Source organism: Hyla sarda, chromosome 4 (assembly GCF_029499605.1).
Source record: "Hyla sarda isolate aHylSar1 chromosome 4, aHylSar1.hap1, whole genome shotgun sequence".
Classification (NCBI taxonomy): domain Eukaryota; kingdom Metazoa; phylum Chordata; class Amphibia; order Anura; family Hylidae; genus Hyla; species Hyla sarda.
This window is the reverse complement of record NC_079192.1, coordinates 363,012,526-363,139,209: the sequence shown is the minus strand read 5'-3', so window position 1 is coordinate 363,139,209 and position 126,684 is coordinate 363,012,526. Positions and strand designations below refer to the sequence as shown.

At 44.6% G+C, this 126,684-nt stretch overlaps 2 protein-coding genes across 4 annotated transcripts; one reads left to right on the top strand and one right to left on the bottom strand.

Annotated features, from left to right (window-relative positions):
• Window positions 1–37,015: 37,015 nt before the first annotated feature.
• NUDCD2 (NudC domain containing 2) lies at window positions 37,016–98,725 on the bottom strand. Of its 2 annotated transcripts, XM_056516657.1 has the most exons (5): window positions 98,634–98,725; window positions 56,962–57,076; window positions 54,242–54,290; window positions 49,877–50,028; window positions 37,016–39,762 (listed from the first exon to the last, which is right to left on the bottom strand). In XM_056516657.1, the coding sequence occupies exons 1-5, from the start codon at window positions 98,708–98,710 to the stop codon at window positions 39,685–39,687; spliced, it is 471 nt and encodes a 156-aa protein (XP_056372632.1). In that variant the 5' UTR covers window positions 98,711–98,725; the 3' UTR covers window positions 37,016–39,684. The 2 variants fall into 2 exon arrangements, with proteins under 2 accessions (XP_056372632.1, XP_056372631.1); XM_056516656.1 differs by lacking the exons at window positions 56,962–57,076; window positions 98,634–98,725 and adding an exon at window positions 56,420–56,816.
• Window positions 57,036–120,125, top strand: LOC130267237 (hyaluronan mediated motility receptor-like). Of its 2 annotated transcripts, XM_056516654.1 has the most exons (21): window positions 57,037–57,222; window positions 62,567–62,665; window positions 63,939–64,021; window positions 65,092–65,169; window positions 66,562–66,750; window positions 67,429–67,515; window positions 73,509–73,620; window positions 74,711–74,776; window positions 85,501–85,574; window positions 90,704–90,790; window positions 96,955–97,052; window positions 98,752–98,838; window positions 102,056–102,234; window positions 108,768–108,916; window positions 109,162–109,376; window positions 111,973–112,077; window positions 113,239–114,459; window positions 114,582–114,675; window positions 115,664–115,840; window positions 116,957–117,116; window positions 119,949–120,125. In XM_056516654.1, the coding sequence occupies exons 1-21, from the start codon at window positions 57,177–57,179 to the stop codon at window positions 119,966–119,968; spliced, it is 3,426 nt and encodes a 1,141-aa protein (XP_056372629.1). In that variant the 5' UTR covers window positions 57,037–57,176; the 3' UTR covers window positions 119,969–120,125. The 2 variants fall into 2 exon arrangements, with proteins under 2 accessions (XP_056372630.1, XP_056372629.1); XM_056516655.1 differs by lacking the exon at window positions 111,973–112,077 and having other exon boundaries at window positions 57,036–57,222.
• The last annotated feature ends 6,559 nt before the right edge of the window (window positions 120,126–126,684 follow it).

Below are 126,684 nucleotides of genomic sequence, written 5' to 3'. Positions count from 1 at the left end.
TGGCACACCCCAACAAGTTTGCCCGCTTGGCAGATGAGGGGGATGCCATTACAGAGCTAGCAGAACTGCAGCAGGATACCGCCTCTGACCGCCAGGGGGGTGTCTGCTCCAATAAGGAAGGAGGGAGGAGTACAGGGCAGGCCAGACAGGTACTAGTGGTGGGGGACTCAATTATTAGGGGGACAGACAGGGCAATCTGTCAAAGACCGGGATCGCCGAACAGTGTGTTGTCTGCCTGGCGCACGAGTTAGGCACATTGCGGATCAGGTTGACAGGTTGCTGGGCGGGGCTGGAGAGGACCCAGCAGTAATGGTACATATTGGCACCAATGACAAAGTAAGAGGTAGGTGGAGTGTCCTTAAAAATGATTTCAGGGACTTAGGCCGCAAGCTTAAGGCAAGGACCTCCAAGGTAGTATTTTCTGAAATACTACCAGTACCACGAGCCGCACCAGAGAGGCAGCGGGAGATCAGGGAGGTAAACAAGTGGCTCAGAAGCTGGTGTAGGAAGGAAGGGTTTTGGGTTCATGGAGAACTGGGCTGACTTCGCTGTCGGTTACCGACTCTACCGTAGGGACGCGCTACACCTCAATGGGGAGGGTGCAGCTGTGCTTGGGGAGAAGATGGCTAGAAGGGTGGAGGAGTGTTTAAACTAGGGACTTGGGGGGAGGGAACTTACAGCAAAGAGGGGGAAGATAGTGTAGACAGAGAGGTGGGAATTATAAATGTACCTGGGGGTGGAGCGGAGGGAGGGGTTAGAATAGTTAATAGGAATAGGCTTCATAGGAAAATAAAACTTACACCCTTGAATCCCATTAACCCCAATAACATAAAGGATGGAAATGTAAAGTGTATGTTCACAATTGCTAGAAGCCTAGCAAATAAAATTGGGGAGCTTGAGGCCTTGATACTAGAGGAACATATTGATATAGTTGGGGTCACTGAGACATGGCTGGACTCCTCGCATGACTGGGCTGTCAATCTGCAGGGGTTTACATTGTTTCGCAAAGATAGAATGAACAGAAAAGGTGGTGGAGTCTGTCTGTATGTTAGAAGTGGTATGAAAGTCAGTGTGAACGATGCCATAGTGTGTGATGATTCTGAGGAGGTGGAATCACTGTGGGTAGAATTACAAAAGGAGGGAAATACTGAAAAAATAATACTTGGTGTAATCTACAGACCCCCTAATATCACTGAAGAGATAGAAGGTCGGCTGTATAAACAAATAGAGAGGGCTGCCCAGGCAGGTACAGTGGTAATAATGGGAGATTTTAACTATCCTGATATAGATTGGGGTCCGAGGTTGGCTAAAACTTCAAAGGGGCGACAATTCCTAAATTTATTGCAGGATAATTTTATGGGCCAGTTTGTGGAGGACCCAACAAGAAGTGATGCCTTGTTGGATCTGATCATTTCCAACAACGCAGAGCTGGTTGGTAATGTAACTGTGCGGGAAAACCTTGGTAATAGCGACCACAATATAGTTACTTTTGACTTAAAATGTAGACAACAAAGACAGACGGGGAAGGCAAAAACATATAACTTTAAAAAGGCAAACTTCCCTGGGCTGAGAGCTGCACTACAGGACATAGACTGGGGGGAGGTGTTCTCAAATACTGATACAGAAGGTAAATGGGACATCTTTAAATCAACTCTAAATAACTATACAGCTAAATATATACCAAAGGGGAACAAATATAAACGATTAAAACTAAATCCTACATGGCTGACAAATGATGTTAAAAGAGCAATAAACAACAAAAAAATAGCCTTCAAAAAATTCAAATCTGATGGGTCAGCTAAAACATTTAAACAGTACAAGGAGCTTAATAAAATCTGTAAAAATGTAATAAAAACAGCAAACATTCTAAATGAGAGACAGGTGGCCAAAGAAAGCAAAACTAATCCTAAATATTAGTACAGAGCATGTAGGACCCCTTAATAATGATAATGGGGACGTTGTCACAGGCGATAAAGAGAAGGCGGAGCTACTGAATGGGTTCTTTAGTTCTGTATATACAAGGGAAGAAGGAGGAGCTGACATTGGCCAGGTCAGTGCTGGTAACACATCATGTAATGTACTGAACTGGCTTAATGTAGAGATGGTACAAGGTAAGTTAAGTAATATAAATGTAAGCAAATCTCCAGGGCCAGATGGATTGCACCCAAGAGTTCTTAGAGAGGTAAGTTCAGTAATATCTGTACCCCTGTTCATGATATTTAGAGATTCTCTGGTGTCTGGTATTGTGCCAAGGGACTGGCGCAAGGCGAATGTGGTACCAATCTTCACGAAGGGCACTAGGTCTTCCCCAGGAAACTATAGACCGGTAAGTTTAACGTGCATTGTGGTTAAATTGTTTGAAGGACTTATAAGGGACTACATACAGGAATACATAGGGGATAATTGTATTATAAGTGATAGCTAGCATGGGTTTACTAAGGATAGAAGTTGTCAAACCAATCTAATTTGCTTTTATGAAGATGTGAGTAGAAGCCTTGACAGAGGAATGGCTGTGGATATAGGCCCTCATTTACTATTCTAAACCCGACCTCTTTTGTCAGGTTTTTTTGTCGCATCTTTGTCTGCGCCATGTCGCAGACATCGTGCGCCAGTCTGCGACACTATGCGACATTTTTTCCCGACGGACCCGATGTGGATTCTCCCAAACCCGAAAAAGGGGCGTTACCCGACATTTCTGAGCTTTCCCACGTATTTATTAAGGTTTCCAACCCGAATTTGTTGAATTGTTGTGGATTTTTTCCCGACAGCTCAGAGGAGTTGGAAACCAAAACCAACAAAGCGCACGTGCGACAAACAGGATGCGACATAATAATAAATATCAGGGGAAAAAACCATCGGGTAAGAAAGCAACATAGACTTACAACCTGATTTTCTTAGTAAATGAGGGCCATAGTGTTTCTGGATTTTGCTAAAGCATTTGATACTGTCCCTCATAAACGTCTGACAGGTAAGTTAAGGTCTTTGGGTTTGGAAATTTTAGTTTGTAACTGGATTGAACACTGGCTCATGGATCGTACCCAGAGAGTGGTGGTCAATGATTCGTACTCTGATTGGTCCCCGGTTATTAGTGGTGTACCCCAAGGTTCAGTACTGAGCCTGCTGTTGTTTAATTTATTTATCAATGATATAGAGGATGGCATTAACAGCTCTGTTTCTATCTTTGCAGATGACACCAAGCTTTGTAGCACGGTACAGTCTATAGAGGATGTGCATAAGTTACAAGATGACTTGGATAGACTAAGTGTCTGGGCATCCACTTGGCAAATGAGGTTCAATGTGGATAAATGTAAAGTTATGCATCTGGGTACTAATAACCTGCATGCATCGTATGTCTTAGGGGGGATTAGACTGGCAGAGTCACTGGTAGAGAAGGATCTGGGTGTACTTGTAGATCACAGACTACAGAATAGCATGCAATGTCAGGCTGCGGCTTCCAAAGCCGGCAGGATATTGTCATGTATAAAAAGAGGCATGGACTCAAGGGACAGGGACATAATACTCCCCCTTTATAAAGCATTGGTACGGCCTCACCTGGAATATGCTGTTCAGTTTTGGTTGCCTGTTCATAAAAGGGACACTGTGGAGCTGGAAAGGGTGCAGAGACGCGCAACTAAACTAATATGGGGCATGGAACATCTTAGCTACGAGGAGCGATTAAAGGAGTTACAATTGTTTAGTCTTGAGAAGAGACGTTTAAGGGGGGATATGATAAACGTATATAAGTATATTAATGGCCCATACAAAAAATATGGAGAAAAACGGTTCCAGGTTAAACCCCCCCCAAAGGACGAGGGGGCACTCCCTCCGTCTGGAGAAGAAAAACTTTAGTCTCAAGGGGCGACACGCCTTCTTTACCATGAGAACTGTGAACTTATGGAACAGTCTACCTCAGGAACTGGTAACAGCAGGAAAAATTAACAGCTTTAAAACAGGATTAGATACATTCCTGGAACAAAATAACATTAATGCTTATGAAGAAATATAAAATCCCATCCCTTCCCCAATGTCGCGCCGCGCCCCTACCCTTCAATTCCCTGGTTGAACTTGATGGACATATGTCTTTTTTCAACCGTACTAACTATGTAACTATGTAACTATGTAATGGATGGGGTTATTAAACACTCTTGGGTAGCGTTTTTTTCAAATTTTCTGATAATTATCACAGTAATAAACTTGAATTTTCAACAATAATAACCATTACACCATTGAACGCTTGTTGCTTGTGATTTTTTAAAGTAAAATTTCAAAAAAAATACGCAGAGGGATGAACTCTGCTTCTTTATTTCATAAAAAAATATTTTATAGAAGAATGTCTTTTGGTGGTTCACTGTCCTGTCCTTCTGGACTCTTGGATATGTGCTTGTTCTTAAACAAAGGTACAAAAAACTAAAATGGCCGGTCAAGGCTAGACGTTGCGCCTACATCTTACGGCCACATGAGCCCTGTGGGTGCTTGTGAGATTAGGTCCTTTGTACCCACACGGCGGGGTCCGGGACACACATTTTGATTTAAAGCGGTATTCCAGAAAAACTTTATTTTTTTTATATATCAACTGGCTTCAGAAAGTTTAACAGATTTTGTAAATTACTTCTATTAAAAAATCTTAACCTTTTCAGTACTTATGAGCTTCTGAAGTTAAGGTTGTTGTTTTCTGTCTGAGTGCTCTCTGATGACACGTGTCTCAGGAACTGCCCAGTTTAGAAGAGGTTTGCTATGGGGATTTGCTTCTAAACTGGGCGGTTCCCAAGACACGTGTCATCAGAGAGCACTTAGACAGAAAAGAACAACCTTAACTTCAGAAGCTCATAAGTACTGAAAGGATTAAGATTTTTTAATAGAAGTAATTTACAAATCTGTTTAACTTTCTGGAGCCAGTTGATATATATAAAAAAGTTTTTTTCCTGGAAAACCCCTTTAAATTTCAAATAAAAAAATCACACATTTCAATGGTCTCCTCATGCTGCAGCCAACTCCAGGCTGCGTCATTCTGGTAATATATAGAGAGCACTCGCTGTCCTAAATTTTCATTAAAATTTTTCGTCAAAAATGTTTATCTTTTTTATTAGGGATTGTGAAGCTTTTGTGTGTACTCATGCATCAGTCAACTCCAACCTGTGTCATTCAGGCAATATATGGTTTACTGATGGTGCTGCTGGGCCTGGGTCTGGGATAGCACCCGCTATCCAAAAGTCTTCTTCATAATTTTCTACAATTGTTGTGTTTTTTGGGAGGGATTGTGAAGCCCTAGTGTGTACTCATGCATCAGCCAACTCCAGGCTGTGTCATTCAGGCAATATATAGGTAGCACCCGCTGTCCTAAATATTCTTAATTTTATTTTTATTTTTAAATGGTTGTTTTTTTTCTTTGGGATTCTGAAGCCCTGTTGTGTACTCAATGGGGGAAATTTATCAAAACCTGTCCAGAGGAAAAGTTGCCCAGTTGCCCATAGCAACCAGTCAGATCGCTTGTTTCATTTTGCAGAGGCCTTGTTAAAAATGAAAGAAGCGATCTGATTGGTTGCCATGGGCAACTGGGCAACTTTTCCTTTGGACAGGTTTTGATAAATCTCCCCCAATGCTGCTTCCTGCTACACTCTGTCAGCCCGTTGGTCCTGTGACAGTGTGCTACTCCGCCTCCACATCCTCTACTGTGTCTTAAGCCTCCACTGCCCGGATAAGTCTCAGTGGCCCTTCAGCATACCATGTGTGCAGGTCACGGCGGTGTCATGCTGTTCTTCACATGGTTTGCCTTGGCGAGAAGTCTTGGAAACAATGGGCGGTCAGGGCAACGGAGACGTTGCGCCTAAATCTCACGGCCACATGAGCCCTGTGGGAATTTGGTCCTTCGTACTCACACGCTGGGGTCCGGGACACGCAAAGGTTGTTTTAAATTTCAAATCAAAAAATGATGGCGCTGCTGGGCCTGGGTCTGGGAATTTCAAATTTTGGTAGCACCCGCTATCCAAAATCTTTTTAATACATTTCTAAAATTGTGGTGTTTTTTTGGGGGGGATTGTGAAGCCCTGGTGTGAACTCGTGCATCAGCCAACTCCAGGCTGTGTCATTCAGGCAATATATGGGTTACTGATGCCACTGTGGGGTCGGGGTCTGGTAATTTCAAATTTTCTCATAAGTAGCACCCGCTATCCAAAAGCTTCAAAAATTTCTAAAATTGTGGTGTTTTTTGGGGGGGATTGTGAAGCCCTGCTGTGTACTCGTGCATCAGCCAACTCATGGCTGTGTCATTCAGCCACTATATGGTGTCCTCATGCTTCAGCCTCATCCAAGCTGTGTTATTCAGCAACTATATGGTGTCCTCATGCTGCCAACACCTCCACACTGTGCCATTCAGCCACCAAATGGTCTCCTCATGCTGCCAACACCTCCACGCTATATCATTCAGTCACTATATGGTCTCCTGACACTGATGCCACCACCAGGCTCTGTAATTGTGCTGCTGTGCTGCAGTGATTCTTAAAGCGATGCCGGTAATCTGCATGTTATTCTGAATAACAGTATTATTTCACTAACCCAGCACACTCCATATGCATTTTAGAACACAGCAAAGTGTTCTTTACCCCTATAGAGGCTGTATGTAGGCTAGAAATAGCCTTTTTTAATATAGATTTGCCGCGAAAAAATTTGGATCGAAACGACTTTTTCGGAAAATTCGGTGAATTGGCCGAATCGAATTTTTGAAAAGTTCGCTCATCTCTAATAGTGTCTGTACCTGTGTTTCATGGGGGTCTCACAATTCTTTTGTGACTTTTGTCCCAACATTTATTTTTAACAGCATACAAAATGTGTGTCGTCTCAGGTTTTTCCCAAGTTGCAATGCGGTCTGAGACATTACATCACTAGTCAGGTGTTCAGAGGGAGCCTGTCCTTGCTTCAATGGGTGGAGCGATTGCTGGGTGGGAGATCATTCTGCAAGAATTCAAATTTTGTAACAGCTGGAGGCACCCTGGTCAGGTCAGAAAACACTGGTCTATTGCATTAAAGAGCGCACGGGTGTGTTTTAATGGGTGGGGTGGCTGAAGTGTTTGAGGGAGAAATGTGACCTTACACTTACAAACAAGGAATTATGGGATTTGTAGTTTGAGAGAACAAACTCCATAAGGAAATAGCCAGTTCACAAAAAGCCTCAGTGTTATGGTAATTTCAAAGCCATTTCACAGTAATTTCATTTCTAAGTATGTCCATTACTGTCTGGCAGGTACGGTAAGTACTAAAATCGCCTTATTGTGGATAACCCATCACGATCACACCCTATTGGTCCAGCCAAGACGCTAGAGAGAGTGTGATGGTGCAAGGGTTAAAGCCACCAGACCTCTGGGTATCTATTTCTAGTCCCAGCAAGTCACCAAATTAACCCTTTGATAAACGTGTTTCACCAGAGCTTCCTTCAGAAAGGTGAGCTCATATATTTAGGGATCAAAGACCAGAGCTGATCAATTAAACATTTCATCTGAAAAAGGTATCACAGTGCTACGTATAAAATAAACAAATCACATACAGGTACAAAAATATGAGTTCAGCAAGACAAGTTCAGAAAACAAAAATTAATTCCTTACAGCATAATGGCATAGCAGTCCTTGTGAGTGGGTCTCCAGCAGTTTCTTAGGGCCAAATCCGGTTTTCGTATTGGTAGAGTAGCAATTGTCTTAAGCGTGTGCATGCCTGGAGTAATTCAGAGAGTAGGTCAATGGTGGATGTAAAATTATGCAGAGACTCCAATGCAGCGACTTGTCAAGTGCCTCATTCAATTCCTTTGGGCGATTTTTAGTTTCTTGGGGTCTTGTCTGCCACAGGCTTGAACCAAGGTTTGTGACTCTGGTTTCTGACTCAAGAATGTGCTCAGCATCTATGTTTTATAGTGGCTTTTTAGGAAGGGAAATGGAATTCATCTGACCCCATAAGGTTGGGGGGGGGAACTGCCATCCATCGTTCCTGGTCCCTTATCTCAGTTTGTTTTATGGGCAGAGTGCCTGACTTCAAAGGAGGTATAACACAAACAGACAGATCCCTCCCCGCCCCCCCCCCCCCCCCCCAATAAAACTGGAATAACAAAAACAAGGAATACACAGTCTGAGTGAACCTTCACCCAGGTCTTGGATTTATAAATTATACACAAATACAATTATAATACACATGTATGATTCCTCCCCCTGAGGCCTGATACCTCCCTCTTAACCCCTTAAGGACCAAGCCCATTTTCACCCATTTTTTCCTCCTCGCCTTCTAAAATCCATAACTCTTTTATATTTCCATCTACAGACCCATATAAGGGCTTGTTTTTTGCGTGAACAATTGTACTTTTTAATGAAACCTCTCATTTTACCATAAAATGTAAGGCAAACCCCCAAAAATATTTTTTTAGGGAGGAAATTTAATTGAAAACCACAGTTTTGCACATTGGAGGGTTTCGTTTTCACACTGTACAATTTACGGTAAAAATCACGTGTTCTTTATTCTGTGGGTCAATACGATTAAAATAATACCCATGGCTAGATACTTTTATATTTTTGTACTGCTCAAAAAAAATCTAACTTTTTGTACAAAATCCGTAATCTAAAATAGCCTTATTATGACCACCTATAACTTTTTCATTTTCCCGTATATAGGGCGGTATGAGGGCTCATTTTTTGCGCCTTCATCTGTACTTTTTATCGATACCACATTTGCATATATAAAGCTTTTATATCATTTTTTGTTATTTTTTTGGGGAATAAAATTTGACAAAAAGCTGCATTTTTGGACTTTTTTATTTTATACGTTTACGCCATACGGGATCATTAACATTATATTTTGATAGTTTGGACATTTACGCATGCAGCAATACCAAATATGTTTATTTAAAAAAATCACGCTTTTTGGGGGTAAAATGGGAAAAACTGACAATTTTCATTTTTATTGGGGATGGGGATTTTTCACTTTTTGTAAAATATTTTTTGACTTTTTTTTTTTTTTTACACTTTTTATGTCCACATAGGAGACTATCTATAGCAATCATTTCATTGCTAATACTGTTCAGTGCTATGCATAGGACATTGCACTGATCAGTATTATCGGCTATCTCGTGCTCTGGTCTGCACGATCTCAGACCAGAGCAGAAGACGCCGGGAGACGGACGGAGGCAGGTGAGGGGACCTCCATCCGCCATTACAGATGATCGGATCGCAGCGGGTGATCATCTATTTCATCATGCGCATTTCCACAGATGCCGTGATCTGTACTGATCACGGCATCTGAGGGGTTAATGGCAGACATCTGCGCGATAGCGGATGTCGGCCATTACCAGCGGGTCCCCAGCTGCTGATAGCAGCCGGAACCTGCCGTGTATGACACGAGCACCGCTCTGATGCTCGCGGTCATACACAGGACGTAAATGTACGTCCTGGTGTGCGAAGAACCGCCAAACCAGGACGTACATTTAAGTCCATGGTCGTTAAGGGTTTAAGATGGGGACAGAGAGATCTTGCCTCTCCAAGCTGATATATCTGTCTCCATTAACCCCTCAGGACCAAGCCCATTTTGGCCTTAAGGACCAGAGCGTTTTTTGCACATCTGACCACTGTGACTTTAAACATTAATAACTCTGGAATGCTTTTAGTTATCATTCTGATTCCGAGATTGTTTTTTCGTGACATATTCTACTTTAACATGGTGGTAAATTTTTGTGGTAACTTGCATCCTTTCCTTGTGAAAAATCCCAAAATTTGATGAAAAATTAGAAAATTTTGCATTTTTCTAACTTTGAAGCTCTCTGCTTGTAAGGAAAATGGATATTACAAATAAAAAAAAATTTTATTCACATATACAATATGTCTACTTTATGTCTGCATCATAAAAGTGACGAGTTTTTACTTTTGGAAGACACCAGAGGGCTTCAAAGTTCAGCAGCAATTTTCCAATTTTTCACAAAATTTTCAAACTCACTATTTTTCAAGGACCAGTTCAGGTTTGAAGTGGATTTGAAGGGTCTTCTTATTAGAAATACCCCACAAAAGACCCCATTATAAAAACTGCACCCCCCAAAGTATTCAAAATGACATTCAGTCATCATTTTAACCCTTTAGGTGTTTCACAGGAATAGAAGCAAAGTGAAGGAGAAAATTCACAATCTTCATTTTTTACACTCGCATGTTCTTGTAGACCCAATTTTTGAATTTTTACAAGGGGTAAAAGGAGAAAATGTATACTTATATTTGTAGCCTGATTTCTCTCGAGTAAGCACATACCTCATATGTCTATGTAAAGTGTTCGGCGGGCGCAGTAGAGGGCTCAGAAGGGAAAGAGCGATAAGGGGATTTTGGAGAGTACGTTTTTCTGAAATGGTTTTTGGGGGGCATGTTGCATTTAGGAAGCCCCTATGGTGCCAGAATAGCAAAAAACCCTCACATGGCATACCATTTTGGAAACTAGACCCCTTGAGGAACATAACAAGGAATAAAGTGAGCCTTAATACCCCACAGGTGTTTCACGACTTTTGCATATGTAAAAAAAAAATTTTTTTTTTCACTAAAATGTGTGTTTCCCCCCAAATTTCCCATTTTTCCAAGGGTTAATAGCAGGAAATACCCCCCAATATTCTCTTCTGAGTATGGAGGTACCCCATAAGTTGACCTGAAGTGCACTATGGGCGAACTACAATGCTCAGAAGAGAAGGAGTCATATTTGGCTTTTTGAGAGCAAATTTTGCTCGGGGGGCATGTCACATTTAGGAAGCCCCTATGGTGCCAGAACAGCAAAAAACCCTCACATGGCATACCATTTTGGAAACTAGACCCCTTGAGGAATGTAATAAGGAATAAAGTGAGCCTTATTACCCCACAGGTGTTTCACGACTTTTGCATATGTAAAAAAAAAAAAAAAAAATTTCCACTAAAATGTGTGTTTCCCCCCTAATTTCACCTTTTTGCAAGGGTTAATAGCAGAAAATACCCGCCAAAATTTGTAACCCCATCTCTTCTGAGTATTGAGGTACCCCATAAGTTGACCTGAAGTGCACTATGGGCGAACTACAATGCTCAGAAGAGAAGGAGTCATATTTGGCTTTTTGAGAGCAAATTTTGCTCGGGGAGCATGTCGCATTTAGGAAGCCCCTATGGTGCCAGGACAGCAAAAAATACCCACATGGCATACCATTTTGGAAACTAGACCCCTTGAGGAACGTAACAAGGGGTACAGTGAGCATTTGCCCCCCACTGGTGTCTGACAGATCTTTGGAACAGTGGGCTGTACAAGTTTTCATTTTCACGGACCACTGTTCCAAAGATCCGTCAGACACCTGTGGGGGGTAAATTCTCACTGCACCCCTCATTACATTCCGTGAGGGGTGTCGTTTCCGAAATGGGGTCACATGTGGGGTTTTTTTTTTTTTTGCGTTTGTCAAAACTGCTGTAATAATCAGCCACCCCTGTGCAAATCACCTCAAATGTACATGGTGCACTCTCCCTTCTGGGCCTTGTTGTGAGCCCCCAGAGCACTTTGCGCTCACATATGGGGTATCTCTGTAGTCGGGAGAAATTGCGTTACAAATTTTGGGGGGCTTTTTTCCCTTTTACCTCTTGTGAAAATGTAAAGTATAGGGCAACATCAGCATGTTAGTGTAAAAAATAAAAAATTTTTACACTAACATTCTGGTGTAGACCCCAACATTTCCTTTTCATGAAGGGTTAAAGAAGAAAAAGCCCCCCAAACCTTGTAACACAATTTCTCCCGAGTACAGCGATACCCCATATGTGGCCCTAAACTGTTGCCCTGAAATACGACAGGGCTCCAAAGTGAGAGCGCCATGTGCATTTGAGGCCTAAATTAGGGATTTGCATAGGGGTGGACATAGGGGTATTCTACGCCAGTGATTCCCAAACAGGGTGCCTCCAGCTGTTGCAAAACTCCCAGCATGCGTGGACAGTCAACGGCTGTCCGGCAATACTGGGAGTTGTTGTTTTTCAACAGCTGGAGGCTCTGCTTTGGAAACAGTGGTGTACCGGACGTTCTTATTGGGGGAGGGGGGCTGTGTAGGGGTATGTGTATATGTAGTGTTTTTAACTTTTTATTTTGTGTTAGTGTAGTGTAGTGTTTTTAGGGTACAGTCACATGGGCGGGGGATTACAGCGAGTTTACCAGCGCAAAATTTGCTGCATCTCAACCCACTGTAAAAGCCTCGCCCATGTGAATGTACCCTGTACATTCATGGGGGTGGCGGGGGGGGGGGGGGGGGGGGTTGCACCAGCTGTTGCAAAACCACAACTCCCAGCATGCATGGTCTGTTAGTGCATGCTGGGAGTCATAGTTTTGCAACAGCTGGAGGCACACAGGTTAGGAAACACTGAGTTAGAAACAGACAATGTTTCCCAACCAGTGTGTCTCCAGTTGTTGCAAAACTACAACTCCCAGCATGCCCAGACAGCTGAAGGGCATGCTGGGAGTTGTAGTTCGGCAACATCTGAAGGGCCAGATGTTGCTGAACTAAAACTCCCAGCATGCCTGGACAGTCAGTGCATACTGGGAGTTGTAGTTTTGCAACAGCTGGAAGAGCACAGATTGGAGACCATTATACAATGGTCTCCAAACTGGGGCCCTCCAGATGTTGCAAAACTACAACTCCCAGCATGCATGGTCTGTTAGTGCATGCTGGGAGTTATAGTTTTGCAACAGCTGGAGGCACACAGGTTAGGAAACACTGAGTTAGAAACAATGTTTCCCAACCAGTGTGTCTCCAGTTGTTGCAAAACTACAACTCCCAGCATGCCCAGACAGCTGAAGGGCATGCTGGGAGTTGTAGTTCGGCAACATCTGAAGGGCCAGATGTTGCTGAACTAAAACTCCCAGCATGCCTGGACAATCAGTGCATGCTGGGAGTTGTAGTTTTGCAACAGCTGGAAGAGCACAGATTGGAGACCATTATACAATGGTCTCCAAACTGGGGCCCTCCAGATGTTGCAAAACTACAACTCCCAGCATGCCCAGACAGCCAAAGGCTGTCTAGGCATGCTGGGAGTTGTAGTTTTCAGACTCCTAGAAGCAGCAGTGAAGATCTTCACTGCTGCCTCTGAGGACTACATACTTACCTGCCGGTCCCGTCGCTGCTCCTCCACGTGGCCGGTCCTGCCGCTGCTCCTCGGTCCCGCCAGGTAAGTCCGCCGGTCCCCACGTGTTCCCCCCGTGTGCCGCAGGTCCCCGCGAGCCCCCGCAGCCTTCGTCCCCCGTTCTGCCCGACTTCCAGGGGCGGGCAGTGCGGGGGATCTGAACTTTCACCCCAGATCACTGTGATTGGTCCACAGGGACCAATCACAGTGATCGCTGACCAGGACCATCAATGGATGGTCCTGGGGGGTGAAGCAGAAGTTGTCCCCTGCTGGAAACAGCGGGACTTCTGCCAGTTAACCCGTGCGATGCTGCGCATCGCCGGGTTAACTGAATGTCATTTATAAACGCCGGGATGCGCGAACGCACTGCACAACCCGGCGTTTATATATGCCATTCTGCGGGAAGGGGTTAAAGACTCCAGTCTCCATTTTGATTCAGGCTTCCTTTCCTGTGTTGGACAGTGAAACTTTATTGTTGGAGGATAAGACTCCAGTGAAGCAGTTTGCCATTGTTACCTGACACTCTGTCCAACCAATGTAGAGGGTTGTGATCAGTTATGACTGCAAAAATTACAGCCATACCTGTATGGCAGGGATTTTACTAAGCCTAGACCACAGCTAGACATTCCTTTCTCTATGACCGTATAGGCCACTTCTCTATGCAATAGCTTACCACTAAGGTAGAGTATGGGGTGTTCTTCTCCATTGGAGTTTACTTGGCTAAGAACAGCCCCCAGCCCAAAAGGTGGCACTGAAGGGGCCTAGTACCTGACTTAGCTGCCTCTTTCTTTCCTCTGAAAGTTGTGGATTGATCTCCACATCCTGAAGGGATCCCTGGCTCTTAGCTTCTTCCACTAGGACAGTAAGGGATCACTACCCAGATCTTCCTCTGGTACACTGCATACACTGAGTACCACCTCCTCAGGGTCATAGTATGCCTTTAGCATATTAATGTGGTACTGTCTCTGCCCTCTCTCATCAAGGGCTACTACATATGTGGTGGGTTCTAGATGCTGTAAAATGGGGAAGGGACCCTCCCAGGCAGCCTGCAACTTATTCTGCCTGATGAGGTTAAGAACCTTTACTATCTGTCCCACTTCATAGACATGGTCCCTTGCATTGCGATCATACTGGTACCTCTGCCTGGACTATGCTGCTATTAGGTTGTCATATACCAGCCCAGTCAATGCCTACATCCTGTCCATTAATCTCAGAACATACTCCACTAAAGAAGTCTCAGGGGCATGAAGTCCCCCTTCCCATTCCACTCTAACTAAATCTAGGGGAACCCGCACTTTGCGACATACAATAATTCAAAAGGCGAGAAACCTGTAGACTCTTGGGGTACCTCCCTGTAAGCAAATAACAGATGGGGTAAATACTTTTCCCAGCCTCTGCCCTCTGATTCTACATAGGTTTTTAGCATTTGTTTCAAGGTCCCATTGAACCTCTCGCAGAGACCATTTGTTTGGGGGTGGTATGGGCTTGCTACAATCTGCTGTACGTTCACCTTCTTAGAGAGACTTTGCATGAGATTGAACATGAACCGTGTGCCCTGATTAGTGAGCATTTCTCTGGGGAACCCCACCCTGCAGAATAAGGCAACCCCACCCTGCCCGGGCGGAGGATAAGGCAACAGCTTCAGGGTACCTGGTTGCACAATCCACCACAGTAAGAATAAATTGTCTCCCTGTGCTGCTGGGTATAGCTAGAGGTCCCAAAATATCCACTGCCACTCGTTCAAAAAGTACAGCTATGACTGGTAGGGACACTAGGGGAACCGGAGTAACACCCCCAGACTTACCCACCCTCTGGCAGACACGACAGGATCTACAGTAATTTGCAACAGAAGTACCCATTCCTGGCCAGTAGAAATTGTGTGCCAACATGCACTTTGTCTTGGCCACTCCCAAATGTCCTGCCAGAGGGGGGGGGGGTCTCATGGGCTAACCTCAGTAGCGCTTTCCTGTACTGCCTAGGAACTACTAACTACCTGTCTCTCTCCCGGGGGCCTAGCATGCCTTTGGAAAGGGACTCCGAGGACAAGATATTGTTTTCCCAATATTCTCGATGCCCATCTGTCAGCACCTTGCACCAGCCGTTGTGTCAGCCCTTCAAGGAAAGGGTCACTGTGCAGAGCTTCCTGGAAATGCTCATTGCCCTCCCCCATCTTGTGGCATCAGGAAGCACATTTCCCTCAGGTGAACTAGCATCTCCACCTTCTGCTTTGGCTTGCAAGTCACACAGCTTGCCCCCTTGCATCACCATCCTCTCTTCTTTTTACAGCTGCAGCCCTGGCACGCTGCTGACGTGTTACCACTGCCACCAATAATATGCCTCCCTTTACCTTCCTCCCCCTCAATCCCAGACATAATGTTACAGGCATCATACACAGGCCCATTACTCCTTCCCTCCTTCTCCTCACACATTACAGTCTTATAGGAGTCATACACAGGCCCTTCACTCCTTCCCTCCTCCTCAGCCATCTCAGGCTCACAGGATTGGGACATATCACTCACTGCTGGTCCCTCATCCTTACATGTCACCAGGGGCACACCAACCCCTCTTCCTAGCCCATATCCACTAGGTTTTGGCATTGGTTATTCATTGTCATCACATTTTACAATACACCCCATTTCACTTTTGGAAAACATCACTGGTTCAGTCACAGGTAAACATTTTTATCAATCCCCTGCACTCCCTCCCAGTTATCACATTTCACAGTGTCTCCCAAAGTCTCGCACAGTACCTCAGAATGAACCGAGCTCTCTCCTAGCCTATCTGGTGTGCAGGTAGTGTCCTCCGGAGCATCCAACCCAAATCATTCCCCAGCAGAACATTAACAGGGATGTCCTCAGAGAAACCCACCTCCCGCAAACCTTTGCCTGTACCCCAATCAAGGTACACATGGGCACAGCAGCTCCTTTTAAAGCCATGGTTCTTCCAGGGATGATGTCCTCTGTATCCACCACTTCAGGCTGCTCCAAGGTAAATGAGGCTCCAGAATCTCGTAAACCCACTTTCACCAGGTCACCCACAGTTACACTCAGGTTATACCGTTATACAGGTTATACATGTTATCCACTCTTTTCTCCACCGCTCCGGACACCAGAAGAATGGCTGTGTGTCCTCCAGCTGCCGGTGGAGAATTTTTTGTTGTTGGGGCAAGTGGCACTCAGGTGCATGTGTAGCATAGACGGGTGTCCCCCTGACGCAATGTGGCTCCTGTTGCTGATGGCAAGAATTTCCCGGCTGGCTTGGTGGTGCTCTGTGTTTGTGTGGCTCAACTCCAGGTACTTGCTCCAGCGTGTACAGATCCACGCTTTGCTGTTGATGCCCAGTTATTAGAAAAGTCCAATTCACTGATAAGAACAAATGAGTCAGGCACTGCTGCCCAATCCAACACCTACTCGAATGTTAGAAACCAGCTCAATATCCCGTGGAACTACACCGGGGTGCAATCCAGTGATAGATAGGCAATGGTAAATAGTTCCAGAAATAAAAGGATGCACTCACCCGGAATACTTACTAGAAGGAATCTTTATTTACAAAAAGCTTAAAAACGTACAGCAAGTAGAAGCAGAGGAGCAGCCTCACAGCAACAGACTGTTTCCTGCACTGCAAGCGCAATTCCTCGGGCTTCCAATCTGCGCCGCCGCTCAAAGGTGATATTAAATAGACAATCAATGGGTTAGTATAGAGACATCTAAACAAATACGAGCAGCAGTTCAGAATTAAGTAAACCCAATTACAAAAATTAACTAAGATCATTCCGGTCATTCAAACCGGTCGGCCCCAGAGCTTCTAGTCTGATGATCCATCGTGACTCACATTGGAGCAGCATTTTATGACGATCACCTCCATTTCTTAGACATTCAATCTTTTCCAGACCTGCAAATTTCAGGACTGTCCCATCTCCCCGGGGCTTTCATTTATGTGTGAAATGAGCCTGGAGCACCTTTGCTACTATGAATGGACCTCAGGTGCTCTCTTACTCATATGAACAGGCTCCTAATAGTTTTGCTGACATAAACAAATCCACAGGGGCAGACTAGAATATAAACCACATGAGTGGTTCTACAGGTAATAAACTGATTCACTACATGAGATGTGCCTCCAACTTTAATCTCTCTAGTGGCTAGATTAAGTGCACAAAATGAACAATGTTTGCATGCAAAATTCCCCAGCGGCTATTCAAGTTTCTCTCGGAAAATGCACTCTGTCTCGCATTTTTTCTTAAGATATCTCCTAATGTAGTGCTTTTTCTGAAAGTAATCAAAGGTTGACTGCTTGCTGCTTGTCCTAACATAGAATCTAAATGCAGCACTAACTACTGCATTCATGTTACTATTAGCAAACGCAAAGGTAAAGCGTCTCTGTTCAGATTGTGAAGCATTCTTCTTTTTTGATTGTAACAAGACAGATCTATCTACCCTTTCCACTCTATCAAAACACTGATCTATCAGATCTCTGGGATAGTCCCGATGAACAAACCGATCCTTCAGTTCCTCAGCCTGCTTAAAATAATTATCCATATTGTTTTTAATTCTTTTCAGTCTTAAAAACTGACTATACGGTATTCCATTACGGGCATGCATGGGATACGAGCTGTTGAAGTGAAGGATGGGATTTTTTGCTGTGGCTTTCCTGAAGCCAGACATCAACAAATCACCTTGCTGGATCTGAATTTTTACATCCAAGAAATCAATTTCTTGGCCCCAAAGACGGAAGTGAAGAGCATGTTCATGTCATTTGACACGTTAAGATATTCCACAAACTGTTGAAACATGCCTTCACTTCCGTCCCAGACAACCAGAAAATCGTCCACATAGCGCAATAGGAGTTTCACAATATTGCAAAAAAGATTCTTCTTAGAGAAAATGAATCTCTTCTCAAAAATAGAAAGAAAGAGATTTGAATATGTGCATGAGACTGGAGTCCCCATGGCTGTTCCCCCTATCTATTTATACCAGGTGTCACTAAAGGTAAAGGTGTTATTATTGAGGATCAGCCATAGGGACTCACAGATAAATTCATTGAATGCAGAAGAATTATCGATATGGGAAAGAATATCTCTGATAGTAGTGTTGCTCGCGGATATTCGCAATTCGAATATTATTCGCGAATATCGCATATTCGCGAATTCGCGAATTTCGCGAATATAGCGCTATATATTCGTAATTACGAATATTCGTTTTTTTTTTTTTTTTTCTTCACAGTACACATCACAGTGATCACCCCTCTCTGCTTCCAGCTTGTGTGGTGTAAAGAAGGCTCTAATACTACTGTGTGAGACTGGCGCACGAAAATTCGCATATGCGAAAATTAGCATATGCGAATTTTCGTATATGCGAATTTTACCTTATGCTTATTTTCACACCTGTAAATTTTCGCATACGCGAATTTTCGCGTATGCGAAAATAAAACGAGGATATAACGAATATGCGAATATTCGCGAATATATGACGAATATTCGTCCATATATTCGCGAATATTCGCGAATTCGAATATGGCCTATGCCGCTCAACACTATCTGATAGCCTGTATACCCGCATCATGAGGGATGTGGGTGTACAGGATCTCAATGTCTATAGAGGCTAAGTGGAGACCAGGCTGCCAATCAAAATTGGAAAGATGCTGCAATAGATGGTTGGTATCTTTCAAATATGTGGGCACACAGCCAAGAAGAGGTCTCAAAATCCAGTCAATATACTGAGACAAGAATTCAGTTTTAGAGCCGATCCCGCCACAATAGGGTGGCCAGGGGGTCGGCTCTGCGACTTACGGGTTTAGGGAAGGAAATACCATTTAGGAAATTTAGGAAAAGCAGGCAGCAATTTCTCAGCTGTTTTCCTAGATAATACACCCCTTTCTACTTGGAGCGGAGCTGATCCAGAATCTTACTGGTAGGGTTAAATTTTAAAGGAACATATACCGACCTGTCTCCCAAGAGGCGCAATGCCTCCTCTTCATAATAGGAGGTGGACAATACCACCGTACCTCCACCTTTATCCGCCTTAGTTATCCTTAGATCGGGTCTATTTTTAAGCCATTGCAGCGCTGCCCTTTCTTAACTAGATAAATTGGAAATAGCGGGAGGATAAATCAAAGCCTTGACCTCTTTAACCACCGCCTACTGAAAAGGTCTATGGAGCTGCCAGGTATAACAGGAGGAGAAAAGGTGAATTGATTGCATCCTCTAAAGGGGGCGATATGTTCTTCAACTTTACTCTCACCTAAATCCGTATTGCTGGCTAAGCCGGTGAGAAGCTCAACAAATTCATTCTCAGTAAGGGTGAAATCCTCTACTAAACTAAATCCCAATTGGCCAATTCTACATGGTGTCTCTCCCTCCCTTACCTCTATAGTCTTAGATATGGTATTGCCCTCCTTTCTGAAAAAACTATATAGATTAATCTTTCTCAAAGATTTAAACAGGTCCACTTCAAACTGTACTGCATTAAAATCAACATTTAATCCAAAATCGGAGCCCTTAGAGAGAAGGAGCAACACGTTAGTAGGTTAGTCCACATCGGTGGTATTAATAACATTCACGGGAGAGACTAGTCCTTCCAGCTCACTCCCTTTAGTTTTCTCCATATTTTGGGTTCCCTTCTTCTTTCTACCGCCCCTTCGTGTGTGTCTTCTAAAAGGACTGCATTCACAAACTGCTCTTTTCTCTTATCTTGAGTGTTATCATCCGAAGCGCTTGTGTCAGAATCCGTGGTCCAGAAATCGAGATATTTTTTTATTATTAGTTTGGCCATGATGTTTTTTGGATTGCCTCTTGCGTGCTTTATTTGGTTTTCTGGTATTCCAGGTAAACATTTTATTCTGATCATAGTCCTGTTTATTGCGCATTAATTCATTGTGTTTCGTTTCTTTCACCTCTGCTTGGGTGACTAGTACCCTTTTCTTGATTTTTTTGAGAAACATGACTGCCGCAGCTTCTGTAACCCGGTTCTAAGTTCTGTTTTAGCACAACATTGCTCACAGGTAACTCTTTCATACTCCTGTTGATTACGATCCAAAACTAGTTTCAGTAAGTTGGAGGCATGTGTTAAATGTGCCTGTTCCCAGGCTTCCATAAAAATCTCATCTTCTGTATACTGTGATGGTATTTTGTATACGTGTAGCACGCTGTTACTTTCTGCATAGGACTTGAGCGAATGAATAATCCAAAATAATCTGACTTCCTTGTCAGCAAGGGAAGTGATACACTGCTCCAAGGATTTGGTGCTCATAACAGCCAGTTCGTCTTGGTTATTACATGAGGTAAAAAATGCTCCTGACTCTGCTCTACCCGCTTGTACAGTAGGGTCCACAAGTATGCTCCTGGTTTCCATGTCTGAGTCTGTTGGTAGAGATTACGTGTGCTCCAGGCTCAGAATAAACAGGCAATGCACAATCCAATTCACTGTTAAGAACATTGCACTATGTGGACGATATTCTGGTTGTCTGGGATGGAAGTAAAGGCATGTTTCAAGGGTTTGTTGAATATCTTAACGTGTCAAATGACATGAACATGCTCTTCATTTCTGTCTTCAGGGACCAAGAAATTGATTTCTTGGATGTAAAAATTCAGATACGCTTCACCTTTGCGCTTGCTAATAGTAACATAAATGCAGTAGTTAGTGCCGCATTTAGAGGTAACTGGTTCATGTTACAAAGAGATCCTATGTTAGGACAAGCAGCAAGCAGTCAACCTTTGCATACTTTTAGAAAAATCACTACATTAGGAGACACGTTCAGAAAAAATGCAAGACAGAGTGTATTTTCTGAGAGAAACAAGAATAGCCGCTGGTGCCCATCTCCCCTAAGCCAACATAGTCACCCTGACCTCGTATTCTCTCTCCTTAATCATATGGCTATACCCGCCCCCCCCCCCCCCCTTCTCCGACTGCTTGACGTAATGACTCTGGAAACTGAGAGGGTTCCTGGTCCGCTCTGACCCGTCCGGTAAGTTTTTGTTTTCAGTCTTAAGTCCTGTGTCTTCACCTCCCCCCCCCCTTTTTTTGCTTTTCCCTTTTCTCCTCTTCTCTAGCTTCTTTCTCTACCCCTACTATAACCCTCTTCTACCCATCGCCTCTGACAAGACTCCCTTGTAGTTTCACCTGTAGACTATGCCCACGACCATGGCCCAGGCCGTGCCCATCAGGGTACTAATGCAGACCTACCGAGGTCACACGTACACCGAGACCCCTGGGCCTTGCTAAGTGCTCTCATACCCTAAAATGTGACCACAGATCACACTCGATTCCTATACTCCTCTCACGCCAGCCTCTTGTCCTACTCATGGTTCTCTGGGGCCTGTTCTGTAGACTTACTATTCTCTTATACGATTATGGCGAACCTACTTGTCATGAGCTACACTGTGAAACTAACACTCAATGTAACTGTATCTTTTGCATTTCCTGTTTGTTTGATTCGAGTTCTGATGTTAAACAAAAATTTTATAAACTCCTATATTGAAAAAATAAAAGAATAGTCGCTGGTTAACTAATAGTATGCCTAAGGGGAATTTTGCATGCAAACATTGTTCATTTTGTGCACTTAATCTAGCCACTAGAGAGATTAAAGTTGGAGGCACATCTCATGTAGTGTATCAGTTTATTACCTGTAGAACCACTCGTGTGGTTTTTATTCTAGTCTGCCCCTGTGGATTTGTTTATGTCAGCAAAACTATTAGGAGCCTGTTCATACGAGTAAGAGAGCACCTGAGGTCAATCCATACTGGCAAAGGTGCTCCAGGCTCATTTCACACATACCGTATATACTCGAGTATTGCCGAGCCGAATATAAGCCGAGGCCCCTAATTTTACCCCAAAAACCCAGGAAAAGTTATTGACTCGACTATTAGCCTAGGGTGGGAAATACATCATCCCCACATGTCATCATCCAGACCCCCGTCATCATCCAGACCCCTTCATCATCCCCCCCCCCTTCATCATCACCGCCTGTCAATCCCTTCATCAGTGGTCTTCATCCTGCGGACCTCCAGATGTTGCAAAACTACAACTCCCTGCATGCCCGGACAGCCATAGGCTGTCCAGGCATGCTGGGAGTTGTAGTTTTGAAACCTCTGGAGGTCCGTAGGTTGAAGACCACTGCGGCCTTCGTCATCCTCCCCCCCCCCCTCATCATCATCGCCTGTCAATCTCTTCATCAGTGGTCTTCAACCTGCGGACCTCCAGATGTTGCAAAACTACAACCCACCTCCCCTTGGCGGGAAGTTAGGGGTGAGCTGGTCCGGACCATCTATGCTGCAGGGACAGTCCGGTGGGGATGCTTAGTTGTTGCGGGCTGTCCATTTTCACTGGGGGGGCCTCTTCTCCACACTTCGGGCCCGGACTAGTGATATTGCCTTGACGAAGACGCACAGGGACATTGCGCATTGTCATTGTCCCTGTATGTCGTCGTCAGGCAACAATACTACTCCGGGGACGGGCACGAAGAGTGGAGAAGAGGCCACCCTGGTGAAAATGGACAGCCCGCAACGACTAACCATCCCCACCAGACGGTCCCTGCAGCATAGATGGCTAGGACCAGCTCACCCTAACTTCCCACCTAGGGGAGGTGAGTACAAAACAAAAAGGGGGGTGGGGGGCTGGATGATGACGAAGGCCGCAGTGGTCTTCAACCTGCGGACCTCCAGAGGGAGGTCTTGCTGGGAGTTGTAGTATTGCAGCATCTGGAGGTCAGCAGGTTGAAGACCACTGAGAAGGGATTGACAGGCGGAGAGTTAAATCGATTATAAGCCAAGGGGGGCGTTTTCAGCACGAAAAATCGTGCTGAAAAACTCGGCTTATACTCAAGTATATACGGTAAATGAAAGCCACGGGGGAGATGGGACAGTCCTGAAATTTGCAGGTCTGGAAAAGATTGAATGTCCAAGGAATGGAGGTGATCATCAAAAAATGCTGCTCCAATGTGAGGCACTATGGATCCTCAGACTAGAAGCTCTGGGGCCGACCAGTTTGAATGACCGGAATGATCTTAGTAAATTTTTGTAATAGGTTTTACTTCGTTCTGAACACTACTCTTATTTGTTTAGATGTCTCTATAGTAATCCTATTATTGTGTATTTAATACTCTACTATGAGCGGCGGCACAGATCGGCAGCCCGAGGAAGTGCGCTTGGAGCACAGGAAACAGTCTGTCGCTGTGAGGTCGCTCCTCTGCTTCTACCCGCTGTACATTTTTAAGCTTTTTGTGAATAAAGATTCCTTCTAGCAAGTATTCCAGGTGAGTGCATCCTTTTTCTTCTGGAACTATTTGTTATTATGAAAGTCATCTCCTAGTTCTGCGGCTTCCGCTGCTGTCTTGGGCTTGCGGTCCAAAATCCACACTCTGGTTTCAAAGCTCCGTGTTTGGAGAAACTGATCCAGCATCAAGTCCTCCAGGGCCTCATAAGTAGTGACTTGTAGGCCCCCAGTCCATTGCCTGAATGCAGTCCTTAGCTGATCTGCATGTTCAGTGCAGCTTTCTGTGGCGCTTTGTTGCAAAGTCCGAAACTTTTTCAGATAAGCCTTTGGAGTCAGATTAAAACTTTTTAGCAGGGAAGATTTTATAGCCTCATAGTCCTGGTCACTCTCAGAGGGAAGAGAAGCAAACACATCCAGAGCTTTCCCACGCACCCTTGGGGTTAGATATCGCCCACACTGTTCTTTAGGTAGATGGAACTGCCGGCAAACCTTTTAAAATCTCCTCAGGAACACATCCAGATCGCCATCTTTCTCCAACATGGGGAAATGTTCCAAGAGGGTTTTGTGCACCTTGATCCTGCACATCACTGCCTGCAGATAAAACATCCCCAAGGTGTGTAAGACAGTCCGCATATCAGAGTCCAATGCCTCACGTAGAGTACTGTCCTGGGGGGAGTAATGTTGTTGCATTCCCCAGGAGATATGAGTCCTTGGATGGCAGTTCCAGCTGTAGGACTTTGTCTCATGTCACTCAGCTCTGCTGCATGGGCATCATACTCCACAAGAACAGCAATAAGTTGTTCCTTGCTCTTTCCCACAGTAGGGATGTCCTTTTCTTGGCACATTGGCTCCAGTGCAGGCTTGGACTGCCTGCGATATGTCTCCATATTTCCGAGGTGAAACACACTACGTAAAACAGGAGATGGGGAGGGCAGAACTGTCTTGCACTCTTTTTGTATGCCTTTTAAACCTTTATTGCAGAATAGAATTCCTGATTTCTCATAGACAACAGTGATTGGAAGTTGGACCCCCTAGTTTTCAATCAAATCAACACTCTCTGGGGCCCACTTCATATGGACCTATTTGCATCTTGTCTGAATTGTCAACTTCCTCACTTTTTCAGTTGGTGACCGCATCCGGAATCTTTAGGCACGGATGCATTGATTCAAATATGGCCAAAGAAAACTCTCTGAGTTTCCACCTTTTTCTTTGATGCAGAGACTTCTCCTTCCAACCAGATCACATAAAGTGACATTAGTTGTGATAAATCCATTCTGGTCAGCCCAATCGTGGTTCCCCCAAATTCTAGGAATGTCAATAGATTTCCCACGTATTTTACCAACTCACCAGTTGATCTTAGTAGATCCCTCAGGGAACCCTCATCCTCTTGTATTATCAGGCCAACTACCTCTTGTAGCTTGGTTCATTTCAGGTCAACAGAATCTGATAATGAGCTTTCACAATGAGCTCAAGACATACTCTCAGATGCATGGGCTCCAGGTACCAGATCAGCTTATAAATCAGCCAGGAGAATTTGGTCTGATTGGTGCATACAAAGACAACTGGATCCCATACATGCACCTATAAGTCAGGTCATTAACTTCCTATCTCATTGTTTCAATAAAGGTAAGGCATATACTGTACCATCAATGTGTATCATTGAGCCATATATTTTTATCACGCTCTAATTCACTCTCTTTCAATTGGTAAACACCCTTTAGTTTCCAAATTTATAAAATGAATACAGGAGACCCCCTTTACCCAAATATCTATCTACTTGGGATGTCAACCTAATATTAGATTTTTACCTAATATTAGATTTTTAATTTTAAATTTTTCCTCTTTAACTTAAAAAAAAATCATAATTCTTTAAAATTTTCACCTAAAATTCTATATGATGGCTTATTTTTTGCGTCACTAATTCTACTTTGTAATGACATTAGTCATTTTACCCAAAAATCTACAGTGAAACGGGAAAAAAAATGAATGTGCGACAAAATTGATGAAAAAACACTATTTTGTAAGTTTTGGGGGCTTCCGTTTTTACGCAGTACATTTTTGGCAAAAATGATACCTTATCTTTATTTTGTAGGTCCATACGGTTAAAATGATACCCTACTTGTATAGGTTTGATTTTGTATCACTTCAGAAAAAAATCATGAATACATGCAGGAAAATGTATACGTTTAAAATGGTAATCTTCTGACCCCTATAACTTTTTTATTTTTCTGTGTTTAGGGCGCTATGAGGGCTCATATTTTGCACAGTGATCTGAAGTTTTTAGCGGTCCATTTTTGTTCTGATCAGACTTTTTGATCACTTTTTTTTTGTGGTATAAAAAGTGATCAAAAATGCGCTATTTTTGACTTTGGACTTTTTTTTGCGTGTGCGCCATTGAACGTGCGGTTTAAAAATTCCCGCACATTTCCGCACGCAGCGATACCACATATGTTTATTTTTATTTACACAGTTTTTTTTTTTATTCTTGGAAATGCCGGGTGATTCAAACTTTTATTAGGGGAAGGGATATTTTTTTTTACACTTTTCTCATGCAATATTATAGCTCCTATAGGGGGCTATAACATTGCATTAACTGATCTTTAACACTGATTGATGCATCTCCATAGGAATGGATCAATCAGTGTTTTCGGCGATTGATTGCTCAAGCCTGGATCTCAGGCTTGAAGCATTCATTCGGCGATCGGACAGCGCAGGAGAAGGTAAGAAGACCTCCTCCTGTGCTACAGCTGTTCAGGATGCCGCGATTATGCCGCGGTGATCCCGAACAGCTCCCTAAGCTAGCCGGGCACTTTCACTTTCATTTTTAGCCGCGCGCCAAAAGGGTTAATGCGCTATTAGTGGCGGGTCCCGGCTTCACTATGACGCCAGGCCCGCCGTCGCTGTGTGACCCCGCGTTATATCGTAGGAGTGGGACTCATGACGTACGCCATGGGTCCTTAATGGGTTAATCATTTCGTGGGGAGACAAGGAACGTCTCTCCTGAAAGTTATCTTATAAACTTACCATATTACCGTGTAATTTCTTTCAAAAGTTGTTCGAGCATTAGATATTACACATAGGCAATATTCTCCTCAAGGGGTTACCTTTTTAATATACAAATGCACAAAAAACAACCTCAGTCTTTTACCCAGCTTTTCCTCATCAGGAAAATTAGTGTGTTGTTCCTTTCTTAAAAACCTACGAACAAAGAACTGAATCTCTCAGGAACCAATCACTTTCTCTAGGGATGTCCCAATACTGATATTAGTATCGGAATCAGGGCCGATACCAGGTATTTGCATGGTATCGGGGACTCAACTAATGTCCCCGATACCAAATCCGATACCTGGTGGAGTGCTCCGCATCCTTGTTCTCCGGTCCGCATCACTGCCGCTGCCCTGTTCTGCCGTCCGCATCATGGCGTCTTATGGAGAAGCATGTGACACACGTCACTCCACCTCCTCCACTGCGCCCAGTGTAACGCTACGGAGGAACAGAGTGACATGTGTGTCACATGTTCCTCCATAAGACGCCATGATGCGGACAGCAGAACGGGGCAGCGTCAGTGATGAGTACAGGAGAATAGGGCTGCGGATCAGCGACACCCAACAGGCGAAAGTGAGGGTCTACAAGGGGGGGTGGTCCTGTTGGCAACAAGGGGGGGTGGTCCTGTTGGCAACAAGGGGGGTCCTGTTGGCTACAAGGGAGGTGCTGTCTACAAGGGGGGTGGGGGTCCTGCTAGCTACAAGGGGGGGGGGGGGCTGCGGTGTACAGGAGGGCTGATACTAATGTCTGCAACTATCTTTACTTCCTACCTACATATTACTACCTACTATTAACCTCTTAAGGACCAATGACGTCCCAGGACGTCATGGCGTTTTCCGGTCAGTGCCGCGCAGAGATCGGAACGGCATGCCTGCTGAAATCGTTCAGCAGGCATGCCGTGCAAATGCCGAGGGGGGTCCCGGGACCCCCGCATGTCGGCGATCGCCAGAGATCGCTTGCGAAATCACGCAAGCGATCTTCGGCAATTCGGGTCATTCGGGTCACCGCCAATCACCTGCCAGCAAGGCTGCTATTGGCCGGCGATACGCCGGCCAATAGCAGAGCGGCGGAGGAGGGGTTAACGGCTCCTTCCCGCTGCTGGACCCGCTGTTTTGGTTCAGTCGGGTGCAGCAGGGAGAAGAAGCCGTTGAACCCCCCCCTCGGAGCTCCGGAGCCCCCTCAGGAGCCTTAGAATAGGGTAAGATCATTGCAGGGACAGGTAGGAGTTGAATAAGTTATAAAGTGAAATAAAAGTTTTTAAAAAGTTTTTAAAAAGTACCCCCCCTCCCCCTGACCCCCTAATAGGTCCCGCAGGGTCCTATTAGGGTCTGATCCTGACCCCGGGTCCTATTAGGGGTTCAGGGAGTTGCGTGCGCCATCCCCCCTTTCTTTTGGCCGCAGTTTTTTTTTTTTTTTTTATAAAAAAAAATCCCCCCCTGGCCCCCTAATAGGTCCCCCAGGGTCCTATTAGGGTCTGATCCCTTACCCAGGGTCCTATTAGGGGTTGTGGGAGCTGTGTTTGCCACCCCTTTTTTTTTTTGGCCACAGCTTTTTTTTTTCTATTCTATTACTGTTCTACACTTTTTATACTAAGCACCACACAGTACATACTTCCCCGCCCCTCCCCCCGCCACCGTAGAAAAAAGGCGATGGCCCGCCGGGCATTTTCGGCAGCGGAGGCTTACGCTTTTTTAGCCTCCGACTCCGAATCTGCCAGTGAGGACGATGAAGATCCAACTTTTTTGTGTTCTTCATCGCCCTCCTCATCATCTAGTAGTGATGATGAGCCCCCTGTAAGGAGGCGGAGACGCCGCCAGGCGAGGCCACGCACCCCCCATGAGAGTGACCCAGTGGCCGACACTAGTACAAGTGGCAATGCCGCTCGTAATAGGAGTCCGGCCCCCCAGACAAGTGCACTGGAGCCCCCTTCCGGTGACCCTGTCTGGAGCCCCCCAGAGGGTTATCAGCCACGGATTCCTGAGTTTGTTGGCGACTCAGGAATCCGGATTGACATGGCTGGCTTCACTGATCTGGACTTTTTAAAGTTTTTTTTCAGTGACAGCCTCGTCAATCACATGGTGGAGCAAACGAACTTGTATGCCCAGCAGTTCATTGCTCACCACCCAGATTCGCTTTTGGCCAGGCCCAATGAATGGCGCGCCATTGATGCAGCGGAAATTAGGACATTTTGGGGCCTCACGCTACATATGGGCCTGGACAAAAAACCAAGTGCTCGTCATTACTGGAGCGGGGATGTCCTTTACCAGACCTCGCTTTACAGTATGGCGATGACACGGAGGCGGTACGAGGAGATTCGGAAATGCCTGCATTATGCAGATAATGCGGCATGTCCGACCCGAGGTGATCCTGCCCATGACCGGCTTTACAAAGTGAGGCCGGTTATCGATCACTTTGGGGCCAAATTTTTGGAGGCCTACGTACCCCTCAGGGACCTCTCGGTAGATGAGTCTCTCATCAGTTTTAAGGGGAGACTCATCTTCCGCCAGTATATTCCCTCGAAGCGGGCGCTGTACGGCGTGAAGCTCTATAAACTTTGCGAGAGTACCTCCGGGTACACTTGCGAGTGTATGAGGGACGAGATGCCCATATTGAACCCCCAGATTGTTCCCCCACTCTGGGTGTTAGCGGGAAAATCGTTTGGGACCTTATGTACCCATTGCTGGATATGGATTACCACGTGTACGTGGACAACTTTCATACCAGCATCCCTCTCTTCACATCCCTTTCCGCCAGATCCACATCCGCTTGTGGGACCGTGCGGAAAAACCAGAGAGGCCTCCCTCTAAATTTGGTCCAGACGCCTATCCCCAAGGGTGAGTCCCGTGCCCTGACACATGATAACCTGTTGTTGGTGAAGTATAAGGATAAGAGGGATGTCCTAAGGTTCCTGATCTTTGCTGACCGGGAAAGAGCAGGCCGGAGTTCCCAAGGGTCTGGAGTTATAGGTGCCAGGATCGTCCCAGGCCAACGCTTTCCAGGTGAGATCCCCCCCCCCCACTGGAAAGAAGGGACGATCCCAGAAAAGATGCAGAGTGTGTTACAGGAGGGGAATTCGGAGGGACACCAGGTACCAATGTGACACTTGCCCAGATAATCTGGGCTTCTGCATAGGCTGCTTCAGGGAGTATCACACTTCCATGGAGCCCTAAATTTTCCCTTTTTATTTGAATTTTCCATAATTTGACCAATGTACCAAGTCCAGAGTACATTCCAAAATATAACCCCCATAAACCACTAAATTGCCCAAAAAATCCTTTAAAAAAACAAAAAAAACCTGATAAGGGCTCTGGGGGTGTTTTTTCAGAAATGGGTCATAGGTCACCGAGTCACTATCATCGGGGACTTTTTTATGTTGCCTCAAATGCGCAGCGCTCTCTCTCCACCTGAGCGGGTGCGCATTTGAGGCAACAGGTTAGGGACAGCCACACACATCACATTCCCAGAATGATGACTCAGAGCATAGGGTTTGGGGCGGGCATATTTTTTTTTTTTGTTTTGGCTATGCCCTGGGTCATCATTCTGGGAACATATCCTGTTTTATTATTTTATGATTTATAGTTTTCTGGCCCACTGTACCCCATATTTACGGGCCTCTGTACCCCACCTGTCTACCCCAGTTATGGCCCGTTTTCCCCCATAGTGTTCCCCTATTTTAGGGCTCAGTGCTCCCCCCATTAATGCTCCTTGAGGGGGGGGTCCCACATCCTGGCTCCATATCAAGCTGACTGCGCTCTCACTCAAGCAAGACCTGCTGTGCACCCGCCAAGCCTAAATCATCAAAAAATCCTTACTCCAAAGAAATGTATTTAAAAATTGTGGGGTGTCTTTTCTGCTATTAACCCTTATAAAAATGTAAAATTTGGGGGGAAACATATTTTAGCGAATTTTTTATTTTTTTTTACATATGCAAAAGTTGTGAAACCCCTGTGGAGTATTAAGGCTTACTTTACCCCTTGTTACATTCCTCAAGGGGTCTAGTTTCCAAAATGGTATGCCATGTGGGGGGTATTTTGCTGTCCTGGCATCATAGGGGCTTCCTAAAATGCGACATGTCCCCCCCCATTTCAGCAAAGCTTACAAATGTGACTCCTCTTCTGAGCATTGTAGTTTGCCCGTAGTGCACTTGACGTCCACTTATGGGGTACCTCCATACTCAGAAGAGATGGGATTACAAATTTTGGGGGGTCTTTTCTACTATTAACCCTTGCAAATATGTGAAATTTTTGGGGAAACCCACATATTTTTTTTTTACATATGCAAAAGTCGTGAAATCCCTGTGGGGTATTAAGGTTCACTTTACCCCTTGTTACGTTCCCCAAGGGGTCTAGTTTCCAAAATATAATGCCATGTGGGTTTTATTTTTTTGCTGTCCTGGCACCATATGGGCTTCCTAAATGCAGCATGCCCCCAGAGCAAAATTTGCTTCCAAAAAGCCAAATGTGACTACTCCTCTTCTGAGACCTGTAGTGCGCCAGCAGAGCTCTTTTCACCCCCACATGTGGTGTTTTCTGAATTGGGAGAAATTGGGCTTCAAATTTTGGGGGGTATTTTCTGCTTTAACCCATTGTAAAAATGTAAAATTTTTGGGAAAACAAGCATGTCATTTATTTATTTTTTTACATTTGCAAAATTCATGAAACACCTGTGGGGTATTAAGGCTCACTTAATTCCTTGTTACGTTCTCTGAGGGGTCTAGTTTCCAAAATGGTATGCCATGTGGGGGGGGGGGGGGGGTTTGCTGTTCTGGCACCCTAGGGGCTTCCTAAAGGTGACATGCCCCCCAAAAACCATTTCAGAGAAATGTTCTCTCCAAAATCCCCTTGTCGCTCCTTCCCTTCTGAGCCCTCTACTGCGCCCGCCGAACACTTTACATAGACATATGAGATATGTGCTTACTCGAGAGAAATAGGGCTACAAATACCAGTAAAAATGTTCTCCTTTTACCTCTTGTAAAAATTCTAAAATTGGGTCTACAAGAAAATGCGAGTGTAAAAAATGAAGATTTTGAATTTTCATCTTCATTTTGCTGCTATTCCTGTGAAACACCTAAAGGGTTATAACACTTACTGAATGTCATTTTGAATACTTTGGGGGTGTAGTTTTTATAATGGGGTCATTTATGGGGTATTTCTAATATGAAGACCCTTCAAATCCACTTCAAAACTGAACTAGTCACTGAAAAAAAGTGAATTTGAAAATTTTGTGACAAATTTGAAAATTGCTGCTGAACTTTGAAGCCCTCTGGTGTCTTCCAAAAGTAAAAGCTCATAAATTTTATGATGCAAACATAAAGTAGACATATTGTATATGTGATCCAAATTTTTTTTTATTTTGAATATCCATTTTCCTTACAAGCAGAGAGCTTCAAAGTTAGAAAAATGCAAAATTTTCATTTTTTTCATTAAATTTTGGAATTTTTTCACCATGAAAGGATGCAAGTTACCACAAAATTATACCACTATGTTAAAGTAGAATATGTCACGAAAAAACAATCTCGGAATCACAATGATAACTAAAAGCATTCCAGAGTTATTAATGTTTAAAGTGACCGTGTCAGAATTGCAAAAAAACGCTCTGGTCCTAAGGTGTAAAATGGCCTTGTCCTTAAGGGGTTAAAGGCAATCATACACCAGAGTCACCTGCACTAACTTGAATTTATAGGTACAGTAGGTAGTGCAGGTGACCCAGTTTCTACTGCTGCTCACCATAAGAACGTCAACGCAATTGCTCCGGAGACACCGGTCTCGCCGCCAACGCAAATTCCCTGTTCTGTCCAATGGAGAAGAGAGAAATCTTTGCTCATATTACAGCAGCCACCTCCATTGCACACAACAAGGAACCCACATATCAGCATGGTGTGCAGCGCCAGAAACCAGGCCACCCTGGTGTCAGATGCCCTTTAACCCCTTAAGGACGCCATTTTGTAACTTTTGGGGGCTTCCGTTTCTATGCAGTACATTTTTCAGTACAAATGACACCTGATATTTATTCTGTAGGTCCATACGATTAAAAGGATACCCTACTTATATAGGTTTGATTTTGTCGGACTTCTGGAAAAAATCATAACTACATGCACGGAAATTTATACTTTTAAAATTGTCATCTTCTGACCCTATAACTTTTTAATTTTTCTGCGTATGGGGCGGTATGAGGGCTCATTTTTTGCACCGTGATCTGACATTTTTAGTGGTACCATTTTTGTATTGATCTGACTTTTTCATCGCTTTTTATTCATTTTTTCATGATATAAAAAGCGATCAAAAATACGTTATTTTGGATTTTTGAATTTTTTTGCGCGTACACCATTGACCGTGCGGTTTAATTAATGATATATTTTTATAGTTTGGACATTTACGCACGCGGCACCACATATGTTTATATTTATTTTGATTTACATGGTGTTTTTTTTATGGGAAAAAGGGGGTGATTTGAACTTTTATTAAGGAAAGGGTTAAATCACATTTATCAACTCACTTTTTTTTTTGCTGTGTTATAGCTCCCATAAGAACCTATAGCACTGCACACACTGATTGCCAGCACCGTTCACTGCAAAGCCATAGCTTTGCAGTGATCAGTGTTATCGGCAGTCGATTGCTCAAGCCTGCATCTCAGGCTTGGAGCAATCAATCGCTGAAGGGACACGCCGGAGGCAGATAAGAGGACCTACGCTCGTGTCCCAGCTGATTGGGACACCGCATTTTGCATACTGCGGTGGTCCCGATCAGCCGCACTGAGCAGCCGGGCAGCTTTCACTTTCGTTTTAGATGCAGCGTTCAACTTTGAACGCCGCATCTAAAGGGTTAATAGCGCGCGGCACCGCGATCACTGCCGCACGCTATTAGCCCCGGGTCCTGGTTTCAGATACATGCCGGGACCCCGCTTTATATCACAGGTACACCTGTGGGAATTCCGGTCCTCGTCGCTCGCCGGGCGGGGACCGGGAGGACTGCTGATATCTATCAGCAGGAACCCCGTGCAAATCCCTGGGGGGGGGGGGGGGGGGGGGGGGGGGGGGGGGTCCTTGGACCCTCCCATGTCAGCAATCGCCACAAATTGACGGTCAATTCAGACCACCGATTTGCAGCTATTCCGGGTCAGTCGGGTCTCTGGTGACCCGGAAAAAAAAGGGTGAATGGGGGTGTCTCGGACAGCCCCATTCACCTTTACCCAGCAGGAGTGAGGTGGCAAAAGTGCCGCCTCACGAACACGTGATTGATCGGTCAGAATGACCGACCAATCACGACCCTGCTGGGCGGTGATCGGGACAGCGATCATGGCGGTGATCGAGACCGGCGGGGGTCCCCTCTGGTGCGGTAGCAGCGACAAGAGCAGCAGGATCGGTGGAAGTAGCGGCGGCGGTCCCGGCAGTAGGATACAGCAGGAGGTGAGGTCTGTTCACCAACTGCTGTTACTTAGCAACAACACTCGGCATGCAAAGCCAAAGGGCATGCTGGGAGTTGTAGTTTTGCAACAGCTGGAGTTCCAACTACAACTCCCAGCATGCCCTTTGGTAGTCTGTGCATGCTGGGTATTGTATTTATGCAACAGCTGGAGGCACATTTTTTCTACGAAAAAGTGTGCATCCTGCTGTTGCATAACTACAACTCCCAACATGCACAGACTACCAAAGGGCATGCTGGAAGTTGTAGTTGGAACTCCAGCTGTTGCAACAGCTGGAGGAACTTTTTTTTTTTTTTACGAAAAAGTGTACCTCCAGCTGTTGCAAAACTACAACTCTCAGCATGCACTGAGAGACTGTACATGCTGGGAGATCTAGTTTTGCAACAGCTGGAGGCACACTGGTTGCAAAACACTGAGTTAAGTAACAAACTTTCAGTGTTTCGCAACCAATGTGCCTCCAGCTGTTGCATAACTACAACTCCCAGCATGTATGGTCTGTCAGTACATGATGGGAGTTGTAGTTTTGCAACAGCTAGAGGTTTGCCCCCTCCCATGTGAATGTACAGGGTACATTCACACGGGCGGGTTTACAGCAAGTTTTCTGCTGCAAGTTTGAGATGCGGCAAAAATGAAATGCCAGGTGAAATACAGTGTGATAAGGTAAACTCCCCAATACAGGTCACCTGTCTAACCCAGGAAGAAGTGCCACCTATAAAAAATCTAAACAGACAAATCACCAGGTCCAGATGGCATTCACCCCCGTATTCTAAAGGAATTAAGTAATGTAATAGACATACCCCTATTTTTAATATTCCGGGACTCTATAGTAACCGGGACTGTTCCTCAGGACTGGCGCATAGCAAATGTGGTACCAATATTTAAAAAGGGAACAAAAGGTGACCCAGGGAATTATAGGCCTGTTAGTTTAACCTCCGTTGTATGTAAATTGTTTGAGGGTTTTCTAAGAGATGCTATTTTGGAGTATCTTAATAAAAATAAACGCATGACCCCATATCAGCATGGCTTTATGAGGGATCGGTCCTGTCAAACTAACCTGATCCGCTTCTATGAGGAGGTGAGCTCCAGACTGGACCAGGGGCAATCACTGGATGTCGTATATCTGGATTTTTCCAAAGCATTTGATACGGTGCCTCATAAAAGATTGGTGCATAAAATGAGAAGGATGGGGCTGGGGGAGAATGTGTGTAAGTGGGTAAGTAACTGGCTCAGTGATAGGAAACAGAGGTTGGTTATTAATGGTACTTATTCTGATTGGGTGACTGTTACTAGTGGGGTACCACAGGGGTCAGTCTTGGGTCCTGTTCAGTTTAATATATTTATTAATGACCTTGTAGAGGGGTTGAATAGTAAAGTAACAATCTTTGCAGATGATACGAAACTCTGTAAAGCGGAAAACACTATAGAGGACAGTGCACTGTTACAAATGGATCTGGATAGGTTGAAGGTTTGGGCTGGGAAGTGGCAAAGGAGGTTCAACACTGATAAATGTAAGGTAATACACATGGGGAGGAAAAATCCGGGCTGGGGTTATGTATTAAATGGGAGAACACTTGGGACGACTGACATGGAAAAGGACTTTGTAGTCTTAGTTAACAGTAAATTTAGCTGTAGTGACCAGTGTCATGCAGCTGCTGCCAAGGCTAATAAAATCATGGGGTGCATCAATAGGGGCATAGATGCCCACGACAAGGAAATCATTCTACCGCTGTACAAATCACTAGTCAGACCACACATGGAATACTGTGTACAGTACTGGGCACAAGTGTACAAAAAAGATGTAGTGGAACTGGAGAGGGTTCAACAACGGGCAACCAGAGTAATACTGGGAATGGGAGGACTACAGTACCCAGAAAGATCATCAGAATTAAGGCTATTTAGTTTAGAAAAAAGAAGGCTTAGGGGAGACCTAATAACTATGTATAAATATATCAGGGGGCAGTATAGAGATCTCTACCATGATCAATTTATACCCAGGACTGTATCTATAACAATGGGACATCCTCCTGAGGTTAAAATGCTATGCAGAAAAAAAAAATCTTACACTAGAAGTCATTTTTTGTAAATGTATTTTCTTTTGCAATTGCGCCACTCTGCATAGGTGCAGGTAATGATACATTTCCCACTATATCCACAGCCTTTTTATAACACAAATCAGGTTTGTTTGACAACGTCTGTGTTTATTAAAACCATGCTGCCCATCACCCCTATTCTTTTGAAGATACAAAGCTAAAGAACCTATTTGGTAGCTCTGCATTCTCTTGATCCCCTGTGAAAGGGCTTCCGGCAATTTAGTACACTGCTTGTGTCAGGGGCGAAAAATAGAGTTGATGGGATTTTGCCCTGAGGTCTTACCTCCTGACTTAAATAATAGACTTTTTAAAAACAAAATGTTTTTGCCCTCCTGACAGGATCATGAAGCCTCAGGTGTTTACTTTTATAATGTAATATCTTTATTTTTAAACATCATGCAGTCTCTGTATAAATTTTACACAAAAATATAAAAAATTTTAATAGGACACAAAAATTGCAATTTGTACCTCAACAAAGAAAGAGCTAGGTCATTTACATGCAGTCTAAAATAGCAGCAAGCAAGTGGGTATATTCCTTTAGAGTATTTTAAATCTGACTGGTATTTTCATGGTTGAAATCTTCAGCATTTCTGTGCTAAAAGTTAAGACATTTGCGGCATGCTACTGACTTCTGTGGTGGTGGCAGCAAAATTTTATTTCAGGTTACAGAACAAATTTTAGCAAATTTGTCAAATTTAAAGGAAACAAATCATCAGATTTTACCCTATATAACGCTTGGCAAAGCGTTATATAGGGTAGAATCTTTATTTTCACCATTCCCGGGGGACGCTCCTGCCCCCAGGGATGGTGAAGATATGAAGTTATAAACTAGTCACCACCGCCGCCGTAAGTAGTCACCTGGGCGGGGAGCTTTTCTCACCTACTCCCGTTCTTCGTCCGGCAGCGACGCCCCCTCCGCTTGATTGATGGGCAGCATCATCGCTCTACTCTGTCTGTTCAGTGAGCGGAACAATGACGCGGCCCATCAATCAAGCGGAAGGGGCGTCGCTGCCGGCCGAAGAACGGGAGTAGGTGAGAAGAGCTCCCCGCCCAGGTGACTACTTACGGCGGTGGTGGTGGTGACTAGATTATAACTTCATATCTTCACCATCCCTGGGGGCAGGAGCGTCCCCCGGGGATGGTGAGGACAACAATTCTACCCTATATAACGCTTTGCCAAGCATTATATAGGGTAAAATCTGATGATTGAGTTATGACAAAGTGAATTAAGGTGTGCTGGAAGGTCCTGCTCCTAGCTCTCATCTCAGAAGACAGGAGGTGAGAAAAACAAAAGAAGCTGAACAGGAGTAGTCGGGGATCGGTAAATATAGCCTTTTCCACTGAAGCCCCAGAATTTTTTTTTTTTTTTTTACAACTACCCTCCGCACTGTTGTAAACTATTTAATCCTTGATAAATAAGAGGTTGCTCACTGTGGTTTACATTAAATGAATAGAATTTGCTCCACCTTGTGGTCAAGAAAGTTGTTTATTAGAAAACACTATAATTCTACCATTACTAGCTGGATAGAAAAATGGAAAATTTAACCCAGATACAAGGCTGTCTCTTTAGGTTATGAAAAGAGAGGCAGAGTGTTCTGCGGCAAAAATCTAAATACGGTAGCTTCCAGAAACAAAAATCTTATTTTATGATTTCCCTTTACTATAGCACAGCCTGTAATAAATATGCCCTATGGATCTATATTAAATAGGCACTGTCAGATACAAAAACTTTTGATATGTTGTAAAGTATGCAAAAACAATATGTTTTGCAATTGCTTTCATTAGAAAATTTTCAGTATTTCATACTGAAAAAGCCAGTCAAAAAACTGCACCCCCTACCTGCTTGGACACATACTAGTCCTGAAGTGTCCACTGGTCATCACCTACGTCATGGAGACACTTCATGATTGACAGGGCTGCATGGAGGTCCAAGCTCACTCCCAGCCCCTTCACTCTACCTGACTGTTTACCTTCACTTCATCTCTTGTGTGAGAAGCAGGGGGGGAGGGGCAGGAGCACAGTGCTGGCAGTGAGCAGGACTGAAAAGAGGATTTTTTTTAACAAAAGTCAGTGTCGCTGCATCTATATTTGTGCGTGTGGATATCTATGTGTGTATATTGGTATGTCTATGTAATGTGTGTGTATGAATATATGAAGTGAATGTGTATCTATACAAACTGTGTGTATGAAGGTTGATCCAGAGATTTATTCTGATGCCATATTTGGAGTCGGGAAGGAATTTTTACTTTGAACTATGTTCATTAGGTTGAGCAACATATAACAGTTTTGTTTTTTTTGGGTGATCTGACAGGTACGCTTTAAAGGGGTACTCCGGTGGTCAACGTGTTTTTCCGTTTTTGACTTACCCTATTTGTTTTGTTTCATTTCTATTCTTGTTGTTTAGCCTACTCTATTTCCGTTCTTTGTTGTCTTTTCATCCCCCACTTTGTTTTCCTATCTTTGCTTCTATTTCCTGTTTCTTGCTGTGCTGAAAACTACAAATCCCAGCATGCCACATGCCTTGCTGGTTTGGGACGGCTCCTATTTTTTTTTTGTTTGTTCCGCCCTTTACCCATCTTACTATTTTCCCAGGTCAGCCCCCTTATACACAGCACACTAATATAATCAGCCTTGGTTGGGATACACTGTAATACACACACAAAAGGGACTACAACTCCCAGCATGTGTCATTCAGGAGTCTTCAGTCTGTGGTATAACACCAGCATGCTGCCTCTGTAGTCTCCTGGGGGTTGTAGTTCACCACACCTCTGTAGGGCATACACCAGTGTTTCCCAACCAGTGTGGCTCCAGGTGTTGCAAAACTACAACTCCCAGCATGCCCTAACAGCCTTTGGGCATGCTGGGAGTTGTAGTTTTGCAACAGCTGGAGGCATACTGGTTTGTAAAAACTAGCATACACACACACACACACACACACACACACACAACAGGGACTACAACTCCCAGCATGTGTCATTCAGGAGTCCCCCCTTAGCATAAAGGGGGAGATTTATCAAAACATGTGCAAAGGAAAACTTGCCCAGTTGCCCATAGCAACCAATCAGCTTGCTGCTTTCATTTTTATGAAGGCCTGTAAAAAATAAAGAAGCAATCTGATAGGTTGCTATGGGCAACTGGGCAAGTTTTCCTCTGCACATGTTTTGATAAATCTCCCCCATAGAAATCATTCCCAGTATGAGATTTATTCCCCTGCAGTCCATACATCCCCAGCCTGTGCACCTTCTCATCCTCCCCTTCAGATAACGCTTATCTTCTCTGTGAGGTCCTTCTCCTATGCAGACCTGCGTCCTTAGAATACAGAGCAGGGGGGAGGGGAGGGGGCGTGGCTTATTCCTCTCATGCAGACAAAAAAAAAAAAAGCTGTGACATCTTGTCCACAACAGACTCAGAACTGTGAACAACAGTAAAAGAAAACCCCCTGAACTACATAACTTCCTGCCCAACAAACAGGCAAGAAAAACACACACATGCTGCCAAAACATAACACATGTATATTGCAAAAAAACTAAACTTTCATAGAAGATGCCATATAGTCAAAAAAATTTACCACCGGAGTACCCCTTTAAGGATGCTTTTACATGGATTTTAGGGCCATTGGTAGCACTTGTGATTCACCACTTACTGCTGGGCTGCACTTGGACATCTTATGGTTTATAGGGAAAACCCCTATTGTTAAAATGTAGATTTTATGCTGAACCTTTTTTTTTTTTTGGTGTTTTTATAATGTTCCATTTTATTATCTATATGATCGTCCACTGAATAGTTCATTTATAACCGTCTTTACTTCTATAAATTGGAGAAGTCCGGGCCCCCTTTGCTGTAGTTTCCTGAGATTTCTGCTCCACTGAAGTCAAATCCAGGGTTCTGAAAAGGAGACATAAATGAGTTATGAGTTTAATAATGCACTCAATGCAGCCCACGACGGTTGTTTAGGGCGGGTTCACACTATGCTTTTTCCATCAATTTAGCAACCTCCAAATACTCCCAAGGGACTCCAAAAGGCGCAGAGAGGATGAGGAGTTATAGATGAATAAGCAATAACATTTATTTATAGAGCAACGCATTTCGACGCCAGGACGGGCGTCTTTCTCAAGTTCCCTGAAAATCGCTAATTGGCTCACCAACTAATTGACCAACTGATTAATAGATTATGAAAATAGTTAACTATTTTCATAATCGATTAGTTGCCTTTTAATTGATTAGTTGTTTCAGCTCTAGAATGCACAAACATGATCATGATGACCAATCTATGACATCATAGACAGTTACAGCTGTAGAACAGTCAGAACCACCAAAAACAAAGACAATGAAGTCAATACCAGTGTCCACTACAAGAATACCAAACTTGCACACACATTCATTCATGCCTATCTTTCTCCCACAACAAAGATTAAAAGGGAAACTGGCAGCCGGTTCACCAGCTCTAAACCAAATATGCGGGTGAACCTAAGGGTGTATTCACACCATTTCAAAGATCAGAGCTGGCTAATTTCAAAACCGGGTGCTCCCGTATCCCTGACGGACTTTATTTAAATGTGCCTGTTTTGTAGCCGGACTGAAAACTGTGGTATGCCGTGGTTTTCAGTTTGGCCATGAAACCGGATACGGGGCAAAAATGAGCTGACCGGAGTCACTATCTGACTCCAGCCAGCCATCTTCTGCATATGCATAAATCTTCATTCTCACTTTCTAATGACTTGAGAGCCTGTGCCCATGTGAGCACTCTACTAGAAAAGTAGATTGCTTACGTGGGCATAGGTTCCATGTCATCAGGACACGAGTGATACATTGTTTCACTCAGGCCTCTTGCACTATAACCCCATACAATGTGTGTGAACCGGCTGTCCCTTTACGCTAAAGCAAATTCAGTTATTTAGAGCAACCAAGCAGCTGTCACTAACGGAGACCTTTAAGAGAAGCCTTGGCATTCACATCTTGTCAAATTTTTTAGGGCATTGTCTGCTGATATACAGGGACTGACAAAGGGGAACATACCTATTCATTAGCTGCAAACACCTATGTGCTTGTCCTGACAAATATATTATATATATATATATATATATATATATATAAATATCTGTATTCACACACATTTTCTTATAGACAAGCGTTTCGCTGATCAGTTTGCACTCAATACACTTTTTTTTGCAAATTCATTAAAAAGGAAAAAGTAATATTTTTGTATGTAGATTAGTATTTAGGCTCTTTGTCATGACACTTGAAATTTAGCTCTTTGGGCCTCCAATTTCTCTTGATCATCCCTGAGATGTTACTGCACCTTGTGTAAGAAAGAAGACTTTCCTAAGTAAAAAACAGATAAAAGTCCATCTGGACAAAACAAAAACAAAAGTACTCAGACTGTGAGAAACAAGATTATCTGGTCTGATGAAGCTAAGATTGATGTTTTTTTTTTAACCAAAAAGTGTAATTTCTAAAGGAAACCGGGCATTGCTCATCAGCTGCCCAATACTATTATGCAGTTTCACTGACACCTCACAAGGGCTGTCTCAGTTGCTCTTTAGAGACTAGTCATTGCATATTTTGCTTTAGATGCTTTTTCTAAAATTGTGTAGCTATGTCATAGTCCGATAGAACCAAATAGCAGCACGAGCTGCTCGCTTGTATGTCATAGTCTGGATAAAGGAATACTGTAGAGGGATATAACTTAAGTTCTAGATTGCGGGGTGTGGGGTTGGGTGCAGGAAGCACTGTGCCGTCCACAGCAGGAAGCCAAGGCAGACACACCCCCTCCATGTATCTCTATGGGATACATGGGGGGGGGGGGGGGGTGTCGGCCGTCAAGTCATGCAGGGACGGAACACCCCCATCCTGCGGACTACCAGCAGTCAGACAGATGCACCCTGTCAAACCTGTCTCATCTGTGTAGATTGCAACCCAGGGAGGACTGAGCCAACTCCCACCGTATGGAAATACTAGGGTCTCACTTAGCCTTCCATACTTCCTATAGACCTCAGAGCAGTGGCAAGGTAGAAAGACTAAATGGAATTCTAAAGTCAAAACTGCTCAAAATGACAAGAGAGACAGGCATGATTTTGGTGCCGAGTCTACCAATAGCCCTGTTTAGTGTAAGGCACCCCCCCCAAGCCCCCACACAAGTTAACTCCATATGAGATACTGTTCGGTCCAGTCCTAGACTAGGGGTCTATTACCCACAGCAATTGAAGTTGAAATATGAGTCAATGGCCAAATATGTTGCTGAAATTAACAAACAACTGTCCAACATACGTGGTCAAGTCTTTGTTTCCCTTCCAGATCCTGATCTCATCGAAGGCTCACATTCCCTCAAGCTTGGCGACTGGGTCTTAACGAAGAAACACATCAGGAACACTATTGAACCCAGATATGATAGTCCGTACCAGGTTCTGTTAACCACACCCACCTCAGTCAAGTTAGAAGGGAAACCCACCTGGATACATGCATATCATTGCAAGAGGTTCAAGAGTAGCCTGGTTCCAGAAAAATAAATTCACCATGTTAATTGTGGGGTTACTGGGGGTTACAGCTGGTAGCCATAGTACAGTCCTCACCCTATGTGTTCTGGGTAAATATCTCCTTTCCCACAGCCACCTGGGATTTTGTTGTATGTCAGGCCATGACCTGTCCTAAGGGTACCACTATGTAAGGGGTCTGTGTACTTTTGTGTGTCACTAACTCACGCCATAAATGGTGTGAGTCCTGATCCCTGGTGGCATGGAACACTGGAGATGATTGGGGATATTTAATTTGTATGTGGGGATTTCAAACTTAGAGCCAGCTGCACAGGTAAATGTGTCCTGACAAAAGCAGTCATGCACATCATCTCACCTCGTGAACTTGTCAATCCCTGGACATATAACAAACACCGGGCCAAGAGGTAAGTTCCAGGTTCTTCCGATCCACATATATACATACATATATATATATATATATATATATATATATGCGCAATATTATGGTTCTTTAAACATAGGTAGGGACAGTATTAACCAAAAAAAGATAAGGCTATCTGAGAACCATTATCATATGGTCAACATGAAATACCAACACCAAAACAAGAGACCATACAAAGAGAAATCTAAATATTAAACAACAACAAAAAATGTGGTCTCAAATGGCTGGAGGTGCTCAACCCCAAATGCGGTTGTGCATTTATACTGGGGGAGCAGATCCTGCCCTTGTAGTCCGTTGCTAGGGGCGATCCCCAGCATAAAAATGCATACAATGGAGGATGCCTGCAGTGGACTACAAGTGCCACAATATAATCCTACACCAGATAAACGGTGTGGATGTGTAACAATTAGAATAATACAATCCAGAAATTTAGGTGCACTACCGTGGTAGATGTATACAATGACATTGGCTAATCCCTCAACACTGATGTTAAAATTGAGACATTCGCCAGTGTATACTTATATTAAAGGACACACCAGAGCCCGCACACCAACACCAAGGTTTCTCAGATGGTACGGGACCTAACGCTAACCTACCTGTGCGTGAAAAGCAAAAACCAGGGGCCAGTGGGCAATTACAGCAGCACTAGGTCGACATGCAGCCTGCTCCCAGTTCCCTCCAGCGTGACTGAGCACACATACAATGGGAGGAGGGAGAAAGGCTACAAGCCCCACCCAAGTTGGCTGATATAGGTGCATGGCCTCACAGGTGCAACCCTAATGCTGCCTGGAAAATGTTCAAGGTGCATTAACATATGGAGTTTACACACCTTCAAATATAAATTTTCAAACAACAACAAAAAACGTGGTCTCAAATGGCTGGAGGTGCTCAACCCCAAATGCGGTTGTGCATTTATACTGGGGGAGCAGATCCTGCCCTTGTAGTCCGTTGCTAGGGGCAATCCCCAGCATAAAAATGCATACAATGGAGGATGCCTGCAGTGGACTACAAGTGCCACAATATAATCCTACACCAGATAAACGGTGTGGATGTTGCACCTGTGAGGCCATGCACCTATATCAGCCAACTTGGGTGGGGCTTGTAGCCTCTCTCCCTCCTCCCATTGTATGTGTGCTCAGTTATGCTGGAGGGAACTGGGAGCAGGCTGCATGTCGACCTAGTGCTGCTGTAATTGCCCACTGGCCCCTGGTTTTTTGCTTTTCACGCACAGGTAGGTTAGCATTAGGTCCCGTGCCATCTGAGAAACCTTGGCGTTGGTGTGCGGGCTCTGGTGTGTCCTTAATATAAAGATACACTGGCTAATGTCTCAATTTTAACATCAGTGTTGAGGGATTAGCCAATGTCATTGTATACATCTACCACAGTAGTGCACCTAAATTTCTGTATTGTAAATATTAAAAGTAAACTTTATTAAGGTATCACAAAAAACTAAAAACATACAATAAAAAAACATAAAAAGTGTGTGGATACAACAAGAACTCAGGCAGAAAACAAGAGGGTGAGGGTACCAAGACAAGTCCTGAAATAGGGATTGTGGATATGGGCATGGAACTGAATGTCTGGAGATACGTGTATTAGCCAATGGAGTGGTACGACTGCAAATGGTATAAGACCAGTGATTGCTAAAGTAGAATCACTTCACAAAATGGTGTACTGAAATGCAGCAGATGATACAGGTATATCAACAGAAGTATATGTTGCCAGTAATAACTGCAAAGGTACATGGAAGCATAGGATAACCTAGAAACAAGATACAATCAAACAAAATTGCTATGCATGACCAATGCACCTAAGGGAGTACCTCTCACCTCCTAGGTATCTGAGAGGTACTCCCTTAGGTGCATTGGTCATGCAATACCAAAGTGGTGCACTGAAGTGTTATTTTAAAAAAATGTAAGCGAGCCCCTGGTATATTACTGCCACACACTGGACACCTGGTATATTACTGCCACACACTGGACCCCTGGTATATTACTGCCACACACTGGATCCCCTGACTATAATACTGCCACACACTGTGCCCCCTGAATATAATTCTGCCACACTGTGCCCCCTGACTATAATACTGCCACACACTGGGCCCCTGGTATATTACTAAAACATACTATGCCCCCGGTATATTACTGCCACACACTATTCCCCTGCATTACTTCTGCCCCACGATATGCCCCCGAATACATTTTCGACAAACATTGTGCCATGTACCGTCTAATTGTACCTCTGTGCCCCCTAAAACAATGAATGACGCCACAGTGCCCCCTAAAACAATGAATGACGCTACAGTGCCCCCAGAAATTAATGACACCACTGTTTCGCACAGAGGTAATGATGCCATTGTTTCGCACAGAGTTAATGATGCCACTGTGCCCCAACATGAACTTTGCCACTGTGACTCTACAGGTGTTGCAAAACAACTCCCATAATGCACAGACAGAAGGTCATGATGGGAACTATAGTTCTACAACAATTTAAGAATCACAGATGGATGACTGGCGGCCGCGGTCCGCATCTGGACTGCGGTCCACCAGTAGAGTACCCCTGGTCTAGGTGTTTTTATTTTTTGCAAACTCCAGATGTTTTTCGACACTGCTATAAAACCCAGATTGGTGCAGGGATTGTTGACCTCCTGGAAGTTTCACCCATCAGCACACAGTGTATTTGGAGCTCAGCCAGAGTGGCCATTGGTTCTTCTTCCCTTCTCTTATAAAGGCTCTTCTCCCCCGAATTACTTTGTTTGGTGGAGTCCTGGTTGTTTCTAAGTTCTTCCACTTAAAGGAGTATTCTAGTCAAAAGTAACTTCATTCCGTTATCCCCGGGCTGCAAAAAACACAGAAAACAAACATTAACTTACCTTCGTCCGTTCCCCTGTTACAGCTGTTCGGTTCTCCGGTCCGGTCTTCTTCCTGTCATGTAAGAAACCCGGGCAGCAGGGAGAAGGCGGGTCCCAGCCTCCTTACATGAGAGTGCACTCAGCCTATCACAGGCTGAGGCGGGACCGCAGTGTGACAATCCGTGCACACACAAGATGGAAGACCACCGGACCGGAGGACCGAACAGCTGTATCGGGCGCAACGGGGGAATGGAGGAAGGTGAGTTAATGTTTTCTTTTTTTTTTTTTTTTTTTTGCAGCCCGAGCACAACAGAATGAAGATACTTTTGACTAGACTACTCCCTTAAGAATTATGAAAGCCACTGTGCTTTTGGGAGCTTTCAGTGCAGCAGAATGTTTGGAATTCTTCTCCATATCTGTGCCTTCACACACAAACCTGTCTCTAGGTTCTACAGGCCTCATGGCTTGGTGTTTGCGCTGATATGTATTGTATGCTGTGTTATAGACAGGACTGTGTCTTTTCAAATCATGTCCAAACAGCTGAATTTAACCCAGGTGACTATTTAACATGTAAAAACCATCTCTGAGATAATCAAAAGAAATTTGAGGCCCCCAGTGCCAAAAGTCAAGTGTTACAGCAAAGGGTCTGAATACTTATTTTAATGCAAAATGTTGGTTTAGTTAGTAGTCGTTTTAGTTCTAGGCCTCAATACAACAAACTGTGAAAAAAAGTGAAAGTGTCCACCCATCTATGTTTTATGTGTTTTATGTTCTATGTTTTATGTGGACATGTTTACTGGGACAACAGGGGATCAGACTTGCAACTGATATCCTAGTGGTTATTAAAACTGTGCTTTATGTTGGTCAAAAGGTAATCTGCCCCTAGACATCTTATTCCCTATCCAAAATGATAGGATATAAGATGTCTGATCCCTTGGGGGTTTGGGGGTCAGGCCGCTGGGACCCCCAGCGAACTCCAGGCCAGCATCCCAGCATTCTCAACATTTATGTTCAGAAAGCCAGGTACGGGGGGGGTCGTGGTTGTGACATCACACCTTGCCCCCTCTATTCTTGAATATGGAAGGGGGCATAACGAGCGACCACAGCCATCACCCCCTCCCATAGACATGAATGCAGGGGGCGTGGTGTGACATCATGACCATGGCCACCTGATCCCAGTGTTATAAACAAATGTTCAGAACGCTGGGGTGCCGGCCCGGAGTTCGCGGTGGGTCTCAGTGGCCAGACCCCCCCACGATCAGACATCTTATCTCCTAGCCTTTGGATAGGGGATAAGATGTCTAGGGGCAGAGTACCTCTTTAAGTCACTACACATATGCATTTCCCCAGCATCCTTCCCCTACATGTACTATCTTCACCTACTGTATGTGTCTAATTAGCGATTTTCTAATGATAAGAACTATATCAAAAGAAATCCTCAGTGATGCTCAATAAACAAGCAGTGCTGGGAAGCCTGCAAGATCAATCTAGTACACAGAAATAGACATGACCGAGGCAGGGAGACTCCTGGTGGCTGACAAATGGAAAGACAGCAACATTTTTAATAGAACTAAACTGCATTTTGAATAATGCTCATGTATGAGAATACGTTTTATGAAAAGTTAGTGACTATAAAAAATGTTTGACCTCTATTGAGCAATGCAAGTCTATCAATATATTTAACATCTCCAATGAGAGTATTCTTGATATACACATTAAATGGTGTGAACATAACTTTATTAAAAATTTTTATTCCAGAATAATTATACTTTAGTGCATCACTTTGAATGGCCCCCCTATGAGACTTCTTTAACCATTGTGCCAATATGTGAGACTTTTTACAAATGCTGTCCACCGGTCTGGGCTGGTGTAGATCTGCAACAAATTGAGGGCTTTGCTACAGATCGCACATGATAAATTCCTGCCCACTGCAAAAAGTTAACCAGACTATGGCATAGCTACATCATTTTTGAAAAAGCATCTGAAGCAAAGTCACAATGACAAGTCTTTAACCCCTTAAGGACTCAGCCCATTTGGGGCTTAAGGACACAGACAATTTTATTTTTACGTTTTCGGTTTTTCCTCCTCGCCTTCAAAAAATCCTAACTCTTATATTTTCATCCACAGACTAGTATGAGGGCTTGTTTTTTGCACAACCAGTTGTCCATTGTAATGCCATCACTCACTTTACCATAAAATGTATGGCGCAACAAAAAAAATACTATTTGTGTGGGGAAAAGAAAACGGCAATTTTGCAAATTTTGGAAGGTTTTGTTTTAACGCCGTACAATTAACGGCAAAAATGATATGTGTTCTTTATTCTTTGGGTCAATACGATTAAAATGATACCCATGATAATATACTTTACTATTACTGTTGCGCTTAAAAAAAATAAAAAATCGTAAACTGTTTAACCAAATTAGTACGTTTAAAATCCCCCTATTTTGAAGACCTATAACTTTTTCATTTTTCTGTATAAGCGGCGGTATGAGGGCTCAATTCTTGCGCTGTGATCTGTACTTTTTATTGATACCATATTTGCTAATATATAAAGCTTAATACTTTTTTTTATAAATTTTTGGGGAATAACATTATAAAAAAGCAGCTATTTTGGACTTTTTTTTTTACGTTCACGCCGTTCATTAACATTTTATTTTAAATAGTTGGGATATTTACGCATTCGGCGATACCAAATATGTATATAAAATATTTTTTCTTACACTTTTTGGGGGTGAAATAGGGAAAATGGGACAATTTACATTTTTATTGGGGAGGGGGTTTTTCAAATTTTTTTTACTTTTATTTATTTTTTATTTTTTTTACACTCTAATAGTCCCCATAGGGGACTATTTATAGCAATCATTCGATAGCTAATCCTGTTCAGTGCTATGCTGTGTTATCGGTCATCTTCTGCTCTGGTCTGCTCGATCGCAGACCAGAGCAGAAGACCCCGGGAGACGGCCGGAGCAAGGTGAGGGGATCTCCGGCCGCCATGCTGGATGAACGGATCGCCGCGGCAGCGCTGCGGGTGATCCGATCATCCATGCAAAGTACTGCGATGCTGCAGATGCCGTGATCTGTATTGATCACGGCATCTGAGGGGTTAATGGGGGACATCCGCTATCAGCAGCCGAGACATGACGCAAGCATCGCTCTGATGCTCGCGGTTATGCATAGGACGTAAATGTACGTCCTGGTGCGTTAAGTACCACCTCACCAGGACGTACATTTACATCCTGCGTCGTTAAGGGGTTAAAGGAAATCTGTCACCAGTGTAACCTGCATTAACCTATGTACTTACCTTGTCCAGTTCCGTGGCGGGGATCTCCATTAAAGGGGTATTCCGAGCAAAAACATCTTATCCCCTATCTTATCTATGCGTAGCAGCGTCTGAAGTTTCGGAAACCGCCGGGCTTCTGAGACGGGGATGTGATGTCACACCACAAGCCCCCTCCATTAATTTCTATGGGAGGGGGCGATGGCGGGGGGGTCCCAGCGGCGGGCCTCCCCGCGATCAGACATCTTATCCCCTATCCTTTCGATAGGGGATAAGATGTCATTGCCCGGAATACCCCTTTAAGCTTCAGCTCCGGGCCTGGCTTGGGGCACGGACAGAGCTTAGTGAAGTCACTGGTGCTGTTCTCTAGCAGCAGAACCCAGCAGGGAGCAGTGGTGACATCACTAAGCTCTACTCATGTCCCAAGCTGCTGCTCTCTGCTGGGTCTCACAGCAGCTGTGACGTCACTAAGCTCTGCCCGTGCCCCAAGCCGGGCCAGAGCTGAAGCTTAACAGAGAAGATTACCAGAGATCCCCACCACAGGACGGGACAAGGTAAATACCGTTGTCATCAGTGCCACCTGCACTACCTGTTGGTTCCGACAGGTTAGTGCAGGTGACACTGGTGACAGAGTAATAAAGAGACAAATCGTGTGGCAAATTAACACCACAAAAACAGGGTAAAACCTGTGTGGAGCCTTGTGAGAGGTCAGTGAATTGGCATAGTGGAAAGGTAGACCTGGAGAGCAAGAGGACTGAAGGCAGCTGAAGCAATGGTGGGCTCACATATGAGAGATGACACAAGACCACATAAAGATTTACAATTTGGCTGCCCTGTGCTAAGAGAAGCAAGTATCCAAATGAAAAAGCGAACCAGGGCCATGATTGTTTTGGAGCAGATGGGAAACCATACAATAGAGCAAAGGCCATGTTACAAGTATCCTACAGCATTATTCTTACCTCTCTCTGGAATCTTTCCAGGGTCAGTTTCTTCTGCATCTCATCTTGAACCCAAGGATCAGCGGAGTACTCTCCTTCTAGTAAAGAGGGCCAACAATTGCCAGCATCTCGGTTAGACTTGGTTAGAACTATCCGAATAAGTTTTTTGTCCTCTAGATCAGGCAAAAAAAAAAAAATTTTAATTAAAAAACAGACCATGAAGAAAAATGAAACTTATTACAATATTAACACACAATTTCAGACAAAAACAAAACGGAAATAAGTGCATGTTTTTATTTTTATTATCAAATTGAAACTATATCAATTGTTTTAATTGAGTCTCATTTCCATTACAATCATTTCGATATAGGGGATATGGGCTGGGCTAGAGGTGTAGTTTAGGCTCCTTTTTTCTTTTTTGGGGGGCATTTTCACACCAAAATACGTCAAAGTGTTTTCCCCCCTTTGCACAGAGTGAAAGGTTCAGGCCCGCTTCCCATTTTATCGAGAACAGCCAGGTGGGTACTAAACCATAGTGTGCATTGTGGACAACATGTGACGAAGCTTTACGTATCACAAGGCATAAATCTTCTCACTGGTAAATCCGTCATATTGGAAAGAGTCATTAAAAAATTGTGTAGCTGGGTCATTCTCCAATACCTGATGGTTGCAGATCGGCGATTTAACATAGTTGTTTATAACCAGAGCTGGGCGGTATGACCAAATATGTGTATCACGGAATTTTTGTAACTTATGGTGGTTCCACGGTATATAACGGTATTTCTTCCACCTCCACCCCCAAATCATGTTACCCGCCAGCGCTGTTCTGCTCCCCCCAAATCATGTTACCCGCCAGTGCTGTTCTGCTCCCCCCAATTAATGATCAGCCCAGCAGGGTACTACTCACATATGTCACCCGCAAGCACTGCCCTCCTATTTGTTGGGGGCCGCCTTCGTTGGAACTCTATACTGTACGCCAGTGGTCTCCAACCTGCGGACCTCCAGATGTCGCAAAACAAACTCCCAGCATGCCCGGACAGCTAACGACTGGGAACGTCTGAGAGCCGTCAGCCTATCACCGGCCGCAGCGATGTCCCGCCCCAGCCAGTGATAGGCTGAGCCCACTGTCATGTAAGAAGCCGGATTCTTACATGACAGTGGGCTCAGCCTATCACTGGTCGGGGCGGGACATCGCTGCGGCCGGTGATAGGCGTACGGCTGTCCGACGTTCCCATCCCCAGCGTAAGGCCGACGTAGGTAAGTTAAAGTTTATTTTCTTTATCTTTTGAAGCTTGGGTATAGGGATACAGCGTACAGCAGTGGTCTCCAACCTGCAGCTGTTGCAAAACTACAACTCCCAGCATGCCCAGACAGCCGTTGGCTCTCCGGGCATGCTGGGAGTTTTAGTTTTGCAACATCTGGAGGTCCGCAGGTTGGAGACCACTGGCGTACAGTATAGAGTTGTAGCGCAGGTGGCCCCCAACAAAGAGGAGGAGGGCAGTGCTTGCGGGTGACACATGTGAGTAGTACCCTGCTGGGCTGATAATTGGGGGGGGGGGGGAGCAGAACAGCGCTGGCGGGTAACATGATTTGGGGGGGGAGCAGAACAGCGCTGGCGGGTAACATGATTTGGTGGTGGGAGCAGAACAGTGCTCGCGGGGCACATAGGATTAGTTCCCCGATGTGGGGACAGCGCTGTGCTGATAATTCACTCCAGAGGGGCCCAACCGGTATTGTGATATGGGAAAAATTCATATCGCGCAGCCCAAAAATTTCAGTATTCGGTATGAACCGATATACTGCCCAGCCCTATTTATAACAACTGTGAAAACGGTTTACGATTATCCAGCAACTAAACATTGGGTCCTCTAAGCTGGGTTGAAATAAAGGGTTTCCTTAAAATGTTATCTGTGAGGAAGTGGCAGGTAAAAGAAGCTCTCTATGGTAAAGCACTGCAAAATCATAGGAACCATAGCGGGGTGGGAATGTAAAGAACGTGACTGGTGATTGTCTAGCAAAGGGATGTAGGGCAGGGAGATTCTGGGGAATGACCGCTCAATTGCAACCTGTGGCTTTAGAGCACCATGGCACCAACCAACCAACATGTGAACAGAGCATCAGCCTGCTGCAAGCACATCCAGCTCAGAATTTTCTCTTGCAAATTTCAAGTGGTATGTCTGTAGGGTGCAAAAGTGTGCAGATTTACCATTTGCACAGTAAACAAGAACAAAGTGACTCAAGGAATGGTTAGGGCGGGGGTAAGGAGCCTCTTCCCAAATATTATTGTGTACACAACAATGTTGAACGTGTAGTGTAGACCCATCTGCAGCCTTCCTAGTATTAGAGTACGTAGATGCTTCCAATGGGTGGCAGGAATTTGAGCGGCGCTGAACTGGATCAGGAGAACGACATAGAGCTAGAAAAGGACTTCTTTATTTGGATAATGCAATGCATTTCCCTACTTGTAATGCAGCTTCCTCCGGCATGGCTAACAATGAGAAACTCCCAGAATTTATACTGAGGGGTTAACCCTTACAGGCACAATTTAACCAATCACATACAATAAAAGATTAACACTTAAAAAGCACAATATATCCACTAACAGACCTACAATACTCAGAATCAATGCTAACAACAACTAAAAACATTACCTTCAGGTTTTTGTTTATATACAAATATTACATTGAAAAAGAAGAAAAAAAATTATCTTTTCTTTCCTTTCTTCTCCTTTTTGTGCATATATTATACAATTAAACAAAATGATAAAAAAAAGGGGTATACAAAAGCGTAAGGAAACGCAGTGACCTATTCATATACAAATTCAATGAACATTTTCTATTGTTTCATTCAAACCCAACGGAGTGAGTGCAGCTAATTTGTGGATCAGTCGCTGATATCTATTACAGCTATCCTCTGGAACAAACTCTAATATAACTAATCTTAAAGGGGTTCTCCGGTGCTTAAACATCTTATCCCCTATCCAAAGGATAGGGGATAAGATGCCTGATCGTGGGAGTCCCGCTGCTGGGGACCCCCGGGATCATGCACGCGGCACCCCGTTTGTAATCAGTCCCCGGAGCGTGTTCACTCCGGGACTGATTACCGGCGACTACAGGGAGGGCGGCATGTGATGTCACACCTGCGCCGGCGTGTGACGTCACGCTCCGCCCCGCAATGCAAGCCTACGGGAGGGGGCGTGATAGCTATCACCTTTTTATATGTACAGACAAAATAGCCCTCGGATAGCCCTTTTCTAGGAACTGTGCCCTCAGGACAGCAGGCTTACTGTCCACAAGGGATGCCCCTCAGCCAACTCAGGTAGATGGCGCTATAAAGAAGTCCTTTTTTAAGCTCTATGTCATTCTCCTAATCCTGTTCAGCGCCGCTCAAATTCTTGCCACCCATGGGAAGCATCTACGTACTCTGTCATTTGTACAATGTTTTCCATGTGCTTGTACTCTTAGGATCAGTAATAGTGATATATAGTATTAAAGGGGTACTTTACCCACCCTCCAAAGGATAGGGGATAAGATGTATGATCGTGGGGGTCCCAACGCTGGGGACCCCCGCATTCTACCATGTGGCACCCACCTGTAACAGCTTCCGGAACCACTGGAGGCCCTCAGGCTAATACAATCCCGACCACGAGGACGGAAGATCTTGACGTCACGACTCTTCCCCCGTGTGACGTCACACCCGCCCCCTCAATGCAAGTCTATGGGAGGGGGCGTGACAGCTGTAGATAAGATGTCTAGGGGTGGAGTACCCCTTTAACCATAGTATTTTGGATAGTATTTTAACCAAATCCAGGAGCAAAACCAACAAGGAAAAACTATACTAGAAAGTTTGGCACCTTTTTCATTGTTTTGGTCCCACCTGGTTTAGGTATCAGTAAAAGTTGGGCTCTCCAGAGAAAAGGCAGGGAAATGTATTACCATCCTTGCCTTCTAGATCAATGTATACACAGAACTCATTAAAGGGGTAATCCGGTGCCAGAAAGAGGTTTGTAAACAGGTTTGTAAATTACTTCTATTTAAAAATCTTAATCCTTCCAGTACTTATAAGCTGCTGTCCGCTCCACAGGAAATTCTTTTCTTTTTTAATTTCTTTTCTGTCTGACCACAGTGCTCTCTGCTGGCACCTCTGTCCATGTCAGGGAATGTCCAGAGCAGGAGCAAATTCCCATAGCAAAGCTATCCTACTCTGGACAGTTCCTGAAACGAACAGGGGTGTCAGCAGAGAGTACTGTGGTCACACAGAAAAGAAATTAAAAAAGAAAAGAACTTCCTCTGGAGCAAAAGCAGCGGTTAAGTACTGCAAGGATTAAGATTTTAAAATAAAAGTAATTTACAAATCTGTGTAACTTTCTGTCCACATAAATCTCACCTAATGTCCAAGTGCTTTCATCACTGATCGTAGCATCGTATAACCGTCCCTAAAGAATACAGGATTTCATTAATAAATAAGGCACTAGCTTTATAGTTAAACAAAAAAAAAAAATAAGGTTTCACATTTAACAAGTCCCTGTAATTGGAATAAAAATAAACATTTGACATTTTGCACAGACAAGTGATAAGTTTAGATTGTTCCAGGTCTCACGCTCGAGTAGTACAAAAGCACCGCACTTCACTCCCTAGCTGCCCACTCCGTCTGACTTTTCATTCAAGAGACATGGGTTTAAGTGACATCTGGGGAGTCAGGTGTGCGCTGCTGTGCATGTCACTTGTAATTTGCAATCCCAAAATGTGTCAAGAGTAAGACCTGGTGTGATCTAAACTTTTGATTGGTCTGGACAACATGTCATAAGTTCATTCAAATGACAGTGACGCATTAAACTGTCTAGGTTTAGCTTCACACAAGTGTAATATGTGCACATTTTTGTGTCTGCATTACAGCCGAGTCTCCGATTGTTCTTTACTGACACAAACTGATATCATCATGGATCCCTGAAACTTAAAGGGAACATGCCTTGAGATTTGACTTTATATAAAGTGTGGCAAAGCATTATATGTGCCAAAATCATCTTCCTCACCATTACCGGGGCACATTCCTCCCTGCAATGATGGTAAGGATATAAAAGTTAGAAAGTTCCCCCCAGTTGCCCCGAAAGTAGTCTCTTGGGCAAGGAGCTATACTTACCTGGTCCTGTCTTCTCTGACTATAATCACCCCCCTTCAGCGTGATTGACAGCCCGCATTACTGCTCTGCTCCTGAAGCAGACAGAGCAGAGCGATGGTGCAGGCTGTGTCTGGGCTGACAATCACGCTGAGTGGGCATGATTACAGTCAGAGAAGACGGGACTATGTAAGTATAGCTACATAAAAAATAGCACTATTAGCGCGATAAGTATGTTAGAATGATTATTATAATGATTAAAACAGTCACAGAAAGTGTCCTCATCTTCGTTCATTCAAAATTAAGCTTTCATATTCAAAACTGCACTAGGAAACAGTAAAAGAACGTCTGTGTTGGGGTAGGGTCACATGTACCACATCCGCAGTGTATCTGACACTGCGAATGCACTACTGCCTGTCCCTAGTGTGCTTTCAACTGTGCCCAAGTCTCTTGTGAGCAATCCACTACGTGCACATGCATGCATGTGCAGTGTATGCCACACATCGTGGCCGCTCTCGGCCTAGCTCAGGGAGCGCGGCCCCGATGCTCCCTCTGTATCTGCACGTAGTGTTCCATCCACACAGCATCATTTTTCGAATGGAATTTGGCGGAAAGATTCCCCCCCCCCCCCCCCCCCACCCCAGAAATCTTGTTGCAGCTTCATTGTTTTCAATGGGATTGTAATGCACCGTGAACATGGCAATATCTCCACAGTGGAAACATTTGCCGCGGAAATTCAAATTCCCACAAAATGAACATGTCAGTTGTTTCTGCGGAATCTGCTCAGAAATGGATTGCATCTATGGAGACAGCCCATTTTCGAGCAGTCCCACTGCCGGCATGTTCTGCTGCCTATAGAATGTCCACTATATGAACAGGGCTAAGGCTAGGTTCACTGTGCTAGGGCTAACGTCAAACGAATCTGTCGGCATCCTGCCGAAAACGCAATGCTGAGGCGTATCAGAGGACACCATTCATTTCCATGGAATGTGTCACCGTTCAAGCCTGGACAGTAACTGGGCTCCATGGAAACGTTACAGTATAAGTCATCGTCCCGTTTTCTGCAGGATACACCTGAAGGAAGCCCTAACGCAGTGTGGACCTCACAACAAGCAATTGGGTTCTACAGCCCCCGAAGATCACATAATCTGGTATACCAGCGTTTCCCAACCAGTGCGCCTCCAACTGTTGCAAAACTACAACTCCCATCATGCCCGGACAGCCAAAGGCTGTCCGGGCATGCTGGGAGTTGTAGTTTTTCAATAATTGGAGTAACACTGATATTTAAAAAAAAACAAAAAGGGGTGCCGTTGCCCATAGCAACCAGTTACTTTATGAAGAAAAAAACTGAAAGATGAAAGATGTGATCTAGTTGCTATGGGCAACTGCACAGGTGTTGATACATCTTTACCATATGGTTGCCCCCATATAAGTAATGATCCCATGCACCTGTATGATGTGTGTGTCCCGCACAGTCAATGCTATGTCCCTGATGCCCAGTTTACAGCGTATATCTCGGCTCTGGGTACCAGGGGGCACCTGGACTTCTATAAACACTTCTTCCATGGTCTGGTACCAGCAGCCCCAGGGAGTCTTGCATGGCACCACCCCGCTCTTCTCATCGAAATTCACCGACATTACATGTAATGCAGCGTCCAGATACTGAAAATAAATGTAAAGACGCCGAGGCACTGCACGCATGCGCAGTACTACAGCATCTATCACAGCTCAAATTCCGTCCTTCAATAAAAAATACGCATTATTTTTAAAATTCCGATTATAAGTTTAGGTAAAAATAGTGTTTTGGAAAAGATAAACGACTTTTGGTATAACGATATGAACCGTTTTCTCTTACAGTGGCTCCTATTGGCTTTTCAGGATGTCCATCATTATTTTAACCAATAGGAGGCCGCGTTTACAGACGTACAAAGTCCCTGCTACGGGATTTCACTTCCTACCATTCCCTTTCAGGCGTTTTAGGCTCCACCTACCGGCTGAAATAGCTGTTCTATCGTGTGATTGGACGGCTGGTGTTGATCGCTGATTGGCTGAGGCGCCCGTTGCTGGACGGGAGTAGCTCTGCTATTGGTCGGCCGCTGGGATGCGCTGTTTTTAAAGCAGAGATCGGAGTTTAGAGCGGAGGTTTGTGTGTAGTCAGTAACCGGTGGTGGTGAGTGACCAGGAGCCGGTACGGGAGTCTACTAGGATGTCTTTTCCTAAGGCGCCTCTAAAGCGGTTTAACGAGCTTGTTGGTATGTATTAGCGCATGTGCGGTTTTTCCTTTAGGTGTGTACATGGGTTGAATTATGATTACATCGGTCCTGGGACAGTTATGTCACTTAGTCTGTAATCTATTATTGGGGCAGGACATTTCTGTTGTGAAGCTGACATCTGTGTGGTCCCCTATGGTACATTACTATTTATATTCTTTTACAAAGCACCAACCTATTCTGCAGCGCTGTACATAGGGGTGAATCAGGACACAGTATGGGGGAGGTTTATCAAAACCTGTGTAGAAGGAGTGGAGAGCAATAGCACCAATCACAGGTCTCTTTAACCCCTTAAATGGGCAGTCACCAACTTTATTTTTTGATATGTTATAGTACAACATATCTCTAATATACTTTTATTATTATTTTTTTTTCATTAAAAAGGTTACATTTACATTAAAAAACCGGCCACTGAAAAAGGTCTGATTTTGGAGTGGCAATCAGTCATTTTTCAGTTAGGCTGCACTCGCTCCCTGCCTGTCAATCAGACAGGCGGAAGCGAGTGCATTGGCTCCCCGGCCACTGGCTGGGAGGCCACTCCTCCCGCACATCGCCGCCGCCTCGTTGCCGCCGCTGTCCCTGCACGCCCGCTGCCGGACTCTGCAGTAACTGCAAGTGTAATGAGGGAAAGGGGTATTTCCGGGGGGGAAACGGGCTAGAAAAAAAAATAGGATGGTGGGAGCTACCCTTTAAAGGAGAACTCCGGAATATAAAAATTGTCCCCCATACTGCCGGCAGTAAAAAATAAAATAAATAAAGATGTACATACCTTCCTCCGGGGCCTCGGGTAACTGGCTCCGGTCTCCGCCGTGATCCACTTCCTGGTTGCCGGTGGTCGGATGAATCATACTGCGCTCAGCCAATCACCGGCTACAGCGAAGTCAGACTCGGCCGGTGATAGGCTGAGCAGCAGTGTGAAAACGCTTCAGGACACAAAATTCTTCACTACACCGGCACCTGTGGTCGGGGCCGAAAATGTCGCACTGCCGCTCAGCCTATCGCCTGCTGAGTCGGGACTTCACTGCGGCTGGTGATTGGCTGAGTGCAGTAAGACTCTCCGACCACCAGCAACCAGGAAGTGGATCACGGCGGAGGCCGGAGCTGGTTACCGAAGGCCCCGGGGGAGCGGAGGAAGGTATGTACATCTTATTTTTTACTGCCGGCACTATGGGAGACAATTTTTATGTTCTGGAGTTCTCCTTTAAGTACCAAGGACGTACAGGTACGCCTGTGGAAATTCTGGTCCCCTGCTGCTCGCTGGGGGAGGGCGACCGGGATGGGATACGATGCCTTCTGAAATCATTATCCCCCCCCCATATATGTTGGCAATCGTCGCAAACTGCCGGTCAATTCACACCAGTGATTCCAGGTCAATCGGGTCTCCGGTGATCCAGATAAAAAGGTGATGGGTGGTGTCCGAGACAGCACCTATCACCCTTTACGAGCAGGAGTGAGGTGGCAAGGACAGAACGCCTGACCTATCACTGTCCTGCTGTGCGGTGATCGGGGCCTTACTTCGGCAGAGGTCAGTGGGGGTCCCCTCAGGCATGTGGCAGGATCAGGACTGCAGCGGAGGTGATGGAATACAGCAGGAGGTGAGGCCTGTTTGCTGTCTCCTGTTGCTAAGCAACAACTCCTAGCATGCACAGCCAAATGGCATGCTGGGAGTTTTAGTTTTGCAACAGCTTGACGCACAGCTACAACTCCCAGCATGCCCTTTGGCTGTCTGTACATGCTGCGAGTTATGGTTATGCAACAGCTGGAGGCACTTTTTTTTTCTATATAAGTGTTCCTCCAGCTGTTGCATAACTACAACTCACAGCAGGCCCTTCGGCTGTCAGTGCATGCTGAGTTGTAGTTTTGCAACAGCTGTAGTCTCACTGGTTGCGAAACACGGAGTTTGTTACCTAACTGTGTTTCACAACCACTGTGCCTCCAGCTGTTGCAAATTGCAACTCCCAGCATGCACTGACAGCCAAAGGGTATGCTGAGAGCTGTAATTTTGCAACAGTTGGAGGTTTGCCCCCCCCCCCCAAGTGAATGTACATTGTAAAAATATTCAAAAACTGGGTGTACAAGAACATGCTAGTGTAAAAATTGAGATTTTGAATTTTCTCCTTCACTTTGCTGCTATTCCTGTGAAACACCTAAAGGGTTAACAAACTTTCTGAATGTCGTTTTGTATAATTTGAGGGGTGCAGTTTTTAACCCCTTAAGGACTCAGCCCATTTGGGCCTTAAAGGGGTACTCCGATGAAAACCTTTTTTCTTTTAAATCAACTGGTGGCAGAAAGTTAAACATATTTGTGAATTACTTCTATTAAAATCTTAATCCTTCCTGTACTTATTAGCTGCTGAATACTACAGAGGAAATTCTTTTCTTTTTGGAATGCTCTCTGATGACATCACGAGCATAGTTCTCTCTGCTGACGTTATTATAATAACGCTTTATTTATTGTGGCCCTTAGTGGGATTTGAACCCAAGTCCCCAGCACTGCAAGGCAGCAGTGCTAACCAATGAGCCCCCATGCTGCCCTTAGCATACATCTGCTATGCATGGTTGCTAAAATGGACAGCGATGTCAGCCGAGAGCACTGTGCTCGTGATGTCATCAGTGTTCCTAAAGAAAGGAATTTCCTTTGTAGCATTCAGCAGATAATAAGTACTGGAAGGATTAAGATTTTTTAATAGAAGTAATTTACAAATATGTTTAACTTTCTGCCCCAGTTGATTTAAAAGAAGAGAGGTTTTCACCGGAGTACCCCTTTAAGGAGTTAGAGTTACTCCACTGTGATCTCTGGGACAGTGTAGTGAAGAAAACTGTTCCCTGTAGAGGAATGTGTCCAAGTAGCTGATGATAAATGCTGATTCAGCAAAGCCACTGTGATTGTCTGAGATGCGCACACCCGCCCCATACTATTGGTGGTTTGGGGGGGGGGGGGTGCAGCCTCGCTCAGCCTCGTTCAGCTCAATATTTAGTCGACCACGTTTTTGCCTGCGGTCGGGAAACCGCATGCGGCCGAAAACGAAGCCGTCCGGAGGCTGCGGTTCACTCCGGTCGGCTTATAGACTTGCATTAAATACGGTTCCCGTATACGGCTGAGTGCGGGCGCCGCGATTAAGCCCAGCCCCCCTCCTCCAAACCGTATACGGGAACCGTATTTAAGAAAACGTGGTGTGAACCCAGCCTAAGAGTGGAGCGATCAGGTTAGAGAAGCGGAGAACAAGGATGTTGAAAACTGTCCCCGCTGCTGTAGCTCGCTCTCACCGCTGCTGTAAAACTGTGAACCCAATCCTCCCGGCTCTCATCAGCCTGGGGGATGTAGAAATGTGTCCCCGCTGCTGGCTCTCTCCATCCCCCATCCCTGCGGCAGTGATGTAGAAATGTGTGCCTTGGGGTGCAGCGGCAGGGGAGACGCTATCCAACTCCTGCCTCTGATTACCACTTCTTCAAATCAGTGTACCCGTGCCTCACTGTTTCCCCACAGATTTTCTACATCCTTGAGGCAGGGGAGAGCGATGATCGTGCTCTCCCCTGCCTCTGCACTAGGGGGGCGCAGTGAAGCACGGATACACTAATTTGAAGAAGCAGTAATCAGAGGCAGGGGAGAGCGGTGATGGATAGCAGTCTCCCCTGCCTCTGCACTAGGGGACACACATTCCTACATCCTCACTGCGGGGATCGGGATGGAGAGAGCCAGCAGCGGGGACACATTTCCACGCGCGTGTCACGTGACATATATATTTATCCTCAAACACCGTTGACTGCAGCGACTTCGGCTACCACAGCACGGCTCCTGCTGTGATAGCCGAAGCTTCACGGCTGACGTAACATATTTCCTGCAATGGGGACACAGTGCCTGTGGGGGATATCGGTGTATCAGCTTGTGGCTGACACTTAACCCATTCCCCGCCATGGGGACCAGGTGCCCATCGAGGAATTGGCTATCAGGATTCCCATGCGGGCACTGTGTCCCCATGGTGGGGGAATTGGTAACATGTCAGTTGCAGCACTATCATGATTCTCCCCGCAGGTGCGCGATCCCTATTGGGGGAATGAGTTAAATGTCAGCAGCAGCGCTGATACACTGATGTGTCCCCGTAGCAGGAAATATGTTAGGTCAGCCGCAGCGCTGATACTTATAATTGGGGATTGAGTACACAGTGAGCTGCGGGCGCAGTGCTGTCATCTTGTCCCCCGCAAGCGCGATCCCTCATGAAACTTTCGCTATGAAAGCAGGAGACATCCCCTTGCTGTGGTAGCCAAAGTTGCACTGCAGTCAACTGTGTTTGAGGATAAATGTCATGTGACATGCACGCCCCCCCCCCCCCCCCTGCAGTAACAAAGGGTAGGGGGCCGGTGTGTGTCAGCCAATTGAGATGTTATGCTCAAGCACTGAAGTGCTGAGTCAGCTAACACATTCTATGGCAAATCCCCGGCATCACCAGTCATCGGGCACGGAGCAGAGTTCGCTCCATGCACTGAATAACGGGTGCCGCATTGTAGTCTTTGGCTAGGTTCACTTCATACTGTGGAATATCTGGGCAGAATTTCTGCTGGAGATCTGGCTGGCGGCATTAGGACCACGTGCAATGCATTTCTGGGTGAATCTTTTGGGAGATCTGTTCAGAAATGCATTGACATCTATGGGGATGGCAATGCAGTCCACGCAGTCCTAGAAATTCTGTCCAGAGATTCCACAGTGTGAACTCAGCCTTAGGCTAGGTTCACACTGTGGAATCTCCGGGCAGAAAATTCCCGCCCAGAAATTCAGAGTGCGCTGACTGAGCGGACACTGCAGACTCCAATAGACTGCCATTCTTCAGGTGGAAGTTTTAAAGCTGATTTTCCGTTCACATATTCTGCTTCACAAATTCCGAAGTGTGAATTTGGGAACAGAAACCCATTCACTATACATTTTAGTAAGCAGAATTTCTGCCTGCAATTTCAAAGCTGAATTGCAGGCGGAAATTCCGTAATGTGAACCTAGTTAGGGTCTACTCACATGGCAGAATTTCTGTTTGTGGAATTCCTCCTCAAATGAAAGCACAATAGACTTATGGGATTCTGCACTCCCATTCACTCTCCTGAATCTCCGCAGAAGCCACCCAAGGAAGTGAAATTGGTGCGGAAATTCTGCCATCTGAATAGACCCTTAGGGTCACACATGCCGCATTTGCTGCTGTTTTCCTAACTATTTAAGTCAATTGGTAGCAAAATACGCAGCTCATTTTGCTATTCATTGGCCCGTTGGTCATTTTTTTGGTTCTATAATACAAACCACTTTGAGTTACAGAAAACACAACTAATCTGTGATCTTTTTCAGGCTGTGCTCCAGCTCCAGGATCCTATGATGTAAAGATTTCAGATGGCCTTAAAGGACCAGTTTCATTTGAGAAATCTCACAGGTTTAGATCTAAGAAGGGTATGTATATCGCACACATTAAGGGAGTCACGTGACAATGTGGGAGACAGTGTTAACTTGGATTGGGCTGTCAGCAAGTTTGGTTGTTTCTACTAACCAGTGGAATTGTAAATACCACTAAAAGATCTAACTGGGACCAAAGCAATGTATTTACAAAGCTTTTATATTCATAGTTGTATACAAACTTAAAAAGTGGTATTTAACCCCTTGCTGCAGAATGACATTTATAAGCGGTGCTGCAGCAAGGCAGGGTTATGAAGCGAGCTCAGGAGCTGATAGCAGCCAGGACCCGTGGCTAATGCTGGGCATTGCCTATCCGGCAGATGTCCGGCATTAAATCTTTAGATCCGGCGATCAGAGTTGATCACCACGTTGAAAGTGAAAGCTTCCCAGCAGCACAGTTGGGCTGATTGGGACCACTGTGGTGTCCCGATCAGCTAGGACGCCCGAGGAGGGTCACTTACCTGCCTCCTCGGCATCCTATCGCCAAATGACTGCTCCGTGCCTGAGATCCAGGCAAGAGCATTCAAGTGGAGATAACGCTGATCAATGCTTAAAATGTGATTATCACCGCATGTGTAAATGTTTGAACTATAAAAATATATTGTTAATTAAACTGCATGGTCAATGGCGTACACATTAAAAAAATTCAAAAGTCCAAAATAGCGTACTTTTTGGTCATTTTATACCATAAAAATGAATAAAAAGCAATCAAAGTCCAATTAAAACAAAAAATGGTACTGGTAAAAACTTCATATCACGATGCAAAAAATGAGCCCTCATACATCCTCGTATGTAGAAAAAGTTATAGTTCGAGCATGTAGTTATGATTTTTCTCCAGAAGACCAAATCTAACCTACATAATTATGGTACCCTTTTAATCGTATGGATGGAAGCCCCCAAAAATTACAAAATGGTTTTTTTTTTCTTCAATTTTGTCCCACAATGATTATTTATTTATCTATTTTTTTTGGGGGGGGGGGGTTTCGCCGTAAATTTTTGGGTAAAATTGCTGGTGTCGTTACAAAGTAGAATTGGTGGCGCCAAAAATAAGCCATCATGGTTTTTTTTTTTTAGGTGCAAAAATGAAAGGGGTATTTTTAAAAGGTAAGGAGGGGAAAAACAAAAGTGCAGGAACGGAAAAACGCTATGTCCTTAAGGGGTTAAAGAATCAAATGTGAGATGGCTTCTGGTGAATATATTAATGTAGGACTGCTTGCAATGTTATATACAGTAAAATTATATAAAGGTCTTAAACTATTTTACCATTTAGAGTCAGAAAGTTGCAGTGTGGATCGAGATGAGGAACCTTCCTCCCCTGCTCGGCTTCGCAAGCATTCTTCTCTTGGATCAACAGTAAGTGAAGAATATACTCCAGCCTAGAGCGGTGACCCCCCAGCCACCCCCAAGCAGTGGGGTGAAACTTTTGGAGTAAAAGGCTTGCACTTAAGTGCTAAGTGAGCTTTTTGAGTGTACCTGCAACCTCTTTACCTAATAAAACGAATAACAAAACCAGATGTCTTAGGCTGGGTTCACACTACGTTTTCTCCCATACGGGAGCGCATACGGCAGGGGGAGCTAAAACCTCGCGCTCCCGTATGTCATTCATTTCAATGAGCCGGCCAGAGTGAAACGTTCGGTCGGCTCATTTTTGCGCCGTATGCGCTTTTAAAAGCGCATACGGCGCAAAAATGAGCCGACCGAACGTTTCACTCCGGCCGGCTCATTGAAATGAATGACATACGGGAGCGCATACGGTGACATACGGGAGCGCGAGGTTTTAGCTCCCCCCTGCCGTATGCGCTCCCGTATGAAACTGACTAAGGGTGGGTTCACACTACGTTTTCTCCCACTTTCTTAACTTTAGAAGTTGCCTTTGGGCAATTTTGAAGTGTCAGGTTTTATTGGGTTAATACAGTTCATAGTCTAAGCAGCTTTGTATTGGCTATCAGTGGTATTAATATACAACCCATTTAACTTTAAAGTTAATCTTATGAATCTACTTTGATGTGAACCTGTCGGCAAAAACTTAATATAATGTAGATTATATGCCATTATATGTCTATTTGTAATATACATAGGTTAAAAAAAAAAAATTGTATTTTGGGTAAAACAAATGCTGTCCATGCAGCTATTGCCTGTGTGTCTGGGAGACCAATGACAGGACAAGTGGGGCTCCATGCAGGCTCCTGGCTTGTCAATCATCCTTCTATGTGAGTCGGGAGGGCCCCGTCTGTCCTTGCACACTTCCTGTATTTGGTCTCTTTACAGAGGCACACAGGCAATGGCGACAGGGACACACACACACACACACACACACACACACACACACACATTATAGTTTTTGCTAATGACGGCAACAGAAATGCTTTCTTACACTGGCCAAGATGGTATTACTTTACTTATACAGCATCTCTTTGTGACAGCCTAACTTGAGACAGAAACCTGAGAGAGACACAGAATATGTACGAGAGATTAAGAAACAAAAGGCAATGGAGAAAGAGGTAAGAAAAATTAAAGGTATTGTATGGGCATTTTTCTTAAACTTGACACTTTAAAGTAGATTTTAAACTGTGGACAGCAATGTGAGTGCTGTACTCGGGTACATCTGGCACTACTTTAGATGATGCATGGATCCCCCAACTGTGTCACATTGAGACGCACTCCATAGACTGACTTTGCAAGTTTGTCTTGCTCACAGTTGTGAGAGAACGCCCTGAGTGAAAACTTCTCCTGGCTTTAGTGGCTGTCTCAACAATTGACCCCCACCGATCAAAACATTTGACATGTTGCTAGGACATGTCAAGTCTTTCATATGACAGTGGCTCTTAAAATGTTCACTAACAGTGAAGCCAACATAATTTGATAGTAAAAGATAATGTAAGTAACCTTGTAATTTATCCTTAGAAAACCAGCCTCTTTCTCTACTTATCAGGCCACTTCCCCCTCTCCCTCCTAAATTTGTCATTCATTCAGCAAAACTGCTGAAATGTCTGGATATTGCTTGGTTCACTTTAATGATTCCATGCTGATGTAAAACAAAAATAAACAGCCGCACATCCACAATTTGTATTTAGATCTACTTGCTTCTCACCATAATTTCAAAAACTGATTCCATGCTGACCATAGGAGTCTATAGAAGCAGAAAAGGAATTGGCTGCATAGTGAGGGTATGTTCACGCACCAAAGGTTGTGGAATGGAATTCTGATGAAATTCAAGCCCCATTGATTTAAATGGGATTCTGCTGCAGAATTCTTCAAAATAGACTGGTCTTGTATTTTTGCAGTATGCCAAAATTCTGCTGTCCTGAATGTGGAATCTCATTTAAATCAATGCAGAAAATTACGGCAGAATTCTGTCGACATACCCTGAGGCAGAAAGACTCAAGACTCTAAATGTAAGCTTGACTGACAAGTTACTTATTACAGATTTATAATGCCCTCCATGCTGTTGCATCTGAGGGTGTTCTGTTGAGGTGTATGGGAGTAGAAACTCCTCTTCTGCATGGAGACCTCATGCCATATCCAAATTTTATAATTGCCAAAAGTTATTCCTCATGTACAAGCAGCAACTTATGAACAGTTTGAAATGTGGACCATCTCATTTTTGAGCCTCTTATATTCTAAGCACCAGTAAGCCTGAATAAAAATGTATCTGGCGTGGTTAAAATGCATTTATTGTAATATATTCTTGATATATTTACAATAAGTTCTAGATTTGGCTAGTTACTTCACAAGCACCTAGTGATGACAGCTTTTCCTGTATCAGAGTGCACAAAGATTGTGGTTGCAAAGTACCCTGTGTGGGCAGCTAAACAGATCTCTCCTAGGAGTCCTTTCAGGATGTGCCCTGGTTTAAATTGATGATCTTTCCTTGATATATCCTTGTGTCTTAGATCCGTGCTCTGTTAAAAGAACGTGCTGAGCAAGACAAGAAACTTCAACTCTTGGAGGAAGAGTTCAAAAAGACTGAGCTTAAACTGGTATCGGCTATGCGAGAGAAAACATCACTTTCTGCAAGCATTGTTTCTTTGGAAAGACAAATGGTGGACCTGAACAAAGCAAATGAGCTCTTAAAAACCAAGGTAGATGCATTAATTTTCTCTAGCAGTCACATTTTGAGATTTCTTTATCAATTAATTTTCTATTTGCACCCACCCTTGCGATTTGATGTCCAAAATCTAAGCTGCTGCAGCATAGACATGTAGGTGTTTGCATAGGGGCACAGATACCAATGGTCTTTTAACAGACATTGATTACTCTTATACCCACACAGGAATCTCTGGGTTAGATCTGCTGTGATTGTGAGTTATTAGCCAGGGAACTGAGTGGCATTGTGCTCCACTTTCTTGACCTGACATAGTGGAGCACAATGCCGCTACCTTCCCCGGTTAATACCTCCCAATCGCTGCATGTGTCAGCAACCAAAATTCCAGTGAGTTTGAGGATAAGTAGTCAATATCTGCAAGAAGAAGAGTTGGGTGATCAACAACTTTTGGCAGGTCTGATCAAGCCTGTGTAGAGGAAGAGTGGTGCAGTAGGCCTTTGCAGCTAATCAGATTGATTCTTTCATTTTTAAAGAGCTCTGTGAAAAAGGAAAACTGGTTACTATGGGAAACTGCACCACTCTCTACCCCCCCCCCCCCCCCCCCAATGTTCTAAATGACTAACTCTATAAACATGTATTGAGCTGTCAGCAGTTTTGGTGCCAGACTTTCTTTATACCCTGTTAATGACCTTTTTGACTGTTCTTTTATTTCTAGTTTTCTGATGACAGCTCAAAGCGAAAAATTAACAGTCTTTATGCAGAACTGATAGAAGTGAAAAATAAAGTGGATGGAAAAGACAAGGTTTGTCACTTATATATAGGTGGAATTTATCATTGTACGTAGATTGTTACTCTTTTGCAACTTTTCAAGTAGACAATTTTCTCATGATTGTGGGTTTGCCAAAATAAAGTTTCTCTATCGGCTCCATTGGGGGACACAGACTGTGGGTGTATGCTGCTGTCTCTAGGAGGTGTGACACTATGGTAACAAAAAAGGTGCAGAGTCTCAACATCTGGAGACCCTTCGTTTTTGGCCCACCTTTCTCATTGGTCTAATGGGGCTCACCTGGACAGGGGGTCCTTTATTAAAAAATTGGGGTGTGAAGTGGCAGTTTGAATGGGGCACAACTTTCTACACTTTATTCTTATATATGTGTGTGTGGAACGACTGTGTGTTTTTTACATTGAAGCGGTTCTCTATGCGGGCTCTCTGAACGCCGGCTTACCTTCACTTTCGGCAGCGGCTGCTGCCAGCAGCGTCTAGTCCACTTAATTCCCTGCGAGCACACATGCATTCGCATGTGCGCTCGGGGCAAGGAGCAGGCGCCATTGCGGGACTTATTAATACTTCTCTGGGCGTGAACTGTCCACCAATCAGCTCTGTGCACGCGATTATGGTGGCAGGGGCTAATCAGCTGTGCCCCCCTGCTCCTAACACTCCCCTCCCTTGCTATTGGCCGGCACTTCTCCTCTGACAGCTTGGAGACCACCACGGGTTTGAGTCCCGAGGTGGGACAGTGTTATAGTGTTGTGGTTTAATTTTTAAAATAGGTACATTGTGGTCTATGGGGATCTCAAGGCATGTGAAACGGTAAGATAAGCAGACTGTATCAGCAACACGGTGAAATGGAACACAGTCTTCGGTGAGAGAGGCCCAGAACGGCTTCCCTTTAAACAGTTAACTGGAGTGTTAGCCACTCCTTTACTCTGTTAATACTGTAACTCTAAACTGTCTGGTTCTGCTGAACCACTTGTTCTGCCTGCTCCCCCAGACCCCCCTGCTACTCTACCCCGGTTGTTCTTCCAGACCCGGTGGGTTCGGCCGCCTCTCCAGCCTGCGTTCCCTCCCTATCCCAGTCTATATCCGACTCGGCTCAGGTCTCCCGTTATGTGGGACTGCCTTGGAGAGGCCCTCCATACACCGGCCCTCCGACCTGTAGCAAGCATCGCTCCTCTAGAGAATGCTCCCAGGGTCGCTGCTCTGGTTCTCCAGACCTGCGTACCAGGTCCGTTTCTCTCTTCCAGGGCCACCTCCCACAAGTTCTCCAGGTGAATGGGAACGTGTAAGAAGTTTGATTCGGCCTCCGACTCAGAGGACCGCACGGCTGTGCCTAATGTGGTGTACTCATTGGTTGTGGCCATAAGAGACTCCTTCCATCTAAAGGACCCAGGAACTTCAGACGTGGCTCCAGACGTCTTCTTTCTTTGTGCCCGACCGGCACTCAAGACTTTCAGCTCTCACGCTGAATTTTACGTCCTGCGGGTATCCGCCTGCAGTCACCCTGACAAGAAGTTTCGGGAAACGCCAAGGACCTCATTGCTCGGTGGACCTCCTCTCCAACTGTGGATCCGTCGGGCTCCCGCCTCTCTAAGGCACCTACCCGGCCGTTGGCTGATGCGGCTGCCTTCAAGAATCCAGTGGACATGAAGGTGGATATTTTGGCAATCTCTGCCCTTGAGGCAGCAGGTTCTAACTGCTTTTGCTTCTGCCTGGGTGTCAAAGGCCCTTTTTAATATGGTCTTCCAACTCCGCCAGGGTAGTCTTCAAGATCCCTCCGAAGGATTTATTTAATCTAGCTCTCCAATGCCCTGCAGCCGGAGATTTTTCTTCTTCCATGTGCAGCCATTGTGCTGCCTTTACCACAAGCTACCTGGTAGCCACCATCCCTTCATGTGGCTTTAAGCCTGGAATGCGGACGCCACCTTCAGGAAGTGAGGCGACGGGCGGAAAAAGAGTTCTTTATTACCTCTGGTAAGACTCACAGTACCGCTTTCCGTCGTAAGTTCTCCTTCCAGTTCTGCGGACCTTTGGTACCAACAAAGGGTCCAGCCAGGCGCCTTCTTGGGAAGAGGGCTCCTCTTTCTCATCCCATTCCTCCCGGAGGTCTGCTATCCGATCCGGCTGTTTGGCTGCCCCATCAGGCACCCGTAGGCCTTCCTCGGCCTGAAGGGTCTCCCCCACCTGCCGACCTCTCTCGGGTGGTTGGTCACCTCTTACCCTCCGGGATGCCTGGACATGCAGCTTCAAGGGAACATTTTCGAGGTTTATTCCAACCTTTCTGTGGTCTCAAAGAAAGGCATTTCACCCAGTCTTGGTTCGAGTATCTCAGCCAGCATCTTGCATTCCCATCCCGAATGGAGTCTCTCCATTCGGTGCTGGCGTCCATGGTTCAAGGGGAGTTTTCGTTCCTCTGTGGACATCAAGGATGCCTACCTCCACTTCTCATTGTTTCCTGGTCATCAGCGGTACCTCCGCTCTGCAGTTCCGGACGGTCATTTTCTATTGTGGCTATCCGTTTCGATCTGGCCACTTCTCCGCAGACCTTTACCAAAGTCCTGGCGCCTGTGCTAGCCTTTTTACGGACAACAGTTGTTTCTGTGAGTCCTTATTTGGACTACCTCCTGATCTGAGCTCCAGCCAGGACCCAGATCCTGGAGAGTCTTATGCTCAATCTCCAGACCTTGTCTCACTTCGGTTGGATGGTCATTTGGGACAAGACCAACTGCTCTCCTGGGGCTCCAGTTCGATGCGGCCTCTGCCCACTTTCGACTCCGACTCTTTTCAAGAGTCTCATTCCTTCGGCTCCCTGCTCCAGTTTCCATTCGCTTTTGCATGGATGTCCTGGGTCGATTGGCGGCGGCCGTGCCATTTGCCCAGTTTCATCACCGACCTCTTCAACTAGTGATTTTCTTCCGGTGTGACAGGTCTCCATTGTCTCTCGGCTGCAAGATCGCTCTCTCTCTCTCTCTCTCTCTCTCTCTCGTCGGTCTTGTTGGTCCCTTCTATGGTGGCTTAGTTTCCCCCTCATTTTTTTCGGGGGTGTTCCTTCCTGTCCATGTTTTCAGGGACCGCCCGGTCTGGGGTCTTGGCTCCCCGAGAAGCTTTTTCCCCTTCAACATTTTGGGGCCTAGGGCAATTCTTTCTTTGCTTGCTTCTTGGGAATTTCCCTCCTGGGTGAAACTGGGGTTTCCGTCCATCTCAGTTATCTTCAGTCTGGCCGTCCCTGGGATGTGATCATCTCGGCCAGTCGTCCAAGGCCACTGGTCCCTACATCCAGGGGTGTTTTCTGTGATCTGCAACCCCTGGGGCACTCCACGCGTGGACCTCTGCTTGTCTCGCCACAACCGAAGCATTCCTCTCGATCGAGCCTTGTCTATTTGGTGGTTGGGCTTTGCCCTACCTTCTGTTCTTCCCTTTCTTCTCTTTTCGGGGTCTTGAGGAAACTCTCTCAGTGGGACGTTTCCGCCATTCTAGTGGGCCCAGCAGGTGTGCTACGTCGTCCTGATCAGGCTGCTGAACGACTTAACGTTCCACCCCTATTACTGTCTCTGCTTTGACGGCGTGGCAGTCTCGGCCGCGGTTTCTCTTGCCAAGTCATTCGCACCATGCTCAAGGCTCGTAAGTCCTCCTGGCGGTCTTATTTTAGTTGGTGTGAAGCTCACGTCCTGTTACCTTTTCGGTTTCCCGTCTTCTTTCTTGCAGTCCGGATTGGAACTGGGGTTGTCTCTCAGTTCCCCTAAGGGTCAGGCGCCCTTTCTATTCTTTTCCAGCGTCCTCTGGCTTCTAATTCTCATGTCCGGACCTTCCTTCAAGGAGTGGGGCATGCTGCCCCTCCTTATCGGTCACTTGGGACTTGAATCTGGTTCTGGGGGTACTCCAAGGTGAACCTTTTGAACCCCTTGGGGAGGTGTCCCTGTGCCTCCTTCATTGGAAAGTGGCGTTTGCTTGTTATCTCCTCCATTCGGAGAGTGTCTGAATTGGCAGCTCTCTCCTGCCGTTCTCAGTTTCTGGTGCTTCACCAGGACAAGGTTGTCTTCCAGCCAGATTCTTCCTTTTTTGCCTAAGGTTGTTTCGGCCTTTCATCTCAATTATGACATTGTTCTTCCGTCCTTTTTGTCCCGCTCCTTCTAGGGAGCATTTACTCCACAAACTGGATATGGTTTGGGCTGTTGGGTGTTACCTCTCGATCTCTTCTTCGTTTCGTCAGTGCGATTCCTTTTTCGTCCTTACGGAAGGTCGTCGTAAGGTACAACCTGCTACCACTTCTCTGTGGATCTGGTCTGCCATTTCGGAAGCATATCGCTCAAGGGGGAAGATTCCTCCCTTCAGGGTTGTGGCTCATTCTACCCATTTCTGTTGTGGCATCCTGGGCTCTCCAGAACAAAGCCTCGGCCTCACAGATTTGCAAGGCGAGTACTTGGTCGTCTTTGCACACTTTCTCGAGGGTTCTATCGGGTTCATACCTTCGCATCGGCTGATGCTAGTCTGGGCCATAGACTGCTGCAGGTGGCAGTGGAACAGCCGTCTGCCTGTGATTATCTGCCCACCCAAGGGACGACTTTGGTACGTCCCACGTCTGTGTCCCCCCAATGGAGCCGATAGAGAAAAGGAGATTTTTTTTTTTTTTTTAACACTTACCGTAAAATCTTTCTCGAGGATCCATTGGGGGACACAGCTCCCACCCTTTTTGGGTTTCTCTTTGGTTTTCTGTCTGAGGCTGTGTTCAGTTATATTTTTTTCTTCTGGTTCTCGGACCTGGAGGCGGGTATATCCTGCTGGGAGAAGCCGACTTCTTTGTTGCCATAATGTCATACCTCCTAGAGACGGCAGCATACACCCACGTTCTGTGTTCTTCCCCCCCCCCCCCCCCCCCATGGATCCTTTGAGAGCTTTTACGGTAAGTGTTAAAAAAAATCTCCTTTTTCTGCAGTGGTCATGAATTTATCATGTGCAACTTTTGGTGGAAAATCAAAGCCCTCATCTCTCCTTACCTGGTTTACTAGACTTGCTGTGGACAGTGTTTGTAATAAGCTGCAAGAACAGTGTTCTGAAGTATCTTAAAGTTGTATTCGCACCCTATAACATGCACTTGTGACTATTTTAATAAATTTGACACACGGGTGGGGGAAAATTCACCCACACCAACATTGAAAAATTACCTAAGCACAGCCAATTTTACACTGAAAGGAATAATGGCTGTGTGTTGCTGTATTGCATCGTGGACACTGTTGACCGACCTATAACTTATTTTTCCATACATTGGAATGTATGAGAGCTCATCTTTTTGCCCCATGATCTGTAGTTTTTAATGGTACCATGTTTGCGTATGTGAAATTTTTTTTTTTTTTTTTTTTTTTTTTTTTTCTTTTGGGGGGTGGAAATCTGATGAGCAAAACTGCAACTTGACATTTTTTTTTTTTTTTTAATGTATTTTTCGCTTATGCCGTCCACCCCAGGGGATCATTAACACTTTATCTTAATAGTTCGGACATTTCTGGACATGGTGGTACCAAATATGTTTATAGGTTTTTAATGTTCTTATTTGTAAAATGGGAAGAGGGTAACTTATATTCAGGGGGAGGCGCTTATTCATTTATTTAAACTGGGGGTGTGGTGGAAGTTGTAGTTGTGTACCATTATAGACAGACAATAGGACAAAGCCCCAATCTATGACTCTTCAGCTGTTGCAAAACTACAACTCACAGCATGTCCTCACCGTCATTTTTACTTTAGTACATACCTTTTTTGTAAGTTTCCTAGCCAAAATTTTACTTTTTAAACATGCTGTTTAAAGGCCGTTTTGTAAGCCAGGTTTGGGCTTGTGTAGATCTGCAGTTTCTTTGGAAGGGTTTGTGACTTTACAAAAAATCAGTGATAAATTCCTGACCACTGCAATGACAGATTGGACTATAAACAGTAATTTCTCAGTAATTTGCTGTGTGGTGAAAAGGTGCAAAAGTCTAAATTCCCTTGATTTCCTGATCATTTTTATTTTTTTTTTAACTTAATTTTAGGAAATCGGTTGTCTTCAGGTGAACTTTGAAGGACAAATTCAGACACTACACGCAAACTTGGCTGCATCAAAAGCTGGTTTGCAATCTTTGACAGAAAAGAATAAACTTCTAGGTATGCGTTAGACCGCTTCTCTATGGATAGGAAGAACTTAATGCGGAGTGTCCCTTGTGGTGCTGAGGGAAAGCTGAACATTTTATTGCTAGCTTTCATTACAAATTACAAGTGTTCAAATTACAGTGTGACTCCCAGTTAGAGAACAATCATGCAGGACAACTTATGACCTATCCAATGGACTGCTGGTATGCTCTGTGATCTCCTGCATAACACACCAGTAGTATTCAGGAACAGTGTTTCGTCCACCGCACGAAACGGGGGTTGACACGCCACCTCAATTTCTCTCTATGGTAGAGCCAGAACTACCTGAACGCTGTGTCTCTGGCTCTCCCATAGATACATGGAGGGCTGTGTTGGCCTCCTCTTTAGGTTGGGTCAACCCATCCTGTTGCTGGGAAGAGCTGGGGTGCCATGCAGAATGTGGCAGTTGGGACCCCCTCCTTAATCTAAAACTCATCCCCTTTCCTTTCGGATGGGCATATTTTGTCCTGCATGATCTCCTTTTAAGAGTCAACAATTATCTCAAGTGTGTGTAAGAGAGAGAAATAATTTGTATTAGGCTGCAGTTCTCCTTTAAAGGCCAGCCATGGTGGATTGGGCAGGCATATAGAGCATGCAATAAACTCACTGGGGGAGATTTATCCAAACCTGTGCAGAGGAAAAGTTGCTTCTGCAGATAGCTTCTTTCCTCTGCACAGGTTTTGATAAACTTCCCCCAATGTATTCAATAGGAATTACACTAGTCTGAGGCCTTGTGCTAAGGGATAAGGGTGCACCTGGATTTCATGCTGGCTTGTAGATTATACAAAGAAGGAAATTGGAAGGATTTGGAGGTTTGGTGCTGCACAACTTTATCATATAGATGTAGAGAGCTCTCATAATTAGTATGGGAGATATACAAGCAGACAGTATTTGCACAAACATATATTACTGGGGTATTTCAGGATTAAAAAAAAACTGCTTCTGGTTGAGGGTCCTGTGCTTGATAAAGCAGAGCACTAACTTTGCCTCATGGGCTTGAAGGCTGTAGAGCCAAATTCTGGAATACCTTTTTTAAAATGTGGGTTCTTTTTAATCTTTACTCTAGAAGAGAGTCAACAGGAAGCAGCGATACACAATGGAGTCTTGGAGAAAGAACTTGAGCATGCACAAGGTAACTTCAATGTTGTGGTTTGAAAGGGAAAAAATTAATTTTAAAGAGTGTTTCATCAGAAAGATACCTATTTGGCTTAATTTATATTTTAAAGTGGGGATGTCTTAAACCCCCCCCCCCCCCCAATGAGATTTCCTGTCTGGCCTGTGATAGGGAGGAGGCTTCTGGATAGTGATCAGTGCACAATTACAGCAAAAGGTGACACAAATGGAGAAGGCAATAACTGTCATCACCCACCTCCCTGTAATATGACCTTTGCTCAAGTCACAGAGCATGCTTGTAAACTTGGCCCATAAAAAGAATAAGGTCTGGACGTATTAAAGGGGTACTCCGCACCCCTAGACATCTTATCCCCTATCCAAAGGATAGGGGATAAGATGTCAGATCGCCGGGCTCCCACACTGGAGGCTTCGGATCCCGACCACAATGGCGGAAGAGCGTGACGTCACCACTCCGTCCTGTGTGATGTCACGCCCCACCCCCTCAATGCAAGTCTATGGGAGGGGGCATGATGGACCTCCCATAGACTTGCATTGAGGGTGCGGGGCGTGACGTCACACGGGGCGGAGTCGTGACATCACGATCGTCCGCAGTTGTGGTCGGGATCCAAAGTCTCCAGCGTTGCCGGTGCGAGGGGAAAGCCGTACAGGTGGGTGCTGTATCCGAGATCCCTGGGGTCCCCAGCAGCGGGACCCTGGCGATCTGGCATCTTATCCCCTATCCTTTGGATAGGGGATAAGATGTCTAGGGGTGCGGAGTAACCCTTTAATTGTATCTGTCCATGGGGCTTGTTGTAAATACACCCATGCTGCATAACCACCGTATCCCGAAGACCTTCAGACAGTCCAAATAATGCACCTGTATAATGGCAATGCCAGTGTTGTCATTTTTGAATCCTAAATATGACTTAATGTTTTGACAAACCCATAAAGGGTTGCTAAAGGTGTAGACACACTTATTGATGAATTAGGGTGCTATGTCTTAAAACATCAAAGTATATGGGGGCGTGTCCTGCAGTGCATGGCGGCAGTTGCATAATTCCTGTGCTTCGCTGCGAACTAGGCCACACAGCGGCTTCATAGCGAAGATCCTAAACGCAGCAACGAGAGATTGGTCTCTACCGGTACCTGAACATCTAGTGATCCGGATGGATCCGCTCAAGCTCGCTACCTTCTTTCCTGCGACCGGAGGCCTCCCAAGATGGCGCGGTTGCCTCCCCTCCATGCGCAGAGGCACTCCGTGCGGCTCAGCGTCCCCGGCCACAGGAAGCGCTTCGCCTGCTGCTTCTTCCTCCTCCAAAGCGGGTAGTGAACACTGCACTTCTCCGTAGCTCCCTCCGAACCTGCAGACCAGCTGGTCTCCTTCTGTGCCACGGACCCCACAGATAAATCTCCTCTTTGGGTCACCGCACCTCACATATTGAAACTAAGATGGCGGAACTCGCCTCCTCCCATAGTGAGGTAGTGGACCTGACCAACAGCTTAGAGGATGAGGTCTCGGCTCTCAAATTGAAAAGTGCTGATATGGAGGACAGATCCCGCAGAAACAACTTGAGAGTGAGGGGGATGCCAGAGTCTGTTAAAGCGGAGGATTTGAATAACTTCCTTACTGATTATTTCGCTCTGTTGCTACCTCAGGCCTCTTCCTTGGACCTCCTCATGGACAGGGTGCATAGGCTCCCCAAGCCCAAAGCCTTACCTGCTTCTACGCCTCGAGATGTGATTCTCCGTATGCACTTCTATCATGTAAAGGATCAGCTTATGATGGTGGCCCTGACAGATTCTCCGGGCTACAATTGTTTACTGATCTATCTGCGGCTATTTTAGCAAGGTGCCGCAAATTTAGTGCAGGCACCAAAACTCTGAGGGACAAAGGGATTCCCTGTCAAGTTGATCATCACTAAGAATGGGACCAAACATGTGGTCTCTTCCCCAGAGGATCTCCTTCCGATTTGCTCGGAATGGGACACTGCTGTGGAGGCTCCTGCTCTGCGCTCGCCTGCTACCTCTCCGTCGCCCAGACTTGAAGAAGAGTGGAATGTAGTTACTCATTGCAAGAAGAGTAAAACTTGAACAGTGTCTGATATCTTCGCGGTTTAACCTTAAACTTACTCAGGTCCGTTGATTGATTGCCTTATCTTTTGGTTTCTTTTTCGCTTTTTTGTTGCCTCAGGTAACTCCTTCTCATACTATGCGTATTTTGGTCTAACTGCAGTTGTAATATTTTCTCCCCGATAAGACTTGCCACAGTCTTTATTGCTAAATGTACAGTGCTTGTGTTTCTCCGTGTTTGTATGTTGTTTTCTTTGTTTGTCTTGTTAGTCCTCAGTCATTTACCCTTACATGTACTATCTTTCTGGCCTTGTAACTAGAGATGAGCGAACTTACAGTAAATTTGATTGGTCACAAACTTCTTGGCTCTGCAGTTGATGACTTATCCTGCATAAATTAGTTCAGCTTTCAGGTGCTCCTGTTGGCTGGAAAAGGTGGATGCAGTCCTAGGAGAATCTTTCCTAGGACTGTATCCACCTTTTCCAGCCCACCGGAGCACCTGAAAGCTGAACTAATTTATGCAGGATAAGCCATCAACTGCCGAGCCGAGAAGTTCGTGACGAATCAAATTTACTGTAAGTTTGCTCATCTCTACTTGTAACTTTAGGTGCCTGATCTGTGTACTATGGGCCTCTCTCACCCACGCTCAATATGTTGGTATAAATGTGCATCGGGTTGTACCTAGCCTATGTTTCATTGTTGGATATGGGTATTAAGATTGTATCGCTTAATGTAAATGGCCTTAACTCACCGTAGAAGCGATCCTCAGTGTGGAGGGAGGCTACTCGTCTTGGGGCTGATGTTCTATGCATTCAGGAATCTCACTTGTCTGATAGGGACGCCCATAGGCTTAAAAATAGAAGGTTCCCCCACGTCTACCAGGCACATGCTTTCCATAAAAAGGAGGTGTAGTGATTGCACTTAAACACGTTAGCGCTTAACATTCAACATGCTGAGATACTCAGGTGGCCGTTACATAATATTGGTATGCCTAATGAACATGTCCAGTATACCTTAGCTACAGTATACACACCTAATAGGAAGCAATGCATATTTCAAAAGTCGTTTCTCCGTAAATTGGACACATTAAGGAAAGGTCACCTTAGGCGACTTCAATATGACTGTTTTGGGGTTTTCTTTGCCCTATTGGTCTCCTCCTGTTGCTCTGGAACTTAAACTGACTAGCTCAGAGCCTGAAGGTGGGTATATCCTGCTCGGAGGAGCTGACTTTTTTTTTACCATAGTGTCACACCTCCTAGAGACAGCAAGATACACCCACGGTCTGTGTCCCCCAATGGATCCTTCCAGAGAGATTTTACAGTAAGTGTTAAAAAAATCTCCTTTTTGCAACCAGTGTGCCTCCAGCGGTTGCATAACTACAACCCCCACCATGCACGGACAGCCAAAGGGCATGCTTGTAGCTGTAGTTTTGCACCCCCATGTGAATGTACAGGGCATATTCACATGGGTGGGGGTTTACCGCAAACTTTTTGCTGCAAGTTTGAGATGCAGCAAATTTTACGCTGCAGCTCAAACTCCCAGAGCGAAACGCTGTAAACCCCCGCCTGTCTGAATGTACCCTAAAAAGACTAAACAAAATAAAAAGTAAAACACTACATATACAGAACCCCTACACAGTTAAACCCTTCCACCCCCCACCCCCAAATAAAACTAAAAACTGTCTTGTACGACACTGTTTCTAAAATAGAGCCTCCAGCTGCTGGGAGTTTTCCCTGTTTGGGGAAACACTGCCGTAGGGTAATTTTGGTATCGGAGGAAAGTCTAATTCTTGCATCCGAGTCCATCCCTATGCAGATCCCTTATTTAGGCCTCAAATGCGCATGGCACTCAATTCAGAGCCCTGTCGTATTTCAAGGCAACAGTTTAGGGCCACATATGGGGTATTTCTGTACTCGGGAGAAATTGCCTAACAAATTTTGGATTTTTTTTTCTCCTTTTACCCCTTATGAAAAGGTAAAGTTGGGGTCTACACCAGCATGTTAAAAAAACATACATTTTTTTTTACACTAGCTGGTGTTGCCCTATACTCTTCATTTTAACAAGAGGTAAAAGGAAAACAAGACCCCCAAAATTTGTAACTCAATTTCCTCAGTACGGAAATGCCCCAGATGTGGACATAAAATGCTCTGCAGATGTACAACGCTCGGGAGTGAGAGCGCCATGTACATTTGAGGTGATTTGCACTGGGGTGGCTGATCGTTACAGCGGTTCTGACATGAATGCAAAAAAATATCCACATGTGACCCCATTTTGGAAACTACACCCCTCACAGAACGTAAAAAGGGGAATAGTGAGCCTAAACACCCCACAGGTGTCTGAAGAATTTTTGTTAAAGTTGGACATGAAAATGAGAAACTTTGTATTTTTTCACTAAAATGCTGGGGTTATCCCAAATTTTTCATTTTCACAAGAGGTAATAGGAAAAAAGCCCGCCAAAATTTGTAACCCCATTTCTTCTGAGTATGGAAATGCCCTATATGTGGTTGTAAAGTGCTCTGGGGGTGAACTACAGGGATCAGAAGAGGAGCGCTGTTGGGCTTTTGGAGAGAGAATTTGGCTGGAGTTGAAGGCCATGTGCGTTTACAATATAGTAGCATCTTCGGGAGAGAGGAAACCCGGCAGGGGTCTCCTATTCTTCCCGCGGGTAACAGTTTCGGCGCTGCAGCGCTACATCGGTGGAGTGGAAATTAGCAGTCAGAGCTTTTTTTTGAGGTTAATGATCACTTTTCATAAAAAGGATCAGGTGTGGACAACGCGTTTTGGAGGGGCTCCCTCCTTCGTCAGGTCCGCTTTACAGTGTGTTCAAACATTGTACAGTATATATACACATACATTCATGCATTAACATTTGAATTTGGCGGGTTAGATTTACATTGGAGGCTGAGTCTGTGACGTCGGCCTCCCCTTCTTGTGGTTGTGTGTAGGACAGTGAGGTAGCTCTATAACACTGTTTTTTTTTTTTTTTTTGCCCATTGAAATACATGGGCCTATTGTGGTTTATGGAGAACTCTTGGCAGAGGAGATGAATGTTGTACAGGAGGAAGGGGGTTGCGGAGTGCATGGGAGACCCCGCTGTGGGTTCCAATCCTGGGCAGATCGTGAATGTGTAGTAATTCTTTAATTTGTGTCAGATCTAGATCAATTGACGTGGGAACTGGGTCAATGGGTGCGGGATCTGGGTAAATAGGAGGCCTTGTATGGTGAAGGCATTAATTGAAAAGGGATGTATTGTATAGAGGCTTGTTGTGTGAATGAATGGATGGTTTGTAATGTGAGTAATCTTCTGAATGAGTGGTGTTGTGGTTTGCCAGTAGATGGCAGCAGTGTATTAAGTGTGCTGCAGTGTGGAAAGGAAACACTTGCATTTTACTATGAGTGGATACAATTAAATTTGCAAAGTTGTGGCAGAGTATATGGTATATACATAAAGCAGTCATTCACTGTGCAATAAGGAAAACAGGAGGGTATATACTAATGATGATACCAGTCTGAGTGAACGTATATTCTGGAACAAACTGTACAGCTGTACAGTTGGTGTGTTAAATATTTTGATGGGCTTATGCCAACCTGGTCATGGGGGGGCCTTCGAAGACATTTTCATCACCACCCAAACACTCTATCGGGATCACATGGTCGTATACAAATGCTACATAGATGACCTCTTCACACTATGGAAAGGGCCCCCGCACCTAATCCAACCATTCGTGGACAACATCAATCGCAATAACTGGGGGATCAAGCTCACATCCAACCACTCTAGTGAAAAAATCGATTTCTTGGACTTGGAAATAAGTAACAAAAACAAAGAAATCATCACAGCAACCCACTTCAAAAAAGATGACTCAAATGGCTACCTTGCATTCAACAGTGGACACTACAAGAAATGGCGAACCAATATATCATTCAGTCAATATAAAGGAATCAGGAAAAACTGCACCAGCAACAAAACCTTAAAACAACAAGCCAGAACACTTCAGAACCGTTTCAAAGCCAAAGGATACCCGGAACCTCTCTTAAAAAAAGCCTATGAAAGAACTAAGAACCTCACCCAAGGTGATTGTCTGGAATAAAAAGAACCTACAAGCACGCCCACTGACACACAAGAAAATATCAGACTAAATTTCATCACCACCTACAACTGCGCACACCGAAGCATCTGCATGGCACTAAAACACTGGCACGTACTACAAACAGATCCAATACTCAAACCCATCCTTCCAGAAAAACTCAATATAACATTTAGAAGAGCACCAACTTTACGGAACATGCTAGCCCCAAGAAAACTCAAACATAGCAAACCAAAGAAAGACACGGCATCCTCCCCATCAAAGGAGCATACAAATGCGGCAAGACAAAGTGCCTATGTTGCAAAAACATAGCACACAATTGCAAGTCCTTCAGGAGCACTACCAGCGGGAAAGAATTCCAAATAAAGGGCCTCTACAACTGCAAATCAAGCTACGTCATACCTCATTACCTTCAAATGTAACAAACAGTATGTGGGGAGGACCACGCAGGAACTCCATTGCCATCTAAAAAAAACACAGCAACAACATCAAAAAGAAATTTCGACTACATAGCCTCTCCAGACACTGCACTGAACTACATCCGGATGACAAAGACCCTTTCACTATCTGTCCCATCGACCACATCCCCCAACAGATTTGAAACATTAATAAGAAATGTTCTGGATTTTCTGCCTGGACACACTACAACCGCAAGGTCTCAACGAAGCCACCGAACTAATACGCTAAACCCCCACCCCCACACATCACCCGCCCATATCCATCCCCAAACAATAACCCATCACACACCCCACACCACCCACCTTCCCCCACATAGGTCCCTACAACCCATATGCACATAGGACATACAGCTGTACCAAACAGCGGTCATGACACAATACAGCCATATTACCTAAATAGGTCCCCCCAAAAAGCCCATCAAAATATTTAACACACAAACTGTACAGCTGACAGACTGGTATCATCATTAGTGTATATACCCTCCTGTTTGCCCCCATATACCCCCCTGGTTGTCCCCTACATTTATTTAGGTTTATGTTTAACAAAGTTTAATACCCTCCTGTTTTCCTTATTGCACAGTGAATGACTGCTTTATGTATATACCATATACTCTGCCACAACTTTGCAAATTTAATTGTATCCACTCATAGTAAAATGCAAGTGTTTCCTTTCCACACTGCAGCACACTTGTACACTGCTGCCATCTATTGGCAAACCACAACACCACTCATTCAGAACATTACTCGCATTACTAACATCCATTCATTCAACTCACACAACAAGCTTAGATACAATACATCCCTTTTCAATTAATGCATTCACCATACAAGGCCTCCTATTTACTCAGATCCCACACCAATTAACCCAGTTCCCACGTCAATTGACCTAGATCTGACACACATAAATTAAAGAATTACTACACATTCACGATCTGCCCGGGACTCCGCAACCCCCTTCCTCCTGTACAGCATTAATCTCCTCTGCCGAGAGTTCTCCATAGACCACAATGGGCCCATGTATTTCCATGGTCAAAAAAATCAGTGTTATAGAGCTACCCCACTCTGTCCTACACACCATCACAAGAAGGGGAGGCTGACGTCACGGACTCAGCCTCCAATGGAAATCTAACCCGCCAAATTCAAATGTTAATGTATGTGTGTATATATACTGTACAATGTTTGAACACACTGTAAAGCGGACCTGACTAAGGAGGGAGCCCCTCCGAAACGTGTTGTCCACACCTGATCCTTTTTATGACTTATAATAAAAAATGATCATTAACCTCAAAAAAAAAAAAGCTCCGACTGCTAATTTCCACTCCGCCGGTTACGCGCGGGAAGAATAGGAGACCCCTGCCGGGTTTCCTCCCTCCCGCTACTATATTGACGGGACAGACGGCCAGCTGCTCCTGGCACACCTACAGAAAAGATACCTGCTCAAGGCTTTCTATCAGTGTTGCGCCTGAAGTTTGCGCAACCAACAAAGGTGAGCGGGCTCATATCTATCTGTTAATCTTCCATCCGTCATCCACGCATAACCGGCACTATTAGCGCCGCATCTCTCTTTTTTTTTTTTTTTTTTTTTTTTTTTTTTTTTTTTTCCTCCCCTACATATCATGTGCATTTTCATAGCCCCCATGTTGCCAGAACAGTGGACCCCCCCACATGTGACCCCATTTTGGAAACTACAGCCCTCATGGAATGTAATAAGGGGTGCAGTGAGTGTTTACACCCCACAGGTGTCTGACAGATTTTTTTTTTTTGAACAGTGATCCGTAAAAATTTAATTTTAAATTTTCATTCTCACAGCACACGGTTCCAAAGATCTGTCAAAAGCCAGTGGGGTGTAAATACTCACTGAACCCCTTATTACATTCCATGAGGGGTGTACTTTCCAAAATGGGGTCACAGGGGGGGGGGGGGGGGGGTCCACTGTTCCAGCACCGTGGGGGCTTTGTAAACTCACATGGCTCCAGACTTCCATTCCAAACTAATTTTCTCTCCAAAAGCTCAATGGCGCTCCTTCTCTTCTGAACATTGTAGTTTGCCCGCAGAGCACTTTACATCCACATGGGGTATTTCCATACTCTGAAGAGATGGGGTTAAAACTTTGGGAGGCTATTTCTCCTATTGCCCCTTATGAAAATGAGAAATTTTTGGTAACACCAGCATTTTAGTGAAGAAAAGCTTACTTTTTAATCTTAATGCCCAACTTTAGCGGAAATTTGTCAAACACCTGTGGGGTGTAAAGGCTCACTGTACCCCTTACGTTCCTTGAGGGGTGTAGTTTCACAAATGGTGTGCTAATTGGGGCTTTTTTGCTGTTCTGGCACCATAGGGGCTTTCTAAATGCAACATGCCCCCCCAAAAACCTTTTCAGCTAAATTTTTCCTTTCAGAAAGCCTGAGCATTGTAGTGTGCTCACAAAGCACTTTACGGCCACACATGGGGTATTTCCATACTCAGGAGAAAATGCCCCCCCCTCCCCCAAAAAAAAGTTGTAACCCCATTTCTTCTATTACCTCTTGTAAAAAATGGTAAATTTGGGGAAGAAAACTGCATTTTAGTGAAAAACCTGTGAGGTGATGAGGCTCATGTGCCATGAGGGGTTTAGTTTCCAAGATAGTATGCCATTTTTTTTCTTTTTTTCCTGTTCTGGCACCATAGGGGCTTCCTAAATGTGACATGCCCCCCCCCCCAAAACCATTTCAACAAAATTCACTTTCCAAAATCCCATTGTTGCTCCTTAGCTTCTGAGCCCTCTAGTGCACCCGCAGAGCACTTTACACCCACATATGAGGAATGTCCATACTCAAGAGAAATTGGGTTACACTTTTTGGGGGGGCTATTTCTCCTTTTACCCCTTGTAAAATTTCAAAAACTGGGTCTACAAGAACATGTTTGTGTAAAAAAAAAAAAAAAAAAAAATTGCCATTTTGAATGTTCTCCTTCACTTTGCTGCTATTCCTGTGAAACGCCTAAAGGGTTAACAAACATTCTGAATGTCATTTTGAATACTTTGAGGGGTGCAGTTTTTATGATGGGGTCATTTATTGGGTATTTCGAATATGAAGGCCCTTCAAATCCACTTCAAATCTGAACTGGTCCCTGAAATTCTGATTTCGAAAAATTGGAAAATTGCTGCTATACATTGAAGCCCTCTGATGTCTTCCAAAAGTAAAAAAACATGTCAACTTTATGATGCAATCATAAAGAAGACATATTGTATATGTGAATCAATATATAATTTATTTGGTATGTCTATTTTACTCACAAGCAGAGGGCTTCAAAGTTAGAAAAATGCAACATTTTCAAACTTTTCATGAAATTTTGGCATTTTTCACCAAGAAACGATGCAAGTATCGACGAAAATTTACCATTGTTAAAGTAGAATGTCATGAAAAACACTCTGAATCAAATTAATAAGTCATGGCATCCCAGATTTATTAATGCTTAGTGACAGTGGTCAGATGTGCAATAAATGCTGTGGTCCTTAAGGGGGTACTCCGGTGCTTAGACATCTTATCCCCTATCCAAAGGATAGGGGATAAGATGCCTGATCGCGAGAGTCCCGGCGTTGGGGACCCCCGTGATCTTGCACGCGGCACTCCGTTTGTAATCAGTCCCCGGAGTGTGTTCGCTCCGGGACTGATTACCAGCGACTACAGGGCGGGCGGCATGTGACGTCACACCCCCTACCCCCGTGTGATATCACGCTCCGCCCCTCAATGCAAGCCTACAGGAGGGGGCGTGATAGCTTTCACGCCCGCTCCCGTAGGCTTGCATTGAGGGGCGGAGCGTGACATCACGCGGGGGTGTGACGTCACACGCCGTCCGCCCTGTAGTCGCAGGTAATCAGACCCAGAGTGAACACGCTCCGGGGACTGATTACAAACAGGGTGCCGCGTGCAAGATCAGGGGGGTCCTCAGCAGCCGGACTCGCGCTAGCAGGCATCTTATCCCCTATCCTTTGGATAGGGGATAAGATGTCTAAGCACCGGAGAACCCCTTTAAGGTGAAAATGGGCTGGGTGCTTAAGGGGTTAAGAACATTAGAAACTTTAATTATAGAAACATGAATAAATGTGCAATTTCACATTTAAAACTGAGGTATATTTAATCTTTTAGGGGTAATTGAAGAATTGAAAAGTGAGAATAAGAATCTTGAGGAATACCTATCAAATGCCCATGAAACGATGCAGGTAAATGAATCCTATAGGAAGTATGGTTGTATTTCTACTGCAACATCTACACTTTTGGTGCCATTGGTAGTGTCTCAAAAGGGTTTCTGCCTAGAATATTATTCAGGTCCTGAAGGTCACACACAGGTTAACCGAAGTTGTATGGTTTTGTACTAAAGCACACAACTTTTTTTATTTTATTTTTTTTTGGGGGGGGGGGTAGAAAAAACAAAAAGGAATATGTTCTCTTATATAGTTTGAGCACCATGTTATCATTTTTATATTAGACCTTTGCAAAAGACATCTGGGGAGATTTATGAAAACCTGCCCAGAGAAGTTGCTGAGTTGCCCATAGCAACCAATCAGATCACTTCTTTCTTTTTGAAAAGGCCTCTGAAAGAAATCTGGCTGCTATGGGCAACTCAGCAACTTTCCTTTGGGCAGGTTTTGATAAATCTCCCGCATTCTCCATTCTCAGGCTGCTTTCACACTATGAAGTTCATCCATTAATAAATGTACGTTTGAAGAATAATTACGGTAACGCCCGTTAAACAACCCATTCAAGTCAATGGGTTTTTTCGTTTACCCGTTATCACCCGTTATAGCCAGTCATGACTAACGGACGTTAGTTGTGACGGGAGAGATAATGGGACATGCACAAATTTTTCGCCAATCAAACGGGTAAATTAACAGACATTATTTTTAACATTAAAGTCTATGCCCAAGGACGTTGGTAAATACACCCGTTAATGCCCGTTATTATAACGGACGTTATTTTTACTTGGCATGCTCTGAAGAGGTGACATCTGTAGACTCCTGCAGTGCTGAGGGACTACTATTACTCCCATCATGAAACAGACTTGTTTCCATGATGGGAGTAGTAATTCCCCACTGCAGGAGTCTGGGGAGGATACATTAGTGTGTACTACCCCATCATGGAACAGAATGTTCCATGATGGGGGTTGTAGTACAGGGGCTGAGGGATTGATCGCGCTGGGTCTCACTTCTGACACCCAATGTGATCAGAAGTTATTATGCAGGGGAGCGGGCGGCATGCTCTGCAACCCTGCGATGTACACAATGTATTTTTACTTTCCCCGCTAGGAGCCCTGAATGGCCGGTACTGAGGAGCCATTCAGGGATCCCAGCGGCGTTTTAAAACTAACATTGTGAGGGGACATATGTATATTTAAAAGTGGTGTTGGATGGGTCAAGATATATAGCGCTGCAGGGGGGGGGGCATAGAGCGCTATATATCTAGCCCCCCCAGCGCACTTATAATATACCTCTGCCGGCGCATTAATAAAAATGACCCCCGCCAGTGCATTTATATGTATATATCTATACCCCCCGCTAGCACATAACATGACCCGGCCGGCGCATTTGTCTTAATTTTCCATTGCAGCACTATATGTGAATGGTATATCTATCAGAACCCATACAGCAGCCGCTATCCAGATGATCCTGACAGATTTACTATTCATTCATAGTGCCGGCAGCTGCATATGTGTATATAGATGTGCTGGGGGGAGCAGACATATAGCGTTATCTGCCCCCCACAGCACTTCTATATACATATGCAGCCGCAGTGCTATGTATGAATAGTATATCTATCAGGATCATCGGCTGGGTGGCTGCTGGATGCGCTGCTGACAGATATTCTTGTCACATATGGTGCCTTTGTGCAGCGCTAAATGTGATATCTGTCAGCAGCGCATCCAGCAGCCGCCCGGCCGATGATGCTGACAGATATACTATTCATACATAGCACAGCGGCTGCATATGTATATAGAAGCGCTGTGGGGGGCAGATAACTCTGTCTGCCCCCCCCCCCCCAGCACATCTATACACATATGCAGCCGCCGGCGCTATGAATGAATAGTATGTCAGGATCATCTGGCCGGCAGCTGCTGGATGCGTTCTGATATACCATGCCGGCAGGGTCACATTATGCGCTGGCGGGGGGGTGGGTTATAGATATATAGCTATTAATGTGCTGGCGGGGGTCATACTTTTATTGCACCAGAGGGCTAGATATATAGCGCTCTATGCACCCCCCCCCCCCCCCCCCAACACTCTTAATATACATATTTCCCCTCACATTGTCCATTTTAAAAACCCCGCTGTGATCCCTGAATGGCTTCTCAGTACCGGCCATTCAGGGCTCCCCAGCAGGGAATTTAGAAATGCAAGTAAAAAATACATTGTGTACATCGCAGGGTTGCGGAGCATGCCGCCCGCTCCCCTGCTTAATAACTTCTGATCGGATTGGGTGTCAGAAGTGAGGCCTGGTGCATCAATCCCTCAGCCCCTGTACTACAACCCCATCATGGAACAGTGTTCCATAATGGGGGTAGTAGAACAAACACTAATGTAACCTCCCCAGCCACCATCGGACTCCCGCAGCCAGGGAACTACTCCATCATGGAAACAAGTCAGTTCCATGATGGGAGTAGTAGTCCTGGCTGTGGGAGTCTAGGCAGAGGTGTTAAAACGTCTGTACATGACAGATGTTATAACGGGTCTTAATGGATGAATATGCCAGTTATTTGGACAGACATTATTCAGCTGTTAGCATCTGTTAATTCACCTTATAGTTTGAAAGCAGCCTTACAGGTGGTCAAAATAGGGCAATTTTAAACATACCGTAATGATTTTGTAAAAAAAAGTGTTTTTTTTTTTTTTTTTTTTAAAGCAGTAAAATAGGAATGTATGTAACCATGGGTATCATTTTAATCCTATTGACCCAGAGAATAAAGGGAACATGTGTTTTTTTTTTTTTTTTTTTTTTTTTTTTTTTTTTACTGTAAAGTGTACAGTGCGAAAACGAAACCCCAAATTTCAAAATTATGATTTTTGTTAAAATTTCTTTACACAAAAATAATTTTTTAACTTTACCATACACTTTAGGGTAAAATGAATGATGTCATTACAAAGTACAGCTGGTCACGCAAAAAACAAGCCCTTATATGGGTCTGGGAATGGAAATATAAAAGTAAAGCATTTTAGGCGAGGAGGAAAAAACAAACGCAAAAATAAAATGTGCTGCGTCCTTAAGGTGAAAATGGGCTGAGTCCTTAAGAGTAGCTCCCACAATCTGTATTTTTCTGTCCCTACATATTGCTAAACTATCCCTAACCCCCTCCCTGCCTCTTAAAAAATGTTTGCTACCTTATGTGTCATCATCTGCTCTTCTCCCTAGCTCTGCCTGAAGCAGTCTTCCCCAGCAGGCGCGACGTCACTGAGGCCTGCTGGGAGACTACTTCCGCCCTCACTTAATCTATGCTGCGCTCCTATTGGGAGCGCGCATAGATGAGCAGCGAATCGCAGGGCAGGCTGCTTCCCTGTTTAGCAGTGTAGTGTTATCCAGTGAGGAGGAGTATCGGAGCATCGCTCACCGCTGAAACCCGGTGTGAGGTGGAATTTTGCGCCCCTGTGAATTCTTGCGTCCGCTCCTCCCTCAGCTCTCCGAAGATTTCCGAAGCTAGAACTGCGGGAGGGCAGAGCAAGGGGAGAGAGGAGGTACACGTCCCCTCCCTCATCTCCCTGAGCTGAGGACGCAGGTCTCCATGGAAAACCAGAGCAGGGGGAGAGGAGGAGCGTGGCTCCCGCATCTCCCCTCGGAGGATGAAGGTCTAGAAGCCAGAGCAGTGCTCCTAATCTCCCCTGCCTGAGCTCTGACTGTGTTTACTGTACACGGGCTGGGGATTCATACACAGCATGGACTGGGAATAATTATCTGCCTGGTGATTTCTATGTGCAAAATTCAAACCCGTGAAAAAACGCCCTGTGTATGACCGAGCATCGGAGTGGTGCTTGCGTCATGCACGGCAGGTTCAGGGACCCGCCGGTAATGGCCAACATCCACGATCGCACGGATGTCCGCCATTAACCCCTCAGATGCCACGATCAGTACAGATCACGGCATCTGCGGCAGTGCGAATGTTAAAATATATGATCAGATCGCCTGCAGCGCTGACGCGGGGATCCGATCATCTGTAATGGCGGACGGAGGTCCCCTCACTTGCCTCCATCTGTTTCTCGGTGCATCTATTGCTCTGGTCTGAAACTGAGCAGACCAGAGCAGAAGATAGCCGATAATACTGATCAGTGCTATGCCCTATGCATAGCACTGAACAGTATTAGCAAACAAAGGATTGCTATAGATAGTCCCCTATGGAGACCTAAAAAGTGTATAAAAAAAATGTAAGTAAAAGGAAAAATCCCCTCCCCAATTAAAATAAATGATTTGTTTCCCATTTTACCCCCCAAAATTTATTTTTATAAGCATATTTGGTATCGCCACGTGCGTAAATTTCCAAACTAGCCAATTATAATGTTAATGATCCCATACGGTGAATGGCGTAAACGTAAAGTCCAAAAATGCAGCTTTTTTTTTCTCACATTTTATTCCCTAACAATAAAAAGATCTAAAAGTTTTATATATGCAAATGTTTTATTGATAAGTATAAATGACAGTGCAAAAAATGAGCCCTCCTACCGCCCTATATACAGAAAAATGAGTTATAGGTGGTAAAAAAAGGTGTTTTATTTTTATTTGTTATTTTTTTTAAGGTTACTGATTTCGTACAAAATTTTGCAGTACCAAAATAAGTATCTAGCCATGGGTATCATTTTAATCATATTGACCCACAAAATAAAGGACACATGTCATTTTTATCATAAAGTGTACAGTATGAAAACAAAACCCTCCAAATTGTGCAAAATTGTGGTTTTCCTTTAAATTTCCTCCCCAAAAAAAAAAAAAATTGGGGGTTCGCCGTTCATTTTATGATAAAATGAGGTTTCATTACAAAGTACAATTGGTCACGCAAAAAACAAGCTCTTATATGGGTCTGTAGATGGAAATATAAAAGTTATTGATTTTAGAAGGCGAGGAGGGAAAAGACAAAAACACAAAATTGGCCTGGTCCTTAAGGGGTTAAACAACCATATTACAAAAAGTCTTACATTTTCAGTAACATATACATTTTTTAATCTGACAGTGCCATTTTAATGTTCTCATAAAACCGATAACCCAGCAATGAAATTAGCTTAAATGTATCCATTAATTACGGCGCATGGTTTTGAACCTTAATTGAGACCATGTACAGGATGCCTTTTTATTCACTGATGCAACTTTCCTCCAGGATCTCAAACTACAAATGAGTGCCCAAGAAAGAGAATATGAAAGCAAACTACAAACTGCAGCATCTCAGATATCTGAGCAGAGTCAGGTGAGTGACAGAAAATATTTTCTTTATTGATAAACTTTAATTGCCAACTGATGTCAGTAGAATGAGCAGAAAATGCACAACTTTCTGAGTGAGACTGCCCCATAGACTTGCGTTATGAGACTGTCTCCTGACCAAGACAAAGCCAGGAGAGAGTGAGAAGTGTGTGCTTCTCCTGACCTGTTCTATTGACTGGTCAAAGTGTATAAAAGGTTTTGTGTAATGTCAGTGCCTTTTTAGCAATGCCCTGATAACTGCTCAGCAGCTAGGAGCATTCTGCTGTATAATCACTGCTCAAAATAAGTGTATAATCAAGCACAATGTTCACGCCAGCAGCGTATAAGCTGCAGAAGGCTCCTAGCTGCTGTGCAGCTACCAGAGCTGTCCTCAAAGGCAATAAAGCAAGTGCTGGGATTTTCTGCTTTCGGGAGCAACATTAAGATCCTCATTTCAGTACGAATTGCCAATCTGATTCATTCATTTATTAGAGCTGTGATTGTACAGTTTACCTATATTGCATCTAGAGATAACAGTGCCTTTTTTAGCAGGGCTGTGAAAGTGCAGTTCAATCACAAGTGAGGCTTTGACCACTGGAGAGCTACTGCACGTGTCCTGTAGTGGTCTCATAAAAGGTAATTCCTGGCCACCTTTCTGCAGGAATATTTACATGAATGTTCCCACCAAGATACAAGGAGAGGGTTGCATGGCCACTGTTCTTAGACTCCATAACCATAGGAGATCAGCAGTAAACAAAGGGGAGCCAAAAGGATTACAGCAAAAAATGGCACACATATTTTGCATGCACTTGCTGCCATTGTAGGCTGGGTTAAAGGGGTATTCCAGGAATAAAAAAAAACAGGCCTTTTTTTTTTCCTTTCAGATAGTGCCCTCCTTGTCTCCAGGTTGGGTGTGGTTCTGCAGCTCGGCTCCATTGAAGTGAATGGAGCCAATTTGTGATGCCACACTCAAAGTGGAGACAAGGAGGGTGCTGTCTTTGAAAGAAAAAAGGCTTTTTCTCAATCGGCTCCATTGGGGTACACAGACCATGGGGTGTATGCTGCTGTCTCTAGGAGGTGTGACACTATGGCAACAAAAAAGTCAGCTCCTCCCAGCAGGATATACCTGCCTCCAGGCCCTGAGCTAATCAGTTTTAGCTTAGTGTCTAAGGAGGTAGACACGGTCTGGAGTTCTCTCCAGACCAGGTCTTATGTTTTATTATTTTCCTAGATTTAGGGATGTGTTAGGAAATAAAATGAAATAAAAAAAACTTTTTTTTTCAGGTGGGGACTCGAACTGCGGCTCTGTTTCCCCATTGTGATTGAGGGGGCACAGACATTGCGTATATGCCCTGTTCACCCCCTCTCGCCAACGGTCAGCACCTGGGGTTGTACCTCATGGGTCCGGGTCCCCCTATCTCCCTGCTCGCCTCGCTCACACATGGTAGCCCGGCGTGATGCAGGTAACTAGAGCTGGCTGAAGACTTCATAGAGAAGACCTCATGAGGTAAGTTCTTCAACTGAGGTGAGTATTTCCCCCTTTTTAGGTGTGGACTTGCAACCTCTGCTGCATATTGCTGTCATCGGCAGCGGAGGCTGCCGGCAGTGTGTTCGCCCACTCCCTTCCCCTGTCATTCACATATACGTTGGGGTCGGGAGCGGGCGCCATTATTGGCTGCATGTACTGCGGGCCCTGTACGGACCTTAGCTCCGCCCACCCGTGGCCGGCGTGGATTCCTCAGAGCGCGGGGCAGCATGATGGCTCTAGGGATTTCTGCTCTGCCTCTCAAGTTCAAATCTTCCAGGGTAACTTTATCACTGAATCTCAGCTGTAGGAAAAAGCCCTACATGTGAGAATTCAGAGTGAGAAATGGTGGGTGCTGTGTGCGCGCAGAGGGATTTTTCAGGGCCAATCAGTGATGCCCTTGCTGGGTGAGACTTATGTCTTAGCCCAGACAGGTTCCTCCTTCTAAACAGCTCGGGAGGTTTCTTATTACACCTTTGGGGGCTGTAGCGCTAAAATGTGTGGTTCTGCTGAACCCGTTTGTTCTGCCTACACACTGCTACCCCAGACCCCCCTGTGAAGGGCTCCAGGAATCGTCCCTACTCCGGCCCTCCAGAGGGTCCCGCTCTCCCCCTATACTGACGCTCTTGCAGCGTCATAAGGGTGTTTCATCTGACTCATCCCCTGAGTCGCCGCTCTGGTTCCTAGACCCGGGTACCAGGTCAGTTTCTCCCTCTTCCAGGGCCACCTCACACGTTCCCATTCACCTGGAGAACTTGTGGTTGAAGTTTCCGATTCGGCCTCTGATTCAGAGGACCGCATGGATATGTCGGACATGGTGCACTCATTGGTTTCGGCCATAAGAGACACCTTCCCTCTAGAGGACCCAGATACTTCGGACGTGGCTCCAGAAGTTAACTTTCATTGTGCCCAACCTCTTCCAGGGCTGCCTCACCTTGTTCCCATTCACCTGGACAACTTATGGATGAGGTTTCTGCTTCGGCCTCCGACTCAGAGTACCGCAAGGATATGCCTGATTTGGTGTACTCATTGGTTTCGGCCACAAGAGACACCTTCCAGTTAAAAGGACCCAGGAACTTCGGACGTAGCTCCAGAAGTATCCTTTCTTCGTACCCGACCAGCACTCAAGGCTTTCAGCTCTCTCGCTGAATTTGACGTCCTGCTGGAATCCGCCTGGAGGTGTCCTGACAAGAAGTTTCAGGAAACTAAGAAGGTTCAAGTGTGGTATTCCCTCGCCAAGGACCCCATTGCTCAGTGGACCTCTTCTCCAACTGTTGATTTACCGGTCTCCCGCCTCTCTAAGGAGACTGTCCTGCCGTTGACTGACTCGTCTGCCTTTCAGGATCCAGCGGACAAAAAGGTGGGACTTTGGCAAAATTTGCCTTTTAGACAGCAGGTTCCTCCTTTCTTCCTGCTTTTGCTTCTGCCTGGGTGTCTCATGCCCTTTCAGTATGGTCTCCCAACTTCGCCAGGTAGTATTCGGAATTCATCCGGAGGATCTATCTGAACTAGCGCTCCGATGCTCCTCGGCCGGAGTTTTTTTTTTTTTTTTCTGCTCTGCTCCCATGCCCAGCCGATGTGCTACCGGTAGCCCTCCGTCGCTCCTTGTGGCTTATAGCCTGAATGCCGACACAGCCTTCAAGAAGGGAGGCGACGGGCGGTAAGAGTTCCTTTATACCTCTGGATACGGCTCGCAGAACTACTTTCCATCGGAAGTCCTCCTCCTTCCAGTCCTGCAGACCTTTGGTTCCAACAAAGGGTCCAGCCTGGCGCCTTCACAGGTAGAGGGCTCCCCCCTTCCAGACCCATGCCACCCATAGGCCTTCCTCTAATAAAATAGAAAGGGGTAGCCCCCTCTTCAGAGCAGGGACATCCCTGATCTGAAGAAGAGGGGGCTCCCCTCGAAATGCATAATCTCAATAAAAGTGGATCCTAAGAGGTTCCTGAACCCCTATCCCTGTCTCTGATGTGGTGAAACAGCAGCGCCAGTTTAAAGGTCTTTTTCTCTAATCCTCGCATAGGCCTTCCTCGGCCTGAAGGGTTGCCCCACCCATCGACCTTTTCTTGGGTGGTTGGTCGCCTCTTACTCTTCCGGGATGCCTGGCCCACGCACATTCAGGATCGCACATTGGTCAGGGACGTGGTAGTCAACGGATACATGATCTGATTTGCTTCCCTTCCTTGGAATTGTCTTTTTCTTTCCTGGACCCCCTGGTTTCCCCCTCTAGCGAAGGCAGTTCGGGGCGCACTCCAGCTTTTTTTATCCAGGGTGTAACTGTTCCGGTTCCTTCAAGGGAAAGTTCTCGAGGTTTATTCCAACCTCTTTGTGGTCCCCAAGGAAAGTGTTTCTGTTTGCCAAATCTTGGTTCTCGAGGATCTCAGCCAGCATCTTCTGCTTTCCCATTCCGAATGGAGTCTCTCCGTTCGGTGCTGGCGTCCATGGTTCAAGGGGAGTTTTCGCTCCTCGGTGGACATCAAAGATGCCTGCCTCCACGTCTTATTGTTTCCCGGTCATCAGCGGTACCTCCGCTTTGCAGTTTCGGATGGTCATTTCTTTTGGGGCCTCTCCATTTCTGTCTGGCCACTTCTCTGCAGACCCTTTCCAAGTCCTAGCGCCTGGGATAGCCCTTTAATACAGACATCAGTTGTTTCCGTGATCTCTGACTTGGACGACCTCCTGATCAGAGCTCCAGCCAGGGCCCAGATCCTGCAGACTCTTGGTCTTGACCTCCAGTCCTTGTCTCACTTCGGTTGGATGGTCTATCGGGACAAGTCCAACCGCTCTCCTGGGGCTCCAGTTCGACACTGCCTCTGGCCTCTTTCGACTTCACCGAACAATCGTCCGACTCTCGTATCTAGGGTCCGGTGACTTTGGCACCCTGCTCCAGTTTTCCATCTGCTTTTGTATGGATGTCCTGGGTCGGTTGGAGGCCGTGCCATTTTCCCTGCTGATTCTCTTCCGATGGGACAGGTCTCCATTGGCTCTCGACAGTCTTGTCAGTCCCTTCTATGGTGGCTTCGTTTTCCCCCTGATTTTTCAGGGGCATTCCTTCCTGCCCCTCCCTGCCTGTCTGTCGGGCTGGGGAGGTGTTTTCAGGGACCGGATGGTCTGGGGCCTTGGTCTCCCGAGAAGCCCTTTTCCCCTTCAACATGTTGGGATCTAGGGCAATTTTTTTCTTTGCTTGATTCTTGGGAATTTCCCTTCTGGGCTGAACTCAATTGCAGAACCCTGGGATGTGGTCTTCTCGGTTGGTCCTCAGTCGTCCAAGACGAGTGGTCCCCCACATCCAGGGGTGTTTGCAGTGATCTGCAACCCCTGGGGCGCTCCTGGCGTGGACCTCTGCTTCTTCCGCCACAACCGAAGCGTTCCTCTCTCTTGGTCGGGCTTTGCCCTACCTTGTCTGTTTTTCCTCACCTTCCTCTTTTCGCGGTTCTGAGGAAACTCTTAGTAGGGCGCTCCCGCCATTCTCGTGGCCCAGCCGTGGTTCGTCGTCATGGTCAGACTCCTGAAAGACTTAACGCTGCGCCTTCCCTATTGTCCAGACCTCCTAGCTCAGGTCTCTTGTGCCACCCTATTTACCGTCTCTGCTTTTGCCGGTGTGACGGTTGAGACAGCGGTTCTGAGGACCCGTGGTTTCTCTTCCCAAGTGGTTCGCACCATGCTGAGGGCTCACAAGCCTTCCTCTGCAAGACTTACCACCATACCTGGCGGTCTTGTTTCCGTTGGTGTGAAACTCTGCTTTTTTTTCCTCCCGGTCGTGGTTTTCCTTCCCGACCCCTTTCCAGTCGGGGCTGGCCCAAGGGTTGGCCTTCAGCTTCCTTAAGGGTCAAGGTTCGGTCTTTTCCATTCGACGTCCTCTGACGTTCAATTATCATGTCCGAACCTGGTTCAGGGAGTGGCACAAGCTGCCCCTCATCGGTCCCCTTTTTTTCCCTTGGGACTTACACTTGGTCTTGGGTACAAGGCACCCCTTTTGACCCTCTCGGGGACCTTTTTCTTCGCCTCCTTCCCCGGAAGTTGGCATTCCTTATTGCTCTTACCTTTGTTAGGAGGGTGTCAGAGCTGGTAGTTTTCTCCTGCTGTTCTTCCTTCCTGGTTGTATACCAGGACAAGTTGTTTCCCATCCAGGTCCGTCCTTCTTACCTGAGATGGTTTTTGACGTTTTTCATCTCAATGAGAACATTGTCCTACCGTCCTTTTTGTCCGGCTCCTTCTCATCTCTGGAAGCGTTTGTTCCACAACCTGGTTTAACATCACTACATCTATAGTCTTTACAATAAAATTGAAATTAAACTTTTCATATGGCCTCCCCAACCCTGCTGCCCACCCACGGCACAGTGAACCATACACAGGACAGAGCATGCCTTAAAAAAGGTCTATAGAAGACAAGCTGCATACTGAAAGCTAAACCTTCCAAAATAAAGCTGTTAATTTTCTGTATGCTTTTTATTTTATACTTCTACAGGTTCTCATCAGTGGCCACTAGAGGTCTTTGTGCAGAGAATACAGTCAATGTTGCAAACTAACCGATTGTATATAGATGGACTCATGATACTGTGCAATTCTGTAAATTACTTGAATTCTGTGGTTTCCTTTTTCATTGCATTGTTTTCTAAACCAAATTGGCTTGAACCCCACTTTGCAGGCCCTTTCTAGACTGGAAGACATGGAACATAAACTACTAGAGGCCCAAATAAAGTTAGAAGAGGCCTTACAAAAAGTTACTCTGCTGCAAGAACAGCTGTAAGTTATACATGCAGAGCATTGCATTTTCTGTACAGATTTTCTGCCTTTATAACTCTAGTATGCACATGTAAAACATTCCTTTACAGAAGTATTGAACAAGGAGGTTTTTAAAGGGGTACTAATATATTAATATAATATATATATATATATATATATATATATATATATATATATATATATATATTACATTTTTTTTTTTTTTTTTTTTTTTTTTTTTGTCTGCATGAGAAATAAGCCACGCTCCCTCATCTCCCCCCTCCTGAGAACACCGCTCCTCCCCCTGCTCTGTATTCTAAGGACGCAGGTCTGCACAGGAGAAGGAACACAGATAAGTGTTATCTGAAGGGGAGGATGACAAGGTGCACGGGCTGGGGATGTAAGGACTCTAGGGGCTGGGGAATAAATCTCATACTGGGGATGATCTCTATGTGCAGGGGGAGGGGGACTCCTGAATTACACATGCTGGGAGTTGTAGTCCCTGTTTGTGTGTGTGTGTGTGCTAGTGTTTACAACCAGTGTGTCTCCAGCTGTTGCGAAACTACAACTGCCAGCATGCCCTGACAGACTTTAGGCATGCTGGGAGTTGTAGTTTTGCAACAGCTGGTGGCACACTGGTTGAGAAACACTGTTCTAGCCTATTCAGCATAAACATCATGTTACACCAGTGTTTCCACACCAGTGTGCTTCCAGCTGTTGCAAAACCACAAAGGCTGTCAGGGCATGCTGGGAGTTGTAGTTTTGCAACACCTGGAGGCACCCTGGTTGGGAAACACTGGTGTATGCCCTATAGAGGTGTGGTGAACTACAACCCCCAGGAGACTACAGAGGCAGCATGCTGGTGTTATACCACAGACTGAAGACTCCTGAATGACACATGCTGGGAGTTGTAGCCCCTTTTGTGTGTGTATGATAGTGTAACCCAAACATGGCTGCTTATATTAGTGTGCTGTTTATAAGGGGGCCGACCCGGGAAAATAGTAGGATTGGTAAAGGGCGGAACAAACAAAAAGGAGCCGCCCCAAACCATCAAGGCATGTGGCATGCTGGGATTTGTAGTTTTCAGCACAGCAAGAAACAGGAAATAGAAGTAAAGATAGGAAAACAAAGTGGGGGATAAAAAGACAACAAAGAACGGAAATAGAGTAGCCTAAAAAACAAGAATAGAAATGAAACAAAACAAATAGCGCAAGTCAAAAACGGACTTGTTGACCACCAAAGTACCCCTTTAATCCTTCCAGTTATCAGCTGCTGTATGCTCCACAAGAAGTTATATTTCTTTCTAAATTTCTTTTCTATCTGACTACAGTGCTCTCTACTGACACCTGTCTGTCTCAGAAACTGTCAAGAGCAGGATAGGTTTGCTATGGGGATTTACTTCTGCTCTTGACAGGAGCAAATCCCCAGTTAAAATACACTTTTCCTTTTGCAAATCAATAGCATATCTTCATTGTGTTAATACATGCCAGATCTCTGTATTTTTACATATTAAGATTTTAAAACCTTTTTAAGGTAGCTAATTTTTTTTTATGCTACCAATACGAGAATTGTTCTATTAACTCACTGCATACTGTACTTCACCTATTGCTGTAGATTAGCCATGCTGACTCCTCGCCAGAAATCAATCGTGTAGTCTTGGCCTTTCGTTTCCTTTCCATGCTAGATTATGAAAAATGGTATGGTGTATTTGTTCACACAGTGCTGAAACAGAAAAGGAAAGGAATAAGTTGGTGGAGGAAAAAGCGGAGACTGAGAAGAAACTGACAGCTACTCTGGAGCAGATGAGGTGAGTCTTAGAATTGCTAATTCACCTTGCTAATATAAGCTAGAGCTGGGTGGTATGAGCAAAAACGTGTATCACGGTATTTTTGTAAGTGATGGCGGTTCCAATGTGTCCTGGGGGACGCTTCTCTTCCAATACCCCCCCCCCCCATGAATTATCAGCTGCGCTGTCCCCACATTGTCACAGCCAGCGCTCCTCTGCTCATCCTCCTATGAGTTGCGGGCTGCCGATGCTAGAAATCTGTACTGTACTATAAATAACGTTTCCTGGGCTCTGGTACCATCTTCACTGTCCTGTGCTGCGGTCCTCTTGCTGTTTCCTAGGGACGGTAAAGTCGCAGAGCCACCAGCCTATCATCGGCCGGGGCGGGACATCGCTGCAGCTGGTGATAGGCTGAGTGCACTGTCATGTATGAAGCCGGCCTGCTCCTTACATGAGTGGGCTCAGCCTACCAGCGGCCCTAGGCGGGAAATCGCTGCGGCCAGTGATAGGCTGACGGCTCTGTGATGTTCCCATCCCCAGGACTGCAGCGTAGGGAACATCGGAAAGAGAGATAAAGTTTATTTTTGCAGCCCGGGCAACGTAATTTGTTGTACAGTACAGACTTCTAGCGGCGGCCCGCAACTCATGATGAGCAGAGGAGCGCTTGCGGGTGACATGTGCGGACAGCGTAGCTGATAATTCATTGGGGGGGCGGAAGAAAAGCAGAAGAGAGCTTGCGGGTCACATATAATTAGTTCCCTGATGTGGGGACAGCACACTGCGGCAGATAATTCACTCATTCAAGGGGGGGGGGGGGGGAGGGAGAGGCCCAACCGGTATTGCGGTATGGGCAAAATTCATATCGTGCAGTAAAAAATGTTGTTGTTTTGTATGAACCGGTATACCGCCCAGCACTAATATAAGCAACCTAAAGGGGTCAAGAATAAAAAAAAATGAAGTCTTAACAGTGTCACCCCTGTCCATGAGTCAGTATTGTAGCTAGGCCTCAATATACAGTATAAGGCTCAGCTGCTTTACCAGGCACAACCTGTGGCCAGTGTAGCACAGGTTGTGAGGAAAAAATGGTCATGACTTTCTAATCCTGGACAACCTATTTAATGCAAAGAATACTATTCTCAAAAGTGCCTTAGGTGCACATCATCCCTGGTATAGTGATCGTAAGGGCCCATGCACATTTGGGAATTAACTCCAAACAGAATCAGCTTGCAGCAAAATACCATTGATCTCAATAGGATTTTTCTGCTTAGTGCATGCTATGGAAGTGTGGATCAATTAGTCAATGGGACTTTGAATTGCAGGGGTTAATGTGTGCAGCAAATACCACAGGAAATGAACCATGATTCTGGGCTGTGCAGATCTGCTTAGTGAATTCAGCAAGAAAATTCCTTGATAGGGCCCCAACTATAATTTCTATGTAATTTAGAGCTGTTAGTCACTTCTATATCCTACTCAGATCTGCAGACACTGGCAAATATCTAATAGGCATCTTTATGTGTTATCTCCCTTTTAGCTTCCAGATGTCTGTTTGTAAAGTAATAAAATTGTTGTCGCTGCTGAGCTGCAACATGCATGCCTCCCCCTTTCTCTGTAGCTTCAGTACTGAGGCTTATCCATCCATCCATCAATCATGCAGAGAGGGCAGGCAGTAGGTATACATGCTGCAGATCAGCCTCGCTACTAATTTTGATTATCACTTTTTAAACTATCTCTTAATGTCTGCAACTCTCAGCATCATATAGAGCTGACCGATTCCTTTTAAAGGGTTATTTCATCTCTTCTTTGGGCCTCCTAGTTCCTCTTCGGCTTGTTTGCAGCCACTGCAGATGGTTGGTAAGCTAAAACTGGCGAATAAAAAGTAGCACAATTTGTGCAACACTCCTTGAATGAATTGGAGTTGCGCAAATAGTCCCGCAAGCTATGCTGAAACTTGACTCTGGTTGCTATAGACAAGCAAAGATAGCTGTGTGGTTTGTTATATATAGAGATAAAAAATAATAGATATATTATAGTATAAAGTGTATGTGTGTGTGTGTGTGTGTGTGTGTGTGTATATATATATATATATATATGTATATGTATATGTGTGTGTGTGTGTGTGTGTGTGTGTGTGTGTGTGTGTATATTTACACACCGTATTTATCGGGGTATACCACGCACCGGCCTATAACACGCACCCTCATTTTACCAAGGATATTTGGGTAAAAGTTTTTTACCCAAATATCCATGGTAAAATGAGGGTGAGTGTGTGCGCGTGTATACCCCGATATACCCCCAGGAAAGGCAGGGGGAGAGAGGCTGTCACTGCCCGCTTCTCTCCCCCTGCCTTTCCTGGGGTCTAGAGCGCTGCTGTCGGCCCTTCTCACCCCCTGGTTATCGGCGCCGCTGCCCGTTCTGTCCCCCTGACTATCGGTGCCGGCGCCGATAGCCAGGGGGAGAGAAGGGGCAGCGGCACCCATTGCCGGCGCCGCTGCCCCGTTGCCTCCCCCCATCCCCGGTGGCATAATTACCTAAGCCGGGTCCGCGCTGCTGCAGGCCTCCGTCGTGCGTCCCCAGCGTTGTTGCTATGCACGGCGCGGTGCACTGACGTCATGCGCCGCGCCGTTCAGCGCATAGCAACGACGCCGGGGACGCACGACGGAGGCCTGTAGCAGCGCGGACCCGACTCAGGTAATTATGCCACTGGGGATGGGGGGAGGCAACGGGGCAATGGGTGCCGCTGCCCCTTCTCTCCCCCTGGCTGTCGGCGCCGCTTCTCTCCCCCTGGCTATCGGCGCCGGCACCGATAGTCAGGGGGACAGAACGGGCAGCGGCGCCGATAACCAGGGGGTGAGAAGGGCCGACAGCAGCGCTCTAGACCCCAGGAAAGGCAGGGGGAGAGAAGCGGTCAGCGACGGCCTCTCTCCCCCTGCCTTTCCTGGGGGAGTATCGGCGTATAACACGCACACAGACTTTAGGCTAAAAATTTTAGCCTAAAAAGTGCATGTTATACGCCGATAAATACGGTATATATAATATATATAATATAATTATTTCTCTCTATCTCTATAGATCGAGAGGGGGAGGGGGTTCGATCTAGAGAGAGAGAGGTGTGTGTATATTGAGTATTCATACCCTTGCAAATTAAAGCTCATACAAGCTGGCACAAAGCTTGTTTATTTAGAATTTTAGATATGTTTTTGGCTGACATGGAATAAATGTACAGTATATTTGTTCTCAGTGATGTCATTTTGCAAGCTGAAAACTACAAGCTGCTCATGGACAAAGCTGAGGAGCGTTTAAAGGAGAAAGAGCTGGAACAAATAAGCCAAAGAGAGAGCTTCACCCGCAAGGAAGAGGAATTATTGGCCAAAATTAGAGAGCTGGAGGACAAGTATATTGTAATGCTGCAAGAAAAGGGTAAGAATCAGATTATAGTTTAAGTAAATCTACCATTTACTTCAATTAGACAGGCTGCCTAATCCGACTAATGTTAGAGAAAGAAGACAAAGGTGCGCTCCTAGTGTAGAGGTATTAGGTAAGCAAGTGCCCCCATATGGGTTAAAATCTGCTTACCGGAAAATGTTGCGCTGCGGATGCAACACCGTGAATGGCACATAATGTCACAATGGAGATTGAGGTCAGCTGGCCAAGGCATCTTTCTCAAGTGGCTCTAGGTCACTTCAGTGTTAAATAAACATAGATTGGATAGACATCCGGAAAATGGGATTCTGCCAGGCGCTTCTCCTCAAGAAAGAATGACAGTCCAGACCATGCCTATCCAATCTATGTTTAATCTGACTAATGTGTCACTTGTATTACAGTAGCTGGTTTGATAAACTTCCCTAGATTGTTTTCTAATGTTTTTTAACTTTATGCCACCTATTGGTTTTAAGTGTCTAAAACACTTTTAAAAAAAGTTTGCCAGGTTTAACCCCTTAAAACAGGCCATTTTTTTTGCAAATCTGACCTGTTTATTCTGGAATGCGCTTACTTATGAATTTGACTCTGAGATTGTGTTTTTATTTTTTTTTTTTGTGAAACATTCTACTCTGTTAGTGGTAAATTTTTGTTGATACTTGCATCATTTCTTGGTGAGAGATTCCAAAATTTCATAAATTTGAAAAATGTAGCATTTTTCTAACTTTGAAACTCTGCTTGTAAGGAAAATGGTCATGCCAAATTATATATTGATTCCCATATACAATGTCTACTTAATGTTGGCTTTAAGTTGACATGTTTTTTACTTTTTGAAGACATTAGAGGGCTTTAAAAAGTATGGCAGCAATTTTCCAATTTTTCACAAATTTCTAAATCTGAATTTTTCAGGGACCGTTTCAGTTTTGAAGTGAATTTGAGGGTCTTTGTTAGAAATCCCCCATAATGGACCCCATTACTGCACCCCTCAAAGTATTCAAAATGACATTCAGAAAGTTTAACCCTTTAGGTGTTACACAGAAATAGCAGCAAAGTGGAGGAGAAAAATCTGAATCTTAATTTTTTTACACAAACGTGTTTTGTAGCCCCATTTATTTATTTTCAATTTTCTTATGAGGGTAAAAGGAGAAAAAGCCCACCAAATTTTGTAACCCAATTTCTCTACAGTAAGGAAACGCCTTACATGTGGCTGTATAGTACTCTGTGGGTGCACAAGAGGGCTCAGAAGGGAAGGAGCGATATTGGGCTTTTGGAGAGCGAATTTTGCCTAAATGGTTTTTGGGGGGCATGTTGCATTTAGCAAGCCCCCATGGTGCCGGAACAGCATAACAAACCAGCCCCCCCCCCCGGGCACAATATTTGGGGAAACTACACCCCTCAAGGTCTGTAACAAGGGGTACAGTGAGCCTTAACACCCCACAGGTGATTGACAATGGAATTTTTTTTTTTTTCCACTTAAATCCTGGTGTTACCCCAAATTTTACATTTTCACAAGGGTTAATAGAAGAAATGGGGTTACACGTTTCGGGGGGGGCATTTTCGCCTGAGCATATGACTAACCACCGCTTCAAGGGACCTCCAACTTTTTCAGGACGCAGGAACATGGGTGAGCTTTTTTTTTTTTTTTTTTTTTTTTTCACCTCCTCAGGGCTTGGCAGACAGGTGGTCGCCGCCTGGTCACATACTATTCCTGTACGGGCTGTAAGTCTAAAATGCCAGGTGGTTCGGCGAAGTCCACCTGTTTTGCCTCCTCCGCTTCACATCCCACTCCTCCTGTGCCTTCTGCCCAGGACTTCTCCTTCGAGCGTGCGGTCCCTGACCCTCTTCCGTTTTTTTTTTTTTTTGTTTTTTTTCTTGCTTTACAAATGGACCACCCCGCCTACAGTGGACCCTCCAGTCTCTCGCCTATCAAAGTCCACCACTCTTCCTCTGGCTGATGCGGCTTAATTCAAGAATTCCGTGGAAAAACAGATTGAGAACCTGGCAAAATTTTCATTTGAAGCAGTAGGTTCAACCTTCCTGGGTGTCCAAGGCGTTGTCGGCCTGGGCTTCCCAACTTGGCCAAGGCGTTTTTATCCGGGGCTCCTTCAGATGACCTGGCTCTCCAGATCTCATACACTGGCAATAATCTGTGCTCGGCATCTCTAGAGTATGTGTTGTGCGGCCTTGAATGCTGATGCAGCCTCCAAGAAATTCCTCACAGAGATGCCTTTTTCTGGCGGACGTCTTTTTGGTAAACTCCTGGACGAAATTTTTTGAGGCTACGAGCGGTAAGAGCTCTCTGCTCCCTCAGAACAAGTCTGCAAGTCCTCTTCGTTTTAGCCCTTTTGATCCTTTTGCCTCAGGCTGCCAGGACAAGCCAGTGTCCACAGTTTCGGAAGGCTCCTTCCTTCAAAGCGTGTCCCTCCTGGAAGCAGGGCAGCTGCTCTGGGCGCTTTTCCCGCCAAACCAGGTACCCACATACCTACCTCCGCCTGAAGGGGCGCACCCACCAGAGTCGTCTACTCAGGTGGGTGGTCGCCTGCCCCTTTTACGGGACGTTTGGTTGGCACAGGTCCAGGATTCCTGGGTTCGGGACGTCGTTTCCGACAGCTACTGAATAGTTTGGCTCTTTTCCCCAGGACTGTTTTATCCATTCCCGTACCCTCCGTTATCCTGTCCTGGCTTTTCAGTTGGCGCTCCACACCCTCCTTGCACAGGGGGTCATTGTGCCTGTTCCACCCCCAAGAACGTTTTTTGGGGTTTCATTCAAATGTTTGTCGTTACCAAAAAGGGGGGGGGGGGGGGGGGGTCCGTCCAATTCTCGACTTGAAGCTCTTCATTCAGCACCTGCAGCACTTCCAAATGGAATATTTCAGTTCCTTTCTTGCGTCAAAGGACCAGGGCGAATTTGTCCATGCTTACCTCCACATCCCCATTTTTCCGGACCACAAACGGTTCCTCTGTTTTGCTGTCCCTGCAGGTCATTTTTAGTTTGTGGCTCTGCCCTTCGGTCTGGCCATGACTCCCAAGGTCTTTGCGGTGATGATCGCTATTCTCCACTCCCAGGGAGAGTTGGTGCTCCCTCCTTGGCCCAAAATCAAGAGTAGCTCAACATTACACTTCAGACCCTGGCCAGTTTTGGCTGGGTGATCAATCGGTAGAAATCCAACCTCTCTCCCTCTGTCGTTTTGGTTTTTCTGGGGCTTAGTTTCGCTTAGAGTTCTTCTCCCTCTGCACAAGCAGAGTGCTCTGCTGTCCAGGATTTGCCTCTTGTCACCCAGAACCAGTGGCCATCCGTATTTGCATGGCAGTGCTGGGCAAGATGGTGGCGGCCGTGGAAGCCGTTCCGGTGTCTCCCTCTCAGTGGGCCAAATCTCACTGTCCCTCCACCACTGTATCAGTCTGCCTATATCAGCTCGTCAGTCTCTCTCCTTTGGTGGCTCCGCTCTCATCTTCTCTGGGGAGGACACTCGTTACTCCCGCTTTGTTGGCAGGTCTTAATGACCGATGCAAGTCTCCTCTGGGGGGTTCAGCGCTGTTGGTCTCCCCAGGAAGCCTGTCTCCCCATCAATGTCCTGGAACTTCGTACCATCTTTCTTTGTCTTTTCCACTGGGAGTTGTTCCTCCGAGGTCGTCCGGTTCGAGTTCAGATGGACGCCGCCATGGCAGTGGCTTATATAAATTGCCAGGGGGGCACTCGCAGCCTCTTGGAAATGGCGGAAGTGAAGAGGATTCTGGTCTGGACAGAACGTCGGGTTCCCTCCATCTTGGCGATCCACATTCCAGGGTGGACAATTAGGAAGTGGACTTTGAGTCTCCTCGCCTGACCCCAGGGAGTGGTCTCTCCACCCAGAGGTGTTCGCAGCAATTTGTGGCCGTTGGTGGGGGTGGGGGGGTCGACATCTCTGCGTCCAGTTTAAACCGGCAGGTTCCCTAGTTCATGGCAAAGTCCCGCGATCCTCTGTCTCTCGCCGTGGATGAATTTGTCATTCCCTGGGCGCAGTTCGCCCCTCCTTACTACTTCACTCAGCTTCCCCTCCTGCCAAGGGTTGTGAGGAAGCTCAAGGTGGAAGGCATCTCAGCAAGTCGTGTGGCTCCGGATTGGCCCTGGCGCCTGTGGTTTGCCTCTCAGCAGATGTCCCATGCGGCTTCCGGACCATCCCGACCTTTTCAATTTTAATTTATTTATTTTTCTTAAGGTCCTCTCTGCCACCTCAATTCACTGCCGCTGTGTTTGATGGCCTGGCAGTTGAAACCGCAGTGCTGAGGGCTTGAGGTTTCTCTGTCCGGGTCATTCACACCATGCTTCGGGCGCGTAAGCCGTCCTCTTAAGATTTATCATCGCACCTGGCATGCCTACTTACGATGGTACACGGCCCAGGCCCTGTCTGTGTTTTTTTAATTTTTTTTATTTGTTTTTCCCCTTGCCAAACATGCTTTTCTTTCGGCAGGAGGCGCTGGAATCGCGTCTGACGCTCAGTTCCCTTAAAGGGCAGGTGTCAGCATTTTCCATGCTTTTCAGCGCCCTCTGGCATCTGACCTTCATGTTCGCACCTTCCTTCAGGGTGTGGTTCACAAGGCTCCTCCATACAGTTCCCCCCACTCCGCCCTGGGACCTGAATCTGGTACTCAGTTCCTTTTTACAAGGTGCCCCATTCGAAACCCTCAAGGGAGGTCTCTCTTGGCTTCCTTTCTTGGAAGGTGTCCTTTCTCCTGCCACCCTCCTTTTTCTTGTTCTTCATTAGGACAAGGCTGTGCTTTGGCCAGTGCAGTCCTTTCTTCCCAAGGTGGTCTCTGCTTTACATCTGAACGAGGATATTGTTCTTCCCTCCTTCTGCCCAGCTCATTCTCACCCTAAGGAGCATTCTCTCCACAAATTGGATGTGGTCAGGGCTCTGCGAGTCTCTCTGCCACCTCTTCCTTTCGGCGCAGTGATTCGCTGTTTATCATTCTGGAAGGTCAGAGCAAGGGGCTTCCAGCCTCTAAGGCAACAATCTCCCGTTGGATCTGGTCTGCCATATTGGATGCCTATCTTTCTAGATACGAAAGCTCCACCCTTCTGGTTTACGGCTCATTCCACTCGCTTTGTTGAGGCCTCCTGGGCAGTCTACAACAGGGCTTCGGCCCTGCAGATGTGTAAGGCGGCCACATGGTCGGCCGTGCACCTGTTTACCAAATTCTACCTAGGGCACACAGTCTGACGCCTGGTTTGGGCGTAAAGTGTTGCAGGCGGGCAGTGGAATTGCCCTCTGCCTGATTTCTCTCTAGCTGTTTTATGCTTTCCCACCCAGCCTCCTAGTGGCAGCAATGTATACCCACGGTTCCTGTGTCCTCCCCAATGGATCCTCAGAGATTTTACAGGAAGTATGAAAATTTTTTTTCATGGACAATCTGGTTAACACCTGTGGGGTGTAAATGATCACTTCACCCCTTACATTTTGTGAGTGGTGTCTCTTCCAAAATGGGGTCACATGTGGGGGGCTCGCTGTTCTGGCACCATGGGGGCTTTGTAAACTCGCATGGCCTTCAATTCCAGCCAAATTCTTTTACTCCAAAAAAGTTTGTTCCTCCTTTTTTAAGCATTGTAGTGTGCATGCAGATCACATAATATCCACACATGGGGTGTTTTCTTACTCAGGGGGAAAAAAGCCCTATATGCTGGTGCGGTTGGCCCAGAGTTCCTCCTAATGCAAGACTATGCTAGACCTCATGTGGCTGGAGTGTGTCAGCAGTTCCTGCAAGAGGAGGGAATTGATGCTATGGACTGGCCCGCCCGTTCCCCAGACCTGAATTTGATTGAGCACATCTGGGACATCCTATCTCGCGCCATTCACCAATGCCACGTTGCACCACACGTTGACTGTCCAGGAGTTGGCAGATGCTTTAGTCCAGGTCTGGGAGGACATCCCTCAGGAGACCATCCGCCACCTCATCAGGAGAATGCCCAGGCGTTTTAAGGAGGTCATACGGGCACGTGGAGGCCACACACTACTGAGCCTCATTTTGACTTGTTTTAAGGACATTACATCAATTTTGATCAGCCTGTAGTGTGGTTTTCCACTTAGATTTTTGAGTGACTCCATATCCAGACTTTTATGGGTTGATAAATTTGATTTCCATTGATAGCTGAATGTGCTGACAACAAAATCACACACAAATTATGTAAAGACTTTTTTTTTTTTTTAAGCAGTGTACAACTCCCAGCATGTACTGATGGCTGAAGGGCATGCTGGGAGTAGTTATGAAAAAGCTGCAGGCACACAACTCCCAGCAGCACCCCTGCCACCTCACTCCTATCCCTTCATGGTGAGAAACAGTAATTTGCCGTTATGGGGGGGGGGGAGGTGTGTGTGTGTGTGTGTGTGTGAGAGATGATCTCAGGCATTGCCACGGGATGCCTGCTGAACGATAAGTACTGGGACGCAAGGGCGTATCTGTATTCCCTTCGTCCCAACAGGTTATGCCAGAAATCTTGTGCACTTAGTAAATCTGTCCTGTGTTAAAGTGACTATTCTTATTCTTGTATATTATAGAAACTCTTTTAACTGAAAGCAACATGAAAGAAAACAGTTTATCTGCAGAATTAGAAGCCTTAAAGCAGAAAATGAGCCTAGGAGATGGGCAGTGTGAGATCTTACAAAAGCGAGAGGAAGAGCTGAAAATGCTGGTGCAGAAGGAAATGGTAAGATTTGTTACTGTTTGCACATGTCTTGATCTCCCCCAATATGTAAACAAGGACAGAGAATATTGCCCATAGTAACCAATCAGATTACTGCTTTTTAACAAGGCCTCTGCAAAATGAAAGTCTGGTTGCTATGGGCAACTGGGCATCTTTTACTCTGCACAGGTTTTGATAAATCTCCCCCACTGTGCCTTACACCTCTGCTACTAAACTTAGCAACCCCCCCCCCCTCCTTTTCACCTTAGGAAATTTCCACTGCTCTTAAACTGGAACTGCAGAAAGTCCAAGAGGAAATGTTGAAAGAGAGGAGCCTTCTCGAAGATGAACTAGAGGGGGCGCTGGATGAACTTGATAGACTTCAACAACAAGAGGAAGAAGCAGAGAAAATAATTCTCCAACTAGAGCAAGTCAACAGAGAGAGAGCCGAGGAGCTGGCTCACCTAGAAGACACTTTAAAAGGGTATGATGATCTTGTATAGGACAGTGTCTCTCATCTTACAGATCCAGGCAGCTTCTAGCTGCCTTGAGGACTGATTTGATTGAGTCTGCCTGATCTGTATGAGGAATCTGATTCCTCCTAAAAGTCCCGTAAGGGGACTAATAGAGTTTTTATTTTATCTTTATTTATTTTTTTAACACATTTAAAGGGGTATTCCAGATTAATTTTTTTTTTTTTTTTTTTTTTTACTGGAATACTGGCTCCAGAAAGTTAAACAGATTTGTAAATTACTTCTATTAAATAATCTTAATTTCAGCAGCTAAGTACTGGAAGGAGTGAGTTGACTTCTGTCTGACGAGTGCTCTCTACGGACACCTCTCTCAGGAACTGTCCAGAGTAGGAGCAAATCCTCATAGAAAACCTCTCATGCTCTGGACAGTTCCTGGGACAGTAGGGTGTCAGCAGAGAGTACTGTTGTCAGACAGAAAAACTCCACTTCAGCAGCTAAGTACTGGAAGGATTAAGTTTTTTTTATTTTTATGGAATGAATTTACATATCTGTTTTAAAGAGTACCTGTCCTAACAAACTTTGTTAATGTATTAGAAACCACTTTCTAACAACCATGTCATTAAAAAAATCTACAGATTTATTTCACTTGTAAAAACTGTCCACTAGGGGTCTCCCTATATGTCCTGGCTGCAGGTCTCTCATATTGTTCAGACTCTCATAGCCTGGACACTGACGAGCGCTGTGCACGCTGCATGGCGCACCTCAGCTACATTGAACACTGCCTGGAGTTAGCAAGCTTTGAAAGAGAACAATTGTGTAGAAACAAAGGCAATCTGGCACTGCTGCACTCCGCTAGCCAAAGTGTCAAACTCCCTACACACTGGATTCACAGAAAGAACCTCCTCGAGGGTGCAGACCAGGTTTGGACAAGCAGTGTAACTTCAATGCAAAAGAGAAATAAGTTGCACTCACCCGATTGTAGAAGTTCAGATTCAATGCTTTATTCAAAGCTTGCGTGCAGATGTACAGTGAAACACATGCAAGGAGGGAGAGGAGACGCTCTCAGACACGGGTATGCCACAGAAGGCTCCTAGTTAGGCTGGGTTCACACCACGTTTTGTTAAATACGGTTCCCGTATACGGCTGGGAGGAGGGGGGGAGGGGCTTAATCGCGGCGCTTGCACTCAGCCGTATTCGGCAACCGTATTTAATGCATGTCTATGAGCCGACTGGAGTGAACCGCAGCCTCCGGGCGGCTTCGTTTGCGGTTCACTCCGGTCGGCTCACAGACAGCCGTATTCGGGAACCGTATTTAATGCATGAGTGCGGGCGCCGCGATTAAGCCCTGCCCCCTCCTCCCAGCCGTATACGGGAACCGTATTTAACAAAACGTGGTGTGAACCCAGCCTTACACATAATGCAGACTCTTCTTCCGGCCCAGGTACACCGGTATATTGCAAAATAAAAATGTGTTAGGGGTCATTTTTTTTTTTTTTTTTTTTTTTTTTTTTTTTTTTACAAAATTTGGTTTTACCAATTAAAAAAAATTCTTAACTGACGTAAACTAAGCAAATTTTGTTGTTTGTTTGACCAGAAGGTATATGGCGTAAAGAACCCCCACCCCATTTGCATTTTTTTTATTTCACCGAACACTTTTTTTTTTTTTTTTTTTGGGCGCAGAAGTCATAGAAAAAGGAATGGTTTAATTAAAAAGGACAATTTGTCCTGCAAAAAAAAACAGGCAATCATATGTGTCAGTAGAGGGAAAAATAAGAGTTATGGCTATTATAGGGCAAGGAGGAAAAATCGAATGTGCAAAAACTAAACTAATAAAGATCTTATTTTACAGACTATTTTGGATTAAATTATCTTGTGTACCAGGACAAGTGGATTTTCATGAGGGACAAGTAGATTGTGTTCAGTTTTAGTCCCTTGGACAAGTAGGGTTTTTTTTTATTTCCACACCCCTGATATGTGCATATAATTAAATTTTATATATTTACATCATTTCTATTTCTGCACTATAAAGAGATACCATGATTTATGCCCTTATATTGCTAAATGTGTTCCCAAGCAAGCACTATTTCTGAATAGCAATGAAAGTGAAGTGGCATGCCCCTTGTCAGTACCGGTCATCGTTAAAGGAGTTAATAACTAAGTTGTAGTGAAAAGTGGCAGTCTATTGGCATGTGAATAGTGGGTGTATCTAGTGGTAATAACCACATGGAGATTTTATTAAAACCTGTGCTATTGGCAACTAGTCGACTTTTCCAGATTTCTTCTTTTTAAGGCTCTGAAAGATGAAAGAAGCCATCTGATTGGTTACTATGGGCAATTGCACCACTTTTCCTTTGCACAGGTTTTGATGAGGTTTTTTTTTCTTTTTATATATAGATAGAGATAGATAGATATAATATATTAATTAAAAAAAAAAAAAAAAAAAAAATATATATATATGTATGTATGTATGTATGTATGTATATATATATATATATATATATGTATATTAATATAATATAATATAATTAATATAATATAATTAATATATAATATAATATATAGCGCGCTATTGGCTCCTGCTAACAAGGATTGTCTCGTCTCTTCCAGGAAAAATCAAGAGTTGGAAAAAGCCAGACAAAAGCATAAAATAAAAAATTCAAAGTTGAAAGAAGAACATGCTAGCGCTTTGTGTAAACTTTCTGAATATGAAAGGTACCTACAACAGTATTGGCATTATTATAGATCTTAAATGAAATTGTTCCCAAAAGGAAATGTTACCCTTTATGCTGAATATATTTTTCTGCAAGTTAAAAAAAAAAAAAAAAAGGCTACTGATACACAATAAAGGAATGCTTGCATTCTACTTCTTGGAAAATTTTTGTATAGTTTTAACCCTTTCCTGGTGCGTTGAAGGCAGATAAACCTCACCGTAAATTAATGATTATGTCCATGACATCAGCAGCCAGCGTTCTCCGTAACCTATATGGCGCACACCCTTCTGCAACAGCAGGGGGCAGTATTAACACAGATCCTGTCCAATGTCACATTCACTGTAGGTCCACAAGTAAACCTAGCACAAATCTGCACTGTCAAGTGCCTGGATCCCAGTTTCTAAACAGCCTTGTGACGAGTTTGCCCGAGACGTTGCATCCAGATCTTTAAAATAAGGTTTTTGAAATGCAGAGATGAAAAACTGAAAACCACTGTCTTTAACCCTTTAAAGGGGTACTCCGGTGGAAAACTTTTATTTATTTATTTATTTATTTTTTAATCAACTGGTGCCAGAAAGTTAGTTTTTGTAAATTACTTATGTTAAAAAAAATCTTTACCCTTCCAGTACTTTTTAGCAGCTGTATGCTACAGAGGAAATTCTTTTCTTTTTGAATTTTTTTTTTTTGTCCAGTGCTTTGCTGACACCTGATGCCCATATCAGGAACTGTCCAGAGCAGGAGAAAATCCCCATTGCTAACCCATGCTGCTCTTGACAGTTCCTGACATGGACAGATGAGGTGTCAGTAGAGAGCACTGTGGACAAGAAAAAAAGATTAAAAAAAGAGGAGAATTTCCTCTGTAGCATACAGCTGCTAAAAAGTACTGGAAGGGTAAAGATTTTTTAATTGAAGTAACTTATAAATCTGTTTAAATCAACTGGTGCCAGAGAGTTAGTGTTCCATTGGAGTACACCTTTTAAGTACATGGCCCTGTTGTGGCCTTGTGTAAAAAAAAAAAAAAAAAAAAAAAAAAAATGGTGTCAATGTGTTTTTTTTTTTTTTTTTCCCCCATAAAGAACACCTTGGATTATCTTGTATATTAAGATATGGAGTGGATCACCTTTTTAATTGCGTTACCCTTTTTTTTTTTTTTTCTCCTTAGTTTCCAGGTTTCAGCAACAACAGAACTTGAGTCTCTAAAATCGACTAATGCTCTCTTACTTGAGAAGATTGCTCTTACAGAAGAAGATGGTAAAAGGCTACATCAAGATCTTGAAAGTGAAGTAAAAGGAAAACAAGAGTTGGAATTGCAAATCTGTAAACTGAAAGCAGAGTCCATCCAAACTAAGGAAGAGTTAGAAAACATGTTACTTGAGCTCCAGGAGTCATTGAACACAGAAAAAAGACTAAATGAGCAGCTTGTTGAGCTTCACGAGGCCTCGGTAAAACGTGAGGGTGAGTTAAAACTGCAACTTCATGAGCTCGAGGTGTCTTCTACCAAGACTAAGGAAGAGTTAGATCAACAACTCATCGAGCTTCAGAAATCCTTGGCAAAAGTTAAGGAAGACTTGCAACAACAGCTTCTCATCGTCCAGGAATCCTCAGAGAAAACTAAAGGTTTGGAACAGCAGCTTCTCAAGCTCCAAGAATCCGCTAAAACTAAGGAAAGATTAGAACAGCAACTCCTTGAGCTCCAGGAATCCTCAGAGAAAACTAAAGGGTTGGAACAAAATCTCCAGGTATCCACAACAAAAACTAAAGTATTAGAGCTGCAGCTTCTCCAGCTCCAGGAATCTTCTGGTCAGACTATGGGAAGACTAGAACAACAGATTACTGACCTCAAAGGGGAAAAGGAGGTATTGGAGCAGCAGTTGTATGAGCTGCAAGAAACTTCATGCAAAACTAAGGAACAATTGCAGCAGCAGTTGGAGCTTCAGGACATTGCAATTAAAACTAAAGAAATGTTGGAGAAAAAACTTTCTGATCTACAGGAAAACTCAAAGAGCACAAAGGAAGGACTAGAGAAACAGCTCTCAGATCTGCAAGATTCATCAAGCAAAACAGTGTTTGAGTTGGAGCTTCAGGTACTTGAGTTGCAGAAAGAAGCTTCCAAAACAAGAAATGAAATGGAGAGAAAAAATAAAGAACTGTTGGAGAGAGAAATTCACGAGCTGAACATTGCTTCTAATAAAATCAGGAAAGAACTGGAGCAGCAAATTCATGAGCTACAAGAATCCACAAAGACAACAAATGAATTGTTGGAGAAGCAAGTTAGTGACCTTCAGAAGACCTTGGTTACAACAGAACATGAGCTGGATGAGCGAAATGGTGAACTTGAAAGTCTTAAATCCCAGTTCAAAGAGCTGCAAGAGGAATATTTAAGGTAAGACTCTCTGTTAAGTCATCATATATTCATCAAATATATATAATATTATTATAAAGTGTGTGTGTATATATAATATGTATGTGTGAATGTATAGATTATGAAATATATGTAATTTACAGTAAAAAATCGGAATCTAATGAGGCGCTTTTGTCGGAAGCAAACAAGTGGCGTACAATGTTTGAAGAGTTGCAGAATAAAATCCGTCCATTTCAGGTAGGCTTGTTTACTAGCATTCCTTCTATGTATAGGTGAACTGGTGTATAGGGAGTACTCCTAGCTTACATGATTGGATTGCTTGGAGCTGTGTCACAAGTAATGAATGCATCCAAATAGTACCAAATTTGCAGCTCACATGAGGTCACCTTGTAATGGGTACATGTTGGCACGTAATCTGCATAGTAACATGTGCTTAAGATTTCCCTCTATGCTCTTTATTCTGACTACATGTGTCATAAACTACATGTTTGGTAGAAAGGAGAAGATGCTGGTTCTTGTGGATGCACTTCTGACTTAATTATTAAGTTAAAGTTTAGTTGGTGACTAATAGTGATTAACCCTATCAGTTACTGTGGCCTTGTATCCAGTTGATGGGCATAACTGCAGGAATTGTTGTTGTATTAAAAACAGAAGTTCTTAAAGGTTACCTATAACTTCCTCTTCTGAAGGCTTAATGCATTACTATCATAAAAAAAGAACAAAAAAAAAAGTTTTGATCAGACATGCTCTGTGCTGGACCCCCACAATCTCTAGCTGTAACCGGGAGAAGTGCCCAGATATAGCTTGAAGGGAGAGAACTTCACTCCCCAGCTTCTTAATCAATCTAGTTACAGTAGACGAGCTCCTTATGCTTTACTCCCCAGCTCATTGTAAGTCTGTCACTATCTTTATCAGTGGGGGTCCCAGCCCCAAGACAGATTTAAGAAAAGTAATGATTTTGAATGACATTAACTCCTCTAGAGATTATCCCTAGCATATATTGATATCCAGCGGCTTTCATGTGAGGGTCCATATGCATGTCTGGAATCTGATAACCTCTCTGCAAAAAAATCTAGAAGACTAAAATTTCCTGTTAATAATTCATGTACAAAAGGGATTTGGAAATGGTCATGTGTTTTTTTTTTTTTTTGTTTTGGATATCTCAGTTTTTAACACGGTAAGCATTTTCTTGTTCCTCTGCTTTGTGTATCTAAATTCACTACAGCAACAATTGGATGCATTTGAAGCTGAGAAAAATGCTTTACTTAATGAACATGGAGCAGCCCAGGATGAACTGAACAAACTTAGTGAAGCATATGCCAAGCTGCTTGGGCATCAGAATCAAAAGCAGAAGATTAAGCACGTCATGAAGCTGAAGACAGAGAACACTCAGCTTAAGCAGGTACTGTTTACTGTGTGACTTGTTATGGTGTCTCGTGAGTTCAACAATGGTCAATCTGCTTTATAGTGGTTTGTGCTTCCCCCTTCCCTCTTTGCCTATATGGATTCCACTTTCCCAGTAACCATGCACACTTGGTGGCTTTTGTATTGACGAATACTTGGTAACTAACCATATTGCCTTACAGCACTTGACTCTAACCAGGCCCTTAATTGGTTGTAGAGAGATACGGGAAGCATACTTGATGGTATAGGACCCATATATGAGACTTTTTAAGTGTCTTATATTTCATTGTGTAACACGGACAGGCAGAATGTTAAAATACAGAAATATTGCAATTTTTATAGACGCTGTTGTAAGTTTTCATGGTTGAGTTTTCCGTAGACTAAAAGTAAAAAAATAACTTCTATAGAAAGTATGTACTTTACATGTGCCCTAAAATGGTGTCATAAAAAAGAAAGAAAAGAAAAAATTGCCATTATGTCAATATAGAAATGGTTAAAGGAAATCTGTCACCAGTGTCACCTGCACTAACCTGTTGGTACCAACAGTGCAGGTGACACTGACAACTGTTCTTACCTTGTTCTGTTCTATGGTGGGGATCTTCGGTAATCTCCTCTGTTAGCTCCGCTTTGGGCACCCGGCTTGGGGCACGGGTGGAGCTTAGTGACATCACCGCTGCTGTTCTCTCACGTCGGGACCCAGCAGGGAGCAGCAGCCGGTGATGTCACTAAGCCCCGCCCATGCCCCAAGCCATTGCTGCTCTGTGCTGGGTCTCGCAGCAGCGGTGACTTCAGTATTCTCCACCCGTGCCCTGAGTGGAGCTAACAGAGGAGATTACCGGAGACTTACACACACACACACACACACACACACACCGGGTCAAGGAGAGAGGATAAAACATTTTAGCTCAACACTGACATTTTTTCCCAAAATATATGGATTGCTGGAGATAATAGTCTGTAGATAGTATAAACACATATTCAGCAAGCCATTTAATTAGTCTGGATTCACGGACTTAAGTTCATTCATTAGGAATGTGAATGCACAGTGTTGTAGTTTTAATACACCACTGCTACCTATTATATATTTTTATAATTTTTCTCCTTCCCTCCATAGGAGGTGACCAAACTAAGAGCACAGCTTTCAAAGGAGAAACAAATGGAAAAGCAGCAATCTCAATTAAAAGACCAACAAGGTGTAAAGAGATTTGATTCATCTAAAGCATTCCAGCATGACGTCAAGGAAAATGTGTATCCTAAAGCCCCATTAAGAGAAGGTAAAATCAGATTATGCATCCTTATCCTTAATACTGACAACAGACTGGTGATATACAGTTATCATGTCCTGCATTGTAATAAATACGGCACTCTCTGGAAGCGTGGGTGCTTGGTCAGGGTCCCAAGCTGTTTCAATCAAAATTGGATTGCACTAATAAAATTCTTCGGAGTTCACTGCAAGTGGAGTGCCACGTTACTTTCTTATAGTATTGTTTCCTGCTTATGTTCTGCATGATACAGATTACTTATTCATTCTCTTTCTTGCAGTATTTACTTGGAAATGAATGTAAATAATTTTGTTTGCTAGTGTGTATCTTCATACTCTCTCAATTTGTTTGCGTATAAAGTGTTTAACCCCTTAAGGACGCAGGACGTAAATGTACGTCCTGGTGAGGTGGTACATTTACGTCCTAAGCATAACCGCGGGCATCGGAGCGATGCCCGTGTCATGCGCGGCTGATCCCGGCTGCTGATCGCAGCCAGGGACCCGCCGGCAATGGCCGACGTCCGCGATCTCGCGGGCGTCCGCCATTAACCCCTCAGGTGCCGGGATCAATACAGATCCCGGCATCTGCGGGAGTTCGCGATTTAAATGAACGATCGGATCGCCCGCAGCGCTGCTGCGGGGATCCGATCATTCATAACGCCGCACGGAGGTCCCCTCTCCTTCCTCCGTGCGGCTCCCGGCGTCTCCTGCTCTGGTCTGTGATCGAGCAGACCAGAGCAGATGACCGATAACACTGATCTGTTCTATGTCCTATACATAGAACAGATCAGTATTAGCAATCATGGTATTGCTATGAATAGTCCCCTATGGGGACTATTCAAGTGTAAAAAAAAAATGTAAAAAAATTTAAAAGTAAAAGTAAAAAAAAAGTGAAAAATCCCCTCCCCCAATAAAAAAGTAAAACGTCCGTTTTTTTCCTATTTTACCCCCAAAAAGCGTAAAAAACTTTTTTTTATAGACATATTTGGTATCGCCGCGTGCGTAAATGTCCGAACTATTAAAATAAAATGTTAATGATCCCGTACGGTGAACGGCGTGAACGAAAAAAAATAAAGTCCAAAATTCCTACTTTTTAAATACATTTTATTAAAAAAAAAATTATAAAAAGTATATTAAGTTTTTTATATGCAAATGTGGTATCAAAAAAAAGTAGATCATGGCGCAAAAAATGAGCCCCCATACCGCCACTTATACGGAAAAATAAAAAAGTTAGAGGTCATCAAAATAAAGGGATTATAAACGTACTAATTTGGTTTAAAAGTTTGATTTTTTTTTTAAGCGCAACAATAATATAAAAGTATATAATAATGGGTATCATTTTAATCGTATTGACCCTAAGAATAAAGAACACACGTCATTTTTACCATAAATTGTACGGCGTGAAAACAAAACCTTCCAAAATTAGCAAAATTGCGTTTTTCGTTTTAATTTCCCCACAAAAATAGTGTTTTTTGGTTGTGCCATACATTTTATGATATAATGAGTGATGTCATTACAAAGGACAACTGGTCACGCAAAAAATAAGCCCTCATACTAGTCTGTGGATGAAAATATAAAAGAGTTATGATTTTTAGAAGGCAAGGAGGAAAAAATGAAAAAGTAAAAATTAAATTGTCTGAGTCCTTAAGGCCAAAATGGGCTGAGTCCTTAAGGGGTTAAATGGACACAGTCAGATACATAAAACTTTCATGTTGTACATCTTGGCAAAACAAAGTTTGGTACTATACTTAAGAAAATTTCATTTCCTTGGTTGGGCTAGTACTCCACTGTGCTCTCTCCTGTCCTATCAGACAGAGTGCTAGCCCACCCTCACTTACTGGACTCTGTCCATGCCTGTGTTTTGGCTTGGACAAAAATAGCTGTAGACAAAATACACTCCTCGCTGAGCAAGAATGGGTCCCATTCTGGGATCAGATACTTCTCTCCCAACCTGTGGATGGGGAGAAGTTAATTTTGGCTGCACACCATTTAGGGCTCTTTCATATGCTGTATTTTTTTAATCTGTATTTGTAGAATAAAATCCTGAGATTGGCCTAATGGAAAGACTTCAGAATCTCTTGTGTTCTGGACCCACTCCTAGTTTTGGTTACACATAGTGATACATTATCCTGCTGTGTGATAGTGCTTCTGATTCGATGACCACAGTTTTTTTTTTTCTCTAAACATCTGAATATACAGCAGAGAAGGAAAGTTTCCAAACTTTAAAGGGGTGATCAACCCTTTGAAATATATTTTCACAAATATCTAGCACAGAAGCATGACTACTAGCTGCAGCCAGGAGGGACCAGTGCACCCATAGGAGCTTCTGTATTGGCTGAGAGGCTAGTTATTAATGGGGTTATCCGGCAAGAGATGGTGGGGGTACAAAACTATGCCAGACTGTGAGGGATAAAAACACAAACTTTTACTTGCTTCCAGAGCTCCCACAAAGCCTCAGGGGTGCTGCTCTGGTCCCCTGGTGTGAAAGTCTTAGGAGCTGCAGTGTGACATGTTGTCCCCGGGCCCATTGTCTCATACTGTTGCTCAACAAATCGCTGGCTGCAACGATATGCTGAGTGGCAGGATAAAACTTTGGGTGCTTCCGGAGTCACTCTACAGGTCAGAAAGGCTTTCATTGTGGGAGTGCTGGAGGTGAGTAATTGTTCATTTTTGTTTTTTATACTCCTCTCCTGCCTGATGACCCCTTTTAAGTATTATATTCTAACTTTCCAGACAAATGGGGGAGGGAGGTTTATAAAGGGTGGATATTAGAAGAAAAAATTATATGAATGCATGCAGATATGACCCTTTAAAACCTATTAAATATTTTTTTTTTCTTCTACAGGAAACAGAAACAAGTGCTGAGGAGCGATTTCCACATGTACAATGTGTTACTATTCTGTTACTGTATATTTAGTCACATAAAATATGCAATATAATCATGTAAATAAGTTTTAAAATTTCACATATGCACTTTTATTGTTTTTTAATAAAGATTTTACCAATGTATAAGACTGGTTGCAACAGTTAAAAAGGGGTGCCTCCACCCTTACCCCACCCACCCAGATGTACTAATGTGTAACTTTTCTGGTATATCCAAGGGGTTCAAAACTTAAGGAACCTAATCAGTGATGCCCATTTTTGAGAGAATTGGTCTATAGGGTGCAGCCCAGTTTATATAGATATACAAAGCTTCATTCAATTTTTTTCAATCTTTTTACCTATTTCTCCAGAATGCAAGACCACAAACCAGGGGAAACTTCAACCATTAACATTTTACACTAGGGGTTCATTTTCCACATGGGGACAACGTAACACTGTAGATCAAAGGTTCTGTCACATTAGGACACACACAATCACCACCTTGGCTGCTGTGTTAAGGATGTGTTAATGTGAGGCCTTAACCCCTACAGGACCCATGAAATACCGGTACGTCTAAAATAGTGTCTTTTTGGTCACTTTTTATATCACGAAAAAATGAATAAAAGGATCAAGAAGTCGTAGGAATACAAAAATTGTACTGCTAAAAACTTCAGATCACGGCACAAAAATTCAGCCCTCATACCACCCCATACGTGGAAAAAGTTATAGGGGTCAGAAGATGACCATTTTAAACGTGTAAATTTTCCTGCATGTAGTTATGATTTTTTTCCAGAAGTATGACAAAATCAAACCTATAAGTAGGGTATCATTTTAACCGTATGGTTCTACAAAATAGAGGTGTCATTTTTAACAAAAAATCTACTGTGTAGAAACGGAAGCTCCCAAAAGTTACAAAATTGGCTTTTTTTTTTTTTTTTCCAATTTTGTCTCACAATGATTTTTTTTTTTTTTCGTTTCGCTGTAGATTTTTGGGTAAAATGACTGTCATTACAAAGTAGAATTGGTGGCACAAAAAATAAGCCATCATATGGATTTTTAGGTGCAAAATTGAAAGTTTTGATTTTCTAAAGGTAAGGAGGAAAAAATGGAAAACCCCCGGGTGCTTAAGGGGTTAAACTGAGTGACTAACGCTATGCTATTTTGCAGTGTGTCGACGTAAGCAAATTCACACCACACCAGGTTGGTAGGAATTCCCTCCTCGGTACTTGACTCCAGGGAGTTCTGTTTATTATCCAAAAATCACATTAGTTTTTACAATCTGACAAAAAGGAGAGGGTAAAGGGTAAAACTATGCATCAAATCATTGTTCTATATGCTGATTGGTCATTTGAGCGTGGCATAGCAGAAGTCACTTATCAAGGATTTTTCCATCCTTCCACAGCCCAATGTTAAGACTTCTTGTATCCACTAACTCCATCTCAAGGTTCTAGTCTTAATTATGGGCAAAGAGCAAGCGGAAATGTTTTGAATTAAGGAAAGCAAAGTTCTTCTGCGATATTTAGCAATAGCATATAGGATTTATTAAAGGCATATGAGTATAGATATAGCAATCAATATATCAGAATATTATAGACCCAACACTAGTACTGGATTGGATGCTTTTTTGCCTTCAAGGTGCTGGAAACATTTCTGGTCCATATGAATATTGATGGTGTCAAGGATGGATTCATCTGTGAGTGACTACCGTTATACTAATTTACCCTATCACCCATGACAGCACCCCTGGAGAGGACCTCCCACCGTGGGACAGGAAACCTGAATAAATTTGGACCTCCTCCTCTCCACCCTGAGTTCCATTATAAATTACTCCTACGGAGCAAGAGGTAGAGCAACTACTGTAGCGTATCTCAACAAACGGGGGGGACGACAAGATCCAAACAACTGATGGACTTAACATCTCAGATCTTCCTATGGGCAGAAACGAGAATTTTGTCAATACAAGCAGTGCATCTAAAGGGCAAAGAGAATACCGTAGCGGACTTTCTCAGCAGAAACAAAGTGAGCCAGTGGTCCCTAACCCAGAGATTTTCAGCATGATGCATCACAGGTTTGGAGCTCTCTCAGTAGACCTGTTTGCTTCAAAACTAAACAAACTCCCCAAGTTTTACTCTCTGAACCCTCTGGATCATCCATCTGCGGTGGACGCTTTCTCTCAATCCTGGACACAAGGAGTAGGATACGCTTTTCCTCCCGTTCGCCTAATGCCAGCAGTCCTAAGAAAGATCCAACAGGACCATGCTCAAGTACTGCTCATCGCTCCCTTCTGGCCCAGAAGGCCCTGGTTCACCCTTCTGAGGACTGTCGGTGCACCAACCTTGGCTTCTCCCAGACAGGAAAGATCTCCTCTCGCAGGGTCCAATTCTGCATCCTCCATCACCACATCTACATCTCACGGCGTGGATGCTGAAAGGCTGATCCTTAGAAAAAGAGGCTTCACGGATGGGGTAATTGATACTTTACTGGCAAGCAGAAAGGAAGTTACTTCAAAAATCTACCTCAGATCTTGGTGAGCGTTCCTTAAATTTGCAGGTGAAGGAGTAGATCCACTAGGGGAACCAGATATCCCGGTCATTCTTAGTTTCTTACAGAAGGGCCTAGAGTTAGGCCTCAGTCCTAATACTCTTAAAGTTCAAATTTCTGCCCTCAGCTCCTTCCTAAACTGTAAGCTAGCTGACCAACCTCTCATTAAAAAGTTTGACAGGTGCCTCCAGACTCCGTCCTGCTACTAGGTCCTTAGTCCCTCCATGAGATCTCACTTTAGTTTGACGCCCTCATGTCTCCTCCATTTGAGCCTTTAGAGTCTGTCTCTATTAAGATCTTGACAATTAAACTTGCTTCTATACCTGACCACCTAGAATAACAGGACTGATCCTGCATCAACCCATGTTGGTGCTGTGAGGTTATTTTCATTAAGTTTTTCTCAGAAAACCTTTTAAATTTGTTAAACTCGCAGGCCTATAGTTTTCCATGATAGCTTTTTTGAAAGCTTTTTTTTAATATAGATACCACATTTGCTAAGAGCCAGTCCTGTAAAACAACCCCTGTCTTTATAGAATCTTTAAATATAAAGAATATGGGACTGTCAGCACAGTACTTATAGCGTACCTGTCAACTTGCCCCCAAAAAAACTATTTCTGAATTACCTTTTATGTTGTCGACTAGAAGCAGGGGGGGTACCTTCTCAGGTGATAACCACTCCCCCTCCCTCACTCTGCTCAGTCACAGGTCTCAGTGTGTGTATAGCATAAAATCAGAAAGGAAAGGGTTATAAATGCTCACTACCGTGTGCTTTGCTTACAGCTTTTGCAAAACTACAGCTCTCAGCATGCCCACACATCCTTTGAGTTGTAGTTTTGCAACAGCTGGAGGCATATGATTGGTAAAACTCATATTTACAACGGTGTTGCTGCAGGCAGTGTTCCTCCTACTGTTGCAAAACTACATTTGGCTGTGCAGGCATGCTGGGAGTTGTAGTTTTGCAACAGCTGGAGGCATATGATTGTACTCACCCTGTATTAGAGACTCTCACTGACTGACCAAGTATTCATACACATGCACATTACCTAGACAACACAGATTTACACACATATCCACACATATATAGCAAAAACACCTGTGTATTGGGCAGCTGTGCTGGCTATGTGTTTTTGATGTGCAATTTAGGGGGAGTGGAACCCCCTCTAGCCGTGCACCCCTCCCCTTTTTCACAGGAGGTTTTTAACTTCAAAGTGGATCTAGCATGTCACCCAACAGGGGTGAGGGAAATGAGTGTTGGGGTCCTATCCGAAATAGTCCTCCTCTGCGTGGTGGATGGGGGACACATTTTGATCAAAATGTGCACTAAGAACCTCCATTTTTTGACCAAGAGTGCTGCTGCAACCTTCTTTTATTTTTATTTATATATAATATATACACTCTGTGTTAAAGTGGCAAGGAAAGGGTGCATTTCCTTGACTGACTCTGAAGGATCTCTCACCTGGGGCCTAAGTAATCAGGCAGGGGAGGTGCTCAAGAGGAAGAGGCTCAGTCTGAGCTGGGCACTCCCTGGGAAACAGCATGTAGCTGTAGGGGGAGACACTTGGGCCCTGTTGAGGAAGCACATAGCTGGAGCTGTGAGTGGCCCAAGTGACAGTGAGAACTGTGAGTTAAACAGGCTGCACTGGCACATGTTTTATGCTGGCTGAGGGTAGCTCACCAGTTAGTAGTCAGGGCATGCTTATGTGTGTAGTCAGTGACCAGACAGTCTAGGATTCTGGTTTGTTCCTGAGTTATGTTTTGATTTACCTGCAACCTGTGTAAATAAAGCTGGCGAGGTCCCAGAATTGTATGTTGAACAGTTGTCTGGGGAGTTATTGTGAGGAAACGTGTCCTGTGGCAAGTAACCAGGATGATCCCAGAGCTAATCCCCCAAGGACCGTTCCTTACAACATATACAAATACATATATACACACACACTAACTTTTAAAACAAAAAATCCTCCAGTCCCCATCTTTATTCACCAGCTTCTTTCATCACTACTCCCCTTTCTCACATGAAGAGACTGTGAAGTAAACAGACAGTGAGGGACCCAATTAAGCTGCTTTAGATCTGCAGACCTGTCAATCATGAAGTGGGTCCATGATGTAGGTGATGACTAGTGGACACAGCCAGGCTGGTATGTATCCCAGGAGGCAGTTTTTTTTTTTTTTAAATTTGCTTTTTCAGGATGAAATACTGCGTTTTTTAATGAAAGCAATTGTAAAAGCTATTTGGTTTTGCATGCTTTACCACATATCAAAAGTTTTTATATCTGACTGTGCCCATTTAAACATACCAGCCAAAGTGGTAAGTATAAAAACTTGAATGTTAGAGTGGGGAAAAAAGTATTTAGTCAGCCACCAATTGTGCAAGTTCTCCTACATAAAAAGATGAGTTCTGTAATTTTCTTCATAGGTATACCTCAACGATGAGAGACAGAATAGGGGGGGGGGGGGGTGGAGAATACAGGAAATCGCATTGTAGGATTTCTAAAGAATGAATTGGTAAATTCCTCAGTAAAATAAGTAAGATTTCTGCCTCTGAGACCTGTAACCTCTTTAAGAGTCTCCTCTGTCCTCCACGTGTTACCTGTATTAATGGCACCTGTTTGAGATTGTGGATAGGAGTCTTTTATACTAAGGTCAAACAGTCACATTCCAAACTTCACGATGGCCAAGACCAAAGAGCTGTCAAAGGACACCAGAAACAAAATTATCCACCAGGCTAGGAAGACTGAATCTGCCATAGGCAAGCAGCTTGGTTTGAAGAAATCAACTTTGGGAGCAACTATTAGAAAATGGAAGCCATTCTAGATCACCCTTGATCTGGGCCTCCATGCAAGATCTCACCCTGCGGTGTCAAAATGATCAAGAGAATGGTGAGAAAAAATCCCAGAACCACATGGGGACCTAGCGAATGACCTGCAGAGAGCTGGGACCAAAGTAACAAAGGCTACCATCAGTAACACACCGCCACCAGGGACTCAAATCATGCAGTGCCAGAAGTGTCCCCCTGCTTAAGCCAGTACATGTCCGGGCCCATCTGAAGTTTGCTAGAGAGCATTTGGATGATCCAGAAGAGAATTGTAAGAATGTCAGATGAAACCAAAGTAGGAGTATACAAGAAAATGGGGGCTCAATCTAAATACAAAAGTCTATTGTGGGTGCTGATCAGTGTATAATATAATGTACAAAGCAAACACAAAGAAGCAACACTGAATGTATATCAGCGCACCAACTCACAAATATTAAATAAATATAAAAATTTAATTAAGTACATAGTCACCAATTTTTTAATTGTACAAAAATTGGAGAAAAAAGGAGATAAAACCATTTAAAATAATGGGCTGGAGATGTAATCCCAAAGCACTCACCTAGGGAGGGGCCATGAACCCCCTCTCCTAGAAACAGGCACCTGTCCTGCTGGGTTAATAAATTCAATACTCCATAGAAACAGAAATATGATATATAATAAATACACAGGCTATGCAACAGTAAGTTCAGTAGTATATAACTAACAGCCAATAGCCATAAATAACACTGACATAACCTGTAGTACTTGCATGTGTAGTGTGCACAGAACAAGCGTTCCAAAGATGGAGGACTGGATAGGTATAAAATATATATAAACAGAAGGACGGGGCCACATGAGACCCCACGCGTTCCATCGCTCCCAAAGGCGACTTCCTCAGGGGTATGAAACCAAAGTAGAAATTTTTGGTAAAAACTCCATGTTTGGAGGAGAGAATGCTGAGAACACCATACCTGCTGATCCGTGTGAAGGAAAGAATGAATGGGCCTATGTATTGTGAGATTTTAAATGAAAACCTCCTTCCATCAGCAAAGGTGTTGAAGATGAAACGTGGCTTGGTCTTTCAGCATGACCATGAACCCAAACAAACCGCCCGGACAACGAAGGAGTGGCTTCTTAACAGGCATTTCAAGGTCTTGGAGTGGCCGCCAGTCTCCAGATCTCAACCCCATAGAAAACCTTTGGAGGGAGTTAAAAGTCCTGTGTTGCCCAGTGACAACCCCAAAACATCACTGCTCTAGAGGAGCTCTGCATGAAGGAATGGGCCTTCACTAAGCTGAGTAGGTAACATGGTTAGGGAAGCAGGGAATATAGATAGATATATATGTGAAGGGGATGTGTTAACCTCTGCCAGTCACTGCCCATTACA

What these genes read in the sequence shown, in the direction of transcription:
- LOC130267237 (XM_056516654.1), top strand. Translation starts at nt 57,177, where the DNA reads ATGTCTTTTCCTAAGGCGCCTCTAAAGCGGTTTAACGAGCTTGTTG. An exon ending in GCGGTTTAACGAGCTTGTTG is followed by an intron (nt 57,223 to 62,566) that starts GTATGTATTAGC and finishes GATCTTTTTCAG; the next exon opens with GCTGTGCTCCAGCTCCAGGA. An exon ending in AGAAAAGAATAAACTTCTAG is followed by an intron (nt 73,621 to 74,710) that starts GTATGCGTTAGA and finishes TCTTTACTCTAG; the next exon opens with AAGAGAGTCAACAGGAAGCA.
- NUDCD2 (XM_056516656.1), bottom strand. Translation starts at nt 56,671, where the DNA reads ATGCGTGCAGTGCCTCGGCGTCTTTACATTTATTTTCAGTATCTGGAC. An exon ending in GGGACACACACATCATACAG is followed by an intron (nt 54,291 to 56,419) that starts GTGCATGGGATC and finishes TGTATTCTTTAG; the next exon opens with GGACGGTTATACGATGCTAC. An exon ending in TGAAAGCACTTGGACATTAG is followed by an intron (nt 50,029 to 54,241) that starts GTGAGATTTATG and finishes TGCCTGATCTAG; the next exon opens with AGGACAAAAAACTTATTCGG.